This window comes from Sarcophilus harrisii, chromosome 4 (assembly GCF_902635505.1).
Source record: "Sarcophilus harrisii chromosome 4, mSarHar1.11, whole genome shotgun sequence".
In the NCBI taxonomy this organism is placed as follows: Eukaryota; Metazoa; Chordata; class Mammalia; order Dasyuromorphia; family Dasyuridae; genus Sarcophilus; species Sarcophilus harrisii.
The window spans coordinates 50,644,068-50,788,246 of record NC_045429.1 but is presented as its reverse complement, the minus strand read 5'-3'; the positions used below and the strand labels follow the sequence as shown (position 1 = coordinate 50,788,246).

Sequence of the window (144,179 nt, the reverse complement as noted above, 5' to 3'; positions counted from 1 at the left end):
TTCAGAGCTCCCTTATCCTTTGGCTGGAATCTATCAGTTTAAAAATAGAGAGCAGGTCCAATGACCAATCCTTAACCAAGTTAGAGTCAAGGCCCTGACTGCTTTACTGTCTGTTTCAGGGGCCTTCTGGCTACCTCCAGATCTAATAAGGGAGATTGTTTTATCTCTGTTTTTTGTCTGCTTACCCAGACCTTCATTTTCCAATTGAAGTTAATGATAACAATCACAGTGTCATTTTGTTTGCTCAGGGAGATAATGTGAATTGTAAGATAGATGGTAAATGCAGAAAACTGGGCTTCTTCTCATCTTGGGTAAACCTTATGAGCCCTTATTCTCTTTTTCTCTTTTGTACCTCAGTTTCTTAATTTTTATAGTTATAGAATATTGGACCTTGTTGTTTCAACTCATCATTTTATGAATGAAGAAGCTGGGTCCTAGAGAGTATAATTAGTTGGTTTGCCCAAGGCTAGCCAGCTAAATGGTAGCTCTTAAACATACTGAACTTGAGAGGAGAAAAAAGATATGAAATATAGAAAGAAATATTATGGTATCATGTAATATAAAGAAAATATTGTGTGTGATAACTACTGATTGTGAAGATATATCTTCTCAGAATAGATAGTGGAATATAGTAGAAAGTCTTCTGGAACAAGTTTAAATTCTACCTGTGTGGGTAAATCTCTCAATATGGAATAAGCATTTTCATGTTTAGATAGCACCTACTATATAACAGGCGCTGTGCTTTATGAATATTATTACATTTGACTCTCACAGCAACCTGGAGAGGTAGATGTAGGTAGATTAATACCTAAACTACATAGCTCCCATACTTATAAGGATTGAATGAGATCACCTATATACAGTGTTATTGAGGAATCAGTTCCTAATGCTACTATTCAGGATCACACAGTACTGTGGAAGCAGAGATGGGATTAGAACTCGGGTCATTTGACTCCAATATCAATGGAATATATTTTCTTTTATATAATATTTCAGAGAATCAGAGAATTTCAGTCTTGGACAAGTCTTCGGTGCTCATCTAGCCAATTCATTGAGTCATTTTGATTGCATTTAACTCTTTGTGACTTCTTTTGGGTAACTTAAAGGCTATTTTATTATCAATGACTATTTGGGCCCCTTTTCTCTTGTCTCAAAGTGATCTTATTTGGGGAATCTCAGTATATACTCATTATAATCTTGACATATCTTCTAAGATAGCCTTATAGATAGGTAGAATAGATAGAGCACTATATATATATATATATATACATTTTTTTTTATTTTCAATAACCACAGTGAGTAAATGCAATAAGTCACAAATGAGTATGGTAGTAATTGCGTTCTGATACAGTTAAATATATATATATATATATATATATATATATATATATATATATATATATATATATATATATTTAGCTACTTTGTTTATTCCTTTAAGGACAAAACCAGGAGAAATGAGTGGAAGTTGTTGCCAGGAAGTAAAATTAGGCTTGATGTCATAAAAAAACTTCCTAATCATTAGAACTGTTCCCTAAATGAAAAGAATAGTAGGTGCTATCTAAACATGAAAAGAATACCATGGTATCATAAGTCTATTGGAAGTATACTTGTACATTCTTCAGGATATTATTGTGATAAATACACATAATCATCAATAGCATAGATGGGAAAAATCTTCAGATTGATTTGAAGGCATAATACAAAACAATTGCTTGGGGAAAAAAATCAGTAATTTTCTAAATGAAGTAGAATCTAGATTTTTGTCCTGGGCTTCTTTTCATAATTAATTTGGAAAAGATTTTGAAGTTGTAAAATCATGCCTGTAATCCTCTAGTGTTTTCTAGTAAACATTGATATCAATTATAAAAAAGAAACTCTGTTGCAGATCTAATTCTTTCATTACCAGCCCTAGTCATATAACCTGTTTCCTCATCTTTAAAATAGGAATATTACTTGTCCTTCCTATAAAAGCAAAGCAAAATTCCTCAGAACGTTTTTTTTTGATATTCATTAATGAAACTACAATAGTCAGGTATATCAACTGATAAAAAATTATTATAATTTTACCTTGAGATAAAATTGTTATCTATCTCTATTTTCTTAACCCAATGGGATTAAAAAAAATTCAATGTGTCAATTTATTCAACTTGGTCCTTCAAGATATTCTTATCAGACTGAAATGGAAATGGACTCAAAATACTGGAAGATCCCACTCAGTTCAAAGAAATTGATCTTTGGTAGTATTTAATAGAAGTTTGGACAAACTTCTCCCAAATTACAATAGAACATCTCATGCCTTGAAACTGTAAGATAGTGTTGCAATGAAGTAGTGAAATACTTTTACAGAAATCTGTATTCCACTGAATTCTATATTTGTGGATTCCATTATAAGGAAAATCTAGTGAATGACATAGTATAATGATTTTCCTGTTTTTCCTTTGAAAGAGATTTTTATTTAGTTGCTATATCTGTCTCATTCTTCTATTGAGCACAAGTTAGTGCCTCATCTTTTGGGTGCCTTAAAACTACACTGAATATATCAGTCTGGGTGCAGATCACCCTGAGGCCCTTTTAATATATTGTTGAATTCCTTTAGTTTATCACTTACATGTATCTTTTCCTCCCTAACAACTCCTCTGACTGCTTCTTTCCTTTGCCAACAAAATATTATTTCTAATCCCTGTGGCTTTATTTTTCCACAAATCATAGAAAGTGCTATTGAATAAACCCTGAAGCAATTGGAAATAACCCAGTTGACAAACTTCCCTCTGCTAAATGCTTTGAAGGTTTCTAGTGCCTAAGAGGAACTTAATGGATTAGGATGTACAAGATGAAGCTGTTTGTGAGACAGGAATGTGCACAGATAAAGATTGTTTCTCGGAAAGGGACTTGGAACAGACTAGAGGTTCTGGGTTCTTTCTTCAGTTAGGATAAATACAAAGTCATGGACCTATGGATTCTGGGTCTCACCAAACTGTTGTTGTTTTATTTAATAATCTGTTGAGTATAAGGAAGCCATTCAAAAAAAAAAAAAGGAAGGAAAGAAGAACTATGGAATAAAAATAGAATAAAATTGAAAATGCCTCATGTGAATCCCCCAATGCAAAAAAAAAAAATTATTATTGTGCTATCATACCCAAAATGACAAGACAATAGAAGTGTCAAGAGAGAAGAGGGAAAATGGCATTATCCTTATAGAAACCATAAAAGAGCAAATATCAAATGTACACTGGACAGAAAACATTTAAATCATAAAGTAAAAGTTAATTGAATTACAAGTTTGCCAATAGTGGACAAATCTAACAGAAATATTAACAAGACATAAAAATGTAGAATTGAAAAACCTTGGAGAATTTTGAACTGAAAGATTCATAGTATCTTCTGAATGAGAATATTATAGAATGCACATATTTCTCAGAACAAATCATAATTTTGTAAAAACAGAACATTACAAATGCATGTAAAAAGTGGAGTTCTAAATTTATACAAAATAATACAAAAATCCTTTATGCAACATAGCACAATAAAAATAGAAATAATGCAACCAAAACAAAAAGGAAATATGCAATATAATATTGAAAAGTCTAGACATTTCCTTCTCATTGGATATTTAAGTAATGCCTTTTATCTAAGACATTTTACTAAGAAGACTACTTTATTTTTTAAAGACAAGATCATTGTCTACACAAATTTTTCAAAAATAAAAATAAAAAACTACATAGTTGTGTTAACGTAACCCTTTTGTACATTAATGATGACCTTGTATTTCTTTTTTTAATTACAATAAACTACAAATATCAAAAAAACACACTTATCTGGAGTAATCTATATAGGAACATTTGGACTTTCTTCTATAATGCTAAAATATTAGTATTTTTTGGACTTATAACACTGTACTTTCCAGTAAAAGCATGGGGCATGTTAAAGTATACAATGCACTGTTTTTATGTATACAACACTGGTGGATGAACAATTTCTCTTAGTAATAATACTGTATGTGCTGTGGTTTTACTAAATGCATACTCAAACTATTATAACTAAAAATCTCTTGGGATACTGCAAACTAATTAGAATGTACAAACTGGTATAATAGCTTTCATTCACTTCTTAAAGGGTACTACCACAGGAAAGTTCAGTTACAATGTTGGGTAGGTTTGATGAAGTTGGGATGCTTCCGGCACTGTTGAATTAGCAAACATTTCTACAGACCTGGTTAGAGTCATAATGTGTCTATATGTTAAAGCAAATAACATGACACTCTACTTATCTTTCTAGTCAATGGAGTTTTTCTGTTAATTTGCCTGACTAGACCATAAAAGATCTCATAAACATTTATCTTTAATACAGCAGAAGATTCTAAGAATGCCATTCTTCCATTATCTTACTAAGTTCTGTCCTTCCTTTTTTTTCTGAAACTTTTAAATTCTTTCCCTAGTCATACTTATTACCAAAAAAGAATCATTGGCACATCATCACTAATTCATTAAACATTGATTGTGCTGTGATGGAATAGACTGGTGCAAACCTTTGTCCATTTTTCATTGCTATAAATTGTTCCATTCCAGCAGTATCCAAGATTCCAACCACGCATTGTTGAACATCTATTTCAACTTGCTTTTTATGTGAATTTTCTTTCATAAGATCATATTTTTCAACAAATATTCTTTGAACAAACTGCATAGTCAGAGTACATTTTCCAAAACTTTATAAGCCAAGTAGTATTATCTTTATTTATGCACGAGGTAAGGTTGTAATCAGCATTTCAGTATACAGGGTGCCACCACTTAGTTTCCCAGAAGGCTCTTTCTCCAGAAGTAGGATCTCCCTCCTCCGATCTCTGGCTATGTTTTCTGAAAGCTAAAGCTGCCACCACCCTTTTCCTCTTTTCTACTACCACTGCTCTGGCTAATTTCATGCCTAATTAGTAATGCATATATTTTAGAAAGAGACTACAAATAGAAAATAACATGAGCTCTGGGATGAATAAAAAGAAGACACAGGGTGGATTTCATTAGGGAAATTCTTTAAGGATTTAAAAAAATGATCTCTAGCATAAAACATTGTCTTTCAACTCTGATGCCATATGGTAGAGTGTGAAGATTCAGGAATTCAGGTTAGGGGAAAATCGTCAGTCTTTATTCTCAGTGAAGAAGGATCAGAGGTGGAAGAGAATCAGCGATGGCAATGTATGCAGCTGAGTCAAGAAGCTAGCTCGACCAGCAGCCACACAACCAGCAGCTTGGAGTCTCCAACCCCGGGCCCAATCTCTCCCAGCTTCTCTTCCTGTCTCTCTCTCTGCCTCCACCCACCAAAATCGTCATTTCCTATAGAACACATCAGGATTTGCATGGAGAGTGGGCAGAGGCCATTCTTTATCCAATCATGTATATTAATAGAGTATAGCCCAATTACTATTTAGCCTCACAGACTTGGGACCTCAGTGCATCAACTCAAACCTCAGCCCATTACATCTCCCGCTTTCTTTTATTTTAGAACACAGGTGGTCATGCCATCCCTGACTCCTCAGGGAGGTCAGAGCCCCCAAGGGGAAGTGATCACAGCCTTCCTAACTTCTCAGAGAAGGAGGTGAAAGCACCGAAAAGGAGGTGATCACAGCCTCCCTGACTTCTCAGAAAAGGCGGTGAGAGCACTAAAAAGGAGATGATCACGCCCTCCCTGACATCTCAGGAAGGGAGATGAAAAGCACCAAAGGGAAATGGGGGTTGCTAGGGTTTCTGGGCTGAAGGGTCTATGTATGACAAACCCATCAGCATGGGAGGTATTACACAAGCACATAGCAATAACACAGAGGCTATTAGGGATGACCCTCCCCTCAGTCAGTGCAGGCTCGATGTGGTGTAACAAACATGAATTGTACACGCAAGTAGCTGAATAGCAAACAATATAAATCAACATGGTGTTGGAAAAGATCACCAGAAGTCCTAGAAGGAGGGTATGTAAACAACAGTCACACAAAAACAGTCAACAGATAGAGCAACCTAGTCTTTGACAAACCCAAAGACCCCAGTTTTTGGGATAAGAACTTACTGTTTGATAAAAATTGCTGGGAAAATTGGAAACTAATATGGCAGAAACTAGGCATTGATCCATACTTCACACCGTACACCAAGATAAGGTCAAAAATGGGTTCATGACCTAGGCATAAAGAATGAAATTATTATAAATTAGAGGAACACAGGATAGTTTACCTCTCAGACCTGTGGAAGGGAAGGTCTTTGACCAAAAGAAGAACTAGAGATCATACTGATCACAAAATAGAAAATTTCGATTATACCAAACTGAAAAGTTTTTATACAAACAAAACTAATGCAGACAATATTAGAAGGGAAGCAATAAACTGGGAAAATATTTTTATAGTAAAAGGTTCTGATAAAGGCCTCATTTCCAAAATATATAGAGAATTAACTCTAATTTATAAAAATCAAGCTCATTCTCAATTGAAAAATGGTCAAGAGTATGAACAGACAATTCTCAGATGAAGAAATTGAAACTATTTCTAGTCATATGAAAAGATGCTCCAAGTCATTACTAATCAGAGAAATGCAAATTAAGACAACTCTAAGATACCACTACAACCTGTCAGATTGGCTAAGATGACAAGAAAAAATAATGATGATTGTTGGAGGGGATGTGGGAAAACTGGGACATTGATGCATTGTTGGTGGAGTTGTGAACGAATCCAACCATTTTGGAGGAGTAGTTTGGAACTATGCTCAAAAAGTTATCAAACTGTGCATACCCTTTGATCCAACAGTGTTACTACTAGATTATATCCCAAAGAGATTATAAAGAAGGAAAGGACCTGTATGTGCACGAATGTTTGTGGCAGCCCTTTTGTAGTGGCTAAAAACTGGAAACTGAATGGATGTCCATCAGTTGGAGAATGGCTGAATAAATTGTGGTATATGAATATTATGGAATATTACTGTTCTGTAAGAAATGACCAACAGGATGATTTCAGAAAGGCCTGGAAAGACTTACACAAACTGATGCTGAGTGAAATGAGCAGGACCAGGAGATCATTATATACTTCAACAACAATACTATATGATGACCAGTTCTGATGGACCAAGCCATCCTCAGCAACGAGATCAACCAAATCATTTCCAATGGAGCAGTAATGAAATGAACCAGCTATGCCCAGATAAAGAACTCTGGGAGATGACTAAAAACCATTACATTGAATTCCCAATCCCTATATTTATGCACACATGCATTTTTGATTTCCTTCACAAGCTAATTGTACAATATTTCAGAGTCTGATTCATTTTGTACAGCAAAATAACGTTTTGGTCATGTATACTTATTGTGTATCTAATTTATATTTTAATGTATTTAACATCTACTGGTCATCCTGTCATCTGGGGGAGGGGGTGGGGGGGTAAGAGGTGAAAAATTGGAACAAGAGGTTTGGCAATTGTTAATGCTGTAAAGTTACCCATGCATATATCCTGTAAATAAAAGGGTATTTAAAAAAAAAAAAAAAAAAAAAAACAACAGCCGCACATACACCTTCTTCAGCAGCCAAGAGATAGTCCAAAACCAATCTATTGTCCATTGCTTCACATGTCAGGGAATCCAATGATCCCCCTGAGTTTTTGAAGTCCTGCAAAAGTCTTTTTATGTGTTAGGGAATCCAATGATTCCAGCAGATTTTGAAGTCCTGTAACAGTCTTATCATTTCTCAGAGAATCCAATGATTCCTGAGAGTTTTCAAGTCCCATGTCTCAGAGAATCCAATGATTCCTGAGGGTTTTCGAGTCCTATGTCTCAGAGAATCCAATGATTCCTGAGAGTTTTCAAGTCCGACAATCTTTGATGTCCATGAGTCAAACGCCATAACTGCCACGCTCTTTCAATGGTGAGCACAATCAGCAACAGAACCACCCGATATTTCTTGGGTCTTCTCCTTTGTTTCAAGGGTCTGCTCCGTCTCTCTGCGATAGACAAGGCGAATATGGCTCGTTGGCACCCATCTGATTCCTTCTCCACCTGTAGAGATACAAGCAAACCCTCTCCCCAAAGCAGTTAGCCTATCTGGTCCTTTCCATTCACCACTTTCTGGGTCTCTCCACATCACCTGGCGATTATCTAAAGATAGTGGAGCTGCTCGCACTTTGAGAGAAGTTGAACTGGCTTTATCCAATGTGGTTGAAAGAGTCACTCAAAACCCTTGGAGATATCAGTTTTTGCCACACAAGAGGCACCACAGCTGTCCTTCATCAAGGAGACAGTGTGATAGAGTGGGTGAACCTCCCGGCACAACCAGAACAAAGCCTTACTCCCACCTTCCGGTGGGTTATAAAACCTGTCTGCCGGAGCCAGTGCATCTTTGTCAAAAATCAAGAAGTTAATAGTATAAAGAGCTAGATTTAGAAGTTCTCTAGGGTTACCTGTGGCTCTCCCTTTCTTTTATTTTTGGAGGAGCGTCTTAATATCTCTGTTTCTCCTCTCCACTATTGCCTGTCCTTGAGGATTAAAAGGTATGCCCGTGGTGTGTAAAATCTTATACTGTGCACAAAAGTGTGTAAAATGTTTTGAAGTATAAGCAGGACCATTGTCTGTTTTTATTGCTTGTGGCACACCCATAATGGCAAATGCTTGTATGAGGAATTCAGTGACCACTCGGGCTGTCTCTTTTGCTGCTGGCATTGCAAAAGTGAATCCCGAAAAGGTGTCTACCACAACATGGATGAAAGACAGATGACCAAAAGATTTATAATGGGTCACATCCATTTGCCAGATTTCATTGGGTCTCAAACCACGAGGGTTCTTCCCTGGAGGCAGTGTAGGAGCGTGGAAAGGAAGGCAAGCCGTATAGGCTTTTACTATGCTCCTAGCTTCCTCTCTTGTTATTCCAAATTGTAAACGTAAAGCTCGAGCAGCCTGATGATATTTAGAATGAGATGCCTGAGCTTCTTGGAACAAAGGGGTATTGACCAACATAGTTAGAAGGCTATCTGCCTTTGAATTGCCATCAAATATGGGACCTGGAAGTCCACTATGAGAATGGACATGTAATATATAGATCTTACCTGGATGCTTTCTCACTTGCTCTTGAAGTTTCTTAAAGAGCTGATATATATTAGAGGCTGCAAATTTTATTTGGGCTGTGGCAATTCTTTGTACCACACCTACTGAATAGGCCGAATCAGATATTATATTTATGTCTCCTGGATAATAAGTAAGAGCTAGAATGATCGCGTACAATTCATTCTGCTGAGTGGACTGAAAAGGAGTTCTGACTACTCTCTTTATAGTTAGATCATGAGAGTACACAGCACAAATATTATGTTTGGATGCATCCGTGAAGATAGTTGGTCCTTTAAGAGGAACTTTAGAAACTTTTTCTTCAAGAGTCCATCGCCAATTATGTAATAGTCTAGTTATCTTTAATGGAGACCCATGTAAAAAATTTGGAGCCATGGCTAATAAAATTTGCCACTCTGGGATGGTCTCACAACACACATTAATTTGTGTATTGGTATAAAAGGTGTATATCTTGTCAGGTCTTGTCCCAGATAATTGTACTGCTCGCTTAGTGGCCTTTAATAAAATTCTAGCCACAAGCACTGGGTAGGGAGTAAGGCTTTGTTCTGGTTGTGCCGGGAGGTTCACCCACTCTATCACACTGTCTCCTTGATGAAGGACTGCTGTGGGTGCCTCTTGTGTGGCAAAAACTGATATCTCCAAGGGTTTTTGAGTGACTCTTTCAACCACATTGGATAAAGCCAGTTCAACTTCTCTCAAAGCCTCTTGAGCTTCTTTTGTAAGCTGGCATGGTGAATTTAAAGCACTGTCTCCCCTTAAAATGTCATATAACGACATGTTATAACGATTGTGACTGATAGGTAGTCAAACCTAACACTGGTCGCATCCATTGGATATCTCCTATCAATTTCTGAAAATCATTCAATGTGTTTAGCTTTTCTGTTCTTAAGGAGAGTTTTTGAACTGTAAGCACCTTAGGGTATACTTCATATCCTAAATATTGAAAAGGAGCATGTCTTTGAATTTTTTCTGGTGCTATGTATAATTTGTAATTCCTTAGTGTTTCTATGGTCTTTTGTAGACATGCCTCTAACATTTGTTCCTCAGGTGCACATCCCAAAATGACATCCATGTAATGTAATAGCATAACTTTGGGGAATGCTTTTCTTACTGGAGCAAGAGCAGCAGCAACATACATTTGACACATAGTAGGGATGTTTTTCATTCCCTGTGGCAAAACTGTCCATTCATATCTTTTATAAGGCTCAGCTAAGTTAACGCTGGGCACTGAAAAGGCAAATCTTTTCATATCCTTCTTATCCAGAGGGATAGAATAGAAACAATCCTTAATATCTATGACCCAAAGAGGCCATTCTCTAGGCAACTGAGTAGGAGATGGAAGTCCAGGCTGAAGAGTTCCCATAGTTTCCATCTGTTCATTCACTTTTCTTAAATCCTTAAAATCCTCCATTTTCCAGATTTCTTTTTTACAACAAACACTGGGGAATTCAAGGACTTAGAGAAGGTTTTAAGTGTCCTTGGTCAAGCTGCTCCTGTACTATATCTAATAAGGCCTGAATTTTATCTTTACTTAAGGGCCACTGCTCTATCCACACTGGTGTATCAGTTTTCCATTGGATAGGAACAGGTGAAAGTGTTGGCAGGCCTTCAACAGCAGCCCTGCTTAAAAACCGAAGTACTCATTTTAACCCTAATTGCTGTAAAACGTCTCTTCCCCACAGATTGATGGGGATTTTTCAACTATAAAAGGAGTAAAAACTCCTGTTTTGCCTTCAAAAGTCCATCTCATAGGGGCAGCACTAACTTCAGGTGCTATTGATCCTCCTACACCAGACATGTAGGTGTCTGCTTTAATCTTTGGCCAGTGACTGGGCCAGCTGGCACCTCTAATGACCGTCCGATCTGCACAGTGTCACTAATCCTTCCAATGGAAGGCCATTTATATAGATTGTGAGCATAGGTCGGTCAGTTGTTACAGCTGCTGTCCAGTAAATTGCTGGATTTTGTGATCTGGAATCAGAATCTGGGTGACTATCACCAGGCTGCTTATTAGGATTCTGTATGAGTAAACCTGATGCTACTATTTCTCCTGGGTGATAAGTCACACATTGTCTGCCTGTATTGGTGACTGGGATATTATCTACACATTCCCAGTTTCCCACATCAGTATGTGGATGGACACTGTTTTGTATGTACTCTCACGAGGTAAAATGGTCAAGCCTACTGTGCCTGGAGGCAAGGGATCCATAGGCTGGAGAGGAACAGATTTCACCTCTCCAGGGGGTATCTCAGTTGTCTCAGCTGCATACAACTCTATTCTCCCTAATTGTAATCCCTTTCTTCCATCAGGTTGCTTCCTGGCTGATTGATTGTATAATCCCTTTCTGCCATCATATGGCTTCCTGGCTGATTGGTCATATTGGGGTATTGGCCGTCTAGGCACTCTCTGGGTGCACCATTGGCTGCCATCATGCCCCAAGTGTTTTTTGCCTGGGGCCCTGGGGCTGGGCCCCTCATCCCGTTTCCCTGAACCTGTCTACATTCTGAGGCCCAATGGAAGCCTCTGTTGCATTTTGGACATGGGATACTGGGTCTTGTTCTCCCACCCTGTTTTCTCACTCTGCCTCTATACCAACATTGAGCTTTCAGATGCCCTACTTTACCACACTGAAAGCATTGACGTGTCTCTCTAGAAGTCCCTTGCCGGAAGGGACCCTGTCTACCCATGTTGGGATCTTGGGAAGTCTGCATCATAGTCTGGCTATAAAAGGCATTTGTACCCACTGTGGCACAGCGTCTTATGAACTCCTCTAAAGGAGCATCCTTGTGCAGTCCTAGTATAATCCTTCTGCACACCTCATTAGCATTTTCCTTAGCAAGTTGCCTTATTAAAACATCTGTTGATGGATTTTCCCCATTAGTTCTTGTGATAGCAGTCTGCAAACGTCCCACAAAGTCAGCAAAGGGCTCATCTGGCCCTTGCATTATTTTTGTGAAGGCCTCACCTTTGTCATTTTTATTGTGAATCGAAGCCCACGCTTTGATAGCATTAGCAGCAATTTGCTCATATGCTGCTACTGAATAATTAATCTGTGCTGTGACGTCTGCATATGGACCTATACCTTGTAGTAGGTCATAGGTGATCGCAGCATGAACAGCATTTTGACTATTTTGTTGGGCTTGTATCCTACAGAACTCACTATATTCAGAAAGCCACATGTAATTTTGTCCAGGTTCTAGGCATACCCTTGCTATAGATTTCCAGTCATCAGGAGTCAAGATTTCAAAAGCCAAATTCTGTAACAGCATCTTAACATAAGCTGATGTAGCCCCATAAAGAGTGCAAGCCTTTTTAAGATCTTTAATGATTTCTACGTTAAAAGGGGCGTATCTTCGACTTTGTTGACCTGAGGCATTAGACTGGGAAATTACAGGACAGATAAGTGGCTGAAGCTCCCGGATGTCCACGCCCTTTTCTTTGGCCTTCATTAAGCCCTCTTGCAGCCTACTCAAAATTGGATACTGGGGATGCTGGGGGGGAGGTGCTGGTGCTGTCACTGCCCCCCACTGCCCCTCCTCCCTCCATCCCGGAGGGTGGAGTTGGTGGAGGAGAGTCAATCACTTGCTCCTGGGGTGGGGCTGAAGCTGCCTCCTGAGGGGGAAGGTCACCACACCCTTGCTCACTTAAGTCTCCATGCCCTGTGGGGATATGGTCATTAATCTCTTCATTGTCTTCCTCCTTAATATCATGGCTAATTTGAGAAGGAGTAGAAGGAGCCACAGGTTTTTTCTTTCTTCTAGGGATAGGGTTTCTTAGTGCTAACTGAAATATATTGTATAAATAAAATGCCTCGATGGAAATTGAATGAGGACCACATTCTCTGAAATGCATGGACATCTCTTGTCCAACCTGGGACCAGTTATCTCGAGAGATCTGCTCCTCCTCTACGAACCAAGGGGAGATGCAGTTTAATATACCCACAAATCTCTCTATCTGTTCCCAAGTTATAAGTAACCCATGTATTTCTATCAGCTTAAGCATGCTTTCTATAGCACCACTCTTGGGTGGGGTTGGGGGCGGGGATGGAGAGTCTTTAGCTAGCATTTGTCCCATTTTAGCCAAAAAAAAGATTACTGGTTTAGTTTTTAAGAAAATAAGTTCCTTATTTGTCTATTAACAATACTCACCCAAGTTCCTGGTCACCAGAGACTTCTTCAGTCCTTGGTTCCCACCGTTGGGCGCCAAATGTGAAGATCGTGTATTTTTAAATCAGCAGGAGTCAGGAATTCAGGTTAGGGGAAAACCGTCAGTCTTTATTCTCAGTGAAGAAGGATCGGAGGTGGAAGAGAATCGGCGATAGCAATGTGTGCAGCTGAGTCAAGAAGCTAGCTCGACCAGCAGCCACACAACCAGCAGCTCGGAGTCTCGAACCCAGGCCCAATCTCTCCCAGCTTCTCTTCCTGTCTCTCTCTCTGCCTCCACCCACCAAAATCGTCATTTCCTATACAACACATCAGGACTTGCACGGAGAGTGGGCAGGGACCATTCTTTATCCAATCATGTATATTAATAGAGTATAGCCCAATTACTATTTAGCCTCATGTACTTGGGACCTCAGTGCATCAACTCAAACCTCAGCCCATTACAGTAGAGAACTGTTGAATGCAACAATCCACAAAAAAATCAAAATTGTAGGTGATCCAAATGGATATGGATAGATACACAATTTTACATAGATTATAGCATGTTGCTCATAATTGAAGCAGAAAAAGAAGAAAAAACTATCAATTATGTGTATTATGGGGAAAGTATAAGTAGGTCTGACTGGACAAGACCAAGAATGCAGGATAGTCAGTACAAACTATATGGTAAAGATCTAGAGCACTTCCAGGGTATTTAAGCAGGTAATTCATAGAGGATTTATGAAAAAAAATGTGTAAAAGGATCAGGGAAGATGAGAAAATTTAAATGATTGCAAATGGCACCATTAAAGTGGAGTACTCACCGCAATAAAATCATGTCATGTATGAAAATTAAGATGGACTGAGAGACAGTGGTCCTACCATGATCAATTTATTAGTTATGCTAGCAGAAAACAATAAATTGATTCTATGGTCTCTCACTAACCAAAAATCACAAGGTATGTTTTTCTAGCCTTCATATAATTCTAGTAAGTATGAAAAAATGCATAACATATTTGGATAAATGAGGAAAACATAATTGGTTGCATCAAGAAGGGCAGGCTAGCAATCCACATGAGATTAGTAACCTTCCTCTCTGTCATTAAGGATGTTTGATTGATTCATGGGACCATTTTTTGTAATTTTTTCTAGGGGATCTAAACTATCAGACTTGCTGTCTTCTTAAAAGAAATTAAAAACTCCCCTAATTAAATAAAGACAGGCAAAGGTGAACTACACATCTTTGGGGATGGTAACAAGTTAATTCATTAGACTTAACAAACAGCCAGGAAGTATCCCAGGGAATTGTCAGTATAAGAGATAACTTTTCTTTTAAGCTAACTCAAAGGGAAATCCAAATTCTTAAGTGTAACTGAAGCACATAGAAAAGTGATTTTAGGCTTATGCAGACTCAATTATAAAAATCAGTACAGAATAAAATGTTACATCATAGAATTAGTACAAGAGAAATCAATATAGTAGGAACTAGAGGGAATATTAATTTCTATCTTTTCAATATTGATATGATAAATATTACATATAATTAAAACTAAATGGAATTACTTAATTATTAGAATCCTTAATTTTTCAATAAAAATAATTTTAGGTCTTTCTCTTTGACATTTGCCCTTCATCCACCATTTTGTTGAAGTATAGTCTCAACTTCATGAAAGTCACCAAATTTTGGATTAGTCATAAGATTATTTCACCTATCAATTGTCAATTAATTTTATGAATGTCACTCTATTATCTCTCTCCCCTTCACCTCAGATTCTCCCAATCCCCTTCATCAATAAGAAACCAGCTCTCAGTGACTTTGTCCTATTGTTTGTTTCAGTCCTATCAATTGCATACTAACTATGTAGAAACCAATGTTCTGATTCTTGTGCAACTGAAAACCTTGGACCTAATTTGTTTCTATAACTGCATGCTTTGCTAAATAAATCTTTTGTCTGGATGATACTTGGTTTCTTTATCCTGTGGTAACAGCTGTTGGATAGATTTGATCCCATGACTATGTGAGCATTGCCTTTATTAGGTTTTGTTTGTATGAATGACATGATTGCAAGGTAATATATTCAACCTGGTAATTTTGATCATCAAACAACCAATTCAGAATAACAACTTGCCAACTTGATAAATGGTGCTTAGCTGATTATGTACAATCAATTAAACCATCAGAAGAAGATTAAAATTAAATAATATTATATTTTAAAATTCTATTAAAATGCTCTTAATCATTACTGTTTAGAGAAATGCAAATTAAAACAACTATGAGGTACCACCTCATACCTCTCAGACTGGCTAAGATGACAGGAAAAGTTAATGATACATGTTGAAGGGAAAACTGGGACACTAATATATTGTTGATAGACTTGTGAAAAGATCTAATCATTCTGGAGAACAATCTGGAACTATGTCCAAAAGGTTATAAAACTATGAGTACCCGTTGATCCAGCAGTGCTATTACTGGATCTGTATCCTAAGGAAATCTTAAAGGAGACAAAAGGATCAACGAGCAAAAATGTTTTTGTGGTAGCAAAGAATTGGAAAATGAATAGATGCCCATCAATTAGGTAATAGCTGAAAAAGTTGTGGTATGTGAACATAATGGAATATTATTATTCTATAAAAATGATGAAAAATATGATTTTAGAAAGGCCTGGAAAGATTTACATGAATTGATGGTAAACAAAACAAGCAGAACCAGGAATACATTGTACTCAATAACAGCAAGAATGTGCAATGATCAACTATGGAAGACTTGGTTCTTCTCAATGATTCAGTGACCCAAAGCAATCCTAATAGACTTTGGACAGAAAATGCCATCTGCAGCCAGAAAAAGAACTAAGAGTCCTGAATGTAAATTAACACATGCTATGCTCCCTTCTTTTTTCTCTTCTTTTTTCCTCTCTCCCATAAAGCCATGTGTGTTAAAAACAAACAAATAAATAATAAATAAATAAATTTGGTCAACAATTCTTCAACTGTCTTAATAAATCTAAGGTACACCTTTATTCTAGCATTTTAATTTTCCCCCTTTTAGTTCTTTTTAAGAAATAAGAAATATGTTATCCTTGAAGCTGCTTCTTCCCCAATGTTGTCTCCCCTCTGAATTCCCTTTTCCTCCCTATCCTTGCTTTTTTTTTTCTTTTTTTGAGTTAGATATATTTCTGAGTTAGATATATTCGTGTGTGTGTGTGTGTGTGTGTGTGTGTGTGTGTGTGCGTGTGCATGGTTTGTGTTCAACCCCCCATGTTCATTCAGGTAAAAGTGATGCTCATTTAACATGTATAGTAGCTTCCTTTATGTTTGTCAGTCAATAAGCATTCATTACTATGTGCCAGGCACTCAGCTAAAATACTGGGGATGTAGGATATAAAGAAATACAGTACTTTCCTTCAAAAGGCTAACATTCTAATTGGCAAAGATAGTATAAAAGGGAGACAAAGAAGAAGAGGGAACTGTGTGAGGTCTGGAGTGTCAGAAGCAAACCTGGAAGGGGGATAAAAAATAACTATTGGATCTTTTCTCAAAATGGAAAATGTAACCAATAAAAGAAAGGGATTTCAGAATTGGAAGAATAATCCACAGTCCCACCCTTATACCAAACAAACTACAAATAGATATATGAACCAGATGTAAAAGGCCACATCATACACAAATTTGGGAAACAAAAAACATTACTATTAAGATAGATTGCAAATGATGGTAAAAAGAAAATGACAAATGTTAGTGGGGCTTTGGGAAAATAGCACATTAATACATTATTGGTGGAGTACACTATATACAACTCCTTTCAATTTTTCAAGTAAATTTCATTTTCTAGATTTCTCTGAACTCATGTTTATCATAGTTCCTATTCATCTCTATCCTTATTAAAATTGATAATGTTCAAAAATTCTTCATTTCATTAAAGGCCTATTTTCTCCCTTTATTTTGTTGAACTGAGGTGTTTTATGTCTTTCTAATGAAATAGATCCTTTACTTTTTGTATATTTTTTTATCAATCCTAATTTCTATAACTTTTGTACACCACTGAATATTCTTAAACACATTTTGCATGAAGGTATCTTGCTAGAAAGGATATTCTCACAGAATTTTTGAATTAAAAGTCAACAGAGCAATCATCCAGTCCATGTCCTTCATTTTATAAATGTCAGACAGTTTTGTGGTTGCTATCTAAATTTTTTTAAAATGTTGCTAGCTAACACATGGTCTTGAAAGATTTTTGATCTGCAATCTGGTCCATTTGTCTCCAAAATATATTAAAATATTTATCTTTGAGAAGGAGCAAGAAGAAGGCTCTGGTAAGGCACTTTCTTCTTTTCCCTTACCTCTGTCCAAGAGGGACGTTACTCTAAAATTGTATCATTTGTCATACCTTTAATAGCTGTAAATTTAAAGATATAGCACTTTTGAGGACAGGCCCAAGATACTTTTTCCATTTACTATAAAGGAGAAAGTAATAGCTTATGTCAAATTAGCTCCCTCTCAACAAACATTAGTTACATAAAAGTTTAGCATGAATAGGGGACATTGAGGAAACACATTTATGGAAGCAAAATATTGTGCAGTATAAAGATTATCCATTTCTAGTTATATTCTTTTTTTCAATTATTTAGACCTCTATTTCCTCCAGAAGAATTTTGATGTTATTTTGTCTAGCTCTATAATTTCCTTGGTAGTATAATTGGTATAATAAAAAAACTTTAAATTATTTTAAATAGTATGCCATTTTAATTGTCAATCATGAGCAATTAGTATCTTTTCAATTATTTGACATTCTTTATTCTTTGAAAAAAATTGTATTATGGGCTTATTTTACGTATTAAAGGTGAGTTGGCTGTTCATTCTTTGGAAAGAAGAACAATGACAACATGAATGATATCTTGACTTGTAGATAAGTTGGATTTAAATAAGGCAACACTATATAAAATCATCATTCTCATTCTCTTTTCCAGAGTCATAGAAATCCAGTAGTAGGACAAAAAATTGAAGTAACTGGAATGGTCCAGATGCAATGGATGACTTTAGCATCTTCAGTGTTTGACCAAGCTCTGAGTCCTTCACAGTTCTTGTGTAAGCCATCCTTATGACTCGTGAAACAAATTATACTAATTCATACATTCTACCTGGGAAAGTCTTCATATGCATGGGTACATATCCCTCTAACTCAGTGACAGGTTTGAGGTCTGTCAATTTACCCTCATCCTAATTTAGTCTGGTTGTTTGAGATGTTTTAGTGGGGTATAGTCACTGCACATACTACAGCTTCTTAGAGCCATAGGTAAGAATTCAGTGAAGGTGAACACCAAAAGTGGTTGAGTGAACAGATCTTAAAAAGGTTCAGCAAATGCTCATGCCAGAAGTTTTAGACCTTCTAAACACCCTAAGTGACTGACTTTTGTTGATTTCTTCTCTTTTCTTTTCTTTTTTTTGGCTATTTTTTATTATAGCTTTTTATTTACAAAACATATGCATGGGTAATTTTTCATTATTGACCCTTACAAAACCTTCTGTTCCAATTTTCCCCTTCTTTCCCCCATCCCTTCCTCTGGATAGCAGCCAGTCCAATATATGTCAAATATGTTAAAGCATATGCTAAATATGATATATGTATACATATTTATACAGTTATCTTGCTGCACACAAAAAAATCAGATTTAGAAAGAATGTAAAAATAATCTGAGAAGGAAAATTAAAATGCAAGCAAACAATAAAAGAAAGAGTGGAAATGCTATGTTGTGGTCCATACTCATTTCCCATAGTTCTTTTGCTGGGTGTAGCTGGTGCTCTTCATTACTTAACAATTGAAACTGTTTTGGATCATCTCATTGTTGAAGAGAGCCACTTCCATCAGATTTGATCATCATATAGTATTGTTGTTGAAGTATATAATGATCTCCTGGTCTTGCTCATTTCACTCAGCATCAGTTTATTTAAGTCTCTCCAGGCTTCTCTGAAATCATCCTGCTGGTCATTTCTTAACTGAACAATAATATTCCATAATATAGATATACCATAATTTATTCAGCCATTCTCCAATTGATGGGCATCCATTCCATTTCCAGTTTCTCGCCACTATTAAAAGGGCTGCCACAAACACTTTTCCCCATATGGATCCCTTTCTCTTTGGGGTATAAGCCCAGTAGTAATACTGCTGGATCAAAGGGTATGCACAGTCTGATAAGTTTTTGAGTCAAATTGCTCTCCAGAATGGCTAGATCCATTGTCAATTACACCAACAATGTATCAGTGTTCCAGTTTGCCCACATCCCCTCTAACATTTGTCATTATCTTTTCCTGTCAGCCAATTTGAAAGATGTATAATGGTATCTCAGAGTTATCTTATTTTGTATTTCTCTGATCAATAATGATTTGGAGCAAAAGCTAGTGTCTTTGGATTTTTCTAACACTATATTGCTATAGTTATTGACTCTTTTGTTCTGTGAACCTCACCTATTCCATTGAGCAACTAGTCTATTTCTTAGCCAATACCAAGTAGTTTTGGTGACTGCTGCTTTATAATATAGTTTTAGATCTGATAGTTAGGCCACCTTCATTTGATTTTGTTTTCATTAGTTCCCTTGAAATTCTTGACCTTTTGTTCTTCCAGATGAATTTTGTTGTTATTTTTTCTAGGTGTGTAGGGGGCTGAAACTCTGAATAAGCGTACTTAAATGAGACAACTGAGCACTTAAGGCTAATTGAGACAATAACTCTATTAGCATGTGTTTGGATAAATGGCTCTTCTTCCAGTTGATGCTAGCTGAATGTTTGGTGTTAAGAAAATCATAGGCAAGGATTAGAGGGTGGAGAACAGAGGCCAGAGTCACTTTGCAGCAGGATGAGAAGGAGAGAAGTTGGTGTCTTTGGACTTGAGAATCCAGGATATATCATTGGCGAGCCTCATGGCAATTCGTCTGTCTCTTTCACTTCTACCCCTAAAGACCAAGGACTTTGTTTTACCCTGACTCTGCCTGACCCTGAAGCCCTCCAGAGAGCTAGCCTGTATTTCACATAGGTGGTTAAAATAGTTTTTTGGGAGTCTGATTGGTATAGCACTAAATAAATAAATTATTTTAGGTAGTATTGTCATCTTTTTTATATTCACTTGGCCTATCCAAGAGCACTTAATATTTTTCCAATTGGTTAGATCTGACTTTATTTGTGTGGAAAGTGTTTTGTAGTTTTGCTCATATAGTTCCTGACTTTCTCTTGGCAGATAGATTCTCAAATATTTTATACTATTAGTAGTTATTTTAAATGGAATTTCTCTTTGTATTTCTTGCTGTTGGATTTTGTTAGTAATGTATTAAAATGCTGAGGATTTATGTAGATTTATTTTGTATCCCACAACTTTACTAAAGTTGTAGATTATTTCTAATAGCTTTTAGTAGATTCTTTGGAGTTTTCTAAATATATCATCTTATCACCTGCAAAGAATGATAACTTACTTTCATCATTACCTACTCTAATTCCTTCAATCTCTTTTTCATCTCTTATTGCCAAAGCTAGTGTTTCTAATACAATGTTGAATAGTAATGGTGATAGTTGGCAACCTTGTTTCACTCCTGGTCTTTTTGGGAATGGATCCAGTTTATCCCCATTACATAAGATGCTTACTGATGGTTTTAAATAGATGCTACTATTTTAAGGAAAAGTCCATTTATTTCTATAATCTCTAGTGTTTTTAAGAGAAATGGATGTTGGATTTTATCAAATGCTTTTTCTGTATGTATTGAGATGATCATATGGTTTTTGTTACTTTGATTATTGATATAGTCAATTATACTAATAGTTTCCTAATATTGAACCAGCCCTGCATTTGTGGTATAAATCCTACTTGGTCATGGTGTATTAGACTGGGGATGATGTTCTATAATCTTTTTGATAATATTTAATTTAAGGTATGGATTTATTTTCTATTCTGAAATAATTGACTCAATTAATCTATCTGCTAATTTTTCTGAAATTTTCTAAGTAAATCATCATGTCAACAAAAAAATAATTTTTTTCTCTTTAGTGATGATTTTTAAATTTATTTCTTGTCATTTCTATCACTAGAATCTCTGAAACACTGATAAATAAAAATGGGGGAAGAACATGTGGAGAGAACCTTTGCTTTAGTCATATTTATTGAGAAAGACTCTAATATTTTCCCATTACAAATAATGCTATATTTTAGGTCTACATATGTTTTTATCATGTTAAAATGAATCATTTACATTTATGTTTTGAGGAAATTTAGCATCAATGAATATTCTTTCCCCCAAAATTTCTGCAATTATTGATATAAATATGATTTGAAATATTTGTTTTTAATAATTATGTTAGTTATTTCCTATTTTTCTACTATCCTTGCCTCTCTGATATAAACCCAACTTGGTTATAATGAATAATTATTTGGGAATTTTTTTTTTAGTCCTCATGCTAGGATTTTATTTTAAAATTTTATTTAAGACTAATATTTTTTCTCAAGTTCTGTATATTTTTGTCCTTCTCTGGTTTATATATTAAGATTATATTTGTCTTATAAAAGGACAGTTTCATAGTTTTGTTTCCAATACTACAAAAAATTTGTATAACAGGTATTAAATTGATCTCTGAACATTGATAGAATTCACCTACAAATACATATGAAAGTATATTTTTCCTCCTTTAGTAACTTCTCTATAACTAATTCATTTTAATTTTAAAAATGTTGACTCATATCTGTATTTGATGTTTTAGTAATTTGACCCTGTAATTTTGTAAGTAATTTTTTATTGTTTTTTAATTCTTCTAAATATTGCTGGCACATAAATTGCATGATAATAAGTTGTGATCATTCTTTTTATTTCCTTATTGACTTTTGCCTTGTTCCTTTAGTATTTTTAATTGTATTTTTGATTAGTATGGCTAGATATTTATTCATTTTGTTAACTTTTTTTCAAAGAACCAGCTTTTAATTTTTTAATTATTTAATTTTGTTCCTCTTTAATGTTCTTGCAATTTGTTAATATATTGATTTACTAGTTTTGTAAAGTACATATTGAGTTCTTTTTTTCCCCTTATCTATCCTTAATCACTGATTGGATGTTGCTTCAGTCAAACTGAGACCTGTTAAAAACTTTGGCTTAAAAAGGCCAAAATCTCTACTGCCTCCAGAAATCCGGTAACCTCAATCTTTATTTTGCTACTGGATACAGATGACTCCAGAGGAGAAAGCAAGACTTTATACAACTCTCCCCACTTAAATCCAATTGACTTTTATGTCATGGAGTCACATCCCTGGTGTCATGATTTTCTTTGAAAACAAAGGACAAACAGTAAAAGCAATTCAGTTCATTAATCCTTTCTTTTTCTAATTTATTAAGATATTTTAAGAACTATAATTTTACTTTGGAGAATTGCTTTATCTGTAATTAAGAAATTATGGTTCCTTTTTTATCAATTTTAAATAAAATTCTCTTTCATATAATTACTAATTGTTCCTATGATTTGTTTTATGATCCACTCATTAATCATGATATCACTATTAAAATATTTATTCATATCTTTTGCTTTTAAAGTTTATTTCAAATTTGTGGTTAATGTTAAGAAGCAAAACAGAGTCAAGTGATTCACCTAGAGTTACAGAACTTGTGAGTGTCTGAACCTAGATTTGAATTCAGAACGATGAGTCTCCCTAACCGCAGACCATTCTATACACTGTACAACTTGGCACATATATGTGTAGATGACTGCTCAAGGCATACACATACCTTCTACCTTTGTTCTGCCTACTATTTGACTATGATGCAGTCCCTCAATGGGCAACTGATCTCTCAGAGAAAGAAAGAAAGAAAGAGAAAGAAAGAGAGAGAGAGAGAGAGAGAGAGAGAGAGAGAGAAAGAAAGAGAAAGAAAGAGGAAGGAAGGAAGGAAGGAAGGAAGGAAGGAAGGAAGGAAGGAAGGAAGGAAGGAAGGAAGGAAGGAAAAGGGAGGGAGAGAAGGAAGGAAAGAAGGAAGAAAGGGAGGGAGGGCAAAGGGAGAGAGAGAGGGAGGGATGGAGGAAGGAAGGAAGGAAGGAAGGAAGGAACGAAGGAAGGAAGGAAGGAAGGAAGGAAGGACAGACAAGGAAGAGAGGGAGGAAGGGAGGAAGGGAAGGAGGAAAGGAGGGAGAGAGGGAAGAAGGGAGGAAAGAAGGAAGGGAAGAAGAAAGGGGAAAAGGAAGAAAAGAAAGAAGGGAGGAAGGAAGGAAATAAAAAGAAAAAAAGAAACATGTATATGCATGTCCTCAGCTCAGTTATATATACTTAAACATAATCTATCTAAGTAGCACAGTGGATAGAGTACTAGACCTTCATCAGGAATTCTTGAATTTAAATGTGACTTCAGACACTTTGCTGTCTGTCTGAGCCTGGGCAAGATTCTTATCTTCTGTTTGCCTCAGTTTCTTCAACTATAGAATGAGCACAATTATAGTGCCTACTTCCCAGGGTTGTTATGAGGATCAAACCAGATCATTGTAAAGAATGCCAGGGACATAGTGGAAACTTAACAAATGCTTCTTGCTTTGTTCTCTTCTCCCCTTCTTTAAACCTGTACTCCCCCATGTACTTTTATTTTATTTTTTTACCAACTATTCTAATCTATTTTTCCAAGTGATTTCTTTTCAATAATTCTGTTAAGCCTTATACCAATTCAATGAATATTTATTGTGTATCTATTGTCGAACACTACTAACACAGTACGATGCCAGAAAGTAGGGGAATGTACAAAAGTGAATGAGACATTTTCCCTACCAAAAGGAATCTTACAGTCCTTGACTTTCCTTCTTCAGAACACTGAATGTGGGTTTAATCAATTCTTGCTAAAATAATTTGGGGTCTAGTTTGTGTCCATTCCCATATAACAAAAATTTTTTTCTGGTAATTTTTTCCAGGTTCCAGCTTTGAATCTATCTTCTTTAGTCATTCTATATGTTAGTTACCTTGACAATAATCAAGAAATACCTCCATTGATTATTCTGGCATGCAGAAAGAATGCCCAGTTGCTCAAGTGAAGATTAAAAAAATTGGTTCTCGGCTATATTCTGGCTAGCACCTAAAGTAACAACCTTTTGCCAGGGTTAACAAAAGGAAGGGGAGGAGAGATCTGAGGTTCCTCTGAGTGCTTTGAATGTCATTGTCATTGTTCTGAAATGAATATCCATTTTAATATTGCAAAGAAGAAAAGCATTCCCTCTTTGGAACCTATGGTTCGATTTGATTTCTACCATCTGTCTCTGTTCCCACGGCACAAGGCTACAAACTCTCTCCTCATCGGGGGAACCAGTAACTGCTACAATATGAACTAAAATTTAAAAGAATATAGCACAAAGTATGTTTAGCTCATTCCCCATCACAATAGAACACATTCCTATAGGGTTAGTATTAGCTTGTTTGTGCTGCAGGACTAAAAATAGTCCCCAGTGATTATTCCCTGAACTTTGTTTGGGCTATTGTAGAATCCACCAGACAAACGGTTTCTTTCCATCCTAATTGAAATAAGGAGTCCAAAAGTTTCTTTTAAGTAAGGCTGGGGAATCAGAGAATCATAGTGGGTAGAATATCCAGATTGTCAGGGACCATCTGTCTCCTGCTTTTAGTAGTGGAGAAAAGTATGAGGTCTTCCAAAGGACCTATTTTCCAACAGTAACCTGTGCCGTGTTTTTTTTTCCTTACCTTCTTCCCTCTCTAACTCCTTCCCTCCTTCCCTCCCTTCCCCCTTTCTTCTTTTTCTTTCTTTCTCCCTAGACTAAAAAGAACAATCCTGAAATAGTTTGTCAACCCAAAGCTGAATTTTCCTTCTGGTCTAGCTTGTGATGTTTGTTCAGACTCCTAAAACAGAGCACTCTGTTGCACTTTGGTTTTCTTTTTGAGGTCATTTCTTCTCCTCACTCTCTACCCCCAAGCATGAGAATCAATTGAAAATGAAAAATTGAAAATTAAATTCTGTAGAATGTATTAAATTCTGTGAGATTAACTAAAAGACTTGAAGTCTTTTGGATCTTATACCTGCTGAAAGTTATGAACTGTATGACCCTTAAGTCTCCTTCCCTATACAATGGGAATGACAGTTTGCACAAACCATATCATCCATGGTGTTTTGAGAATAGTTTTGACAAATTTAACATTTAAGTTACTACTATTAAAATTATTGCAATGGACTGTGAAACTGAAGTTATTTTTATTACATTTATGAAGATAATTACCACTAACTATTATAGTTGCTACTGGTTCCCATTTGTATTATGCAGTAAAGCTTAAAAGATGCTTCACATATGTTACTTCGATTGGTTTTTTACATCAAGCCTGTAAGATAGGTGCTACTACTATTCTCATTTTGCATATGAAGAAACTGATTTAGAGGCCTTAAGAGGCTCCCCCAAGAATCCCAGAAACAAGTTGTGATGTGGTATTTGGACCAACTCTATCTGCCTCCAAACTCCAGGTTCAGGACTTAAATCCAGTTCACTTGCATGTTACTGTATTACTTCCCTGATGCCATGATCCTCTTAGAGAATGAAAGACAAAGAACCTCTGTGAATAGAGCTGCTCCACTGAAGACCCAACTGAACTGCTCTTCCTTCTTCCCCTCCCTTCTTCCCTCTCTACCTCCTTCCTTCATTCTTTCCTTTCTTCTCCTCTTTTTCTTTCTTTCTCTCTCTGTCTCTGTCTCTCTATCTCCCTCTCTCCTCCTCTCTCTCCTTTCTCTTTCTGCCCTCCCTCCTCTCTCCCTTGCTTTCTCCCTCTCTTCTCTTTCATGATTTTCCTCAAATTAATTCAGCAGCATGTGAACATGAATGAAGACAGCAGATGGTGAAAGTAATCCAAGGCTAAAGCATGGCAGGCCAAGATAGGATAAAAACACAAAGGACTCAAGAATAAAGAATGGTGGAGAATTGAAGAGTTTCACCAGGGGATCAAAATGGAAAACATAGGAAATTGTAGTTAGTATAAAGAATTAAGGAATGAGAGTTTTTAAATCATGATGAGAATGAAGAATAAGATTGGGGTTGTGAAGTAGAAGGAATGATGGAATGACATATAATCGACAAAGAGACATGAATATGAAAGTAGAAGACTTGTGGATGATGGGGCAAGGGTATGGCCATCTCTAGCACAACTAAATGGTATCATAGCACACAGAGTACCAGACCTAGAGTCAGAAAAATTCATCTTCCTAAGTTCAAATCTGGCCTCAGATACATACAAGCTGTATGACACTGGGCAAGTCACTAAACCAGTCTGCCTCACTCATTTATAAAATGGAGAAAATAATAGCATCTATTTCCCAGGTCCCATGTGAGGATGAGTTGAGAAGATATTTATAAAACACTTTCCAAACCTTAAAGTGCTATATAAATGCTAGCTTTCATTACTCTCATAATCATCATTATATTCTCTGTCATCCAATCCTGCCTCTTATACGAAGATTAAAAATAAATGCATGGAAGTTCTACTTTCCTTAATTACACTTATGGTATTAAATTGGAAAATAATATTGTTGAGGAAATCTTATGGAATTTGTCTTTTTCAGTGAGAAGGATAAGTGATGCTGAATGAAGACAGAAGGGAGGTAGGACAAGGAATGATATTTGAAGATTGTACTGTTCAGTTAAATAAGTAACAGGACTATCCAAGTTTTTATCAGGAGTTATTGTTTAGTCATTTTTGACTCCATATGAGTCAGGGGTTTCATCCTATTTGGGATTTTCTTAGCAAAGATAGTGGAGTAATTTATCATTTCCTTCTCCAGCTCATTTTACAAATGAGGAAACTGAGGTAAACAAGGTTAAGTACTTATCCAGAATAACACAGCTAGTAAATTCCGAAGTTACATTTGAATTCAAGAAGAATATAGCTGATTCGAGGCTAGTGCTCTATCCATTATGCCATCTAGGATTGCTGTTTGAATTTTGGATCATTATTTGGCTACTTCTTATTCACCTACTATTATATTCCTAAGTCTGTTCCACAGGTATCTTAACAGTATATAATGGGTTAGATAGGCAGATGTATACAGAATCGAGTAGGTTTTTTTGTATTTTCTAGGAAAGAGAAGACTATCATTGTTCAATATCCATGTGTGGGTGGAATATCTATTCCCTAGTTTTTTTCCACGGATATTATTCAGGATCTAGTTGACCCCAAGCTATTTTCCAAGATTCTTCTGTCAAATGCTACTCCAGATAATGCTACATAATATTCTGGTTAATGAAAAGACTTGGTATTTCCTGGGATTAAAGGATCAAGAAGTCATCTCCATTTATCTCCCTATTATCAATTTGTGCCAAAGAGCAAACTATCAAGTTACCTACAATATCTTCCAGGTAAGATGGCAGCGAGGAGGCACACAACTGTGTAAGCTCCCCATTTTCTCTCAGAATCCATCTAATTACAAGCCTCTGAATTAATGCTTGACTGGAAAAAAAAAAAAAAAAAAAACAACAAATAGTTACCTAGAGAAGACATCCTTAAGATTCGACAGGAAAGGTTTGTTTTTGCTCGAGGGCAGGACGGTTTTAGATCAGGCACAGGCTGAGGGCAGGCAGCGGCAGCGGGAGCTCGGCAGGCAGCTCACAGCCGAGCAGACCCAAGGAGGGTGGGGTGTGATCTCAGCCTTCTCTGTGGGGAGAGCTTTGCTACAAGCTTGGAGGCTTTGCCCTGGCAGCAAATCAGTAGCCCAGCAGAGAAGCTAAAAACATCTGGGGTGAAGAATACAACCCCAAACAGCTGGAGTTTCCCGGGACCTGGCCACCCCTCCCCTATAGCATCTCCACACGCTCTCAGAGTCTCAGAGCGCAGATGCAGCACAGTCATGCTAGTGCCTCACTGCTGCCCCACCCCTGCAGTCTGTAAAGGAAGGTCAGTAACACCACCCAGCCCCTCCCCCCAAAAAAGCAGATTCCATTTGGGGTTTTTTTCTTTTTTTCTTTGCTAGTTTGTCTCTGATTCTTCTCTGACAAAATGAGCAAAAAATTGAAAAGGACCTTAACGATTGACAGCTTTTATATGGGCAGAGAGCAGACTCTAAACCCTGAGGAGACTAAAAACAGACTGTCTCCAGGTGAATTCCCACAGGAGGAGATCATCTGTTCCTCAGCACAGATGAATCTCATAGAAGAAATTAAAAAGGCTCTCACAAGGGTGCTAAAAGAAAAATGGGAAAAGGAGAGGGAGGCTTGGCGCCCACTCACTTAAAGACAGAATGGATAAAAAAAATCAAATCCTTGAAAAATAGGATTAGTGAACTGGAAACAGAAAATAGCTCTCTAAAGAATAAAATTGGTGAAATGGAAAAAAATTCCATAGAACAAAACAACACAGTTGGGCAACTAGAAAAGATATTTAAAAAGTGAGTGAAGAAAACACTTCATTGAAAATCAGAATAGAACAAATGGAATTGAATGACTCGAGGAGACAAGAAGAATCAGTCAAACAAAACCAAAAAAAAAAAAAAAAATCAAACAATAGAGAAAAATGTGAAATATCTTCTTGGGAAAACAACAGACCTGGAAAATAGTTCTAGGTGAGACAATCTGAGAATTAATGGACTCCCAGAAAAATATGATGAAAAAAAGAGCCTGGACATTATTTTCCAGGAAATTATCAAAGAGAATTGCCCAGAATTCATAGAAACAGAGGGTAAAATAGACATTGAAAGAATTCATCGATCACCTACTGAAAGGGATCCTAAAATCAAAACAAGAAATGTACTGGCCAAATGCCAGAACCCTCAGACGAAGGAAAAAATACTCCAAGCGGGTAGAAAAACCCAATTCAAATATAGAGGAGCCACACAATAAGGATCACCCAGGATCTCGCAGCATCCACATTAAAAGATCGAAGGGCCCGGAGTATGATATTCTGAAAGGCTAAGGAACTCAGTATGCAACCAAAAATAACTTACCCAGCCAGAATGAGCATCTTTTTCCAGGGAAGAAGATGGTCATTCAATGAAATAAGCGAATTTCACCTCTTTTTGATGAAAAAACCAGAACTTAACAAAAAGTTCTATCTACAAATATAGATCTCAAGAGAAACCTAAAAAGGTAAAAAGAAATCTTGGGAACTATATTTCTGCTATAAAGATGTATAAAGAATACATGTATACGTTGTTCTAGAAACTAGAGGTGGAAAGGACATTGTACCAGAAAAAGGGTAAAGTAGGGGTACTACATCTCACAAAGAGGCAAAGGAAACCTATTATATCTGAGAGAAAGAATGGAAGGGGATGAATATAGTGGGTATCTTACTGCCATCAGAATTGGCTTTAAGAGAAAAATTGTAGACATATTCAATTTATGGTGAAACTTCTCCTACCTCATTGAAAAGGGAAAAGGGAAAAGTGAAAAGGGAAGGAATAAGCTAAGCAAAAGGGAATACTGAAACTGTGAGGGAAAGGAGTAAGATAGGGGGAGGAACTCTAAGGGGGGGAGGGATACTAAAAAGGGAGGGCTGTGAGAAGCAAGTGGTGCTCGCAAGTTTAATACTGGGAAGTGGGGTAAAGGGGAAAGAAGGGAGAAAAGCAAAAGTTACCTACAATATAGATTGCTCAAAGTGGAAATTTTGATACTTATTGTTAACATCCTTCCATCAAAGATTTATGAAAATGGAAAGATTAAACATTAAAACATTTATCTTTTATATTTTTCTACTCATCTAAGTTCATTTTCCATAAAATAGGCTTTCAGAGGCTTCGTGCCCTAGCCTCTCAACCAAATATGCTAATTTCCTCCTTTTTTGCCACAGCCTGAGTCTCCCTTTCCAAAATGTCTTGTGTCTTCTCTGTCTACCCATTCTTTATGATCACCCTATGTTTTAATATGTTTCATGAACTTTTCTAAGGTTCTACATTCCATATTTCTCATGACATTTCCTGAAAATATCCTTTGAGGGAAACCACTGTATTTTTCTTTTTGATACTTCCTTTCAAATGTACTTTAAAACTATTCATATCTTTTTTACAAAGGTAATATGAGAAATTTTGACCAAATCTTTGCTAAAATCTAAACAAATAATACCTTCTATAGCATCCCTTTGATATATAATCCTGTAAAAACTAAAAAACAACATTAATATTAGTCTGACATAATCAGTTTTTGAGTTGGTCTTGTTGCCAAATCTTTACATGTTCACTTGATTTTGTATCTTCTAGTCTTGTCCAATAGATTACATCCTCAATCACCTCTCCTCTCTCAAATCTTTACTTTATCTTTATCTATTGGTATTAAAAATTTGAAGAAACACAATAGGATTAGAATTTTAATGAGCTTAAAAACTGACTCTATCACCTCATCTTTGAGTTGTATTCATCAACTTTTTTTTTTGCATGAGCTCTTTTCATTGGAAATCAGAAACTTGGAGCCACAACAAAACATTCTTAAACTATTTCTTTCTAAGAAATGGTAGTGGATTTGGAGGCAGAACATGTGAATTCAAATACTAGCTCTACCTAACTATTCAAAATAATTTCTTACCATGTTTTTGGCAGCTCTCTTTGTAGTGGCCAGAAACTGGAAACAGTGGATGCCCATCAATTGGAGAATGGCTGAATAAATTGTGGTATATGAATGTTATGGAATATTACTGTTCTGTGAGAAATGACCAACAGGATGATTTCAGAGGGGCCTGGAGAGACTTGCATGAACTGATGCTAAATGATATGACCAAGAGATCATTGTATACTTCAACAACAATACTATATGATGATCAATTCTGATGGACATGCCCATCTTCAGCAATGAGATGAACCAAATCAGTTCCAATAGAGCAGTAATGAACTGAACCAGCTAGCAAAAGAACTCTGGGAGATGATTATGAACCACTACATTGAATTCCCAATCCCTCTATTTTTGTCCGCCTGCATTTTTGATTTCCTTCACAGGCTAATTGTACACTATTTCAAAGTCTGATTCTTTGTACAGCAAAATAACTGTTTGGACATGCAAACTTATATTGTATTTAATTTATACTTGAACATATTTAACATGTATTGGTAAACCTGTCATCTGGATGAGGGGGTTGGGGGAAGGAGGGGAAAAATTGGAACAAAAGGTTTGTCAATTGTCAATGCTATAAGATTACCCATACATATAACTTGTAAATAAAAAGCTATAATAAAAAAAGATAATTTCTTACCTAGTATCTTTAAAAATAACCTCCATCTTCAAAGAATCTTCTTTAGATTGTACTATGCTTTCCTTGATTTCTCTTTCCCTCCAGCCACATTATTTGAAAAAAAGCTATCTACATTTTCTCATTTTCTTTCCTCTTGCAATTTCTCTGTTTTTCAATAAACTCATTAACCTTATCAGCTTTCATGGGTTTACTGCTCAAATCTATGCAGATAATTTCCAGGTCCATATATCTATCCCAATTTCTCCCCTGAAATTCATTCCTACATCACTAAATACTGATTGAACAATCAAATGGGATATCTCACAGACATCTTAAACTCAACATCTCCAAAACTAAACTCAGTATTTCTGCCCAAACCTTTCCCTCTTCCAAACGTCTTTATTTCTGTTTAAGGCATAACTAATATTTTAATTTCTCAAATTCTCAGTCTCAGCATGATCCTTGTCTCTGTGTGTGTGTGTGTGTGTGTGTGTATGTGTGTATTTATCTATATGTGTGTATATCTATCTATATTTGGTTTGTGTTTCTCTATGTCTATGCCTCGTGTGTGTGTGTGTGTATGTGTGTGTGTGTGTGTGTGTGTGTGATTCTGTGTGTTTCTTTATCCCTGTCTCTATTTCTCTCTGTGTGTGTTTCTGTCTCTGTCTCTCTGTTTTTCTGTCTTTGTCTCTGTCTTTGACTATCTGTCTTTCTGTTTCTCTTTCTCTCTATCTCTGTTTCTCTGTCATAGAATATATTAAAATGTTGAGATCCAAGAGAATGTAAGTGTTTATAAATGGTTCAATTTTTTTTCTTTCATAATTCTAAATTGGTATCCAGAACAGCTAGACCAATTTACAATTCCAATATTGCTATAAATATCTTCTTGTAACCCCTTTAATATTGTTTTGAGGATTGGTTTTCTGAGGAATACATTATCAGCAAATGTTTTTTTTTTTTTAGGCTGAGGCAATTGGAGTTAAGTGACTTTGCCCAGGGTCACACAGTTAGGAAGTATTAAGAATCTGAGTCCTCCTGACTTTGGGCTGGTGCTCTATCCACTGTGCCATCTAGCTGCCCCAGCAATTTTTTTTTAAAATGCCTATTTTGTGCAAACAAAAAAAATGAGCAAAAAAATGGTCCTTGCTGTTAGAGCATCCTCTTGAATCTTTATATTCTAATTGATTCTATGACAGTCATTGAAAATATTTTCATTATTATTAATTTGTTAGTGCTTCTGAATAGGAGGTTCCCTTTCTACCTCACATCTAATTCCCTATTTAGAAGGCTATTGCAGTAATTTTTGTTATAAAGAGAATGGATTATTTTACTTTTATTTATTTATTTTGGGTATCTCTAGTGCTTAGCACAGTGCCTCTTCCACATGGTAAGCATTTAATAAATATTTACTAATTGACTGAGTTTTATGCCAGGTAACATTGGGAAAGTGTTGATAGTGACTGAAAGGTTGGTAGATGATTTTTTGGTTTGGGGCACCTAGGTTTTTCAGTGGTTAGAGCACTAAATCGTTCTCAGACACTCACTGGTTATATGACTCTGAACAAGCCACTTAACCCTATTTGCCACAGTTTCCTCATCTGTCAAATGAAATGGAAAAGGAAATGGCAAAACTCTCCAATATCTTTGCCAAGAAAATCCCAAATGTAGTTATGAATAGTAAAAAAAATAACTCAGAAACTTCAACAAAAATAAATAACTAAATTTGATCTTTCTTCTTGATTTCCCAAGTCCAAGATCTATAATTCACCTCCTTAGTTTATCAATATAGTGCCTTGGAGGAAGAAATCAACATTGAGAGGTGTAACTAAATAACACATTTCCCCTTAGAATTTGTCTGTACTCCCCATTGTGAAAGCATTTGGATTCGGTTCTGAATTATTCAATTTTGTTCTCCAATATAATGTTATAAATATCTTCATGACAAGAGCATTTACTTCTCTGTTCCCATTTGTAGTATGACTTATTTAATTGACTCTAATTTCATGGAGGCCTATACAGAAATATATCCAGAGAGGCTACTTGCCTTATTAGCTCATCTTTATATCACACTTCATAAATTTATATAATATCACATACATTATATAATTAGTTCTTTATTTCATCATTGGGTAAATAGTAGTGATATTTCTATTTTTGTATTATTTTATTTAGTAGTATTTTACCAATGAATAAGAACATTTATCAATGAAAACCATAAATTATACTGTAGGCTCATCCATTAGATTCTGAGCCTCCCCATTACACTGGAAATCCCTTAGAATCAAAGACTGCCTTTTGCCTTTCTTTGGAAAATATGCACTTAGCACAATGTGCGTCACAGAGTAGGCATTTAATAAATGCTTATCAACAAGTCATTGACTGACTTGACTACAATCAATAATTTAAATTCAGCTATTAGGTTTCCAAATTGCCTATTTTCCCACACTTTAAGGAGAACCTGGGTGTTCTTCAGAAACCAAGTAAGAGGGTACATTCTTCATCCATATTGGTCAATCCCATCCTTTATGTTATTTTCAAAATCCATAGCAAACCAAGAATTTATAGGATCATAAAACTTTTAGAAATTTCATTCCTATCCATCCCCTCCAAATATAAAAGAAACATCAACAAGTCTTAAAAAATAACTTCTCCTAAGAGACAGACAAAACTAAACTATCATTGGTGAAGTTGAGTAATATGTAGGAGGGAAAAACATTCTCTTCTATGACAAAGTATTTTAAGAGAACATTTCTCACTAATTGACAACCACTTTACAAGGGAAGAAATCTGAAAGAAAGGAAAAGCAAACAGCCTGATATTTTTATTTCTGAATTATTGACCAATTTTCTTGATATTTCTCTGCTTGATAGAAAAAATAGAAATAAAAATAGACCCCTGGCCAAACACTACAGAAAATGTAGGCATTAGTGAGGATCACTAAAACTTTGCATTAACTTCAAAAGTTATTTTGAATCTCTATGTGTTTCTGTGGCCAGGCCCCAACACTATTAAAACAACAACCAAAAAAAGGTGGTTCTGTTTTCTTTATTCTTTAATCTCTGTTTTTATTTTAATAGAGAATAGTGGTTGTCGAAGGGGGCGGAGCCAAGATGGTGGAGAAGGCACACAAGACTTTCTAAGCTCCTCTCATTCCCCTCACAACCAACTATTAAATTCAGCCTCAAAAATAGCTCTTCACTGCTTAAATTCATGAAGATTAGAAGCACTACAACTTACCAAAAGAAGAAAATCTGGAAGATCTCCAGGAAAGGTTTGTCCTGAGGGGCCAGGAACAGACTAGCACAGGCAGCAAGAGACTAGCATCCTGAGCAGACCAGGGGCGGGGGTGATCTCTGTGGCTAGAGAAGTTATAGAGACCACTCTGCTATAGGCTAACTGCTCTGCCTTGATTACAAAGCAGTAAACCGGCAGAGAAATTAAAGCCTAAAACAGAGGGTACTCTCTAAAAAACGCCAGAACCTAACAAGATCTGGCTGTAGCTACTCAAACCCGGAAGTGACTCCAGCAGACTGTAACATAGCCCTGCAGTCACATTCTGCAATTAGGGGCTTTTGCGGGGGCAGGTGCAGATATGCACGGCAGGGGGGCACAGCCCGGGGCAGCCTCTAATCTGCACAGTGGGAAGCTCGGCCTGGGGCAATAGAACTTCCCTAGCAGGACTGTGCTTCCCAGGGCAGAGACACTTCCAGTCTCTACAAGCCATTCACTGCTCAGTTGCTAATACCCACAGCCCCAGGGTGAGAGTTGGCTTGGGATAGTGAAACTCTCACTGCTCAGCGTTTAGCCCCAGGGCAGTCGTTATCCCACACAGCAGGGGTTCTTTGCAGGGCACTTTCCCAGCTCTGCCCTGCAGGCCTGAATTACTTCTGGGTGTTGGGAACTCTTTCCCAGAGCACTCCAGTACCTCCCTGCTTTTTGCAGCCGGCTAACAGGACAGCTATCTGTCCATACACCTTTCACTGCTCTGCAGAAGAAGCTGGTAACCTCCTGGCCCTGAAGGCAGACCCTACAAGCTTTAACAAAATAAGTAAGAAAATCAAAAGGATGATTGATAGTTTCTATAGAGAAAGAGCAGCTTTTCAACCCTGAAGAGACTAATAGCAGACAGTCTCCAGACAATTGTTGGTCTCCAATACGAAAGGCTCTCTTAGAAGAGACTATTAAAAAACTTAAAAAAAGAACTAGAAGAAAAATGGGGAAAGGAAAGAGAAGCTATGCAAAAGAGAGCAACAACTTCCTGAAATATGAATTAGAAAAGGTAAAAAACTCCCAAGAAGTGCAGGGAAACAGAATTTGTGAATTGGAAAAAGAAAATAATTCACTAAAAAAAAAAAATAGTGAAATGGGAAAAAATTCCATAGAGCAAAACAACTCATTTAAAAACTCAATTGAACATATACAAAAAGAAGTAAAAAAAAAAAAAAAAAAAAAAAAGCTAATGAAAAAAAATAACTACTAAAATTAGAACTGAACAAATAGAAATAACTGATTCATTGAAACATCAAGAATCAGTCAAGCAAAACCAAAAAAAAAAAAAAAAATGAAAGATTGGAAAAAAAATGTCAAATATTTACTTGGAAAAACAACAGACCTGGAAAACAGATCTAGGAGAGATAACTTGAGAATCATTGGACTACCCGAAAATTATGATGAAAAAAAGAGTCTAGATACTATTTTACAGGAAATCATCAAAGAGAACTGCCAGAAATAATAGAACCAGAATGTAAAATAGGCATTGAAAGAATTCATTGAACACCTTCTGAAAAAGACCCTAAAATAAAGACTCCGAGGAATATTGTGCCCAAATTTCAGAATTTTCAGACTAAAGAAAAAATATTACAAGCAGTCAGGAAAAAACAACTTAAATACCAAGGTGCCACAATAAGGGTCACGCAAGATCTAGCTGCCTCAACATTAAAGGATCGAAGGACCTGGAATCTGATATTCCAAAAGGCAAAAGAACTTGAAATGCAGCTAAGAATAAACTACCCAGCTAAGCTGAGCATTTTTTTTCCCATGGAAGAAGATGGACATTTAATGAAACAGAGGAATTCCATTTGTTTCTAAGGAAAAAAAAACAGACTTAAACAAAAAATTTGATCAACAAGAGGACTCAAGAGAAGTAGAAAAAGGTAAAAGGAACTCTTGAGAACTGTATTTCTGTTGTAGATATACATAAAAACCACATGTATAATTTGATTTTGCTGATATAACAAAAAAGGGAAGTAGAAATGGAAAGGGGATAGTGACAGAAAAGGGGGGAAAGGGGAGATAAAAAGAAGGAAAAGAGGGTTTCCCAAAGGAAACCTATCATATCTGAGGGAATTTAGAGAGGGGGAGGAACATTGTGTGAATCCTACTCTCATTAGAGTTGGCTCAAAGAGGAAACAATTGACATATTTGTTTTACAGAGAATCTTCTTTCACCTCATTAAAAAGTGGGAGAGGAAAAGGGAAAAGGAAAAAGAGTAATAAGGGAAGGGTACAAGAAAGAGGAAGGGATTCAAAGGGAAGAGGGAGGGATCCTAAAGAGGGAGAGCTGCGTGACGCAAGTGGGATGAATATGTTTAATACTAGGTAAGGGGAGAAGAGGGGCAAGAAAAAGAAAAGCATAATCTGGCAATATTAGGATGGCAGGAAATACAGAAAGTAAAATTTCTGGATTGCAGAAGAAATTGTACTCAAATAGTTTTAAAAAAATTAAAGCAATGTCATAGAGATAAAAGCTTTAAGATTCCAAGGGAGAGATAGAAGCAAGAAGATACCCCCAAAATGGGCAATAGTCTATAGAAAGTGGTACCATAGATCTGAGACAAAAAAAGAACTTTGCCTATTCTCTCACCCCTTTGCCAAGTACTGCCTATCCAAGGCCTACTTCCTATAGTAAATATCTTCCCCACCACTTCTCTATCAACTATTTGCCTTTCAAACTTGTTTGCTTTCAAACACCCTTGTAAAAGATAATTAAAATTGATCTGTATATAGTGCTTTAATATTTGCAAATCACTTAACACACATTTCATAGCAACTTCCTGGCTATTATTGTAAAGACACTTTTAAATTTTCTAGTATCCACCTGGGAAAGAGGAAGTCCTGTATAAGTAAAAACTGAGTGTGGGTGAATTTCATAAAGAAAAAAAAATATTCAGCCAAATTACTGTTTTTCTTTGTCTATATGTTGCTTAATCTCCAAATGTAATTTTTTCCACTTTTAACCAGTGACTTTTATATTTTGTAAATATTGGTAGAGTTATTTATTCATCAGAATAAGAGGTAGGAGGTCATTGGAAATTGGTGTTTCAATGTGGCCACAGAAAAAATTCTTTTCTTTGAAAAAAGAACATTGAATAGAGCACCAGCCCTGAAGTCAGGAGGACCTGAGTTTAAATCTGACCTCAGACATCTTTCCTAGTTGTATGACCTTGGGCAAGTCATTTAACCTCAATTATCTCAGCAAAAAGAAAGAAAGAAAGAAAGAAAAAAGAACATGGGGGGGCTATTCATTAGGATATGAATTAGAATGTCTTCAAGGGCAAGAAAGTATTATGTGGGTAACCCCTTTTTATATGCTTCAGAGGTTTCAATCAATAGAACTGCGTCTCTGAATTCTGGCTCATGAATATTTAACAAATACAGGATGTCCCAGAAAACTTAGTGCCATTTTAAGCTATTAAAATTAATAAAGTGTTAATCTATTAATGTTTTAATAGCCAAAAATTTCACTAACATTTTGGGGAAAGTTTTTTTTTTTTTTTTATTTTCTGGATGTCATCTTTATTCTCAGTTATGTATTAAATACTATACAAGACATAAGAGAGTTGAGAAGATGTGATTAACATGAATTTTTAATAGCTGTTTGGATGAATTCTGATGGGAAAGAGAGCTGTTGTGTTGTGTTATGTTATGCTGTGTTGTGTTGTGTTGAAGACACAGAGAGTGAAAAGGGAAATAGTTTTATTCTGGGATGGCTGGGTTTGGGAGGTATCTTCCTTGTCAACAACTCCCATTTGAGATCAACAACGAGAATGGGATTTAAAGAATAGTGACTCCTTCACACTGCCCATATTACCATAACACTTTGCCATGAGCCATATTAACAGTCAATTTCAGCACCAAAGCCAGCAGTTGAGAAGAGGTCAAAATGACATTCTGTAATCATTGCTGTTCAATATAGGAAAAATTTCCAGTAAGGGAAAATACATTCCAAGGAAGAACTGAACTGTCCCTCTCCAATTCTCACTTCTACTTTGGTTTGTTCATTAAAGAATATTAGTTCCTATTTGCTGTTACTTTTCATATTATGAGCAAAACTGTTTCCTTTATATGAATTTGATCTTCTGTCTATAAAAATGTAGTTGACTCAGATACATTCTTTTCCTTGTACTTCTTTGCTCATAGTCTGAATATGTGGCAGTGGAGATCTGATCATTTTAGTCATGCAGAAGAACACTAACTAGGACATTCTTTCCTAGTTCCAGTTTTGGAGACTCATCCTTGGTCCATTGTTAGAGAATCTTTAATTGAGGTGGGGGAGGGAAATGGGGAGGTATAGATTAAGAGCCATTTATCCCATACTTCCCAATAACACTGTAAATTCTCTAAAGCAGAATTTTTGAAGAGTCCTTCATTCCATTCCTCTCCTTAGACAAGAAAAGTCTACATTTCATTACTTGTGACAATCACAGTGAAAGTTGGAAGTTATACATTAAAGAGGGCGTAATAAATAATAGTATTTATTTATTCACATAACTCTACTATTATTTATAAGGTACTGCTTAGAAATTATAGGAATATAAAAAGGTTTTATTATCCTTTTTATCAAGGAATCATAAAATCTAAACATCGGAGCCAAAAGAGATGCTAGACATCATCTAATTCAGCCCCTGACCCTCACATTTTACAAATGGAGAAAATAAATCAAGTAATCTGAACAAGGTCACACCGCTAATAGAAGAATCAGTACTAAGAACATAGATCTTCTGATCCTCTAGTCCAATATTCAGACTGTATCTTATCACATTGCCTCAGCTATTTTTCTTTGGGAAGGGAAGAAACAACCAAATAGCATCAAGACAAAATACAATATGGCGAGTCACAATAAAATGAAATGCAGGCAAAATGGCAGTCTGGATTTAGCAGTGAACTTTGCTTTCTTCTAAAGACTTTCTTTTAAACATGGACATTTAATAACTACATGGTACCAGATCAGATAATTTAACCTCATCCTTACTCTTCTCAGCTGTAAAATGGAAATAATGATATATCACTTAGGGTTGTTGTGATGATTAAATACAATGGTAATATCACATAAAATTGTTAGAATGGGATTATATGTGTGTGAGCGAATTCCCTTACGAATCTTAAAGCAGTATAATAATTTTAGCTTTTAATATTGTTTATATTAAATACTCATTAAATATTTGGTTATCAGTCTGAGGAGGGCTCTTGTGTATCCACTGAAAAATAGGAAAAATTTCTATTCTGTATTACTGCATATTAACTAGGATCACTAGACTACACCTATTTTTCAGAGTAAATAAAAGGTCTCATCATCTTGAGTTCTTAACCTCAAAAAAAAAAAAAAATCCTGCTCTTAAGAAAGGAAATGGAATCCAAGACTTCTTGGCTCTGAGATATGGGAAGACTTTGCTTTTTAACACCCTCCAAGGGTAATGTGATTACTGTTGCTGTGGGAATGCAGCTTTATAAAATGTTCCTCCAGAAGAAAGTATTTGAGGGCAGAGAGTGCCTTTCTTCAGGGAAAAGAGCAGGCTTCTGAGCGGTCACTCTTGTTGATCTTGAAGAAACATTATATGAATGTAGTACAATTAACAAAAATAACCCCAAAACTGAATAGTCTGTTTCACTCAATGTCTAATTAGGTTTATTATTTTAAACATTTAATTTAATCATTTGTCCATTCAACAAATAATTTTTTAAAGCATTTGTGAGTAGATTGTTGCATTGGGCAATGGGAAATAATTTAACAAGATCTGACTTTATACATCTTATAAATGTATAGGGGCATAAGGCACAAGCTTGAAAATTATTCTATACAATATTACAAGATAATTTCATAAGACAAAGAGAAGGAAAAGCATTATCTGACTGGTGAAATTAGAGGCTTTGTAGAAAAAGTTATGGATTTGGAGACAAAGGATTTTGATTATAACCCTAGTTCAGTAAATTACTGTCTAAATACCTTTGGCTAAGTGACTTCAATTTTCTGGATCTCTGTTTCCCAATCTGTAAAATGAAGGCATTAAACTAAATGATCTTAAAAGTTCCTTTATAATGTAAAGTGTGTGTGTGTGTGTGTGTGTGTGTGTGTGTGTGTGTGTGTGATCTCACTTCTGCCCAGGACTGACTGAGGTAGTTTTCCAAAAGGACCATTTTATAACAGTGAGTGCTGGAGTACATATTTTGAAAAGAACATATGACCTTCTGATTTTCTGAGATCTCTATCTTTGTCTTTCTGTTTTTTCCTCTGATTCTGTCACTCTGTATGTTTGTCTCCAGCTTTGTGTCTGCATGATCTCTCTGTATGTGTCTGCCTCTGTCTCTGTATGTGTATGTGTATGTCTCCCTGTCTATCTGTTTCTCTCTGTTTCTTTCTCAGTCTATGTCTCTCTCTATCTCTGTCTGTCTTTCTGTCTCTCTCTCACACACATGCAAGAGCACACACACACACACCCTCCATCCTGACCACCCCCATCCCCCTAAGAGGGGAAATGATGTTTAAGCTGAACTCTAAAGGCTAGATGGGAGTTTAAAAACAGGAATGGCAATTCAGACAGGATCTAAAGCTTGAACCAGATCCAGAAGACTCTTACTTTAGACAGATTTGAAGATGGCCATGGCCTGGAAATTTGGGGTTCTAGGTCAAATGAATTCCTATTTCTGAACCGGTATCACTCCTATTTCCAGTTTTTATCTTGAGAGACTGTAGGTTGTATCCAGAGAATCCCAAATCTCTGTGATTATTTGGCACTTAGTCACAGTGAGTTAAGCCCAAAAGGAAATTTACCTAAACTAAAAAAAAAAAAAAAAAAAAAAAAAAAAAAAAAAAAGAGAATCTAATAATAAATGACATGATTCTTGAGTGGGTCACTCAGAAAGAATTACATCAAAAATCCTTTTATAACAACAACAACAACAAAATCTGTTTATAACATTCTGGCAGGTATAGTACTAAAAACTGCCTTATGCAAAGACAAAGTAAAAATTTCAGTTTGCACAGAAGACCAATTTGAAGGTGATTATTCAATTTCCAAAGGCAGAAAAGTCTCTCAAGCACTTATTTAGCTATAGTCATAAATTTTTTTAATATTCATTTTTTATTATGAACTTCAAAATCATCAACAAATACAAGCATTTCACTATAGAAAAAAAGAGAAAAATACAGAATTGTTTAATAATTGTTTAAGAAGTCATGTTTCTTTAGACTTTAAGAAGTCAAACTCTTGAAATTTATAAAGCAATAAATATTCATTTTGACAAGGTAGTAACAAGGCTCTATTTTCCCCCCATCTGTACTTTTTGGTTGCTCATTTTTTTTCTTTTGTTTGTTTTTGTTTTTGTTTTCTGTGCATTTAAAAGAAAGTTAAATTGATGCCTTTTTAAAAAACCTCTCTCATTACCTACTAACTTATATAACATTATTTTTAAAGAGAAAAAAAAGTCAGCAAAAACCATTACTCCATAATGTAATGAGCTACATTTGTGGATATCATACCTCTGCAAAGGAAAGAGATCGAAGATATCTTTTATCTCTTTTGGGGGGGGGACAGTTTTTCTTAATTTCACAACATTCACTTTTGATTGTTATATAGTTTTTTTTCTTTCCATTTACATTGTTGTAGTTATCTTGATATTATTTTATTTTATTTTTTTACTTCATTCTGCCTCAAACTGTAAATCTTTTCATTCTTCTCTGTATTCATCAAATTCATAATTTTTTCTTTAATTTTGAATCATTATTCATCATTTATATTAATCTGTAGTTCTGTGCTTTATCTTTTCCTGATTGAGATTATTAGGAACATATTTATACCATAAAAAAGAGTCTGTTAGAGTATTTTCTTTCCCAATTTTTTAGAATAATTTCTGTTGTATTGACACTAATTGCAATTTAAAAATTTTATAGAGTTCTCCTAAGAATCCATCAGGATTGAGATTTATCCCTTTGACAGTTGCTAAACAGTTCTATCTTTTCTTCTGAGATTAAATTATTGAAGATCTCAATTTTTCCTTCCATTAGTTTGTATATTTCATGTTTTTATCATATTTCTGTATTTTTGTGTTCTCCATTTTGTTAGCACATGAACCGTGCATAATAGATTCTGATGGTTCTTTGTTATTTCTTCATTTTTGTGTGTGTGTCATTTTTACAATGTCTTCATTTGCTATTTTGTTGATTTCTTTTCTGATTTTAATCAGTTTGACTAAAGGATTATCGATTTTGCTACTTTAAAATTTCAAAGAAAACTTTTCATTTCATTTATCATTTCTATAGTCAATGTGGTTTTCAGATTATTTGTCTTCTGATTTTCAGTATCTCCTTGTTTGTGCTTATTTAGGATTTGTTAGTTTTCTGACTTAATTCATGGACTTTTAGTTCATTCATGCTCTTCTTCTTTTCTCTCTCTCTCTCTACACACACACACACACACACACACACACATATATACACATATACATACACACACACACACACACACACATATATATATATATATATATATATATATATATATATATATATATAATCTCCCCTCCCCTAGCTGCTTTGCCTGAATTCTAGAAATTGTGATGTGTTGTTTCATCATTGTCACCTAAGTGATATTGATTAGAATTCTTGACCTATATTAAGGAGGACCTGGCTTCAAATCCAGATTCAATCACTCATTAAATGACTTTGTCACTTATCCTCTATTTACCCCAGCTTCCTCAACTGTAAAATTAGAATAATTATACTATATATATATATATATATATATATATATATATATATATATCTCCCAGGTTTGTGAGTATAAAGCAAGAAAGCAAGATGTTTATAATGTTCTTTGAAATATTTAAAGTGCTATATAAATTCTAGCTATTTTACACATTTATTATATCTATGATTTGGTTTTGGTCCTACTTATTATTTAGGATTTCAGTATTAAGTTGCCATTTGGGTCTGTATCTTTTGTTTGTACTCCTTAAAAGTGATTATGATTTTTCATGTGCTATGGTCTCTAATATATGCAGTTGTTAATTCTGCCTTTTGTTTATTTGCTATATGTAAGTATCTTAATATATGGTCAATCTTTGTAAAAGTTCCATGTGATGCTGAGCAAAACAAAAATTCTTTAGCAGTCTCATTTGGTCTGGTTTCTGGTCTTGGTTCTTCTTGGTTCTTTGGTTCTTTTGGTTTGGTTTCCCCAGAAATTTGTTCAATCTTATACTACTTTTAAAAAATCCCTTCTTTTAGTTTTGTTCAAAACTGAGGGAGGGATATTAAAGTCCCCTGCTATTTCTCTAATATATGTCTTCTTGTATTTATAATAATGGTGATTTATGGTTTATATTTGAAGACATTTGAAGATTATATGTTAAATATCACTAGTTTATTATCTACGATTCCTTCCTAAATAGTATTGTTCTTATTTCATAATTTTTTTGTTTTGTTTAGTTTAATAGCATGATTACAAATTCTACTTTTTCAGATTCTCTTGACACATAATAGGTTTATCCTAACTCCATTGTTATTCTGTGTATGTCCTTTTTTTAAAGATGTGTTTCTTGTAAGCAAACAGTTGTAACGTTCTTTTATTCTTTATCCAATCTGACACTCTCATTTTATTAAATTATGTAATCCATTCATATTTCAAATTAGGAGATTTGACTTTGTATTTTCTATTATTTCTATCTATCCTCTCCCACCTCAGCCCAAATTAAGAACTTTATTTTGTTCCTTTTACTCTTCAAAGATAACTTTGTTTCTTCAATTGATTTGCTTACCTTAATTTAAGCCAACTCTATTTCCACAGGCTTTCTTCTCCTCATCTCCAAGGTTCCCTACCTCCCATCTGCCACTCTTTCCCCTAGTTTTGAAGTTTTACTTATATTAAATTAATTTTTCTTTCTTTTTTTTTACCTAGTTATTTAAATTTCTTCTTTTGTTTCTCAGTTCAGTAGTCAAGTAAAATTGTCCTTACTGTTTTCTCTTTCTACTTTAATAGTTTTTTCCTGTGATTTCTTTTCTAAAAATACTTTTCCTTATTCTCTTCCTTTCTGTCTATTCTAGATTTTGACTTTATGATTCATAGCTATTATAATTTTTTTTATTCCTTTTTTCATCTCTGCATTCTTTTACAAACAGTTTATATGATCTTGCACCCCACTATTTGTTTTAGTTTGCTCTTAGAAGTAGCAATTCCTCAGAGAAATTAATGATGTAAATATTGTCTCCAATGTAAAATTTTTTCGGTACCTCTGATTATGTAATTCATTGCTGCCTCCTGTCCTTTCCATGATCCCTGTTTGGCAGGGAATCTCTTCTTTAGGTCACTTTTCTCCCATCATCCTTCTTTCAAATATTAGTTGTAAAAGGATCTCAGATTCTCCTTCTGAAGCAAGAGTCCTCAGGAGTGATAATGTTCTTAATCACCAAATTCATATCTTCATAAGGCTCCTGTGACCCATTACAGAGTAGTTCTTTTTCTTCCATGAGAGTAGAGGAGAGGGAGCTTTTTTGGGATACCTACTATGGAGATATCCTTCTTTCTATTTCTCTTTTATAAAAATCAATTATCCTGTAGCCCCTCTTCCTTCTGAAAGATGACAAATTCTTTTCCCTTATTTACCATTGATTTAATTGATTATGGTAGATCACATTTCTTTTTTTCCTTCTTTCTCCCCTATCCTCTTTAATTTGTCATTCCATTCTTTCATACACACACACACACACACACACACACACACACTGATTCATCTGTAAATGAGGTGTTGTACCGTTTAGTCCGTGGTATTTTTGGCTGGTTTCTTCATCTACCATCACTTCTAAATGAACCTTCATTACTTATGCTTTCTTAAACTTGACCTTTATTCATCCTTTTTGTGTTGCTATTGTCTGGAGTGTTTGCAAAGCAAATAATCTGCTTATGTTTGGATTTTTTTGGTAGGAGTGCTTGAAACACTTCTTTATATTGGCTATATATATATATTTATCATTGATGATTACTTTTTGGTTTGCTCGATAAAGCTTTTGAAATTGCATCTTGAGCAATCTTGTGCATCAGAATTCATATATCCATTCCCTTTAGTAGCTTCTGGTTGTTACAGAGTAGTCTTTAATAATTCAGATTCCTTGTCTCTACTGTTGAAAGTCTTTCTGGTTGCTAGTTCAATTTTTTTTTTTCTTTTTGGAATTGGCATTGTTAAATTTAACCACTGCTTGTCTTGGAGTTTGTAGCATAAAGGGTTTTTTGTTTCTTTCTTTCTGGAGGTGAGTCATGAGTTTTGTTTTATTTTTCATCTGGCTCTTTGTTTTTATTCATCCAGAAGTTCTAGAATATCTTCTTGTATTCCTTACATTATGGTATTCAGGTTCTTTAACTTGACATCTTCTCAGAGATTTATGTACTTTCCATTGGTGTCAATAGAAATTAATCCTTTGGGGCTATATATTAATTTAGAAAACCTCATATTAACATTATCTCTGTTGTATTTTTATTTATTTTTAAACATTTCCCAATTGCATTTTAATCTAATTCTGGTCTCATTTGGGAGTTTGGTTGGTTGGATGTGGTTCTGAGAAAATTTACCACTTTTGCTCTACACATCCAGTATCCTCTAAGATAAGTATATATACAGAGACTACATATTCTTTTAACACTACTGCATTTTTCTTCTCTTCTTCTAGATTATCCTTCATTTCTGTGTATTCATTTTATCAGTCAATTCTCTCATTTATTACTTTAGACTCACCACCATGTATTTAGTTTTTTTCTTCTTTTTTCTCATTGTGTTTGCTTTGTAGGCCATAAATACTTGTGTTGACAGAGACTACAGCAGCAGCAAGGAAATTGCTGTGTAAATTGTGGAGCCATTGGCAGTTGGGGCCTGCCAGATGTGGGACCTGATAGGGGAGGAGATGCTGAGTGAATGTATTAGGGAACAGGAATTAGCCTTTTCTGCTGTTAACTCATTAGGCTCTTATGCTCTTAGGATTCTTGGTTTCTTAGCCTATAGATCCAGATACATTTATTTTACCATTCACAAATTATTCTTATTTGGAGAAATTTTGAATGGTCATGTGGATCTGAGAAAATGTTTGATTCTCTATCTGATTGTATATATTACATATATAATGTAATATTACATTATATGTAAATTTTCTTTTCACTATCATGTCCTCTTAAACACAAATACCAAGTTCACATCTACATGTAGCAGTCACCTTGATACTTTTAATCTTTCCTGAACTTTCATGAACTCCTTATTTTTGTTGACTGCACAACCATTTTTCAAGGCACATAAGATTGTCATCCTTGACTTTTTTCTTGTCATATATATATATATATTCATCCAGTTACCATGTCCTGTCAATTATATCTTCCTGAGATCTCACAGATATTCCCTTCTCTCTGCTCACAATGCCGCCCTCTTTATTTGAGAATCCATCACTTCTTGTCTACATTATTACAATAATCTAATTGACCTCCTTCCTTTAGCTCCATCCCCTTTCTAATTTTTTCTCTACTTAACTGTCAGAGTGTTTTACTAAAGCAAAAGTCTGATAATGTCACTGTCCTGCTCAATAAACTCTACTTTGTCCCTTATTATCTGTAGAATCAAGCACAAAGTCCTCTGTTTAATAATAATACTAATAGCTTGATAATCATTCTATAGTATCCTTGGTTTCATTAAACAGTCTCAGTTCACTTTTAAATTATAGAACTAATATATTTTAGAGGACTATGCCATATTTTCCTATCCATATCCTTTTATACCCATGCTGCTCCTATCTTTTATGTGTACCTTTAAAAAAAATTGTTAGATAGTGATCAGAATCACATCAGTCTCTTCAGATCACCCTTTCTAGCTATTATCCTTAATTTTTCACCATCATCTAAACATTGTATATTTAGCTTTTGAACTTATCTTCATTTATTGAGACTGCGCTCTCCAGTTAATAATAATCTCTCAAATGCCAGATCCAATAATCTTTTATTAATCCTCATTTTTCTTTACTACCGTGCAGCCTTTGATATTGAATATTATCTTCTCCTCCTTATGCTTTCTTCACTAAGTTTCTATGACACTGCTCTCTTCTGATTTTTCCCCATCTTTATGATTTCTCCATAGTCTGCTTTGTTGAATTTTTGTCCAGGTCATGACTCCTAACTGTGGGTGAAGCTTAAGAATCTGCCCTTGACCCTCATCTTATCTCCCTTCATGCTCTCTTCTTTGGTAAATTCATCAGCTCCTATGGATACAATTATCTTTTCTCTGCAGATTCTCAGGTGTTTATCTAGCCCTAACTTCTCTGCTGATATCTAGTCTTTCACCTCTAGATGCTTAAGGGAAATTCCCATCTGGATGTCCCATAAATATTTATTATATGATACATTCAAAACCAAACTCATTATCTTTTCCCCAAAACTCTCATTATTGTTCCTTTAAACTGCTTTTTAAAATATCCCTTCTTACTGTCCAAGGCATCACTTTCCCCAAAGTTACATCAAATCCCAATTTCAATATCTGTTGTTCTCAACTCCTCACTCACACTCATCCCACAAAACTAACCTATTTCTGGGTTTTGTCAGCTCTACCTTCACATCATCTCTTTCTTTTTTCCTTTTTTGGGTTTTTTTTCACATCATCTCTTATATATGCCCCTTGCTCTCCTTTGACATAGCTACTCCCCTGACACAAGTCCTTTATGTCTCAAATTGGGAATATTGCAATAGCCTTCTGATTGCTCCCTCTATTTCAAATCTTTCCCCATTCCAGTCCCTCCATTCAGTAGCAAAGTAACCATATTAAAGTTCATATCCAATTATGTCACTTTTCTGCTCAATAAACTTCAGTGGCTCCTTATTACTTCCACTGTAGCACCTAGCTGCTCCCCTCTAAGTGAAATTAGGCATTGGATAAATATTTTCTAATAATCAAGAAGACTAAAATTTTTGCTGTATGTGGAATCTTGTTTAGATTGACACCAAATAGTATACTCTATCTCCATGTTCTCCCAAAAAATCTTCCATCGAGGTTCCACTAAATGTGCTGGAGACTTCCCTCTCCTTCTCTTGACATTATAGATTCTCCCGTCCCTTTGTCATGTGACTAATTCACCTTTTTCCTAGATCATACATTTCTTAATGACATTCCTTATATTGCTTCTCTTATGTAAGTTTTGGTTGGTAAAGGGCTGTATTCTACTTATACCTTCTATGCATGTCTCCACTGCCATTTAGACAAACTTCAACCTTAAATCTTTGAAAATTGTGGTATGACTTCACCCTGCATAGCTTAGTACTCTAACCAAAATAAACAGCCTAAAATTGTGAGCAAATAGACACCCCACCTCCTAAAATAACAAAAAACAAGAAGAGGATCTAATCTTTGTCCCCTGCCCAAACCTCTCCCAATCCATTTGTAATAGTTGAACATTAAATTAAATACTAACATACATATTGGAAAGAAGATTGGGGGGAAAGAATACAGTTGATGTGAAATTAAAGGATTTTTGCATATAAAGTTTCCAAGTACCAAGGAAAAACACCCAGCTGTTTCAACTTAACATTGATGTAATGATACCAATTTTTATTATGGTTCTATAGTCTGACAATAATTGTCCTTAGCTATCTGGAGACTCTAGCCTTCCTTTCCAGATTAGAAAAACCTCACCTGTCACTGAAAAGTAGTAACTGACTGATGACATATATCCTGTCTGTGCAGGGTTCCAACATCTCCAAGAGCTCAAACAAATTCTTAGCAGAATAATTCAATTCTTGAGAGAATGTCAAAGCCATCAAGGGAGCATTCTCACCTGAAACCACAGGATGTTGCTGACAGGGATCACTGTAGGGCCCTATAATTTGGGTTCCAAAGATCTGAGCTCTGCTGCTAACTGGTTAGGAGTGCAAAAAGTGAGCTCCTCTGCCACCATTTTCCCACTTTCTCATGTTTCCTTGCTAGAATCTGCAGTAGTAGCAGACTGAAGCATCATTTCCTTTCCTGTGGGGTCCTTCTAATGAATTACTTCTCCCTTGTACTCTTTCCTAGTAATTTAAAAATGTCATTTGTAAACCTCAAGTTTAAAAGAAGGGGTTTTATTATAAAGAAAAACAATAAAAAACATGAAGGAGTAACAATAAGTATTTGGAATGGGCAAAGGCAATATTATATCATATAGATTTTCTTTTGACCCTAAGCACCAACTATAAAGTATCATAGGAAGAACAACTATTACTGACTATCATTTTTATATGGTTATAAGATTGGAAAAGCATTTTACATATATTATCTCCTCACACCAATCCTGTCAAATGCTAGTATTTATTATTGTTATTCCCATTTTACAGATGAGGAAACTGAGGGTGAGAGAGATTAAAATGTTTTTTCCCTGGGACACACATCTACTAAGACTTACACTCTACCCCCAATTCCATCTAACTGCTTAAAAAGGTCCCTTGAGATCACTGGGCCTCTTCTTGTTTCATTCTAGTCTCATTTTTTACTCAATCTTAGCCAGACAATAAACATTTTTTAAATCCGTTTTATGTGTCAAACACCGAGCTAATTGCTGGGTTCCAAAGAAAGATAAAAGATAACTCCAGCTCCCAAAAAGCTCACAGTTTAATGGGGAAATAATGAGGAAACAGCTACTTACAAACAAGCTATATACAGGATAAATTGGAGAAAAACAAGAGAAAGAAAATAACAGAATTAAAGGAAACAAAATGGGAAGGCTTTGCCTTAATATTAACTTAATTCTTGCTCTTTTTGGTTTAGGCCAGGGCTTAAACTTTTCCTTCTTAATACCTGTTTTCATCCCCCCAATTTGTTATGTATGATCTCCAGGCATATAAGTATATAAAATAGTATACAAATCAAACATTTACTGACAATAACTAATGATTTTATGACCCCCCTTTTAGTTATGTGACTCCACACTTTAAGAAGCTTAGGTAACTCAAAAATCTTTCTAAATATGCTTTCCCCAATTTGTTACTAGAAGGGAAACCAAAGTCCTGGAAACAATAGATATCTCCTGAAGCCTGTTCAGTTTTGTCATTTATAGAATACTTTTTTCGAGAATCTGACAGTGGACCTGAAGAAATGCTTTCTTTTCCTACCTGGTCTCAAGATTTCCAAGTTGTTTCTTTCTTGGATTTCAGGCATTGTGCCTCTCTCACTCATATACTGAGGATAACAGAAACTTACTTCCTAATTCTCACTTTGGTTCATCTAGTTTGCCTAAAGCAATTTGAGAAGTCTGGTCTTGGATGACACTCTCACACTCTAATAACTGCACCTTCCTTCCTGCTAATTGCATGATCTCTCATCCCAGACTCAATTTTACTCTCATTTTGACTCTGAACACTTGTTGCTCTTGCCCCAATTGCTGCTGGGATGAGCTGACAGACACAACTTGGGGTCAGTGGGCACTGTACACTCATCATCAAATCCTAGAATTAGAAAAAAATAATTTCTAAACAAAAATATTCCAGATTTTGACATCTGTAGCATCTTTTCCCCAGTATTTCTGACTCACCTTCTTCTTGAACCCTTCCAGGAAGGTAGAGTTAGAATTTTTGGAAAATTGTTCTATTATTAGAAAGATTTTTTCTTTATACTGATACAAAGTCTGATTCCTCACAGATATACAAGCTCATGTGTCCAGGGTAATGCAAAGTAAATTTAATCTTATGATCAAAGGATTTTTAGAACTGGATTGTAAATGGAGAAACTGAGGCCAAATTCACCAAGAAAATCAAAATCCATAAAAATTTTGGAAATCTAAAACAAAAGTCAGCAAACTATGGCCTCAGAACCAAATTCATCTGATCTGCCTTTTGATTTTGTAGGGCCTGAAAAAGCTTAGAATGATTTTTACATCTTTTAATAAAGTTGTGTTATATTTTTTAAAATGTAAAAATCTCCATGCCTTGCAAAAACAATCAGCCAACTTTTTAATGGAATCCCTGTTCTGAAACAGTGAGCAAATTCTAACATAGTAATATTTAATAGGGAAGTTCAGACAGGTTAAAAAAGGTGATTTTGAAAAAAACAAAATAGAAAAGCTACAATAATATAGCACTTTATTTGAAAAAGATCTTGGGGTTTTAGTGGATTGTAAACTTTGAGTCAAAAATGGAATTGTCAGAGGCACTTCAGTCATGTTTCATTCTCTGTGACTCCATCTGAGTCATTCCAGATACTGAAGTAGTTCATCATTTTCTTCTTTAGCTTATTTTACAGATAAGGAAACTGAGGCAAACAAAGTTAAGTGACTTACCTAGGGTCACACAGTTAGTAAGTGTCTAAGGACTAGATTTGATCTTTGAGTCCACTGACTTCAGGCTCTCTCTTCTTTCTACTGACCCAGTACTGCATCTATAGTGACATAATAGCTCTCTTCAAGTTGTTGAAAGGATCATTTATGAAAGCAAGATCTGACTTGACCTCAGAAGGCAGAGCTAGAGCAATAAAGTACAAATTTCAAAGAGACAAATTGAAGCTTGGTCTAAAAAAAATTCTGAACCCTTTAAAAAACATTCCCTATCATTGAAAAGCTCTCAGAACAGGCTGGATGATTTCTTGTTGGATATGTTATTGAAGGGATTTTTTTCTCTATCTCTTTTTTTATTGTACTGCATGAATTCTAAGCTTCCATACAATTCTGAAATTCTGCAGTTCTTGCCCAAGGTCACACAGGTAGGCTACACAAGATCTGAGATATAGACCCTGATCCTATAATTAGTTTTCCACTATACTATGCTTATCTGATTTCTCTCTTTCAAATGTCCCTTCAAATATTTCAAGATAGCTATCATATCCTCCTCTTTTAATCCAGGCTAACAAACATCTTATCTTTCAACAATTCTTTGTTTAACACAAGTTTCTAGATCTGTTGTCCTTGTGATTATAGTCCTCTGAATGGGCACTTATTTATTAATAGTATGTATACCATGGGGTCATAGGAAAATAGATTTAGAGTTGGAAGAGAAAAGAATCCCTATGGTTCAGCTTTTCCTTTTCCAGATAAATAAACTGAGTTCCATAGAGGGTAGGTGACCTGGAAGGTAAAAGGGAAAATTTGAATCCAGGACTTTTGCCTGCTGAGCAGCAAGGGCTATGCCATGCTGTCTATTTCTGTTCTTTCCATTGCTTTGCTGCCTCTCTCCAGTTGTTCATCCAGATGAATTCTGCTTTGACTACTTACTGCATTAGTTCCCAAGGCCCTCCCCATTTCTGGATTTTCCTGAAGTCCAAACTTCCAACTGTGCCTCAGTTGTCCCAATGGGAGAATTGCTTTTTGCCTATAGCCACCATTACTTCCATGCTTCCTTTTATAAATCTTTCATTAATAACTCAGTGGATTATCCAAACCCTCCTCAAAGCCAGGTAAAGTGACTATTTGTCCCAAAGACTTTTTTTTTTTTCCCTCTGACTGACATTGAAGGCATTAAAGTAACCTGGAAGTTAGAAAACACAGTTCACACAATGTCTCCAGAACGCCCCAGATACAATGCTGACATCTAAGAACCCTTGAGCATTTTTTTCCATTAGCAGATTATAGGGATTAGTTTAGAAGTTTAGAAAGTTGACACCATGAGCCTGGAAGGGATGAAATAGAGGATGGTAAAGAGAGTCTGTCAGATGAAAGGCAAGTGGGGATGAAAGGCCTAGTTAGGGAGAGTTTGCCCTGCTTAGGAGCCATCAAGGCAGGAAGACGGGTTTCTCAAACAGGGGATTTCAGTGATAAATTCACCTTAACAGTGTAAGATTCTTCCTTACTGTGCTGGGAGAGAAGGCAGGAAACTGAAATTTGGAATTAGTAACACAGACTTTGGGATACTTTGTGTGAACAATAGAGGGAAAGCTTCAGGGCTTTGTGGCAATTGAGTACTGATCCCCTTTAATGGGGAATACTTGTACTTTGTCTCTAACAAATGAAGCAATCCTGTTTTACTCGGTTCTTATGTTTCTTCTCTGTCTGAAGCAGCTGCAGAAGCAGCAGCAACAGCTCTATCTGCTCAACTGGCTCTAGCCAGCAATTTACTCCCAAACTACTTACTGATTGGCCAGAGCACTGACAGAGGGCTGGGACAGAGCTTCTATATATTCCTAAAGGAGGCAAAGGCAGCCCCAGAGAGTGTTGAAGTTGAATTCGGCCAATCCCACCATCCTGTTCACTGCTTGAGCTCAAAACCCAGAAGTCAAAATGTGCAAGGGATTAGCAGCCCTGCCCCACTCCTGCCTGGAAAGGTGAGATAACCGAGTTTTTGGGGTTTTTTGTTTTTGTTTTTTTGGCCTCACAGGCTGTACCCAATCAAAGCCTAAGGGTGGATAGGAACCTTAGGTGCAGCTGGGCGATTTGATGCTTAAGCAGAAGTGTAATTTGTGCCTGACTCAAAACCATAATAAACTCTAGTATTCTCTTTTTGGAGCTAATGCCAACCTGGAGTTCAGCAGAGGTTTCTGAAGGAGAAGTATAAATGGGTGATAATGTTGTCTCTGGGTTGGGATACTAGTAGATTTGAAATCACAGATTTTAAAACTGAAAGGGACCACAGAGATCTTCTAGTATAATCCTTGTAGTTTGGATAAGAAAATTGAGGCCCCTCTGATTTCAGGATCATGTGATTTGCCCACTCTACCAAGCTGCTACATTTAGCAAATTCCAGCTCTTAAATCTGGTAGCTGAGTCTTTCTGCACCTTAGCTTCCTCATTTAGGTTTCACATTGTTAGAAACAAGACCCCAGACTCAATTTCAAAGTCTGTGATGTTTTATTGAAATGCCACCTTTTTATTGAAGGACTCAGCCTTTGAACTCTCTCATTCCTTAATAGCATGAAGGAAAACTTCCTAACACATAGAGCTTATCCAGAAGTTAAATGGGAGAGAGTGAGGTTCCCCTGCTTTCATTTAGGTTTGATGTAAGGGCAAAATTCCTAATAATTAAAGCTTATCCAAGAAAAATGGGGAAAAGTGGGGTTTTTCTTCAAAGACTGGATAACCACATGTTACAGATGGTGGAAAATTCATTCTCAGTAGTTCCAGGTTAGACTAGATAGCCACTGAATTAGACAGCTAATAGTTATGATTCTATTATCTGTAAAATCTAACCTTCACTGTGTCAATAGGAGGAGAAACGTTCTATAGAGATGGAGTCATGATCTTCCCCACAGAGTTGGGTTGAAGATCAAATAAGATAATGGGTACTCTGTCCCCATAAAGCCTTTATTTACAAATTGAAGCTATTTTCCTTCAAGACAGGAGAGAGGGAAGTTGTCTCAATGTGAGTGATACTTGCTACACTGTTCAAAAAAAGACACAGGAAATCCTTGTTCTAGAACCCAGTAGAACATGGGCATCTCAGTTTTGATTCTGATTTTAAAACAGAAGAAATTAGAAAGGCAGCTTTGTAATGAAGGGACCTCCATCTAGACCTTTTTCAGAATATTAGTGATCACTCAGCATCAGCTATTGAGATAAAAGAAAGCCCAAATGGACACAAAAAGTGCTTATTTACCTGGTATTCTTTCTCAGGTACATGTAGCATACCTCCAGGTTTGCCTGGGACCTTGCCAGTGCAACCTTCCATTCAGAAATGACAGGAATCTGTAGTCTCAAGATTTTATTCAAAAGAAGGAATGCTACATTGAACTCCTAAAAATTTTAACCCCATAGTTACATCTGCCCACAAGAAACTGTCGTATGTTGATGGCTTCCCCCCCTCCTTCTATTTTCTTAATTTTGCTTTGGATAAAGTCTGTCTCCCTAATTGTTTAGAGAAATTGATATGTGATATTGACACAACTTAACAATAACCATAAATACCGTGGCTGTCTTTATATATGATTATAAATGGGTACAAGTAATTAATAGGCATTAAATAAATGATTGTTCATATTACTAAATTATTTGAATAGGTTATTATGTTATTAATTTGATTTTTTAATTTATTAAATACTTACTGGACATCCAAGAGTTCCAAGAGTTAAGCTTAACCTTTTAAATTATTTCTCTCCCAAATAATTTAATAATGCTCTCTCCCAGCATTATCATAATTACTTAAAAAATGATAAAATAATATAAATGGCAACTAGATATAAATAGAATGCTGAATGTGAAGGCAAAAAGATGCACGTTTGAATTCTTTTGATCCCTAGATAAATGATCAAAGAGAAGCCACCTAACTTCTCTATACTCAAATAACTGTTTGAGACTTATCTGAGAAATATAGATGAATTGTGTCAAGGTATGAATTGAAGTCAAAAGAGTTCCCATACTGGTGATACTTACTGCCAGTCTTTGATGAATTGAAAGAATAATAAACTGATTTTGTCCAGGCAAGCTATGTGATCAAAGAAAAGCCATCTAACTTCTCTATCCTCAAATAACTGAGACTTATCTGAGAAATCATAGATGAATTGTGTCAAGGTATGAATTGAAGTCAATTTGTGGACTAAGTAAATTCTTGGTTCTAATCCTGGCTAGCATCAACAACAACTCTATTAACAGAGATGATTAGAGCAACTTTTCCCACTTAGTATTGGTAGTGTCTCCTTCTTAAACCGATGGATAACTTGAGTTGAACACATAGGAATTAATTTCTAGGTTGAAATATAATTATGCTTATTACATTAATATACTAACATATATTGCATTAAGGTTATATAAATTCCTGCCTTCATTGCATTGATACAGCTCCTAGCATCAGGTCTAGTTAAATGCCAAGATCTGAAAAGTAGAGATTATAAAGGGAGCAGAGTTGGAATTCGAACACAGTTCCTCCAATTCCAAATTCACTACAGATTAATTTTAGATAGCTATTTTCCTTTGTCCTTAAGAAATGTGATAAAGTTGGTAATTGGGAAGAAAAAATGTATATTAACATGCCTGGCATCTCATCTCTGATACTATCCTCTGTGCTTCTGGGCAAATTTTCTATTTCCTAAAACATAAAACAGGGATATTGCATGAATACCTGAGATTTCTACTTCACAGATTTCTTGTTTAAAATACTATTTATCAAATGGCAGTTATCATTTTTATTCCTTTTATAAACACCAACAGATTTTTTTGTCTGTTTTTGTGACATTTTGAAAAGGACCATGATAACCAGGCATTATAAGTAGAATTACTACCTTTGTGCCTCAATTGACAAAAGAGAAAAATCTGTAAAATGAGTGTATTATATGAGATTTGGGGTTTAAGGTTTTTGGTTCTTTCAAAACTTAATCCTACAAACAAACAGGAATAGCACATCCAGAGTAAAGAACAAATCCGATGTCTTGAATTTAAATGATAGTCCTTTAATATACTAACTCAGCAAGTCACTTGCCTCAGTTTCCTCATCTGTAAAATAAGCTAGAGAAGGAAATTGAAAGCTACTCCAGTATCTTTGCCAAGAAAATCCCAAATGGGGTCATGAAGAGTTGGGCATGACTGAATGACAAGAAACTAGAAGAGTCAATGCCAGAATTTATAGTTGGAAAAGCCTGGGTTTGGAGTCTAGCTTCCAACAGTTTATCCTCTCAAGTTTTAAGTTGCAGATGAATTGCTAGTTGATATTGGCAGAAAGAGTTTTTATATCCTCCAGACCCCAACCCTTGCCAAAATGTAAAAAGAGAAAAGAAAAAAAAATGGAACCACAGTAATCAAGCTAAGCTATAGCCTCCTGGGTAATCCCAGCCAGAGCCAGAATAGATGAGGGTCTCAGAGCTGAAATGAGGGAGTTACAGTAAAACTGATGAAGCACATGAATCTTAAGGATGGAAAACTGGAGAGTTATTTAAAGGAGGTTACAATTAGCCTCAGGCCTAGTTAGCCGGAGATAAGTCAGTTTTTCTTTTGTTTGGTATAAATCTGTAATTTCATAGAGAATTATTTCTCCAATTATATATAGTAGCAGCAGCAGTAGTTCTAATAGCAGTAGTAGTAGCAGCAACAGCAATTGTAGCAGTAGTAGTAATAGGGGGAATAGTGGCAGTAGTAGTAGTAGTAGTAGTAGTAGCAACAGTAGTAATAGTGGAAACAGCAGCAGGAACAGAAGATGTAGTAGTAGCAACAGTAGTAGCAGCGATTGTAACAGTAGTAGCAGAGTAGTAGGAATAGTAGCAGAAATAATAGCAGTAGCAGTACTAGTAGTAGTAATAGCAGCAGCAGCAATAGTAGTAGTTGGAGTAATAGCAGTAATAGTAAGTAGTAGAAGTAGCAGTAGTAGTAGTAACAGCAACAGCAGCAGCAGTAGCAACAATTGTAGCAGCAGCAGCAGTAGTAGTAGCAGGACAACACCACCAATAACTAGCACTTATATGACATTCAAGGTTTGCATACCACTTTATCAATATGACCTCATTTTATTCTCACAACAATTCTGGGAGGTAGGTGCTATGTATGGATGAGACAACTGAGGTTAATAGTCACATAGCTAAAAAGTATCTGAGGACAGATTTGAATTCAACAGTGAAGTGGGGGGGGGGAGGGGTGCGCTGGATATAGTGCTAGACCTGGAGTCAAGAAGATCTGAGTTCAAACGTGACCTCAGACACTAGCTAGCCAGCCCTATGTGACACTGAGCAAGTCACTTCACCCTGTTTCATTCAGTTTCTTCATCTGTAAAATGCAGCAGAGAGGGAAATATCCAATCCCTCTAGTATTTTTGCCAAGAAAGCCCCAAATGAGGTCATGAAAAGTCTGACTTGAGTGAAGCAATTGAACAACAAAAACCATTCAGCCTCCAGCTCTGGGGCTCTCTCAGTGTACTGTACACTTTTGTATATATGGGGAACACCTTTCAGTAATTCAGACCTGCGATCTTTAATCTTAGAGAGTAGCCTGAGGCCCCGAGTGACAAGTAATTTGTTCAAGTCACACAACTAAGAGGCTGTGGGGTTTGAATTTGAACTCGGATCTCTAAACCCCAAGTCCAGGGCATTTTCCTATTCAACACTCTTTCCTCCTGGATCATTGGACCTGCTGCACGAAGTTCAGAGCACTCCAGACTCTCTCTTTTGCTATATTGTATGCAAACAAGACTACAGTTCTATAATAGAAGCCCAGGAAAATTGTGGGGGAGGAAGGGACATAAATTGCTACAGAACAAAAAAAGAGAGAAAAATGTGAAGAGATGACAAATCAGTTTAATTAAGGTCTTAGAGTTTTGTTGTTGGATTTTTTGTTTTGTTTGAAATAAAAATATTAGGAGGGTGTTATCTATACTTGCCTATTACAAAGTTTGATCCATCAAACAACATTTATTCAACACCTATTATGCCTCAGGCATTCAGCTAAACTCCAGGGATACAAAAAAAAAGTAAAAGTTAGTCCTAGACCTCAAGGAGTTTACAATCTACTGAGAGGGACAAAGAGGAAACTATGGTAAACAAAGTAAGTTCAGCTGGATGTTTCTTCCAGTAAAAGTGGGAAAAACATTTCCTCTTATACTGAAACAGAATATTTACATAAATGGATTTTTTTGTTTGGCTGTTTTTCCTTGTTAAAAGGGAGGAATCCATGCAGAGGTTGAAGTAGGAGAGGAAGAGGGGAATGGATTTGGGATTTTACTGATTTAGGGCACTCTCAGGTGAAAGTACTACCTGCCCCAAAGCAGGATGGCCAGCATCTTTCTCTGTAGTTAACTGGGAGCTAACTTAGCTCACTCAGGGATGGGCAAAGGACTTGAGATAGCATCTTGATCACTGACCTGCATTTTTACTGTGAAATGCATGGTGTGGATGCCCATGAGCATCATATATACCATATATACTCCGTATACATACCTACAGACACATATATGTATATGTATATATGGATGTGTGTGTATTTACATATATATTTATAATATATTAACATAACACTGAAATTCCAGGTTCATTCTCTCTTCTGCTCTCACCCCCTCCCCTTACGTTGATTCCTCCCATGTAACAAAGAAAAACAATCAAGGAAAACCAATCAGAGATCTGTTATCTGACAGTACATGCTGTCTTTTGCCCTAGCAACAAGAGAAAGGAATTATGAAAAACATTTAATCTTATAATGAAACATAGAATACTTACATAAATGACTTTTTAGTAAAAATGTTTAATATTTTTTTAAAAAATTGAAGCAGTGGGAGCAATTGTTTCTGGATTAGAATTTTGATACTGCTTCATTTCCTGTATGTCTTTGGACAAATCATTCCCCCTGTTTGGGTCTGACTTTCCTCATCTCTTGAAAATGAGTGAGCCTGAACCAGCTACCTTCAAAAGACCCTCTAGCCTAAGTCTGTGACTTCTATGATTTGATGCAGCTTTGAGGACTTTCTAACAAGTATCCTCAAAGCCTTAGAGTAACATCTAAGACAAGAACAAACAGTCCATTGTTCTGAAGTTCTCCAATTTTGCCACCTCTTCCTTGATTTGATTTATACTACTTTTGTACATGTATTGCCATAGTACTCAACACCAGAAGAAAAACAATAATAAAAATCAAGCAAATTACTTGCATAAAAGGGAAATCATTTCTGTTCTCTTCTACTCTCCCACTTAAAAATTTCAGAAAGCTCCTCAAGCCTGGTCTTATTTCATCATTGTGATTTGGGGACCCTTTTAAGCAGTCACTGTACAAGCTTCCATATGTTCTAGCCACGTCTACTCTATCCCTGGACGCCTCCACCCAAAGAACATCCTGTTCAGATTGTGTAAAAATTATATTATAGAGGGAGTTTGGAGGAGGGAGGGATGCTAAAGAGGTATGCTTTGGGGAAAATATGGTGTAACAGCATTCTCTTCCCAGTATGCACCACCCGCATATGATAGTGTTGAAACAGATGGAGTTTCAACATTTCCCCCATATCTTCAGCATAGTATCTTCCTGTCTTTCCCACTTTCACCTTGACATCTATACCTGGACTTGGTAGATACCCCAGCTGCAAAGTTACCACTTTTCTCCTTTCAGCTCCTCCCAGCTCCTCACCCCCATTCTCCTTATTGTTTCCCCTACTTCTCCAACATAAGTTGAGATTCAGATTCTCATTGTAAGGCTGGCAACATTCCCCTGAACCTGACATGATTATAAGTTCCTCATCCTCAATCAAAAAAGTTGGGGGGGAGAGGGGATATTTAATAAGGATATGATAAAAAGACTTCAGGAGATCATTTGAAGGAGCTGGAAATATTTTACCTGGAAAAGACTTAGTGAGAAACATGATGGTATTTCATTATTTGAAAGGCTGTCACGTGGAAGGCACATGGAACTTGTCCTGCTTAGATCTGGAGAGCAGAACTCGAAGCAAAGGATAGACGTTAAAGAGACAGATTTAAGTTTATAAGAATAATTCAGGTCAACTAAGTGGCTCAGTAGGAAGAGCACTAGACTAGAGTCAGGAGGACCAGAGTTCAAATATGGCCTCAGACATTTACTAGCTCTGTGACTCTGGGCAAGTCACTTAACCCTGTTTTCCTCAGTTTCCTCATCTGTCAAATGAGTTGAAGAAGGGAATGGCAACTACTACAAATATCTCTGCCAAAAAAACCCCAAAAGGGTGATGAAGAATCAGACATGAATGAAATGGCTCAATAACAAGAAAAACTCCCTAAGAATTTGCTCAGCCCCCATTGTTCTTTATGCAGACTATGAGTTGACCACTTGTGTGTGGTACTATATAAGGGGTTCTCATTCAATTGAGAGTTGGACATTATGGATGGCTTCCAAAGTTCCTTGCAAATCAAGGAAACTAAAGTTCTGTGAAATATTTGCCACCATGTGGCTGACAGACATCAAGGTGTATTTGGAATGGCAATACTGCACTTGGAGTTCCATGACCTGAATATGAGCCTCTGTTCCACCCATACAGGGAAGGAAATAAACATTCATTAAATACCTAAGGATTTGTGCCAGGCATTTTACTAAATGCTTTACAAATATAATTTCGTTTGATCCTCACAACAATCCTAGGGGGTAGATGTTAATCATTATTATCCTTATTTTACAGTTCAGATAATTGAGACAAACAGAGATTGAGGAACTTATCCACACAGTTAAGTGCCTGAGGTCACATTTGAATCTAGGTTTTTTTGTCTCCAGATCCTGTGTTCTATGCATACTAGTGACACTTGCCCTGTGTGATACCAAGTTACCTTTTCTTACTAAATCTCAATTTAATCTCTAGGTTAGACTTGATATCTCTGTTCTCTTCCAACTCTTTCACATTAATCATCATTACAATATGCTGTTACAACATTGTGTACAATGTCTTCTTGGTTCTGTTCACTTCATTTTGTATCAGTTCATATAAGTCTTTTCATGTTTTTCTGAATCCATGTTATCATTTTTTAGATCACAATAGTATTTTTATCACAGACATATTTCATAACTCATTCAGCTATTCCTCAGTTGATGGACATCCCCTCAATTTCTTTCATATTTTTGCAAAGAGCTGTCATAAGTATTTTTTTTTGCATATATAAAACAATGGGTACTTTCCCTCTTTTCTTTGATCTCTTCGAAATACAAATGTAGTAGTGATGTTGCCAAGTAGGAGAATATCCACATTTATATATACCTTTTGGGTATAGTTCCAAACTGCTCTCCAGGATGGTTGGGCCAGTTCATAACTCCACCAATAATACATTTAGCATCCCAATTTTCCCACATCCTCTTCAACATTTATCATATTCCTTTTCTGTTGTGTTTGTCAATATGATAGGTTTAAAATAGAACCTCAGCTCTATTAATTTTCATTTGCTTAATTATAAATGATTTTAAGGAAATATTTTATAAATCTTAAATCTAATACATTCACTACAATTTGTTTGATATATCTGTTTGCAATGAAGCTGTCATTTTTTCAACATAGATAATATGCTGCAACCTCCTTATACCCACCACACAGCTCTCTGTCACCCTTTGAGTCATGAACAATTGTGATTCTTCTTGGGATTGGAGTATTTAATGATTCTTAGAACCATAGCATCAAAGGGAGAATGTAGGTGTAAAAAAGATGTACTTTCCTGTGTGGGAGCAGCCTAGGATCATTGAAAATATTCTGCAGCTATTCTAATATAACCTAGCCTCTGTCTCCCTCCTATTCATTTGTTGACTTACCTCAGATAGATTCTGAACCTAGACAAAAAAAATGTTTTAAAATAGGGCTCTTCTTCCTTTTGTGTGTCATTGACTTCTATGATGAAGGCAAGGCTTTCTCAAAGTGTTTTTCAAGAAGTAAAATAAATTGCAGAGGATTACAAAGGAAACAAATTATATTGAAATACACTTACTAAAAAAAAATTAAGTTCACAGATCCCAGGCTAAGTTCTCCTTGTTTAAAAGCAGGGAAGACCTCTTGGATGAGTCCTGTAATGCCTACCTGCAATCCATATTATGTCTCAAGAGTCTGACTCTATGTCTGGGTTTGTAGCTCTGTTTCTTATTCCTCTTCTTTTCTCTTCCTTCTTTTGGAAAATCAGTTTTATTTAAAAAAAAAAAGAATTTAAATATTTCACATAACATTATTCACATACTTAGATGAATCTGTGATTTCACTGATATCAGTATTCCTCTTCATGATGCAAATCACTACTCTTCCACAACTGCCCACCCTGTGGGTGACTCTGGCTATAGAGGAACCCTTCAACATGCTAAGGGATCTTGCATAGTTTCCAGTTCTTTTGACAAAATAAGTCATGAAACCAGTGGAGGATGTGAGCTATTTAAGCCATTCTTTGTTCTATCCATTTGACAGTCTGTCTTTTCTCCTCCTCCTCCTGCTCTTCCTCTTTCTCCTTTTCCTCCTGCTCTTCCTCTTTCTCCTCCTCCTCCTCCTTCTCCTTTTCTTCCTCCTTCTTCCTCCTCCTCCTCTTCTCTCTCTCTTATATGTGTATACACACATGCACACACACACATATGTTTATATTATCATTCATTTTTTGGATAATAAACATTCTTTTCAACCACTTCTTCTTTGCAATTCTTTATTTATATGCTATGTCTTATGCACATTCATTTTGTGCCTTTCTATTGCCCTTTGAGTATTAATTATTCTCAGAAAACAACTCAGAAAGCCAATTGTTATGTTTTTCAATGTAAATATTTACATCTTGGCAATCAGCAAATGGTACAAATTAAGACTTGATTTATTGTTTTCTTGATTATTTAAGATTCAATGCTAGAGAAAATTCCAATAATGTAGATTAAGCTTGAAAGTATTTCATGAATACTTTTTTTAATCAAAGAAATAGCTGTTAAACATTTAGCAGCATACAACCAATTTTGTTTCATGACTCAAATCTATAAATTAAAACAGACTTAATATTGTGATTAAATATATGGACCCTTATTTTTGAGAGCGTTTTGGAACACTACAGTTCCATATGCAACACAGTCCAAACCTTTTTTCTGTTTCATTTGGAGCTGACATCATTGTGCATTTATATTGTCTGTTTAAAATATATAATATTGAAATATGTGCTTGAGGTATCCAACTAATGGAAAACCCTAGTCTAGACAATATTTCGTCCTCTAACATTAAAACTAAAGCAACATTTCTACTCTACTCACCCCCTCCCAGATAAAATTTAAAAGAAAAAAAAAAGTCTAGTATTGAGCTAGTGGGTTGTAAAGCCCAACATACCTTCTAGGCAAGACACTTCTTTGTGAGTAGACAAGGACTTAGAAGCTTTGTGAGAAATCAAATGCCATGCAATCTTTCATAAAGGAAATTCCTTCAAGTATAAGTCACAAAGGATCTCTACTCCCTGCTACCAATAATAGTACAATTAGGCCTTGGTTGCCTTAACTTTTTGCTCTTTTCTCAGTTTTACTGAGATATGGCTCAGAATGTTGAACTCCCAGTTTTTGTTTTTGTTTTAAATATCTTTAATTCTCTGGTAAATGTCCTCATTCTTCTTAATCCTTTGGAAGGTAAAAAGATAAGCATTCCCAATCTGAGTTTGAAAGAAGTTTTGTTTACACAAAAGTGATTGGTTTCATTTTATCTACTATGGTGGATTGAGTAGTAGACTAGAAAACCTAAGTTTAAATATTATCTTAGAAACTAGCATATATGAGGCAACCACCATAGATAGAGCACTGAACCTGAACTCAGAGGGATCTGAGGTCAAATTTGATCTCAGATACTTAGCACTTACTAACTGTGCCTTGCCAAAACATAAAAAAAGGAACGAATATATGTCCATAAACTACTTACTAACTTCTATAAACCTTAATTTCCTTATCTATAAAATAGATAAATAACACTTCTCAATTATTTTCATCAGAATCACAGGATACATTGTATATAAAGGACTTTATAAGCCTTAAAAAATTATATAAATATGTTAAATGTATTTTGTGCCAGGTCTATGAGTTCATTATTTTAAGGAATTAGGAACCGGAATCACCTTTAATATTAAAAGAGGGAAAGAATGTGATTAATCTGATATTTGTTCATTTATTCATTCGTTTGTTTATTTTTAGCAAGGCTAGAGGGCTTCTAAAGTTTTTGGAAACTAGGGAGAAAAAGAGTTAAAGGCTAGTTCTGCACATTTTTCTAAAGATATAGCATCCATTACTTTCAGGTCAATTTCAGGAATTCCTAGATTTGAAGATCTCTTGGTCCCAACTTGTTTAACAAAGAAACTACCTTTGATTTAAATCCATAATCAAATCGAATGTCACTTTGTCTTGCAAACTATTTAAGCTTACCCTATATAGAGAATTATAGGAGGCCAGCACATAATATGCACTTTTGCTAGCATCAATGATTTAGTAGAAATCCAAATATTAAGAGAATTTAGAGATTCAATACAATAGCAGTTCTTGACCTTATTTACATTCTGAATACTGTTGGCAATCTGGTAAAGACTCTGTACTTCTCAGAATAATCTTTTCAAATCCATAAAGTAAAATACATAGGAATATAATGAAGGCCTTGATGAAATACTATCAAGATATTTAAAACAAAAACAAGATCATGGGTCATAGGTTAAAGGCTATTGCAAAGGATTCTTCCTATTCAACTCTTTCATTTTAGACACAAGGAAATGCCATTATAGAGAAAGTAAATAGTTTATTCAGTGTCACACAGATAACAGAGCTAAGACTTGAGCACAGTCTTCCAATAGCAGAATATTTTCCCCCGCCATGCTATTGCAGTTTATTGTCTCGCTCATGTAATTTATTCCTTATCTCTAGGAAGAAATACACGGTATCCTGGGAGAATTTTTTTTTCCAGGAAGTTCATATATTTCATTTTTGGGAATCAGTCTTAATGGTGCTTTTCTGAGTTGCAAAAATCCAGAGAAATAAGCATTAATTAATTCAGTCAGAGCTAGTCATTATGAACATGAACCAGATCAAGGCTGGAGGCCAAGAGATAAGAGGTCTTCAATTTCCTCCTCTTTTTTCAAGTTACATCAGTTTTCAGAAAAATTGGGCCAACAGTGTATCTTAAAGACTGAAACACAAAGAAAAAAAAAAAAAAAAGAACTATGTGCTCTATTATTCCTGACCATCTGAGCAAATGATTCTCAAAACCCGCAAATGAGCCTTGTATCACTGATTCAGAACATTGCCAAGAATTTGGCTTATGTTTTGGGTCTGCCCCTTTGTAGGTTGTCTGACCAACCTAATTCCCCTCTGTAGAAAGGATCCTTAGCTACTGCTAACATTTGACCCTCTCATTTTTCAGTTGAGAAAACTGAAGACCAAAAAGGTGAAGTGCTATGAGAATTATAGTTTGGTAGAATTTCATCTTTTATGTTTAATCATTTCCTCATACCACTTTCAGTTTTTCTTTAAAGATCACAAAGAAAATGTCTAACTTTGTGGAAGCATATTATAGCTTGAATTAAAAGTACAAAATATATCACTTAACCTATCCTGACCTCAGTTTTCTTATTTATAAAATTATGTGGGATTGGACAAAGTTACTTTTTTGATTTCTTCAACCCCTTAAGTCTTTAACCTTGTGTTTCTCTTTAATCTTGTTATAACAGCAGAGGGTCAAAGTCTTAACATCTGATTTCAAGTCTGACCTTTGCCACTAAATAGCTGTATGACAGTGGTGTATTGAGTAAAGAAAATTCTGAGAGACAGAGGTTTTTATGTAAATTATAATCAGTTTTATGGACTACAGCTAGCAAGTAGTTAACAAAAGATACTCATTGTCCTCTCAAACATCAGGGATAATGACTATTTCTTAACACTTATATGCCCTTGGAAGAGTGGGTGCTCTAGCATATGACAATCAGCTCTGATTGGTTAACAAGTAATGAGAAGAATGAATATTTTAATGAGAAGTGGATCTATTCTAATGAGGGACTGGGGGATATGTCTTTGATTATGTCATTTACTTCCAAACCACCCCCAATCTTGGGAAATCTAATCAAAGAATTTACCTCACTATCCAAATCTGTTTGCTCCCTTCCTTCTTCCTTAATTGATTTATAAATTCTTTGTAAAGTTTTCTAGTTGGGTGGGGCAACAACTCCACTTAGGTGGGGTAAATTTTTGGGAAGTGGGGCCATTTTGTTGTGTTAATTCATGTAAGTCATAAGATTGATTTTCCTTGATCCCCCTTTGGAATTTTCTTGGTAAAGATACTGGAGTGCCTTGTTATTTTCTTCTCCAGGTCATTTATAGATGAGGAAATTGAGACAAACAGAATGAAGTTACTTGTTCAGGGTTACATACAGGGTTGAATATCTAAGACATCGGAAGTCCTGACTACAATTTCAGTGCTCTATCCACTGAACCACTTTGCTGCTCTTTTTTCCCTTTATGCATTCTGTGCTTTAGCTAAACTGCCCTGTTGACCACATCTTGTCCCCTTCCAACCTATGTGACTTTGTTCATGTTGTTCCCTATAAATAGAACATCTTCCTGTTCTGCTTTACCTATATCTTTACTTATCTTTTGAAATTCAAAGAAGATCACCTCCTCCATGAAGTCATCTTTACATAGCATTTTGCCACACTCTTCTATAACACACCTATCATGAAATTGGTTTTTTGTTTGTTTGTTTGTTTTTTAATAACATATTTCTCACCAGCACTAGACTATAAACTCCAGGAGGGCAGGAAATGATGCCTTATCTAAATTCTCTCCCAGAACTTTACTGGATCAATGCTCTTGACACAGTAAATCATTAATAAATGTTTGTTAGATAAATGAACTAAAGGGATGTGGAAACAAATGCTTGTAGAATGTGGAATCTGCAAAAGATCACTGACTCCAACCCCATCATTTTATGGGTGAGGAGGCAAAGACCTAGAGGGGGAATTTCTCAAAGTCATATAACTAGTCAGTGACCTTGGGCTGGGACCCAGCTCTCAATGATATTTCTTGGTAGTGACTTATTGAGTTCATGTCAGTAAAGCCAGAGACAATTATAAGAGTTCATGCCAAATACAGAACACATGGATCATCAACATATTTTAATATACTGGTAACCCCCAACCTTAGCTTATTTATTTGTCAGCCTTAGCAAGGTGTTTGAGCAACTTGTCAACACTGACTGCTTTTGGACTGGCTATGCTTAACCCTACCAAGTAGAAATCCATCAAGCTTTATAGATTTGTAGAATGTTAGAAACCAGAAAGTCATCTGAGTTAATTATTTTATTTTAATTTTTAAAAAATTAGTTGCTATTTGTTGTCTCCCCCCCCCCCCATTTCTCCTGTTTGCCATTGAGGAGGAAAAAAAAAACAATTAAAATCCTTGCAACGAATATTCATAGTCAAGTCAAACAACTTTACACATTAGCTACATGCAAAATGTCTCTTATTGTGTCTCCAATCTGTCATCTTTATATCAGGAAGTGACAAGCAAGCTTCATCCTTCTCCACAATTGTGATTGATTATCCCACTGATCAGAGTTCTTATAGCTTTCTAAGTGGTTGATTTTTACAACATTATTGCTAGTACATTTCTGCTCACTTTATTCTTCCTTCCCTCCTTCCTTTCCTCTCTCCTTCCCTCCACTCTCCCTTCCTTATTCTTCCCTTCCTTCCCTCCCTCCTTCTCTACTTCCCTTCCTTTCACCTCCTTTCCTTCCTTCTTCCCATCCCTCCTTCCTTTCTTGCAAGGAAATTAGAATTTTAATATCGGACAAGGAATACAAATTACAAAAAATACAACATTTTTCTAGTATTTTACAATAAATAAAATCCCTCACTGTGAAAATTAGTTAGCAATTTTATTAAATTGCTAAGGCCATTTTAGTAAAATCTAGTTTAATATGTAAGAGAACAATTTTATTGTCTAGTTTTAGTAGTAAAAAAAAAAAAAGAAGGCAACTTAAAGGGGCTAAATGAATATAAAAGATAAAAATAATTTTGTAACTACCAAGAAGTCAACATCAAATTTTTATCCTGCCCCAAATCTACAAAGTCACATCCAAAGAATACCCTGACCAGAGTTACTATGCAACATGGGCAGAGAAGGATCAGGAGGAACAGAGGGATGTTGGATAGGAGAGACAGTGCATAGAGTCAGACATCATAGAGATAACAGTATTAAGCACAAGTGGAACTGAGTACACTTGTCATTTATAGGATGTTCATGACGCTCCAGGAATGGGGACCTTGAACCATTCTTATAAAATCTATCAAAAAAAAATATTTCACCTAAAATGAAGTAATAACAAAGTCAAATAACCATAAGAGATCCTTTGTTGATGTTAGCTATATCTTAAACTTTGGCTTTTACAAAGAAACACGTTCACTAAGGTACAGTGAGGCAATCTGATGGTATGGGGAAGAACTTGCTTATCAGAACAACATCATTGTGAGAGTAGACAAAATGACTCTCTTGTAAGGGACTAGCTTTTTAAGGTAAGCAGTGAACATGTTCATTGTACTGGGTGTCCAGTTCCAACAAGTAAATTCCATAGCCACATGGAGAAGAAATCATTTAATCATCAGCATGCTAGACCCAGACTCAGGAAGACTCATCTTTCTCAGATCACATGTGGTCTCAGACATTTACTAGTTGTGTGACCCTGAGCAAATTATTTACCCTATTTACCTGAGTTTCCTCACCCATAAAATGAACTGGAGAAGGAAAGTCCAGACAACAACTCTTGAGCCTACATATCCCAGAGGTCACAAAGCAGAGGCTGAAGGATGGATTAGCAGGCTGCTATGAGAGAGCAAGAGACAGATCTGGCCACCACAGCTACATGATTCCCTTTGTGCTGCCACCTTTCATCTGGGTTCATGAAGCCCAGATTGTCTCCAGTTCACTCCTCACTTTCAACCCAAACTGGGCTGCTGGACCCAAAGAGAAACCTGACATATATCATACCAATACTGACACATCCCAGCCCTAGTTCACTGGCTTCCTCTTCAGATACCACCAACCCATTTCATCATTTCTTAGAATATAGTAACTGCCTCTTTATTCTACAAGGAGGATACTAATATCAAGAGATGGGGTGACTAAAGTTAAAATCCAGATTTCTTTACTCCCAGTTCAATGATCTTCCCACTACATCACCCCCTCCTCAGTCTTACACTTTGTATTCAAAAGAAATTATAGAAATACTACTGTTTTAAGAGAGCAGGGAACCCAGTAGGTGTGTAATGTTGAAAATACTATACATTCTCTAACTAGTAAATGAGGGAAGTAAGGTCCTTTCTTATACATTCACCAATTCTGTTCTTTTCTCCTTCCCATCCTTTTTCTCCATGCTTTTCTTAACCTAACGCTTTATCATTTCAACCCATCAGGATTGACCCTCATGCGTGACCATTCATAAACTATGAAGCTGTTCAACTAGGAACACATGGAACACGAATGTGAAGCAAAAGACTTTGCAAATATCAAGTGCTCTTCTATACAAATATGTATTAACTGACTTGGAGCCAAGGATCATATTTTAACATAGTCTGGTGTAGAACATCTGTTCCATGATGAGGCCATGGGAATCCAGGAAGCACAGAAAATGCAAGATGTTCCATTAAAAAATGTAGTTCCCTGAGATATTCCTCATGGGTCAGGGTAATGGCCATTTATTCTAAATGATAGTTATTTCAGCAGAGAGATATCTCAGACAGTAGGAGCTGTGACTCGTTGATCTTTTAGGATAAGGTTGAGAACAGGTCACATTTGGGATAACAAGCAAGATTACCTTCTCATCTCCTGGGACTGTCTGGGAAACAAGTGACCAGGGATTTAGACTTTCTTCCTAAATCCATATCCTAAATCCATTACACCCAGGTCATTTTAAATATATGCATATAACCCCTGGGATTTCTTGTGGTTGAATTGAAGGGAAAATACATTGGAAGTTAAAAGCAGAGTCCTCTATTTTTTAACAGACAAACTGAAAGGAAAATTAAGGCTTAATGTAAGAGAAGGGAATATTTTTTTCTATCATTAAGAGAAATATGGGTTGATGTTTTTTTCCCATTTTAGTAAATACTTTCCTGTTTCCTTCTTTCATCTTTTACATTTTATAAGGGTCTTTCCTTTTTATTTGACACTACTTTAAAAAACTTCTTTTAAAACTATGTCAATTAGAATTTCCTTCTCAAGTGTTTTTCTGAGGAATTACGAAGTGTCTGGTTTTTTTTTTTTTTTTTTTTTTTTTAACATTATTATCTTCTTAGTTTCTCACTCTATGTTCCACTGTGTGCAGTACAGGTCTAGTCTGACCTTGTTTAATCTCTGCCACAACATTTGATATGTTATTATTCTGAGCTCTGAGTGCAGAAAGCTGGGTTGAAGCTAGGTGGTAAGATTAGCTTCTTCAGGGGCACTAATGGAATACTCTTGTATTGGATGGAGTCCAGCATGACAAGCTGAATGCAGAAAAGATCTCTAGATGACTTATCTCATCCTTGGCAAGCATGTTGATGGAAGGGTAGAGTCTATTCTTTGGGATATGATAAGGACATTTTTCTTTTCCAGCTTTATCATTTTGACTCATATATATGTTTTTTCTTCTTTTTTTAAATAAAAGAAAACTTAAGGATCATCTGCTCCAAACCTACAAATTTAGAGATGAGTAAACTTAGTTCTAGAGAAGTTGAAAAACCACAAAGATAGTAAGTGGAAGAACCTGGAGTCCCAAAAGACCTCCCAGGTCAATTTTTTTTGTTTGTTTTTCACTAGACCAGGCTCATTTGCCTTACTTTCAACCATTTTATGATATGCTACATCTTTAATAGTTCCCATATGGAAGTTCTTCAATGTCGATAAAGCACCTACAACATATAGACATTAATTCTGTCAAGTCCTTCAAGTGAAATAATTTATAGATCCCCCCCCCCCCCCCCCCCCCCCCCCCCCCCCCCCCCCCCCCCCCCCCCCCCCCCCCCGCCAAGCTTGCTAAGCATGACTATCTTACCAAATAAGCTTTGAAAATAGTTTTCTGGGCTGAATCCCAGTTTATTACAGGAAAGCATTCTATAAATGCAGCTACTACTGAGGAGTAGAGGGTAGAGGGCTTATGGATAGGGAGCAGGAGCTTGTCACTGAATAGAAAATAAGCCCAATCTCTATTCCTCCAGGGAAAACCCATCTTTAACATCAACTGGAACTAGAAGACTTGGAGTCATTGAAAACAGTATAGGTATAAGAAGGATCAGGGACTTCCCCATTTTTATTTTTGGATTTCCAATATCTAGCACATAGTAGGCACTTAATGACTCTTTCTTTCCCCTCTAACATAGGCACCAAATCCTTTCATTCAATCTACATATCTCTCATGTGTCTTTTACTCTTTTCCCACAACCATCACTAATAAAAAATTTCATTATGTCCACCCATACTACATAGTCTCAAGGGCTCTTTCCATCCACACTATCTGCCTCCTTCAATCCCTTCTTGCCTCCATTGCCAGATTTTCCTTATGCATAGAACTATGATTGCTTCTCTGTTTCCTAATAAGTAGAATCGAAATGTCTTTTCTTGGCATACAAGGTTTTCCATAATTTGATTCTGATCTGTTATCAGCAAGCACTTATTATGTGCCAGATACTAACTGCTGAAGAATATTAGCAAAAGCCAAAAGAAGGTGTCTGTCCTCAAAACCTCAAGAAACTCACATTTTATTGGGAAGACAGTGTATAAATAATATAAATAATTGTACATAAATAATAATAGTGTAAATGAGTATCTGAGGTCACATGAACATAGTATCTTTATGACAGTTTTTTTTTTTCTAGCAAAGATATTCAAGTGATTTTGTAATTTTCTTTTCTACTCACTTTAAAAATGAGGAAACTAAGTCAAATAATATTAAATAATTTGCCCAAGATCATTTGTACAGGAATGAAACATGACTGAATGACAACTTCAAAATAGGATTAGTGTTATTTATGCTTGAAGAGTCTTGCACTCATTACATTAAATCTCCTCACTCAAACTAACTTTGCAGATGTTGATAATCTATAAATTCTCCTTTTAAAATGAACATGTAGTTCATGAGAAGATTGAGAAAATTGGTTTGTCATCCAGTGTAGAAAGAATTATCTTAGATTTCTTGAAAATAGATAGTGACTTCTTTGAATCAGAAATTGAAAGCCCAAGGTACTACTTGGGAAAGGGAATAGCAGATTCAGAGTAAGTATGGACTTGTGGATAAAGGTCATTGAATTGGAAGGAAACCTAGAGGTAATCTATCCCCATCTTTTCATTTTATAGGTGTAGAAACTTGGCTTCAGAAAAGGAGAGTGATGAGCCCAGAATAACATAATAATTAAATAGTAGAGTCAGAATTGGAACCAAATCTTTGAATCTAATGTTAATGAATTTGTGTGTTTCTGAAGGCATTCTAAATTGTTCTACGGACTTGTGAGTTCCATTGTCTCCATCTGCAGAATGGACATTATAATAATTGCTGATAGGATTATTAGATGAAAGCTCCCATAAAGTAAGAGTTTTATCCTGCCCAGTTTTATATGCTATAAAGTAACTTGCACACAGCAGATGCTTGGTGTGTACTGGCTAAATGAATTAATAATTGCATGGATAACATTTAGAACCCATTTTAAGTTTTTATTAAATCCTTGATTGGTAAAATGGAGTTGAAGTTGAGTCCTGAGATGAGAGCAAATAGGTAGCCAATGAATTAGAGCTCTTTAGGGTTATTCTTCAATTAAAAGGTACTTAAGCCCAGAATAGGCAGATAATTGCATTGAATTGACTTGCAAAAACCCAGGATGTGAACATGATGCATCCTTACTACCAGTTAAGGGTGAATCAGAGATATTCCTCTAGAGTGTGTACAAGAGAGCAAAAATGAAATGGGATCAACTCCAGTAAAGCTCATGCAAGTAGCTGCTTCTTCTTTGATAATTGACCAATTTTGTCACACATCAAAGAAGCCAAACCAATTGATTAATATCAATTTGGGAGGGAAAAATGACCAAGATTTCTCCAGAATATATCTGTAGTAGTCAAAATGAAAGCTTTTGGAATTGATAAGATTGTGGGTCTCAATCTGTTCTGATTAAAATGCCTCTGATATCATTTTCTGGAAAGTCTGATTCCCCTAGGGTCAGGAACACCATCTCAAATAAGTTTTGATTTCAGTAAACGTTCCCCAACTATGAACCATCACTAGAACCCATGTTCCTTAACTGAGTCATCAGTGGAACCCAGGTTCTCTAACTTTCAGCCTCATTTTCCCTCACTACATTAGGCTATCTTTGTGATAGTAGAGAGAGAATGTTTTCAGGGAGAAAGAAAAGATGTGTACAGAAAAGTATATCTGGAGTGCATCAAATCCTGAATTCTAGTGTCTAGGACTTAACTGTGCCAGCTGAAACTGGAAGAAATGTTGTCTGTGCCTGGAGTCACAGGCCCTTAAGAACTAAGTAAGAGAAAATAAAGTCCCACATAAATCAATACAAGTACACAGTACTTATTAGGCAAGGAGTTATCTCATTATTATGTTCAGTTCAGCAACTGTGATTATGAGTTTCAAAATCTAGTTAAGAAGCATGGACTTTAGCCTTGAAAAAAATTGTTTTTTTTTTTTTTTTTTTTAAGTTTCTTTCCCTTGTTCCAAATTTTCAGCAGCCTTTCAGACTTGAAGTCATTCATTGTTGTTTTCTGGCAGATAAGACAATACTCTTACACACAGTAGATACTTAATAGAGAGATGTTTCTTGGATCTTATCTCTTTTCTTGGTTTCTTGGTTTTTGGAAATTATCTCTTTTCAACTTTTTACCATTGATCCTGATTCTGCCCTTTGGAGTTAAGCTCCAAGGCAGCTCAGAGGCAGCTAGGTGGACTGTTGTGCATAGAAAACTGGATGCAGAGTCAGGAAGACCTGAGTTCAAACCCAGCATTAGACATTAGCTGTGTGATATTGAGCAAGTCATTTAATCTCTCCTTCCCTTAATCCACTGAGGAAGGAAAATGACAAATCACTACCATATCTTTGCCAAGAAAACTCCATGAACAGTACAGCCCATAAGGTAAAAGAGCTGGACACAACTGAATAACTGAACAACAACAAATACATCTAATCCCTTTTTTTTTTTTTTTTTTTTTACAACAGCTCTTCCAATACTTGAAGACATCTATTAACGGGGGTGTACTGCTGAATATTTAACAACTAACTCTTCAGGAAAGAAAAAGAAAGAAAAAAATATAACCACTATCAAGCTTTTAAGCTTAATTTATATTATTAACATTTTCTCTACCACTTTTTTTCAGTCTAAACAATCAATAAAGCAAATCTAAATTTCTTACAATGAATATTTAGCAATCATTGATCTCACTGATATAATCTGGGTCTCATACCCTACTGGTATTAAATGCACCTCTTTCCTAGATCTTTTATTTGCCAGGTTAGTTCTTTCAACCAATCCAGATGTGCCATGGTCTCCATGTCCTTCACTTCAGTGATTGCCTTGTTTTGGATAAAGCATCTTAGTAGACTTCAAACTTATTATTGTCCTTTCTAAAAATGGTGGCATTGAGAATGAAAGGCAGTACTCTAAAGTTGTGATATGATCAGGGTAGAATATACCAGGGCAATCTCTTCAATGGACACAATACTTCATTTAATGCAATCTCACATTGTTTTTTTTGTTTTGTTTTGTTTTGTTTGTTTTTTGTTTTGTTTTGTTTTGTTTTTTGCTTGTTTTTGGAAGTTGGAGTGGGGGGGAATGTTGTAACATAATGCAACTGATAACCTATGTTTGTTTTCCCCAAAACTTTTTTTTCTGTCAGTTGAATTGAGAATTCTACACGACATAAGACACATCCTATGATAGTGGTTGGCCAGGGGCAATGGTTATCCTGTAATGCAGTCATACATGATGAAATGATGGATACATGAATTTTAAAAATTTAATGCTTTAAAATCTCTAATTAGCTTAAAGCTTTACTAAGACTTTTGAAGCAGTCTTCATAGTGCTTTAAAATTTATCAAACACTACTCATATTTTATCTCCCCTTTTCTGGCCTGGTCCTTGAATGCTAGAAATAATTGGTTACTTGTCCAGAATTTTTTCTTTCCTTAATTATCTGTTCTGAGGACCTAAGATATGGACTCTTAATTATCAGTTCAGAAACTATAGCCCCATTGGACCAACCACTGGGCCAGTAGGATTCATCTCATAACTTTATAATCCATTATTTCAGTCATCTGGTTTCATGAAGCCAAGAATCCTTCCCCAATCCTTATATGGCCATCCTTACTTGGCAACATCTGTCACCCCCCATTTCCTTATGAATAAGTCCTCACACAAGAGATCTCAAGACCCAATTCTTGTTGCAAATGAATAAGGAGGAACTTGTGTGACTGAATTATAAGTCTTTCTGTGCCAGAGTAGTCTTCCCATGACCCAGTTAGTTCTATATACTAGGTAATATACTAGGACTTGAGTCATTTAACAAAGGAACATAGTAGTAAGCTTACAAGTTTAAGATGACTTTCAGGGATGACAGTAATAATGCATTTATTTGTGATAAAGATAACCACACTGTTGGAAGGACTGTGGGCTATCAACCTTTATTACACTAACATTTGTGTTCAAAGAGATTTGTAGAACCTGGCCCGACTTTCCCCATAATTTAAGCCCAGCTATTTGATCTTCACATCACTGAATCACTCACCTCCGAAATCATTCATAATTTTGGCAAAGCAAGTAGTAATTGATGAAAAGCATCTAGCTAATGCATTTATAGATTCTGTAAGGAATATTAGGCCAATCTAGCAAACTGAACTGTTCATTCCCTTGATCAAGGACTCTTCAAGTTATTCTCTCAAAACTCTCTCAGGATATAAGGGTTCTTTAAAGTTAAGGGATGTGGAGGCTGATATAAGAGCTAAAAAGTTTGAAGTCAAACTTTGGACAAAACAATCTACTCATTGGAACACTGGAATGGGTACCCCCTCCTTTATGGCCCACCTAATTAAACGTAATTGAAGAGAAGCAAACCTTGGAAAAAAGCATTTAGGACTCTTGAGGTGGTTAGAAGACTAGTTAAAGATGGACTAACTATTGAGGATACAATTGATAGATTTGTATTTTTTTTCAAATCTTTTCTTTCAGTTGAATTAAAAATTATATGTGATATAAAACACATCCTATGATAACAGTTGGCCGGTGACAATGGTTAACCTGAAATGCAGTCACAAAAGCTGAAATTATGCAGACAAGCTCAGAATAAATATTAGGAAATATTTGACTGGGGCTGTCAAAACCTTTTGACGTTATTTTAAACAAGTTTGGGACAAGAAATCCATCGAAATATTCTTTCCATACTCAGTGACACTGCTACTGCCCATTTTTCCTTTTTAAGGACTTGATCCATTTTATCTGCAACAATCAGATTGAGTGGAGGATAGCTATACAAATCCTTCCTTATTCCCACATTGGTGATTTACACCAATAGCTTTATTGTCTCTTTGACTAAGACTTTTTCCTTTAATATCAATGTCTTCAAGAGTCAAGAATTCTGAGCAAGATATGAAAGCTGTTTACATATTCTATTTGCTTCTCTCAGTACTGGAATTGGTTCCAAGTATACAGATTGATCTAATTTCCATGGAGATAAAGTCTTGGCTGTGTTGTAAAGGATTAAAAATATCCTATATAATGAAGGTAGTCTATAATAGCAAAACACAGCCAGTTCTAAAGAAGTACCCTGATTGCTGAGCCGAGTTCAAGTTCATTACCAATGGGTTGTTGCGATTCAGATATGAAGTGTTAGCATCATATGAAATAGTCTCTTGACCACAAATTTTGTTCTGACAAATGAACTGATTAGCTAAAGGATATAGTTCATGATGGAGTCTAGTTGGACTCATAATAATTTAATGAGTTATAATATTAGGCACTATGTATTCCTTATGTTGATCTCACTAACAACTTAAGTAGATTCTCTTTTCCAAAATCTGCACACTAAAGAACAGACCCTTTCTATTGAGCTCTTTTTCTTTTGAATCTAATAAGGGTAAAAGGTTTTATCCTTCCAACTCTCCAGTGCAATGAAGAGTCAAGATACCTACAATATTGTCAAACTTTCCATCATTTAAAGCCTTAACCAATTGTTTTTTATCCCTTGGATTCAGGGAGCTGAACTAGCTTCTGATATTCATACCAGTATGTATTAGAGTCATAGGGTCACCAATCTTTTTTTCTCAATGATTGATTTATCAGATATCAACTTGCTGATGTGAGGATCTCAATAAAAAACATTATCTCCTTGAAGCAAAGACAATGCGGAAAAGTCAAAAGTCTCTTCAGTCCATGTCAAATAAGTTTGATAATAGGCTAGGCAAGAGAAGCTCACAATGGAAGAGACTACCACTCTTTCTTGGTTAACATACCCTCAGTTGTATCTTACAACAAACATATCCCAAGCACATGTATCCAAAAGATCTTGAGATGTCCAAGATACATGTCTCATTTTCTGGAATTGGTCTGCTATCCCTTCCTTAATGTGATTTTCTGGAAAGAAATTATAATTTTTGCACAGAGCACACTTCAGGTAAACTTTGTGGAATGGTGTCAGCAAATGTTTTTATGTCTATTGCTAACTCAGGTTTGTTTGAATAACAATCTGTTACATGTTTGAAGTCAGAAGACAAGTCTGAACTATAAGAAGTCTTGAGAATATAACCTTGAGCAGATGGAACTTAGCAGATGTTGTATATGTCTATGGTTTTCTCTTGCCTACAAGTTTACATATGTTATTAATAGATTCATGGTTATGTCTGAAATGTAACAAAGTGATTGGAGGGTCATTAAGCAACTAATTCACTTGGGAATATCCTAAATTCCATTCAGAAATTATCAGTCTTTATGTTCTTAACTTTTATCACTTGGAGGTTTTTTTTAAATTTTTTTTCACCTTTAAGCATTTTCTTCTCCATCATCCACCATCTTTCTCATTCACACTCATTATAGATCTTCTTTTTCTACGTGGGGTCCATGGATCTTTTTTTCCCCCATTATTCTGTTTTTTCGTGAATCTCTTAATGATTAAGAAAATGCACTAGTGAATTACTTTTGCAAAACACAAAATTTGGTTTGCACTTATATTTGAGGATTGCCAAATCTCTAGCTTAAGAGGCTCTTCAGACAAAATACACACAATATTTGAAGAGTGTATTTCTCAGATCTACTGAATGACTGCCTCATCAAGTTCTATAGTATTTGAAGTACCTAGGAAATGAGTCAGTCCTAAGGATGACTGGAAAGGACATTTCTAGGAATAGAAGCATTAACAACCTTATGCTGTATACTTGTGTCTTGGGGAATCTGTTTGGGGAGTCTAGTAGGAAAATTTAACTATTTTTCATTCTTGACTGTATTCTTTTCTAGAATATATTCTTTTTTGTTTTGTTTTGTTTTTGTTTTTGTTTTTGTTTTATTTAACCTTTTTCAATTGCAAGTAAAGAAACAGTGAGAGAAGGAAGACATATATAAAAGTAGAGGGGAGAAGACTGGATTTGCATTCAGAATAACTGAGGTTTTTTATCCAGTTTAATCTCTGTATGATTTTGGGCAATTTCTTGGGTCTAGTTTTCATATCCATTGAATGAGAGATAGCAGAACAGATGATCTTTAGAGTTTCTTTGCTTTTGTTATTCAGCTCTCTACTTTCTATTGATATTGTTAATTAAAGGCCAAGAACACACATTGTCTTTATAATAAGAATTCATGCAGAATCATATCATTGGTTCTATCATGAAGAATATCAGGAAAATCAACACTGTTGATCAATCAATTAATCACTTAATTTATTCAACTGTGATGGCATATACAGACTTGTCCACCACAGAGAATAGAAAAGAAATAGATAAAATGGTACCTGTAGTAGAGAAGATTCCTATTTAGGTAGGTCTTGGTCTAGATAGACCCATATTTAAAACTGAGGATTCATTGTTTATCATCTAGCTGCAGTGTAAGACAAACATGCATGAAATAATCCAAAGAGATTAACATTCAAAACTTATTGACACCGAAAATGAAGGTCCAATAGGAATTCAGAGGAAGGAAGTATCAGTGTGAGGAGATGGAAGAAAATAAATATTGGTTAGGCATCTACTGAATGCCAGGTACTGGACTAAGAACTTTACAAATGAGCTAGCTATGCCCAGAAAAATAACTCTGGGAGATGACTAAAAACCATTACATTAAATCCCCAATCCCTATATTTATGCACACATGCATTTTTGATTTCCTTCACAAGCTAATTGTACAATTAATTCAGAGTCTGATTCTTTTTGTACAGCAAAATAATGTTTTGGTCATGTATACTTATTGTGTATCTAAGTTAATATTTTAATATATTTAACATCTACTGGTCATCCTGCCATCTAGGGGAGGGGGTGGGGGGGGGGGTAAGAGGTGAAAAATTGGAACAAGAGGTTTGGCAATTGTTAATGCTGTAAAGTTACCCATGTATAAATCCTGTAAATAAAAGGCTATTAAATAAAAAAAAAAAAAAAAAAAAAAAAAGAACTTTACAAATATTATCCCATATGCTCCTGACAACAACTCTGCAGGTTAGGTACTGTTGCTATATCTATTTTTTCAGTGCAAGAAATAGCCAAAGAGAGAAATTAGATGACTTTTTCCAAGGTCACACAGCTAGTAAATGTTTGAGGTCAGATTTGAATTCACATCTGACCCAGCACTCTAGCCATTTGGCCACTTGGTGGTCCCAATACAACTGTCTACTTAGCTGATTAGATTAAGGAATGCCATGATGAAAATTGTTTTAGGAAGTTTCTTCTACCACTGATCTTTCTGTGCTTGTTAATTTTTTTTTTTGGGGGGGGGCGGGGATTGGTTCTAGTTCTAGTTCTCAGATAGCTCACCACTTTCTTCTATCTTTAGGCCTATAGAAATTCATTAGTTACATCCTTTCTAACTATTGTTCTATGTCCCTTTTCCCTTTTTGTGGCTAAACTCCTGGAGAAGGCCATCTACAATCAATGTCTTTCTAATATTGACTTTATTTACTGGGGAAATTTTTGTCTCCTTTTCACTTTGTACATAGTTGTTTGCATGCTGTGTTCCCCATTAACCTTTAAAGTCCTTTGAAGGTAGAGCTATTTTGGGGGGTTGAGAAGAGGTGGCTTTCTTTATATCGCTGGGATTTAGAACAGTGCGTCATACATAAACATTTAATAAATTCTCATCTCTGACTAACTTTGGTTATAAAAGAATGCAAACTGAGGTCCTCTTGGGGACCTACTGAATTTTTTCTTTCTGTTACCTAGAGAAAGGTCAAGGAGGAGGAACAGCAGCTAAATCTCTCATGAAAGAGGCCCTGTGGTAAAGATTCAGGGACTGCCTGGCTCTAAGGAAACCTTTGGTAAATCTAACAGTATTTCTTGCTCAGGTCTGTCTGGTATTTAGACAGGAGCCAGGAGCCTTGTGTACACAATCTCTTCCAGGATGAATAATGAAGAAGGTTGTATTACCCAGCAGAGGAAAATGATTTAGTGTTTTATCACCCCTGCCTGGAGGCCTTCCCAGATTCTGTCTACTTCTTAGGAGCCATTAGAAACTAAAGGAGAAATACTGAGAGATCTTTCTCCACTAGTTTGAAATGAGTTGTTGCTTACTGTTTTGGAACCTGGAAGACCTTGTTTTTTCTCAGCTATTTCTCAGTATAATCTCTAAGGAAGAAGTCCTATCTATTCTGCTGTCACTCATTAGCTCCTTTCCTTTGGTGTGAGAAAGTGACCATGAGGAGTCAGCTAGTCTGCTCATGCACAAAGATGAAATTTCATGAATTGAATTCAAAACAACAGAATCATAATCCCTAGAGATGAAAGGATCCCCCATGAGCTCACCCTTTCCAGTTCTCTTCCTTGAAGTGGTAGGATGACACTCTCCCCATTAAATGAATAAGGCACTTGAAGACCATAGCAGCTAAATGACATATCAGAGGTTGCTCATCTGAAAATAACAGGACTAGGACTCATGCTTCCTTTTTTCCCCCATTACACCAACTTAATCAGTCTAGATGGTAGGAATTAAGTGTGTTTTGATACATAAAAATAGGAAATTGAGGAGCTAGTTGACAATAGAAAGTTAACTCTGGAGGCAGGAAGATCTGAATTTAAATTCAGCCTCAGATCTTAGTTTGCCTCAATTTTCTCAGCTGTAAAATGGGAATAATAATACCACCTACTTGTTAAGGTTATGGTGAGGATCAAATGAGATATTTACAAAGTTTTTAGCAGAGTGCCTGGCCCATAGTAGATACTTGATAAATGTTTGTTCCTTTCCTTTCCTGATCTTTACCACCTTCCCCAAGTACTGGCTCCCTCCCCAATCTACCTTGTATGTGATATGTGTGTGTGTACAGTTTATATGTAGGAATTTATGTGTGTATAATATATATAATATCATATACTATTATATTATATTATACCATGTTACTGTTCAATTGTATCCAGTTGTTCATGACCTAGATAGGGTTTTCTTGGCAAAGATACTGCAATGGTTTGCCATTTCTTTGTCCAGCTCATTTTACAAATGAGAAATTGAGGCTAAATTGAGGTTAAGTAACTTGTCCAACATCATATAGCTAGGGTTGGTGGCTCTAACCACTGTATCATTTAGCTGTCCTTAGACCTTTTCTTAAATAATAGCACAAGGATTTTCTCAAGGGTAACTCAAAAGAGAGCCAGAGATCAGTTGCTCTCCCACTTAGAAAGATCTCAATAATTGCATCTTCCTATATTTAACTACTGCTATTTTCCACTAGAAGGCCACTGATTCAGGCCCTTTAATTCAACTCAACAAGCATTTTTGAAGTGTTTACTAATTCTAGGTCTTGCATTAAAATTATTAATAAGATGCAGTTTCCTACCTGAAGGAGCTTACACTCTAATTGAAGGATCAAGACGTGAACACAAATTACTATAATTCAAAGCAATTCTTTGCACTCAAGAAAATGAGTGCCAAGAAATCTCTAAAAGTACAGTGAGAAATATGAAGAAGGAGAGGGAGTAATCATTGAGGGTTCTGCACTAAAATTCAGAAAGGGCTTCATAGAGGAGATAGAAAATTCTTTAGGTTTTAAAGAGGGGGACAAGTTTCATAGGTAGAATTTGGAGTGGGGAAAGGAGATACTTCTTTCAAATATTGACAGAGGAATGATGATTGTAAAGCAAAGGACAAGAATTGGAACAAGGGAAATGGGGAAGGAAGATAGTTTTCCACTTGGCTGGGAAGCAGAGTTCTTGAGAAACTTTTTTTTTTTAAGAAAAAATTTTCTTATAGTAACAATCCTTGAATCTAAAAATTTAAAGGAACCTTCTAGTTCAACTTAGACAATATTCTTCATGATTATCTTTTACAACAACCCAAGTAAGGATTATTTAGCCTCTGCTTGATAATTTCCAGTAATGGAAAATTCACTACCTCCCATGAGCATCCCATTGTCTTGTTGATTAATTTTTCAATATATCTTAAAAATCTCTTTTAAAAAAAGAGGAGCACATTTTAAGAGATATTGAAAAGTTGATCTAATATTCTAAAAATGATCAAGAAGAGAGTACAGCAAGATATCAATCTTCATGGTTCTTGTCATTATATTGCTATTAATGTATTTCTTACTATGAGGTAGGCTCCCACATCATACTATTGACTCAGCTTGAGATTTTTTTCAGTCCACTGAAACCTTCAGATAATGAGCTTCTGTTCAGACTGTCTCTTCAACCCATACTTTTGTGGGTAATTTTTGATCAGTGTTTCGGGAATGACTTTACCTTTATTGATATTGTATTAGATGATATGCTTATTTGCATTAATCATTTCAATAAATAAATGTGTTCCTATTATGTAAAAAGAACTTTCACTAGGCATTGATGTGCAAATTATTATTTGATGCCCTCTTCTTGGGTCCTAGTGGTTTATTCAACTTACTTAGCTGTTATATATATATATATATATATATATATAACAGCTAAGTTTTTATATATATATATATATATATATATATAACAGCTAAGTAAGTTGAATAAATAAATATATATATATACATATATATATATATAAAACAGCTAAGTTTTATATATATATATATATATAACAGCTAAGTAAGTTGAATAAATATATATATATATATATATATATATAAAACAGCTAAGTAAGTTAAATAAATAAATAAATAAATATATATATATATATGTATGTATGTATATAAGAATTCCCTTTGCAGGTGTTCAGTCAAACCTTTTTGATATTGTTGGAGAATATAACAAGAAAAGAAGCCTTCTTTTAAACAAGAGATTATATTGGGAACAAACGCCAGTGACAGACTTTGATTTTCTGTTCTTCATGTTCATTAGAATTCACAGGTTTTGCATGCATGTTTTTGGAATACTGTACTTATTAAGTTAACTGATAAGTCAGCAATATAATTACCAAATGACTTGGAGATAATAAGGAATTGAAGAACTCAAAGCTAAGGATCTTTCAGCATAGAATTTTAGAATTTAATTGGGAGAGGAATTGACAAAGACTTGGACACATTTTTAAAAAACCAACAAAACAAAATCCCCCACAATTCAAGACACTTTATGATAAGTGTTTAATGCATAAAAAGATAGAACATGCTCCAAGAACTTAGGGGGATTGCTTCCAGACACAGAGTCTGGAAAAGCTTTCCAGAGGAGACAGGATTGGTTAATGTGCAGGAGCTAAGAATGGGGGCTTTATTCCTCAATACCAGACAAGCTTTTGTTCTACAGGCTTTATCCCCAATCTCGGGCAGCTTGTAAACATATGCTTTTTATCTTTGTGGTTAGGAGAGGATAGTGTGGATCCTTCAGGGAAGATCCCTTAAGAATTCTAACTAATAAAATGATTCAACCACCACTACAGACTAAAGATGATGAAACATGGTATCCTCCTCCTAATAGAGAGATGATGAACTAAAAGAATGAGACAAACATTTTTGGACATGGTATATATGTAGATTTTTTTTTTTTAGTTTCCTTATACCTATTGGTTAGAAGGATTGTATTCTTTTTTATTGGTAGTAGAGGGGAGATTTTTATTTTTATACATAATCCTCTTTTCTCTTCTATTTTGTTTATGGAGATGTTATGGAGGGAGAGTGGGATTTAAGTCCAGAATTTTTTTAATTAAAATTTTCATTTCAATAAGTGAATGGAAAGTTACATAAAATGAGAGTATTCAGATTCAGATTTGAGCCTGTGAATTATAGTGATCTAAATAAGTTATCATCATATCCAATCCATCTGCCCCTGAGGAGGGTCATGACCTGTGGTGCTTTTAACCTGTGGTAGTGGACTTAATGGAGCTTTGAATCAGAAGTAGTTTGGTAAACAATGCACCATCATTCAGTATTTCAATTCAAAAATCTCTCTTTTAAAATAGAATGAAGATAAAAGCTTCAAAATCCATATTTTTGTTGTTCAGTTGTTTTTCAATTGTATCTGACCCTTCCTGACCCTGTTTGGGATTTTCTTGGCAAAGACACTTGTCATTTCCTTCTCTAACTTATTTTACAGACAAGGAACTGAGACAACCAGGGTTGAATGACTTGAATAGGATGATACAACTGGTAAATGTCTGAGGTCAAATTTAAATTCAGGAAGATGAGTCTTCTAATATAGAGAGGATTAAAGCATTTGAGCAAAAATTCTCCCCCAGAAACACCCCCACCTCCCAACATTTCTCTACAATTTGAAATTCAGAGGAAAATATCAAATATCAAAAAAAAATATCTGGGAGGGAATTGCATTGGAACATCCAGAATTAGGAAAATTATAATGTTCAAATGTTTACATTTTATGATTGTACCTTACTATTATTTCTAGTCATCTTGTGAGTGGAATTAATTTAGTGAATAGTCAAATGCTAACATGATAAACAACAGAAAATCAATTGACCTGGTGCTCTGTTTCTTTGATTAGATCATTTATTCTCTCTGGACCTTAGTTTTTTCCTCTGTAAAATGGGAACATTTGAGTAAATAAACTCTAAAGTCCCTTCACATTCTAACTTCTGGAATCTAGTTATATCAGAAAACCTCAGGATTCATCTCTACAGCTTTTCCACAGCAGTGTACTTGATTCCATTTTGTCCATGGCATCTGGTCTGATGACTGGAGAAGGAGAGGCTGCTTTTGGAATCCATGTACAGAGATGGAATCTCAGACAGTAATTTATCAGGGCTTACAGTGAACATAGGACATTTACTATGGTAAATCTACCATTATGATATTCTCTGAGTTTGAGTGCTAAAGAGGAAATCTTAAGCAATGTAAGCCTTTGTATCTAGTCTAGTCTTCAGGAGGAGCTGGTATAGAATTTTGAACTTTCCTTTTTAGCAAAGTTCGGAAGATTGTAGACTAGAGATGCAAAACTTCTGGAGGTTGAGTCACTTGTCCAATGTCACATGGGCAGTGTCAGAGGCAGGACTGAAATCTGAGTCTTATAATTACAAGGCTAGTATTTTTCTGCATATCTTGATGTCATGTAGGAAGAGAAGACATAATGAAATCAAAGTCACTTGTTGAGATGCTATGATAGTTGGGAAGGACATTAAAGAGAGTCCTAGAGCCGTCAGTGTGTACATGTACATACACAAGAAAGGGAAATCTGGACTGTGTCCTACCAACTCACCATGAAAAAGCTTGAATTGGATTTCTCATCAAGATAAGATTATCAGAATGTGACTGTGTCAATTAAGCCTTTGTTTCCAACATAATAGTTTGTTTAAATGAAAGTAGCCTCTCTCCTCATTAGAAATCAGTAACATGAAAAGTGTGGAACAGAAAGGTCAAAAATATACACATTTCAGCTTACCATTACCTGGGGTGAGCTGGAAGGGAAATAGATTTTCACTAATGAAACTTGGCAGGATAGGGATGCAGACAAATTCTAGTTGAATCACCTATATCTTGGTGTCTGAAGAGTTCAGAGGCTAGCTATTTACTTTTCCATGTAGTTTAAGAGCTTCATTTCAGTGCTAATGTGAATGGAACTTCTTCAATTCACAATGATGTAAGCTACCAATTACAAGGGCATAAAAACATGTGCATGTATGCTGTGAAAGACTGTGAGAAAATTTGGAGTGGTGGTTGAGGGAAGCTTAAATAATGCATCAGGTTCTGAACTGTCTACAGATGTGTTTTAAATTAGGAGTCAGGATCTATTGGTCATATATGTTGGGACAAATTACTTCTCTCTTCCTCAGTTTCCTCATTTATAAGATGATAAGGTTGGAATAAAAAAAAAAAACTTCTAAATTCCTTTCTAAGATGCTATTTTATTTTTCTAAGGACACATTAAATAACCACAATGAAATGACTTGGTCCTTGGGCAGGACAGAAAATAAGGGCCAGACTGGTGATTTCTTGCTATCATGAACTGAGGAAGTTCCAACCCATTGTACTATAATTTTTATCTGAAAGAGAAGGGAACAAGCATTTATATAGTGCCTACTATGTGCTAGACCCTATTCAAATATTTCATCTTCATAATGACCCGAAAGAATAGAAACTATTATTATCCTCATTTTATAGTTGAGAAAATTGAGGCAGATAGAAGTAATGTGACTCAGCCAGGATCACACAGCTAGTAAGTATCTGAGATAAATTTTTTTCAGATTCCAGCTCAGTACTTAATACAATGAGTGCCTGGATGCCTAAAATAATGTGAATGTGATAGTATTCTTACTGAGTTTTAACATTTCCATGGAACAAAAGGGAGAAATTCTGCTCTGGATCTGATTATCATCCATAGAGGAAATCTGGTTGTGGTGAGAATTATAAGAATCCTTGTAGAAAGTGACCTCTATATCCTATAGTTTGTAGCTGAAGAGAAGAAATCCAGACATAGTGTGACATGCTCCCTAGATTTGGGAAGTTCTGCTTTCTAAGGATTTAAAGGAAGGAGAAATACAGTCCTGTGGTCTTGAGTTCCACAGAGGAAGATAACCCAGAAGGGATGGGAAGCTCTCAAAAAAAGAGATTATGAAGACACAAAGGAAAAAGTGCTGTTGAAGAATTAACAAAATAGGAGTTATTTGAAAAGACCTGTGTGGAAGCACAAGAAATTCACTAGTTAACCTGGTTTCTTTTTAAAGACTTGTCCAGAAGATGGATGGAAGAGAAGGTAATAGATGATGAATATAATACTATGTCATGGACTTCTAAGAATAGTACAAAATTTTAGAACAAGTTCTGACTTGGGAGTAAAGATAAGGACATTCAAAATAATCAGAGAATAGAGGAAGAGCCAAGATGTCACAAGAGCTCAGTTTGGGCTGAATGAGATGGATATACCTGATGAGACAAGGCAGTGTTGCCAGAGTTTGTTTGGCTTCTGTTTTCTCTGCCAAGGAGAATGATCCATGGATCACTTTACATGCCGAACAGAAAGAGTTAACAGGGAAAAAGTAAATCCAAGAACAGGAAGGGAATGGTAAGCAAACAGCCAGCTGCCTTTAATGAATTCAAGGCACATGGCCTAATGGAACTATATCCTTAAACATTGAAAGCAATGTCAGATGTGATTGCTAGTCCCTCAGTGATGCCTGAAAGAGAAAAGAAAATGGGAGGGATATCATTGCATTAGAACAGACCAAATTTTGATTTTCAGCAAAGGAAAATGAATGAAATCTTCAGACTATAGGCCACTGGGAACATCATTGAATCGAGATGAAATTCTATCATTAAAGATATAATGAACATGTAGAAAAGAAAATGACATCCAATAAGATCCAGCATAACTTAAAAATTAATCAGATTAACCTTATTTCCTTTTTTTGGCTTAATTTCTGAATTAGTCATCCAGAAGAATATTGAAGATATTGTTTGCCTAGATTTTAACAGTGAATCAATAAAGTCTCCTGTCATTTTTTTTGGGTTTTTTTTGGTTAATTTTTATTCTATGTTCTAAATTTCTTTCTACCCATCTCTCTCCCACCCATTGAGAGGTCATAAAATATGACACATTGTATTATGAAGTCATCTCAGGTCATTTTTATGGACAAAATGGAGGCTAGACACTGAGACAGTTAGTAGCTAGCAATGGCTTTATGTCTCCTTGTGATGAAGTCTACAGATAAGTATCCCACTGGTATATGTGTGGGTACATGCTCTTTCAGTTTAATTTTGCCTTTTTTTTAATCATTGGAATCCTTATCAAATTTTTAAGTGATCCAAAGTTATGCTGAATAGCTAACACCCTACATAATAGAATCATGATCTGAAATGATCTTGATTATCAAGAACAGGACTTCTCAAACTTTTTCTACTTGTGATCCCTTTTGGCCCAAGAAATTTTTATGTGACCCCAGTTACATAGGTATATAAAATATGTATTCAAATTAAACATCTGCTAATAATAAATCATAATTTTGCAACTACCCATATTCAGTTACAGAAACTTTAGTTTAGAATATTGAACTAAATTAAATAAGATTAAACCTAATAGGATAAATATAAATTTTTCTCAACTACACAAATTCAATTTGGAGCTTGATATCAATATTTAAACAGTAGGATTTTTTTTTAATCAAAGTGACTAATTTCATAATACAATGTGTCATATTTCTTGCCCTCTTAATGGTTGGAAGAAGGGTGGGGAAAAGAAGAGAATTAAGAGTATAAAATAAAAATTAAAAAAAAAATGATCAGGGAAGGGAGGTTAGTGGACTGCAACATCAAAATGAGTAAAGAATGTGATACAATAGCATTCTCCTTCTCCCTCCCCTACCCCCAAATAATAATGAACTCATGGACTATGATAGGAGAGACATACTTCCCAGGAATAAGAAGGTGCTTATCACTTCTACTCTGTTTTAATCAAACCACATCTGGAAGGAGGAAGAGTCGGAAGGGAATAAACATTATCTTCCATTTACTTTGTATCAAACCTGGTGCTGAGAACTCTCCAAATATCATTTTATTTATTCTGGAAAATTACATTCAGTTTTACAAAGTATAGTTTTGATTAGTCATTTTTCAATCATGTCCACCTCTTCATGACTCCATTTGTTTTTTTTTTTTTTTTTGTTTTTTGTTTTTTGGGGGGGGAGGGAGTTTAAAGCAGAGATGCTGGAGTGCTTTGTCATTTCCTTCTCCAGCTCATTTAACATTTGAGGAACTGAAGAAAACAGGATTAAGTGACTTGCCCAGCATCACACAGCTAGTAGGTGTCCAAAGCCACATTTGAACTCAGAAAGATGAATTTTCCTGACTCTAAGCTAGACAGAGTCTAACCACTGTGCAACCTCACTATCCATCATAGATAGTACACTAATTATGTTAAAAAAAACATGGTGAAAAGACTCAAGTTCATGCCTGATATGTATCAGTTGAAAGCTGATTTATCCTGGAGAAACGAAGTCTTGGGAAGACAGAAGAACTGTCTTTAAGTGTTTGAAAGGCTGTTATGTGGAAGAGAGATAAAGACGAATTCCGTTTAGCTCTGTTGAACAGAATAACAGGAAGAATGTGGAAGCGACATTGTTTGATGCCAGGCAAACTTTTCAAATAATTAGAGCTTCCCCAAAGTGGAAAGACTATTTAAGATGGTTGTATGTTTCCTTTCATTGTAGTTCATGCTAAGGTTGGATGATCATGCATAAAGTATATTATAGGGGTTTTGTTTTTGGTAGCGGTCCCTTATAAGGATCTTTCCAATTCTGAAGTCCATTTATTCTGTGACATTTATAAAAAAAAAAAAAAAAAAAAAAACCTTTATGTCTATGAACAATAGCAAAGAAAGTCACCCCCTAAAAACCAATGGTACACAAAAGTGATAATACAAATAACGGCATTTTTGTCATCTCAAAAGGAACAAAAGCTATGTCTTAATCTTAAAAGAGTAATAAGATCACAGTTCATATTCACCATGAATTATGTTCTCACTTAATATTTAATATAATTGATTTGTTTAGTTCTAGTCAGTTTGTCTGTTATTCTTTTGGTCTTGTTTTATTTATTCAGCATCACTTAGAATCATAGATTTCATCTTTTCATATTTGATATGAAAAGTCTATCAAAAGAAATGTTCTGTAGGTTCTATTAATAATGTCCCTCTATTTCTCAACTCATGATCAAGTAAATATTCCTATAGATACAATGGTAAAATGAAAGTCACTTAGAGAGTAAGAAGAACTGAGTTCAAATTATGACTTACACTAATAAACTCTGTGAAAAGAGAGGTCCTGCTTCAATTATCATTTTATCTACTCCAGTGCCTATCATCAGACTTTATATAGTGTTTCTTCAGGCTAAGTTTTCTTTGTTCATTTTTTGTCTCGTTCAGGTCCTTTGATCACATTGCTTAGATAGTATCAGAGTAGAGAAGAGATCTTTTTGCCTATAAATTAACAGACGTTTCACTCCTTGCTATGGGTAAGACACCATATTGGGCACTGTAGGAGACATAGAACTTTGGCCTTCACCTTCAGGGAGATTCCAATTTAGAGAGTTTCTGTAAAATAGAACTAGCAATATCAAGTAACTATCTACTAACTGATTGTCAAACCAAAAAAATTGATGAGGTAAATTACTTCACACCTATGGGTTTCAGTTTTTTTTTTTAATCTGTTCTCTAAGGTCTTCTCCTCCTTTGACTATCTATGATTCTTGGCACAGCTCTGTCCTGAAGGCCTAATTAATGCCCGGGTATACATATCCTCAAGTAGACTCCATTGGCTTCTCCCTCTCCTTTTTGTTCAGGTTAAGATAACATGACTTTTGCAGTGTTCCTGTTTCTATTTTTAGTTTTCATATTTGCAGCAATCTATATGGGAAGAATAGATCTGGAAGGGAACTCAGTGACCAGCCCCCTGATTCAAGATCACCATGTCTTCTGACTAGAACCAGTATTCTTTGTCTGGCACAGTGTTGCTAATATTGAAAATGAGTTGCAGACTTTTGTATAGTTAGCTTCTTTTTGGCTTTTCTTGGTTATTCAAGGATATTCCTTTTTTTTCTGTCTTTTATCCACCTAAACAAAGTAATGTGGTAATTTGCTCAGAATCAACCTCCCTAGTACAGGGGTTGCACATTTTGTCTAGATAAATGTTTGATCCTTAGCAGATTCCCTCTGTGACTACAGTTGACCCACAATATTATTTCCAGGACTTTCTGACAAGACTATGCCCTGTAGAAGGCTAATTGAAGTTATGAATAATGAATGAAGTATCTGGTGAGCACACTTGATTTGAACTTTAGAATATATCTTACTTAGACCAAATCTTCTAACTTTTCTTTTATAGGCAGCATGTTTAGTATTTCCCCTTGGATTCCTCACTGGGTTCAAGCCTGAGTGTTGAGATTTACTAGCTTTGAAACCATGACTTCCCTGGGCCTTGATTTCCTTATTTTAAATAAAAGGACTAGAGAAAATGAAGAAAAACAAGTCTATGAGAAGCTCAAGTCAGTCTTAGTGGCATTTGTGGTCTTAAAGTAATGCTTTTTTTTCTTTTTTAAATCGCCCATTCTTTTGGCTTCAGTTGTTATTGAGAATAACTTTATACAAGGAACTTAAAGAGATAACTATCATTCAACTCACCCATGAGCAGGGCTGCTTAATGAGGTCCTGGGGGCCATTTTGTAATTTGATTCTCAGACAGTGTATTTTCCCCTTCCCAAGAACAGATTCCATTCAGGGCAGTTCTAGAATTATTCACACCCCATTTGAGCTCAAAATGGGTACTATGAGTCATTTAGAAAGAGAATTTCCTTTCCCTCAGACATTCATTAAAATCTTCACCTAGGGACTTCAATTGATTTCATGTCCAAATGACTTCTTTATAAAACAAAGGGGGAAAAAAAGGGAAAAATAAAATTGTTTCCTCTTACAAGCATCACCCTAATGTGGTCAGGAAAAATGTCCCCTGCAGGGTTAAATACAGTCTGCCAAATAGGAAGTATTTCTAAATTGCAAAATTGTCTCCTGTTCAAGAAGTTGTCTCTGACATTTAAGAAGTCTAAGCTCATCTCTCAACGGAGAACAATAATGCTATGGGTTTGCATTTTTATTTGTTTTTCATTCTGATATTTTTCTGTTTATGGAACTAGAGGGGATAAAATACCATTCCCTAGAATCTCCCAAGGGGGGAATTTATAGAAATACTGTATAATCTTGTGGATTTTCTCCATAACCTTAATTGAATTGGCCCCAGCTTCTATTAAAAGAAAATAGCTTCGAAAGTCTGACTATTTTAAAATGAAAGGCTCAACATTTCATTAATTCATGTTACTTGTGCTATTTTCTTAATCAGACCAAATTCTTGATTAAACTATATGGACCTCCTGAATTATAAATACCTGATTTATGAATGATATATTAATGTCCAGCCCAGGCTTGGGAGAGCAGGTCATGAAACAGAGCATCAAATGTATTTGTTGAGCTACCATTGGTGACATTCTGGGTGGCCAATGGCGCCATCCTGACTAGTGGAAAGAAAGAGGGGGGGATGATTGAGAAAGAAATATATTTCTGGCCTTTGTGTTCCCAAAGGGAAAATGAAACAGACTGTATAACCAGTCATACATACTGGTTAAGTTTCCAGATCTGCCCACAAAATCCTATTGAAACCAAACCATTGTAGATCTGTTACTCTATTATCTAATTATGGGTTAAATAGGACTTTTATGTGTTGGCTCAGGGAATTGACCACCATGTATTACATTGATACTCTAATCCTTTTCTCATAGAAATTAAAAGCTCTCTCAAAAATGGGTTTTTGGACCAAAATTAGTGTAAGTTGAGCATCCCCTGTGGTATAGTTGAAATAATGTGGGAATTGAAATCATAGGAACTGCTACCCAACTCTGCTACCTACTGCCCATGTGACTGAAGAAATCATCTCAATTCTCTAGGTCTCTAATTCCTTACATCAAAAAATAAGATAGTTGCACTTGTTGACTGGCCTCTAAGATCTTTTCTAATTGTTCATTTATTAATTAGTTCTTTAGTTCTTAGTTTAGTTCTAAACTTTAGTTCTAAAAGAATTAAAGAACTTGACTTCATCCTTGGTATGCTCTACCCAAGCTTTCTAATAACTGACTATTGTCCATTACCCACCAAGGGAATCAGAACTAAACATAAAGTCTCCATTTTATCCTCCTTTTCTTCCCTCTCCCATGTCTGTGTATCCCTGATGTGGTATTCAGGAAAGACTATCATTTCTGGTGGGAGAGGTTGCTGAGCCCTTTGCAGAGCTATTCATTTGCCTTTGGGTGTCTTAAGTAGTGTCAAACTTTTACCTGTGGCTCAAAGAAGCTGCAGTATATACAGTGACTACATCCAAGTAAATTGTCTCAGCAGATGAGTTGAGGGTATCCAATAGGACTTGAACATATAGATCAATTGGGGGTGGGTCTACCCTAAGAACATGAAAACTTCCCCTCATAGAATATATGGATGAGAACAATTTGTTCCAAAGACCATCAGGGTGCACTTAGAGCTGAGTCCAATATCAAAGATGCTCAGGTCATCCACTGCATCCCAGGCCGTCATCAGTCATCCTGACTTTTACCTTACCACTGGATGTCAATGATTCTGGAAGAGAAGCGAGGTTAATGACTGTCCAGTGCAATGTCTTTTAAAATCTACTCACACATGATTGAAGACATCACCATGTGATTCATTAGTCCCCTTCAAAAACAAAGGACAAACAACAACTCCTGATCTAGGCAAACTCTATTCCATCATGAACTTTTTGATCAGAATTAATCACAGTGAAATGGGCCAAGTTAGACATCAGGAAGGAGAAAGAAAGGGAAAGAATTTGAATTATGCACAATTTTAATAAATTTTCGCTAGTCAACAGTAAGCTTAACTTTTGGATCAAGGCCAAATCTGACTTGACTGTGTGTATTTTCCTCATGCAGGTGATGTGAGGAATTCTAATAAATGATCTCTGTGACCATGGCTAGATCTTTTACTATCTCCTGGGACTCAGCATTCTCATCTATAAAATGAGGGCAATAATATTTACAAAACTTTCTTCTTAAAGTTGTAATGAAGGAAAACATTTGGCAAACCTTTCTCTATTAAATAAAATGAACTATTATTTAGATTTCTGAACTTTGACAAGGTGAGAGACACCTGAAAAGATTAGTTATGAGACTAAGTGGGAACTTCTCAGAAGGATGAAGGCATCAGAGTAGTAATATGACACCACATAAAGACTGCAAGATTTGAAGTGAGAGGACCCAAGTTTGAATAGTAACTTTTGTTTACTCACTATCTATGTGACCTTGGAGGAGTGTGTATGTGTGTGTGTGTATTTGTGTGTATACACACAAAGACATACATCTTTGTATAAATCCATAATTTTAATAAAAATGTTCCTTTCTTTTTATTTATATTTGAACTCCTATTAATTCCAAATAATTTAACTATCAAAACTAATAATTTAATTTAGTAATTATTTAAATGTTATTTACTTGAAGGAAGGAATTGAAGTGGCTAAAGTTAAGAAGGTAGAAAAGGAGGATGGAATGAATTAAAGTGTAAGATGGACATCAATGCATATTGTATCATATGAGTAGGAGGTCACATGGTAGTGAATGCAATATGGAAGTAGGGTAATGTCTGGACATTCTTAATCATCTGTGGAAATGAGAAATTAGAATGATACTGGTAATTAAAACTCCCAAACCACATTTCATTCAACAATTTCAACCACCTCCTTAAAAAAAAAAAAAAAAAAAAAAACACTTAAAAAAAAAGGCCATGGTTTTCCACTATACCTGGGGACATCTCCAGTCATTTTGGTCTTTCTCTTGCCATTGGACCCATAATAGCTCCAGAGGAGAGAATGAGACTGGTGACTTTGCACAGCCCACACTCACTTAAATCCAATTCATTTGAAAGTTATAGCATCACTTTCCTGATATCATGGTCTATTTCCCAAATGCAGAACAAACAAAAACAGCAAAGATCTTTGATAAATTTCTTCAATTCCTCATCTGTGAACACAAAAAATTTGTATAGTTTATATTTTTTTAAATTGTTACTGCAATTCATTTTAGCTTTAAATATACCATTTATGACTTCCATCACATTTAAGTATTTAGCTAATACATTAGTGGAAGGCATTCTTCAGGTATTCAATCAGTAAAGTAGTCCTTATTGAAAATTTAATATGTTCAGGAACTTCTTTTAGGGATATAAATTTCTTGGAGACAGGAATTGACTCATATTTTTATTTGTTCCTCTAGTACCTACAGAATTACTGGATATAGTTGATGTTTAATAAATTCTCATTGACTGAAATATAGTAGAAAGGTAATATATGTTTTTAGTGGATTTAAAGGAGGGGAAATGTAAGACCTGGCTCCTCTCTGCAGTCAGGTTAAAATCTAGTAGAAGGGGGTATATTTGCTAAATTAAAAACTTCATGAGAATAGAGACACTATCAATCAATCAAAAACATTTATTAAGCATCTTCTCTTTGCCAGGTACTCTGCTAAGTACTGGAAATACCAAAAGAAGCAAAAGAGAATTCCTGTACTCATATGCTCCTTGAACATTTGATGTAGTGTCTAATCACAGTGCTTTTTTGCAAAAAAAAAAAAAAATGGGCATATAATAAAAGACCCATGAATGAATTAACTAAAAATACTTGTTATAGACAGATGAATCAAGAAGCAGGTTGATGGAATTTTGGAGTTGGATGGGCTTTTTGGAGAGTTCATGTTGTGTAGAGTTTAAAGGTCTAAATTTGGAACCCAGATATCCTGATTTCAAATGTACATGTGTACCATCACTTAATGTCTTTCAGAATCCATTTCTTCAATTTATAAATTGTAGCTAACAATATCTGAGAGTATCTACTTCTTGGGGTCAATGGGTAGCCCAGATGAAATCAAATATTTAAAAGTGTTTTACACATCTAAAAATAGAGTAAAGATATCCTAATGTCTTGTGTATTTTTTCTTTATATTTACCTTCTTTTCATTGGTTTGTGGAATTTTGGATGAGAAAATTCACTTTGTGAAATCATGATAGTCAATTATTAGGAGATTTATAATATCTTGCTTCCCGCAGGGCCAAGGAGATCAAGACTAAGTTGGGCACTCTTCTGCAGAAGCCTGATACGACCATTGATTTTATCATACCATATCCTGATAAGCCGGAAAAGCCTGTGAAAACCCAAAAGTGAGTATTGAATAAATATCAACCACATTCCCTTTGAGGATTGACACATTGATATAAAATAACTCTCATTTGTAGCACTCTAAAGATTAGTACTTCAGGAAGTTCCCCCAAGAACCTCCAGAGAGCTGGCTAGTGAATAAAGCCATAGGACATCTCATATTTCTCTTACCTTGTAGCATCAATAATGAACATTGGTGGGCTTCTTACAAAACAAAAGTGGGTCCTTCCATAGAGCAGGGCTTCTTAAACGTTTTCTACTCCCAACCTGCTTTGTCCCTGAGAAATTTTGCTGTGACCTCAGCTGTATAGGTATTTAAATCAAAATATACAAATATTCACTGATAATCACCAAGATTTTATTTTAAGACAATTCTTTGGTATACATGTAATTTCCCATTTCTTAAAGATAAAAGCAAATTTTCATACTAATAATATGTATGTATTTGTTTATTTTTATAAAAAACTAAATCTTTGTGGAATATTTGATACAGCAGGATGTAGAGCATGTATGTACATGACATGGCTTTAGAAATTTTACAAAAGTTTCCTAAACATATGTCTTATGCTTTGGTTCAATGAAATCATTTAATAGGGGCCACAGATAGTATAGGCAGAGAGCTGTCCTGGAAAAGACCTGGGAGATTTAATTAATTGGAAACTCAGTATTGATCTGGAGTGTGATATTGTGTCAGGCCCCAAACAAGCATATTTTATTTTTTCTTGATTTATTTATTGTTTTTGTGATTTTTTTTTATTTTATTTTTCAAAATAAATGCAAAAATAGTTTTCAACATTCCCCCTTTCAAAACCTCAAACAAGCATAGCTACCCTGAGAGCTACCAAGACTAGAGAGGTCATGATTCCAAAGCATCTGTCCAACTATATATGGAGCACTGTGTTCAGTTCTAAGCATCACATTTGGGGAGTTAGTGAGAAACTGAAATATATTCCGAAGAGGGTGATCAACATCATGAGAGAGTTTTAGTTGGAGAAATTTGCAATGTTTGGGCTGGAGAAGTTATGGTATAGAGTTCCAGATATAGGATTAACTATCTTCAAGTATTTTCAGGGCCATTATCAGAAAGAGGGATTGGATTTGTCCTATTTAGTGCCAGAAAGAGAGAGAAGGACTTGAAGTAAATAGTTAGCAATTATAAAAAGAGAGTTTTCAGTTCCATGTAAGGACAAAAATCTGTTTTTTTAGAGCTATCCAAAACTAGAATAATTTGTATCAAGAATAATGAATTCCTGTTCACTAAAGATCTTCTAATGGAGTCTGGATATCCATTTATTTATATGTTGTAGAAGTCCTTGTGTCCTGTAATGGAGTAAAGAGGATAACCGCTAAAAGCTCTTCCAACTCTGTGATTTTCTGTAATTCTTATTTTGTGATTCTGAATGATTATAGTGAAAATGCTTAAACAAAGATAGTTGTGGTTTATTTGAAAAAAAACAAGTCTTGGAATGAAAACCCTTGGATACAAGTTCCATCTCTGATACTTACCAGCTTCATAACTTTAGTAAATTTATTAATTTCTTTGGAGCCTCAGTTACTCCATCTATAAAATGGAGGTAATAATATTTGTAACAACCTATATCAGAGAATTTGTGATTGGGGTGAGGAAAGTTTTGCAAGTCTTTTAGCACATGTAAAATTTTGTTATTACTCAAGGATTCTTAAGCTAAAACAACTTCATGGCTTAATGGGCTGGAGAACTGGGAGAGAGCTTCATTCAAGGTTACATAGCAAGTTAAAATAAATTTTAATTTAGAAGAAATAAAATAACTTTCTCAGCATAAAAATTCTTGCCCTTGTCGTTCCACTCAATGACAAACAACTTTGGCCTAGCCGGCTACCCAGCTACTTGATTCTGTGATATTGATATATTATGTGGCTTCAGTGAGACAGTATAATTAAATTGTTACAGCCATGTCCATTTCCTTGTTTCATGAAAGATTAACTCCAAGGCATTTTTAAGAATCCTGGGAAATCCCCAGGGAAAGTCTGGGCCAGAAATGGTGACCCTTAAATACACTTTAACAAATATTCTTCTCTTAAGAAGAAAATGGGGCATGAAAATGGGGAATAGGTCAAGAATTAAAGGATCTTTTAGATGTCTAATTAACTAATTTGCATCTCAAAACAATTGCTTTTCTAATTGATGAAAAATGTTTGGCGTATCTAGATTAACCCCCATATTTTAAAGATGAGTTCTGGACAAACCAAATTACTTGCCAAGGATTAGGTAGTAGTGCTAAGTATTAGAGCAGGAATTTGAATACAAGTTTTTTGACTTCCAGGTTTAATGTTCCTTTCACTGGTCAAATCCTCTTTTTATATTCTTTTCCCTTCCTTGGAATGGAAAGAAAACAAGGATGAAACTCAGTAAATCTGGGTTCTGGACCTTGTAATGTAGTAGGAGGAGCACTGGAATGAGGACCTCTCTTTGGACCTCAGTTTATTCATCTATATGTGGGATGGTACAGTGGATAGAGTGCTGCAGCTGACATCAGGAACACCTGAGTTCAAATTCAGCTTTAGATACTAGCTGTATAACCCTGGGAAAGTCAACTTAATTCTGTTTGCTTCAATTTCCTCATCTGTAAAATGAGTTGGAGCAGGAAATGACAAACCATTGCATATTTTTACCAAGAAAACCCCAAAAAAGTTCATGAAGAGGTGGATATAGTTGAAAAATGACTTAAATGGCAAAATCCTCTATTGTGAGAATCAGTGCGCTTAATACATATAGAAATGGTCTTTAGGAAGGATACTTCATTCTTATTTTGTCAGGGCATAGGCTATAGATAGACTAAAAAGGGATGTGACCTAAAAAGAATCGTAAGATAACTGAGTTGGAAGGGAACTTGGAGGTCACCTAGTCGAATTTATATTTGAACAGGCCCATTTTCTAAAATATAACCAGATAAATGGTCATCTAGCCTTTAATGAACTCTGCTGAGAGGAAAACTCATTACTTCTCAGGTGCTTCTGGAAAACTCTAATTTGTGGAAGGTTTTTCTTTACCTATTTTTGTCAGATAAGTGATTTCAACTCTGCGTCTAACCCTGCTTCTTATCTTCTACCAATGATGATCAGTACCTTCTCTTCAGTTTAATAGGCGTAGAGTTGCCTCAGACATTGTAGGTTAATTTACTTAGGGTCATATAATCAAATATGTATCAAGAAGTGAGATTTAATTACAGCTCTTCCTAATTTTGAGGTCAACTCTATTACACAATAGATGCCTCTTAAACTTAATGTCCATTGACATCCCGATATTTTTTTTTAAGATAAACTTATATCCTCCATTTTGTCTTTATGTATTTGAGTTCTTGAACCCAAATGTAAGATAGCTATTCCTATTACATTTTTGTAAATTATATATGTTTTCAATAAACATGCACTTATTTTTTCTCTCCTCTATTATCTTCTTGACCCCACTGGTAAAACAAAAACAAATGCCTTATAACAAATATGCATAGTCAAGCCAAATAAATTCCCATACTGGCCCCATCCCAAAGTATGTTTCATTCTTCATATTTAGTCCATCTCCTTTTTGTTAAGAGATAATAATACTAGTAATATCGATTGCTAGCATTTAGACAGTAGCAACTATGTGCCATATACTATGCAAAAGTCTTTAAAAATAGAATTTCATTTGATCCTCACAATAACCCTGAAAGGTTGGTGCTATTATCATAGCTACTTTACAATTGAGGAAATGAAAGTAAATGAGAGTTAAGTGATTTGCTCAGGGACATACTAATAAATATCTGAGACTGGATTTGAACTCGGCAGGCTTTTGCTCAATTAACTCTATCCATATACTTATTATAGGTCCTCTGGAATCATGCTTGGTAATTTCTATGATCAGATTTTTTTAAGACTCAAAATTGTTCATTTTTATAATATTATTGATTTCCTGATTCTGCTCACTATTCTGCATCAGTTCTTACTAGTCTTCTCAGGTGTCTCTGAAATCATCCTCTTCATCCTTTCTCACAAAGTAATAATATTACATTATATTAGCATAATATAATTTATTTAGCCATTCCCCATTTGATGACTACTCTAGGTGATTGACACCACAAAAAAACTACTAAAATATTTTGATACATATTAGATCTTTTCCTCTTTCTGTGATCTCTGTGTATTTTCATTTTAAAAATTATAAACCAGCTTCAGTTTGCTCTCCAAAATGTATATTTGTTCCATCTAAATTTAATTAGGATATTCTCTCTCTTAACTATCTCTACCTGTTCCTTTTAGGAACCTAGAACAAAAGAATATTTACAGTAAGTTCAGAATTACCTTATCTGTAAATGAATTTGATTTACATTCTAGGCTGGGGGTGAGGGACAGGAGGTTAGGGAATAAATGTGACTATGAGCCTGGGAATGGGAAGATTCTAGTCCCACTTTCATAATGCCTGAAATGCCCTCTCGCTCTGCCTCTTAGAATATCTGGCTTCCTTTAAAGTTCTGCTCAAATCCGACTTTCTTCAGAAGGCTTTTTTCAGACTCTCCCTTTCTCCCTTCCCCATCCAGAGCTCTTCTTCTATGACTATTTTCCACCTATTATGTTTTTATATTATATTTACAGATTTATGTATATGCTGTCAATCCTGTGAGAATATAAATGCCTGAGATGAGAGAAAAGAAGTTTTTTTTTGTTGTTGTTCTTAGAGCAGTGCCTAGCACACAGTAAGCTCTTAACGAATGCTCATCTACTGATTTTCAATTGACCTTGGGTTTCAGTTTCTTTATTTTTAAAATAAAGGACTGAGCTAGATGATTTCTAAGGTCGCTCCTATTTCTAAAATTCTACAAATCTGTGAGTCTCCTACCTATAGGCTTTCAGAACAAATGAAAAGGCTTGATAACACAGGACTCTCTTTCTGCCTACCCATATATGAAGAAGAAACCAGTATTTAGACAAATTGCTAAATTTTTTTGTCCAAATAGCCTTCAACTTAATGTAGAATTGAAGGGTTGGTGTAGGAAGAGGCAGGCTATTATTTTTATCTTTATTTTTTTCATCAACCTAAGTGCTTATTTCCATCTTCCTTTTTATATCTTCAAAGTGATCCTAGCCACAGGAAGGGAGACATAATTGAGTTTTCTGCATTTATAAAAGAGAGGCTCATCAGTGCAGAGTGGTCATTGGATTATAAAAGCCACATTTCATAGCTGAAGCTACAGTCCCAGTAGACCATAACCATGAAAGTAAACAAAGAGGCAGTTATTGATCAGTTAGAACCTACTTTTTAAAAAAAGTTAAATATAATATCATGCTTTCTGCTTTGATATCCCTTCTGTCAGTAGACTATGCATAGCCCTGCACTATTTTGCTGAATCCTGTACTGGATTCAGACAGAAAGGACCTGCTTTTGTAAGCAAACCCAAACCACAAGACTGCTTGTTCACTTCTAATTGTTTATGTGTCCCCCTTTCCCCCCTTTGTCCTTCCCCTCCCCAATCTCTTCTGGGAGTTTGAATTGTTTTGGAAAATATTGCTTATCCCCAGAAGACATTCGTATGACTCAGAATTATGTCCCCTGTAGGGAATTGATGTTACGGACCTTTTCCACTGTCAAACTCCTACTTGAATCTCTCTCCTCATTCCATTACTGTTAGCAATTTACTTTATTCCCCAATTTACTGAGAAGTATTAAAAATGATGGGTTCCTTCGCTATACCTTAAAATATCTCTTCATTGTTCCCTCCATCTTCTCATCTCCTTAATTCTCACTGAGGAACTGTCTTTCCCCTTGGAAGCTTAACTCCTTCACCTATACCTTTGATCTTATCCCTTCCTACCTCTTCTGAAACATTGCTCCATCAATGACCCCCTTACTGTTCTCATTGGCTCCTTCTACTTTAGAGAAAAAAACATGCTGTCTTCCGTATATAAGAAACCTTTTTTTTAAATCTCAGAAGATCAAGGTTCAAATAGTTCTGTCCCTTAGGAGAAAAAGCATAGAACTGGACAGAATCTTAGAGGGTATCTAATCCAATTCTTTCATTTTACAGGTGAAAAAGCTGCATCTTTCAAAGATTAAGTAATTTGCCTGTGGTCACTCAGATCATCACAGACCTAGGATTCTAATTCAAATCCCATGATTTTATATGCAGCATTCTTTTTTTTTTTTTTTTTTTTTTTTTTTTTTTTTTTTTTTTTTTTTTAAGAACTATTATGCCTTTCTTCCATGTTGCCTTCTTTCTACCTATATGACTTTGGGTAGGTGAATAGCTTCATCTTTCTAGTCCTCAGTTTGTCAGTAAAATTAAATGATCTCTTACATCCCTTATATAAAATACTGTTACCTTATTGAATTACCATTCTGTCTCTCTCCTGCCTTTTACTGAAAAGTAAGCTGCATTTCAGCCCCTATATGCCACTCATTTATTCCTTTCTTCTGCCCTCTTTATTTTCTCTGGATGACAATTATCAAATTTATCATCAAATTTAGTGACTTTTCTCATTCTTCATTGTCCTTGACGTCTCTTCATTGTCCTTAACATGTTATTCAGCATTACTTTTCCTCCTTCCTGAAACAACCTCCTCTTTCTCTCTACATACACACACACACACACACATACACACACACACACGTGTGTGTGTATGTGTGTGTGTGTGTGTATTGCTCAAAGTTCTTCCATCTCCCTTCTCTCCTGCCTCCCATATCCTTCCACTCATCTCTCTCTTTCTTCTCCTCATCCTTGGAGTTCTCATCAAGTTTCTCTATTAATGATTTCAAAATTGCTTTCTTCAATCCTTAACTTCAAAGCTCCAATGCCTCATTTCCAACTGCCTATCATACATATTTTACCTGTAGATTTTGCTAGAATGTCAAATTCTACATGTTCTTTTCAACTCTAAGTCTGTATGATGTTATTATGTTGTTACTTTGCTAGGGTGCCATCCCATCTCTCTTGCCTTTTATCCAATAGAATGCTCAATTTATCCTTTCTTTCTTCAGCTACCCCAAACCAGCTCCATATCTGCGTTCCCTCACTTTACCATGAAAATGATTATATTTCCCCCCCTTCCCTTTACACTTTCATTCCCATTTTAACCAACTAATTCCTCTTTTTTTAAGTTCATACTATTCTCAGGAAGAGTCCCCCATTTGCTGGGGGGGTGTGAGTGCCTTAAATTATACCACACAAAGCATATCTACCAATTCCAACTATGACCTTGAAAGAAAGGGTCTATTTTATTGGTTAAGGAAAAGGAAACAAGGGAATATAGAATCAAAAATGGAACCTTAAGAATTAGGAGGACATTACAGACTGTCTCATCAACTTTCCTGGAAACTTTTGCCCAAATTCTTCTTTTATCAGATAGCTGTTTCCTGTGAAGAATCCACTGTGCTATCCAACTTAGATACTCTCAGGAGAATCAAATGATTTATAATGAAAGATATAAAAGTAGAAAGTTTTGTTAATTGAATATAGACCAACACCTAGAGAACTCATTCTTCTTTGAAAATGAAGACAATATTCACCAGAAAATGAAATTATGAATAGATTGCTATAATGGTGCCGTCATCTGAGTTCATAAAACAAATATTAAGGGATTCTTTACATGTTTTATGAGCTGTTTAAGAATCCAGATTCTTACTCTTATTCTTATTTGGAAATAAATTTTATTTTGTTTTTACCATTCACTACATCAGAGTACCTACCAGAAGGTTGAAAAGGAGAGAAAGAGAATATAAGATTTAAATCCCTCATCAAACTCAATTCACCAAAGGAGAAAAATCCCATAGGCATCCCTTTTCTCTGCCTGAAATAGCCTTCCCTTTTCTCTGTCCTTATACAAACTTAGCCTTTCCTTCCAAGCCCAGCTCAAGTACTAACACCTTCAAGCCATTGACTCTTCTAGTTATTTCCCTTCTCTAAGCCTCTATTTTTGGGTACCTGAAATTTGATCAGTGAGCAGCTAGGTGCCAGGTCTCATCTTTCAGTGTTCAAATCTGATCTCAGTCACTATTATGTGAACCCCAGGCTGGTTTGCCTCTGTTTCCTCATCTATAAAACAAATTAGAGAAAAGAAATGGTAAACTGCTCCAGTATTTTTTCTGAGAAAACCCAAATGGGATCACAAAGGGTAAGATACAACTTAAATAACTGAATAACAAAATTTTGATCAGTGCTGAGCATCACCAAAGTTGGGGATGCAAAGAAGCCTAAAGATAGCTACTCTAAAGGATATTGCCAGCTAGCTGAAGAAGAAACAAGTAGAGAAAAATATAAATTTAGTTAAAACTTATACTCATTTTGCATTCCTCCAGAAGCTAAGGAAATTATTGGTGCCCATGACAAATGAATTGGTTGCAAATGGTTTCAGTCACTGAGAGGGAGAGAACTAAATGTGCCAATGAATGAAATGCACCATTTTTCAATCGTGTCTTTTAGTCTCTTGCCAATAGCTCTTGTAAAAGCCTTGGTGGAGGCTATTGAAATAATGAGCCAACATAAGATTTTTGGATCATCTGTGAATTTCATTTATCCAGGCCACCGTTAGAAGAATTAAATGGCTATCTCAAAATGGTTTTTTTGGCCTTTTATTTGTTCATTGTACCACCATTGTCATTCTTGATCAGTCACTTTCCCTCCAACCCCCAACACATCTTCATTCCATCTACCACCTTGAGAATTAGAGTCCCCCATGACTTTTAAAAGTATTTACTGGTCACTTTGATCTGTATCTTTTATTTTCAAAGCCTCAATTTAATGAAGGGACCAGAATTCAGAGGTCTGAAACAAAATGAACTTGCTACTTCTGGGCTGGTAATCAGAATTCTGGGTCTCATGCAGGCAAAGATGCACCCTGCTTGACTTTGTGTCTTTGAATCAATCTGAGTTAATTTAAACTCCAGGCAGACTCTGCAGATGTTCCTTTCGGGGATTTAATTTTGGCTGGGATGTGCTACCATTATTGACCATTAGCCTAGTTTTCAAAAGCCCATTAGAGATAAATTGGATATGGTAACACACTCAAACCCGGTATCCCTGCTTATGTGATAGCTCTTACTAATACACCTTATTATTGACTGGAGGAAGGGAGAACAGTGAATGCACTATCTAAAAAGAATATTTACACAGCTAAGCATTCTGAGGGCTTAAAAGGAACTCAATAAGTTTTGAAAGTCCACTTCCCTGCCACTAGTCAGAGGGACTTTGATTTCTTTGTTATAAAACGTTAATGAATCTTTTTACCTCAGTTAACCTAACTGTCCATCCATGCATTCATCAAATATATTTGTCAGACACCATATTTTTTCCTGAATCTCTTCATTCACAATTTCCTTCTTGGGTTCACAGAAATCTGGCTTTTCCCAGAAGACATTGCATTTGTTTTTTGTTCGTTTTTTTTTTTTTTTGGTGGGGGAGGGGAGGCAAATAGGGTTAAGTGTCTTGCCCAGGATCACACAGCTAATAGGTATCTGAGGGCATATTTGATTTCATGGCCAGTGCTCTATGTACTGCACCTTCTAGCTGCCCCTGTATTCAATCTTAATCCTCCTTTTCAGTACTTCTCTCTTGTCCTAATATCATCCCAGAGCAGAAGGAAAAGAAACACATTCAGACCTCATTTTTACATGCAGGCCATTTCTTTCGCTACCATCTTTCAGTAGCCTCTCCCCATTCAAAGTGTTTTGTCTTTGGATTAGAATGTTGGAGTTCTAATTGGAATTAGGAGCTCAAATTCTTCTTCAGACACTGTCTTTGTGACCTTAGACTTAAACTCTGTCTGCCTTGATTTTCTCATCTCTAAAATGATGATTATAATAACACTTACTTTCCAGGACTGTTGGTGGATATCAAATGAGTTAATATTTGTTCATTTTTTGCAGACCTTAAAGTACTATGTAAGTATTAAGTTTATTATTGAACACCTGATCTAAATCCTTGGTCCCATTTCAACCCCAATGAACACTTAGTGCTGCTTATTTACCTGTAGTGTTCACTTGACACTCAAATCTCACCTGTGGTTCCAAGCAGCCAAAGTGGTCACACCACCTAGACACATGGAATAACCAAGAATGAAGGGAACTGACCAAGCCATTGATGAGTTGGAGAGGGGGTTACCTACCCAAGCATATGATGACTTCTCCCAGTGGAATGGGCAAATGAGAACAATTTGTTCCAATGGCCATAAAGGTGGCTGAAACAGGTACTATGGAGCACTTAAAACTTGGTTAGACATCAAATGCTTGAGGATTATCTGTTATATCATAGGTCATCCCCAGTTTTCTTGGCTTTTGTCAGGTGTTATAGCTAGTTATTATATATTTAATAATTATAACTATAGTTATTGATCCTCACAATAGTCCTGCATTATTATTTATCTTCATTTTGCAGATGAGAAAACTGAGGCAACAAAAGGGAAGTGACTTCTCATTGCCAGTAAATGAGATGAAATATGAACTCAGGTCTTCCTGATACCTGATTTGATAGTCTGTCTAGTTGCCCCTCAGGAGAGGCAATTATCCAAAAAATTTAGACAAAGTACCTATAAGCCATTCAAATGTATCAGGTCATAGGAAACGCATTGTCCCTGTCATCCTAATAAATGCTTTGATCTTTGATCTGATTTTTTGATCTAATTTTTCTTATTCAATGTGATAAATGTGTAAATATGTATAGAAGAATTGCACATATTTAATTTATATCAAATTATCTGCTTTTTAGGGAAGGTGGGGGGGAAGGAGGGAGAAAAATTTGGTACACAAGATTTTGCAAGGGTGGATATCTTTGCATGCATTTTGAAAATAAAAAGCTATTACTAATAAATGTAAAAAACAGAAAGCAGTAGGACTGAAAGGGAGGGAAGAAGGAAGGAAGGAAAGAGAACTAAGAAAGGAAAGAAAAAGAGAGAAATGAAGAAAGAAAGGAAGAAAAGGGAGAGGAAGTAGAAAGGAAGGATTTATTAAGCATCTACTATGTGCCAGGCACTGTACTAAGCACTTTAAAATTATTATCTCATTGGATAATTAAAGTGAGTAGAGCCAGGACTAAGACAACTAAGCCATCCTTTCCAACTCTTCTCTTTTCATCCCTGCAAAGAGGAAATCAGAGAATCCTGTCCTTGACATGGCAGTGTGTTGCAAAACAAGAACTAGAAACTAAAGCAGAGAAGTAGAGGGAATTCTCTTTGCATTCTTAGTAGAGCAATGGTAAATTATATGGAAGTACTAGATTTTAAAATTCCAGCTTTGTTATTGCCTATCTGTATCATCTATTCAAGTCAATTAAGCAATTTGGGTATCCTCATCTATAAAATGGAGGATGGAGTTAGACTCGATCTATGACTTATCAGGCTCATTCCTTCTCAAAATCTATGATCTTTTTAATGTCTTTTTTTTTTTTTTTTTTGCATCTGGGGTGCCTGTGATCAAAAACTCAGATATTTTATTATTTATTTAGCCTTTGGTCTCCATATTATTCAGTTACACCAGGACCAGACTTAGTCACTGAAATTTTCTCTGTAGACATGTATAGTTTTTCGAGCATTTTCATTATGTTCATTACTTTGTAACCATATTTGAGGTTTTCTTGGCAAAGATACTGGCGTGATTTGTCATTTATTTCTCTGGCTCATTTTACAAATCAGAAAACTGAGTCAAATAGGGTTAAGTGACTTGCCCAGGTTCATATAACTAATAAGTATCTGAGACTTAGGAAGATTGGTCTCCCAGACCCTGGACTACATACTCTGGTGTTATCTAGCTGTCTCTGTAGACCTGTAAAGGATAGCATAAATTCATGATAGATTGATTTATTTACATCTTCTATAGAAGACAATATTTCATGTACTATTTCTCTGAATGAGAATACAATGAGATGTGAGTAAGTGAAAATGTAATTTACATCAGCAGATTAATAATAACTAACTAGTCAATGATCTACTTTTCTACAATACCTTTGCACTGGCCATCCTTTATTACAGAAATGCTTCCTCCCTGATCTTTGCCTTGGAATTCTTTACTTCTTTTAAGACTTAACTCCTGTATTCTATTATTTATGAAGTGTACTCCCAATCCCCATTTTTGCTGCTATCCTCCTTCATTTTCCAATCTTGTATTTAATCTGTATCTTGTATTTGATCCATATGTACCCATGTACTAATGTATTTTGTCTCTTCCAAAAATCATCAGCTTTTATTAAGCATTACTACGTGCTAAGTCAAAAATATGAAAATTTTGATTTTCCCAACTTCAGGTCTGGAGCACTATTCATTATGCCATCAGCTACCTCGGAGAGAGATTAATTCAATAGCTCCTTGTCACACTCTTAATAAGTATAGAGTTAAGGACTCAAATCCAGGTCTTACTTGACTCTGCTTTTATTCTTCTTCACCTGGTACAGTTAGAGAGATTCTAATGTAGTGAGACATCTCTTCTTGTGCATTCCCAGAGGATGGCAATTACTGGGTTTTCAGCAGCTCTCCCAATAGAATACATCCATTCTATTAGGTTCCGTCAGCTCCCCAGCTTTAAATGGCAGATTTGTCCAAGGGCCAGCCTGGGGAATCTCTGAGAAGGTCATTATCAGGAGCCTTGCTCCCAGGGATGATCCTTTTTTTGTATGGGTTGGAATCTTCACTGGTAGAAGATCCCAACTACTAGGGGAAAAGAGGCAAAAGTAGAGGTTTAGTCTCCTGAATGGGACAGTTGAGTAAAGCTGTGTTCATTGGCTATTGGCTTTTTGGAGAGTGTGGGCATGCATTGGCTCCCAAAGCAGGGAGCTTTGGGTTTATATTCCAGCTGTGTCACTGACTAGCTCTATGACCACAGGCAAGTCAGATGGCTTTTCTAGATCTCAATTTTTCCTTGATGAAAGAAAGAGGTTGGACAGAATGATCTGTAATGTACTTTTCAGCTTTAACATCCTCTATCTGTGATAGAATATGGAAAGAATAAAATGGAAATACCAAGAGCAGTTTCCCAAGGACTCAGGAAAGAACCCTTAAAATGAATCACAAAGAGGGTACCAGACTGACTAGGGAAGGTCCTGTGGGGACATTAGCAGAAAGCTAACTCTACAACTGGAAGAACAAGTCTGGGCCCCCACATTCTGCTAATGGAGGGCAGGCTCAGAAGCCTTTTGATTGACTAATATTGTATAAATGTAACTCTCCATTTATGGTCTTGACTCATTTCCTTCTCTGACTTTAGGCCATCACCAGAAGAGGCTCTGCAGTGGCGTGATTCCCTGGAGAAGCTTCTACAGAACAACTGTAAGTCTTGATGGCTATTAGCACTAGATCTGGGGTTAGGAAAACCTTAATTCAAATCTTGTCTTAAACACTTATTGACAGTGTGAACTTGGATAAGTTATAACCTTTATCTGCCTCACTTTCCTTAATCCACAAAATCTGCTAATATTACCACCTACCTCCAAGGTTTGTTGTTAAGACAAAATGAAATAATATATGTAAAGTGCTTCGCAAATTTAAATTGGTATATGTATAGTAATTATAATTGCTTGTAATTTCTCAATTATTCTGGCTCTTCATAACCTGCTTTGAATTTTTCTTGGCAAAAATACTGGAGTGGTTTTCCATTTCCTCCTCCAGCTCATTTTATAGATGAGGAAACTGAGAAACAGAGTGAAGTAACTTGCTCCAGATCACACAGTTAGTAAGTTTCTGAAGTCAGAATTATTGAGTTCTTATCATCATGACTGCTAGAATCAGAGGATTGGAAGGGAATTTTATATTTAAAGTCACCTTCATTTTATAGAAAAAGGAACCAAGTTTTAAGTAAGTCACTTGGATAAGATTACACAGTGAAGTGATTGATATCCACTCCAGATTTCCTGTTAGGATTTTTTCATTGCTCCATATCTGACTCCACTCCCTACCCCATCTGTGAGCTAGATGTGACTCCCAACTCGTTCCTCACCATTGGCACTATTATTCCCTTACCAGCTCTTCTGTCTCCTTTTTCCCATATTTGCTCTTCATCTAACATCTTAGCTCCCTACTAAATAATTTTGGGGAAGGGAACCAAACTCTACTTGATTGGTTCAGTAAAAATTGTCTTAGAACACAGAGGAAGGAAAGTCAAAATACTTAAAATCAATAAACCGAGAATGGTAGAGCTAGAAAGGGATTTTGGAAATCAACACAAACAACTTCTTCACTTTACACATAAGGAAACAGAGACATACAGAGAAATAACTTCTCGAGATGACAGACAGGTTAGTGGCAGAACTAGGAATAACATGGAATCAATGGATCTGACATTGGAGCTATCAAAGACCTCAATGATACCTTTTTTCCACTCTACACCAAACTAGTAATTCTATCCTCTCTGCAATTTATGCACAAGAATAGGGATTATTTTGTCTTGCCTTTATTTGTATCCCCATCACTTATATAATGCCTGGCACAAAATAGGCTCTTAAGCAATCTAGGTGGTTGATTGATTAATCCTATTTGCCTTTTTGGGGCCAAATAAATTATAAGCTCCTCAAGGACGAATAAATCATAAGCTTCTTGCTTTTCTTCATATCCTCATCTCTTATTACAATGCCTAAAACATAGTAGGCACTTACTAAGTGTTTATTCATTGGTTGATTTAAATAGAACAAGGTTCTTTCCCACATGGCAGGTACTCTTTTTAGTAATTTAAGTTTATCCCACCTAAGTGGGCTAAACTCTTCTTCAGGTTAAACATCCCCAGCTCTTCTATCAATCCTCATATGCTTGGAATTCAAGGTCTTTGAGCATTCTGGTTCCTCTCTTAGAGATCCATAGATCTGCAAACATTCATTAAAGACTTTCTGGGCTAAGCTTGAAGCAGAGCTCCACAGTACATTTTCTCCAATGTGGTATCCAGAAATGAACCCAATATTCCAGGAGTGAGCTGAGCAACAAGACATTAATTGTCCAGCACTAAAGTCCTAGCTCTGAGCCTCCTGACTCTAATCCAAGAATCTAATATTCTTGCTCTGATCCACAGTCCAATGAGTCTCTTTTTTAAAAGAGAAAACAAGTCAAGAAGGAATTCTATTTTCTTTCTATTGTTTATTATTGTCATTATATTCATTCCCTATCCCTCAAATTCTTCCTCTCCTTTTCAATAGCTTTTTAAAGCCCCCTTTTTATTATTTTTAGTACTATAAAACATATCTTCTGATTCTATATTATTTTTATTCAGTCCTTTAGGGGAGATTCAAACTCATAATTCCTCATTCTGTACTTATTACTTTTATATAAGTCCTGGGCTTACCTACCAAGTTACACAGCTATAACCGTATTGGGTTCTTTGAAGCACTTAATAACAGATTTAGCATCCCTATTAACTGAGATTTGACTAGGATGTTTTGTAATCCATGAAATTATGATAGCAAAATGAATATCTTATGGCATCAAATCAATCTTTCTACTATGATTTATTGATTTCTTCAGATACTATAGTTCCATGCTTGTGTTTTCAACAGAGACAGGAAGAGAGATAAATATTTCTCTACCCAAGTGTTTTCCTTTTGAGTTACTATAACACTTGGAGAGGACTGCCCATATTTTTAAGGATGTTATTAGACAAAAAGCTATTGGGATAAGGGAAAGAGAATAGGAGGTAAGTCAGAGGCTTCTGTGCATATCAATACTATTTGTAAGTTAAAAACTAACACATCTCATGGCCTGTAATAGTAATATATCTAACATTAGTCTTTAGGACTGTCAAATGTTTAGGGAAAACCAAAAGGCCAGAAAACTTTATTATTTAGCTCAAGAATTGATGTCTTTTACAGTGAAAAGCATTGAATCACTGTGTCCTTGGGACCTGTGTCTTACATTCCAGAGTAAGATATCATTCATCATTTTAAAGTCTCATCCAATCAGTATCTCAGATCTCCAAATCTACTAAAATAACATAATCATGGGTGAAAAAAGGTTGTAAACATTAGGCCTAGAGGAATTATAAATGGACATCCAGTCCATTCTCCTTCTGACAAGCAGGATCATGACTTCTACATAATAAATACTTCATAAGTGTGAATGAATAATGGGTAAATAATGAATCTTGTAGCTCTACATCCATAATAGACCTGTTTTCCACTCCACCCCCACTATAGTCTGCCATGGATTCCAGACCAGCACCATCAGATGCCATACCAGGGAACCAGGAATTATTCTCTTCCCCTGATCCCTTAATTGCCGGATTGGCCAGTTTTCATCAGGCACCAAATCCTGATCCATATTCTTGTTTCCCAAGGTCTGCAGGGCCTTACCTTCAGCTGTTACACTCCTTCTCTTAACCTCCCTATGTATCTCCTGACTTTTTCATCTGCTGTGAACTGAACCAAAACTTCCTTTATAGATTGTTTCCATCTTTTAGACCCTGAATATCTTCTCTATTTGTATCCTCAGCATTTAGCACAGTGCTTTGTATTTAATAAAGGCTTAAACTTTTTAAAAAATATTTTATTCTTGTAAAAATTAGATCATTCTAGGATATGGTGAAATGATAATTAAACATTAAAAGTTAGAAGAATTAAAAATATTCCTAAAAAACCATCATGCAATCAAATAATAATTAAAACACTGAACACAAGTATACTATAGAAATCTAAATGTACACTAATTAGCAACATTCTTAATAAGTGGGTCAAATAACACATTTAGAAAAAATTAACAATGTAAAAATAATTATGACAAAAAGTCAACATAAACTCATGAATATATATATATAGAAATATATTATATATATACATATTCATATATGTATGTGGATATATGCATATATATAAATGTAATTTGTATATAAACATATGATATATGTATATATTTCAGAAAATATTTATTAACAAAGTAGTAAAAGAGAGAACTAATGAACTGATCTCACAAATAAACAATTTGGAAAATTAACAAATATTTATAAAGTAAACTAGAAAGAAGAAATATCAAATATTAGAGGAGAAAAAATAAAACAAAAAATTTCAAGACCATGGAAATTATAAATATTTAAAAGTAGTTTTCTTAAATACTAAGGAAATAGGCACATGTTTAATTAACTGGAAAAGAAGAAATATGAAAATCAAAAAAAATTATTAAAACTTTTTATTTTTCAAAACATATGCATGGACACAATTCTTTAATATTAACCCTTGCAAAACCTTGTATTCCACTTTTCCCTCATTTCCCCCATGTCCTTCCCTAGATGGCAATTAGTCCAATATATGTTAAACATGGTAGAAATATATGTTAAATGCAATACATGCATACATATTTATACAATTGTGCTGCCCAAGAAAAATCAAACCAAAATCACTAAAAAAAAAAAAAAAAAAAGAAGAAAAAGCAGAATAAAATGCAAGCAACAACAAAAAGAAAAAAATGCTATGTTGTGAACCACCCTCAATTCTCACACTCCTCTTTCTGGGTGTAAAAGGCTCTCTTTATCAATGAACAAGTGGGTTTGAATCATCTCATTGTTGAACATCATCAGAACTGATCATCGTATGATCTTCTTGTTCCCATGTATAATGATCTAATCCTGCTCATTTCACTTAGCATCAGTTCATGTTAAGTCTCTCCAGGCCTCTCTGACATCACCCCTGCTTGTCATTTCTTACAGAACAATAATATTCTATAACATTCATATGCCATAATTTACTCAGCCATTCTCCACTTGATGGGCATTCATTCCAGTTTTTCGTCACTACAAAAAGAGCTGCCACAAACTTTTTGGCACATGTGGGTCCCTTTCCCTGCTTTAAGATCTCTTTGGGATATAGGCCCAGTAGTAACACTGCTGGATTAAAGGGTATGCACAATTTGATAACTTTTTGAGCATAGTTCCAAATTGCTCTCCAGAATGGCTGGATTCATTCATAGCTCCACCAGCAATGTATCAGTGAACCAGTTTTCCCATATACCCTCCAACATTAGTCATTATCTTTTCCTGTCATCTTAGCAAATCTGACGGGTGTGTAGTGGTATCTTAGAGTTATTTTAATTTGCATTTCTCTGATTAATAATGATTCGGAACGCTTTTTCATATGACTAGAAATAGTTTCAATTTCTTCATCTGAAAATTGTCTGTTCATATCTTTGACCATTTATTGATTGGAGAATAACTTGAATTCTTATACATTTGAGTCAATTCTCTATATATTTTAGAAATGATGCCTTTATCAGAACTTTTTAATGTAAAAATGGAAAATCAAATTATTAAATGAAAATGAACCAATTTACAACACACTGAAATGAAATAAAATAATTTTCAAAACTAATATACATAAGGAGAGATAAGCAAAAAGGAGGGAAAAAAAAGTGGATCATTACAAGCACAATATAAAATAGTTTTAATTAGCAAAACAAAAAATAGATATTTGCCGATCCAATATCAGAGAGAGAGAATTCAATGAATTCAATGAAGAAAGAAGGGAGAGAAGGCTATGGTTCAGATGTCTTTATGATAGAATCCTAGTAGACATTTAAAAACAATTAATATTTTTGATATCAAAATTACACTAACCAACATATTTTTATGAGTTAGAAATTGTTATATATCAAAATAATCAATGTTTAAATATATCAAAATAATCAATGTTTAAATACAGACAAATATTATTCATGAATATTGATACAACTATTAATGAAATTGCAGAAAAATCATTATAGCAATATGTTAAAAATGCATTCATTTTGAACAAATTATAATTATGCAAGAAATTCAAAGATGGTGCAACATTACATAAATAATCAGCATAACTCACAACATTCAAATCTTCAAATAGATCTAGGGTCTCATCAACTTGGCATTCCCTTCAGTTAATTAAATTGCAACATATCCATGTCTGGACATCATCCATAACTTTTGTCAAAGTCCCTATATAACTACACCACAAGTTTACTAAGTACACAAGGATTAAAATAGTTTATTCTCAAATTAAAAAATAAAACAAGCATTTTCAAAACATGGTAGAATACAAAGGGAGAAAATATGATTGCACATAAAACAGGAAATCTATTATATTCAACTTAGTATTCCTTATTATTTCTATCATTATGAGGCAATTGGAGTTAAGTGGCTTGCCCAGGGTCATACAGCTAGTAAATGCCAAATGTCTGAGGTCATATTTGAACTCGGGTTATCCTGACTCCAATTGCTCTATCCACTGCCCCACCTAGCTGCCCCAAACTTGCTATTCTTTTAAAATATGTAATAAAGTTATCATGTGATTTTCTTTTTTGCCCCTTTTCTCTTCCTTCTCCCACACTTCACCCTAGAGATGGTTATCATTAGATATAAATTTCCATTCCATTCTAATAACTTTATATTAAGCAATTAAGTCTTTCTTTCAAAAAGTTAATTCCAGTGCATATCAGTCCTATTTGTAAGTTAAAAATGAATACACATCATGTCTCACAATGGTAATACATCTAACATTAGCCCTTGGGACTGTTAAATGTTTAGGGAAAACCAAAGGACCAGAAAACTTGGTATGTAAACATTCTTGTTTCCAAGATTACATCTTTCTAATTGAGTATAACAGTTTACATGTCCAAGAGGAGACATATCACATTCATTCTAGGTCTTGTGTCTTGATTTATTCTGAACTTAGACAGATTTTGTGCTAATTCTGGGTGCTACCCAGGACCTCCAAAAGTAAACTTGTTTTTTCTTGATCTTTCCTTAGTAGGAATAAAAACAGCTGGGTACAATCCATTTAAAAACAAACAATGATTTTATGGTTTTTGAAGATTGTGATTAAGTCACATCTTAGCTTTCTCTTCTCCAAACTGCATAATTTCAGATGCTTTCTCTGAGATTCCTCAGGGCTCTGAAAATGTTCCAGCTCCTATATATTCTCCTTCAGTTGTGGAAGATCATCTGGCTTTCATTCAAGAGGTCTGGTGGGACTCACAAAGGATATTTTCTTTAGACTCAAAAATAAATGGCCCTAGACAATTCAAATTGGGAATGGCCTTATTAAATAATGCTTCCAATGACAATATGTGAATCCAGGGAATTGAGATACCATATTCAGTCCCCAAGAAATTTCCATTCAAGACCTATTTTCCCCCCAAAGTCCTAAAGGTCACAATGTTTCCTGCAGACACTTATAGTCCTTGTCCTTTTCCTTGGGAAGCAGAGCAGTTCAACATTTGGCCTTCATCTTTCATACTATCTTTAGGTACTCTTCCTACCATTTTCCCATTGCTCCATCATTTTTTCCATCCTCTCTTACTCTCTTTTCCCATTTATTTTTGCATTCAATACTTTAACCTACCCCTTACAATAAAAATAAAGAAATATTCTGAATACATCAAGATTAATTAAAAAAATGTTTAATGTATATGAGTGTTAAAGATACAGAAAACCCTTCTCTGCTGATTTTTTTGATGGAAGTTTAGTTTCTTTATGATTTATCACTTGCATAAAGAAAAAAATCCCCTATAATCATCATCATCAGAGACTTCTTGGTAGCGTGATGGTGACTCTGGGTTTTCAAGGCTATCACAGCATATCCAAAGCTTTGACAGGGCCCATCAATCTAAAAAGACTTTGAATGAGTAAGAGCCTCATGATGGACTACATTATTGAAGGGCCACCCTTACTAAATTTAGATATGGTCATCGCCAGTAATGATTTATAAAGAATTGCCTTTTTTTTTCTTTTTTACAGCTTAAGCAATTCATGAAGACTATTTAGAAATATTTAGAGAAACTATGAACTCTATTAATGTGGAAGAGTATTTAGACTCAGTAGACCTGGAATCCTTGAAACATTTAAAAGAGAAGATCTTTGGTACATCTATCTTTGTTTCTAATTGTGTGACTTGGGACACATCACACTCACTCTAGATCCTTCATCTATTAAAAAAAAATAGAAGTTGGAGTGGACTGATGATACTTAAATTTACTTCCATAGTTTTGTGGTTTTCTGTTATGATACTATTGGATCAAATAAGCACCAAAAAGTTTTAGACTTTTTCTGGTAATGAGAATAGATTTTATGTCAATATAGACAAATTCTATCAGGTTAGTAGAACAAGCTTTTACTACTTACTCTGTAAGACTTTGGGGATGCAAAAACATAAATGAAAGTTCTCTGCTCTTACAGTGCTCATATTCTGTTGGGGTGATTCAACATGTATACAGATAAATAAATACAAAAGAAGTTTAGGAGGGTGAGCTAATCAATCAATATTTATTAAGCCTTTTATTATGTATGAAGCACTGTGTTAAGCACTAAGAATATAAAAACAAAGGCAAAAGATAATCTCTGCCTGAATGTAATGGGAAAGATGACAAGCAAATATGTATGAACTATATACAGAATAAATAAAATAATTAAAAGGGGGAAGGAACTAGGATTAAGAGGAATTGGGGAAGCTTCCTAATAATGTGTGATTTTAGTTGGATTTTGAAGTAATCCTGGGAAGCCAAAACTGGCAGGGATGAAGAGGGAGAGCCTTCTAGGAAGGTGAGGCAGTCAGAGAAAAGGCTCTCTGGCATCTGGGTAATACCCAGATAGAGTGATATTGCCAAATGTCATCAGATTGAAAAGTGTGTAGTAGGGATTCAGGTGTAAGAAGACTGAAAAGATGGGTTGAAGGACACTAATTTGTAGGGATTTGAACACCAAACAGAGCATTTATATTTAATCTAAGAGATGATAAGGAGCCACTGGAGTTTATTGAAGAGGGTGGTAAGGATGATTAGGCTTGTACTTTACCTTACTGGTGGCTGAGTGGAAGATGAATTGTAGTGGGCTCCAGGAAGGCGGACTCACCAGCAAGCTGTTGAATTAATCCAAGGATGAGGTAATAAAGACTGTACCAGGGTGGGGGCAGTATGAGAGAAGAGGGGGGAATATTTGATAAATGTTGCAAAAATAAAATCAATAGGCATTGGTATTTGGATATTGAGGAAGTGAGAGAAAGAAAATGAGAATCAAAGATAAATTCCAGGTTTTGAACTTGAAGGTCTGGGAGGAGAAAGGTACCTTCAACAGTAATATAAAAGTTTGGCAGGGAAAATTTGTGGGCAAAGATAATTATTTCAGTTTTGGACATGTTGAGTTTAAAATTGTCTACTGGGCATTCATTTTAAGATGTCAGAAATACAGTTGGAAACAACCATGTTAGCTGTATTACTCAATGTCATTTCACACAATGAGACCACCAATTCACCAAATGTCCTAAGTGGAGATCTTAGGACTTGAAGTGGGTCTGGACAGAAATCAGATCCTGTCTTCTCATTCTGTAGACAGGAAAGGAAGTTAATGACTTGACCAAGATCATAACTAGTACATGGGAGAAAAGGCATTTGAATTCATGACTTACTGACTCCAACCATAAATCTCTTTTCATTACATTATGATATTATTTTTTCTCTTGTATATCAATTTATCTGTTCATTATCACTCAAACTGAACTGTTTTTAGAACTAATAATCTTATTGGCAGCTGTTGCAGAAGATTGAGGTGAGGGGGCAAAGGTATTTCAAGTTTGTTCAGTTTTCAGTCACATTTGACTTTTTATGTCTCATTTGCGGTTTTCTTGCAAAGATACTTGAGTGGTTTACCATTTCCTTCTCCAGCTCATCTTACAGATGAGGCAACTGAGGCAAATAGAGTCACAGGGTCTTATAACAAGTAAGTATCTGAGGTCAGATTTGGACTCAGGAGGATAAAGCTTCCTGATTTTAGATCTAGCTTTCCATCTACCACATCACCTAGTTCCCATAATCCTAAATACTAAGGCTCAGAATATAAAGGCACAAACTTTGTGTCAAATCAAATAGGAAAGTAGGCCATTTGAAAAAACTTAGTTCCATTTGTACGCTATGATCCTTGGATTCTTGCCTTAACTCACACTTGGCTGTTTTGACCTCTATATTTCAATTAAACTAGATTTCTGTATTTTGAACAAAATTCTTGTCCCTCCCTATTTCCCACACTGGCTTGTTGTTTCATGATATTAGTTGACTTTTTGGTCACATATGACCTTCCTTCAGGTTCATTCCATTAAAAATTTCTATGTGTAGCAGATCCTGTTCCAGGAGTGAGATTAAGGGTATATATAACAATAGGAAAAGGACATTAGCAAGATTATATTCAATTTGGAGTTTTTGTTGCTGTAGTTATTACTTAGTAATCCTTAATTAATGGTAGATTGTAGGCTCACATATCCAGAGTTAAAAAAATAACTTGAAGGATATTTAGTCCAAGCTCTTCATTTCACAGATGTGGAACTTGAGGTCTGAGGAGGAGACTTGCCCCAATTTATACAAATAATCAAAGTCAGAGGATCATTCAGATTATTGCACAGTGCCTGACACATAGTAAAAGCTTAATGAATGCTTGTTGATTGATTAATTGGTTTTCAGTAATCCCTTTTCCTGTTAGAGATTGATGACCCCCCTTTTTTTGAACACTGGACAAATGGACTAATAGACCATTCAGCTGCTTTCATCCTATTTTCATTAAGGCACTTATAGTGGGTTGGGGACAATAATTTTCATTCATACTAGATTGAGGCAAAAGTTGTTGATCAACTTGTCTAGAAAAAGAATCATTGAGTGAAAAACTGAATTGTTGTGGAGGGGTCACTAATAGTTAATACTTATTGAGCTAGAAGGTAAAGTGGATAGAGTACCAAGGCTGGAGGCAGGAAGACTCATCTTCAAATGTGAGCCTGGGCAAGTCACTTAATCCTGTTTGCCTCAGTTTCCTATAAAATAAGTTGGACAAAAAATGGAAACCACTCCAGTATCTTCGCCAAGAAAACTCCAAATAGGTCATAAAAAGTTGTATTTGACTGAAAAACAACTGAAGAATAATAAGAATATATTAAGAACCCACTAATATGCCTAATATGTGCCAGTACTATGCTAAGTGCTGGGGAAAAGCTAAGTGCTCTGAGTATATATGTATGTATGTATATAAATGTGTATCTGTGTGTATGTGTATTATATATATATATATATATATATATATATATATATATATATATATATACATATATATATATACATATAATTCAAGTTTAATCAATGAACTGAAGGCACTGACATTAAGAAGAATCAGGAAAGGCTTGCTGTAAAAGGTAGGATTTTAGATGGGACTTGAGAGTAGAACTTTATTACACTTTAATGGATTAAGTAGGATTTTATTTTTCCTAATTTACAAGGAAGTTAAGTTACAGAGTTGTTTGTCAAGAATTCACTTGGGCTAATCTGAGAAAGAGACAGCATGGAATAATAGAGAGAATGCCAACAACTCAGAATTGGAGAAATACAGGTTTAGAAACTTATTATCTGTGTGACCCTAAGCAAGTCATTGAATCAACTGTGTCTATAAAATGAAGGAGTGAGACTAAACTGGCCCCTTAAAAAGTCTCAGTCCATGACCTGTGAGTTAGCTGTCCATAGGCTCCATAGAAAGCAAGCATGATTTCATTGGCTTCAATTAGCAGTGAGTGGGAGATTCCAGTCCAGTTTTGCCTTCCTTTCCTAGTCTCTTTTTGGAAAAGTTGCTGATCATAATTACATCCTTGGAAGAAAGTTAGTTGAAATCTCTTATTTAAACCAATTAAATTTCAAATAAGTATTGAGAAGGAAGAGGACCATATTTATCCTTGGAATAGTCAGTCATTCCTGTGCCAACTTAATAATAATAATAGCAATAATAATAATAAAAATTACATTTATATAGTGCTTTCAGGTTTGCAAAATGCTTTATATTTGGTATCACATTTAATAACACCTTCACAATAATCTTGGAAAATATGTGATATTATAATGTTATTTTATTGTCTAGGAAATTGAGGCAGGTAGTAATTAAGTGACTTGTTCAGGGTCATACAACTATTAAGTTAATGAGATAATATTTTAACTCAAGTCTTCCTATCTTCAGATCCAGCTCTTTATTGAGGGTTGCACCCCAACTGATTCACTATTTTCTTAAGTGGCAGAAAAGTGGCACTTTTTTCTTAAGTGGCTCCTACCTTTTTATAGGTAGGAGCAGGAAGAAGAGGAAATCAAAAGGAATTCAGTTTGTGGACTAGTTAGTCCACTTCTAAGGTACAAACCTCTCATTAAGCTGCAATTGATTTAATAGTCTAAAGGTCCAAAGTGATTCACCTCCATTCATTCCTAGCTTACTCCATTCATGTCCAGTTCTAATCCAATGTGTGATTATAAGGCAACAGATTAGGATTCTTAATAAAGCAACAGTAACTCTATCTACTTAAATGATGGTTGTCATTATATGTAGACTCCTTGGGAGGCTGGCTCCCTAGATTGTCCTGTATTAAAAGAACCAAAAATTTGCAAGTTCCCAAAATTATCTCTGAAAAGCTTCCCAAAAATCCTGAAGCTTGGCTCAGTACCACCTTCATTTGGGAAGCAGAGCCCCACTTTACTTTTTTACAACCCCACTTTAGGATAAAGATGAAAATCAAGAAATGGCCTGGAAAAATGAGCAAACAACAGGAAAAATGCTGACCATAGAAAACTACTACAGTGATTAAGAAATTCAAAACACAGAAAAAACAAAACTCAGAAAACAAGAAAGTTAAAATGCCTGCATCCAAAGCCTCTGAAAAAAATATAAATTCTTCTCAGGCCATTGGAGAGCTCAAAAAGCATTTATTCTGACAATGATGAGACAATATTTATTCACTATTTTTCTCCAGTTACATTCAAAATATTTTTTTTACATTTGTTTTTAAGATTTTGGGGTTCTAGATTCTCTTCCTTATCCCCATCCATAATTAAGAAACCACATGTGAAGTTGTTATAGACATTTCTATAAAAGTCAAGTTATAAAAGAAAACATAGATTTCCCACCCTAATGAAAATACAAACCCTCAAGAAAATTTAAGTTAAAAATAGAGAGAGAGAAAGAGTAATAGAGAATGCTTTGATCTATATTCAGACTCAATCAGTTCCTTCTTTGGATATGGATAGAATTTTTCCTCGAATAGGTGTGGATAATTGTACTACTGAGAATAACAGTAATTTACAGCTGGTCATTGCAGAACTTTGCCATTACTTTATATACAATATGTTTCACTTTTTTCATGGAAGGCTTTAGGTTTTTAAAAAGGATTTTGAAAATCAAGTGAGAGAGATAAGAATAAATTGGGAAGAGAAATGAGAGTGATGCAAGAAAATCATGAAGACTGAATTAACAGCTTGGTAAAGGAAACACAAACACACACAAATATTGAATAAAATAACATCTTAAAAAACAGAATAATCCAGTTGGGGAAGGAGATACAAAAATCCAATAAAGAAAATAATGCCTTAAAAGTAGGAATTGGTCAAATGAAAAGATATATACAAAAATTCACTGAAGAAAAGAACTCCTTAAAAAGTAGGATTAGCCAAATAGAAAAAGAGGTTTTAAAATTAATTGAAAAAAATTATTCCTTAAAAGTTAGAATTGGCAAGTAGAAGCTAATGATTCTATAAGACATCTAGAAACAATCAAACAAAATCAAAACATTGAAAAAATAGAGGAAAACATGAAATATCTCTTTGGAAAATGAACTGACTGGAAAATAAATCCAGGAGAGATAATTTAAGAATTATTGAAGTATCTGAAAGTCATAACCAAGGAGAGAGCCTAGACATCATCTTTCAAGAAATTATCAAGGAAAATCATCCTGGTATTCTAGAAGCAAAGGGTAAAATAGAAATTGAAAGAATATGCAATCATCTCCTAAAAGAGATCCCCAAATGAAAACTCCCAGCCACATTGTATCCAAATTCCAGACCTCCCAAATCAAGGAAAAAATACTGCAAGCAGATAAAATGAAATAATTTAAGTATCGTGGAGCCACAGTCAGGATAACACAAAATTTAGCAGCTTCTACATTAAAAGATAAAAAGATTTGGGATATGATATCCTAGAAGGCAAAAGAGGTAGGATTACAATCAAGAATAATCTATCCATCAAAACCAAATATAATCCCTTGAGAAGAAAAATGTATATTCAGTGAAACAGAGAACTTTCAAGCATTTCTGATGAAAAGACCCAAACTGAATAAAAAAAATGACTTTCAAATACAAGGTGCAAAGAATCATAAAAAGGTAAAAAGAAAAAAAATAAATCATAAGGGATTTGATTAAGTTATTTACCTACATAGAAAAATGGTATTTATAACTCCTAAACACTTTCTCATCATTAGAGTAGTTAGAAGGAGTATACATAGATAGAAAGCAGAGGTATAAGTTGAATGTGATAATATGAGCATCTGAAAAATAAAATTAAACGTGTATTGGTCAACCTGCCATCTGGGGGAAAGGATGGGGGGAAGAAGGGAAAAAGTTGCAACAAAAGGATTTGCAACAGTCATTACTGAAAAATTACTTATGCATATATCTTGAAAATAAAAAGCTATAATTTAAAAAAAGGAAAAAAAAAGAAAAAGAAAATTAAGTGATGAGAAAGAATGCACTGGGATAAGGGGAGGGGGAAAGCTAGAATGGAATTAATTATCTGACATAAAAGAAGCCTGAAAGAGTTTTTATAGGGAAAGGGAAAATCAGGGAAATTGGAAAAGTGGGCAGGTGAACAAACTAACCTTACTCTTATCAGAATTGCCTGAAAGAAGAAATAAGATACACATTGTGTTGAGTGTAAAAATCTGTCTTGCTATATAGGAAAGTACGTAGGGAAGAGATAAGGGGATTGGGAACTGATAGAACAATTGCCAAGTTGGGGAGGTAAAAGTCAGAGGGAAAGTACCTTTGAGAATGAACAGGGGAAAAAATGGAGAAAGGATAAACAGGGTAGAAGAGATAGAATGGAGGGAAATACATAATTAGAAATAATTACTGTGGGAAAAAATTTTGCAGTTATTTTCTCTGATAGACTTCATTTCTCAAACAGACAGAAAACAGAGTCATATTAACAGAAACAAGAGCTATTTCTCAATTGATAAATGATCAATGGATATAAACCGGTATTTTTTTCAGACAAATTAATCAAAACTATCTATAATCATATAGGAAAACACTTAATCTTGATAAGAAAAATTGATTGGGAAAATAAAATTTAAAGTAACTCTGAGATACTAACACTCCTGTTAAACTGGCTAATATGACAGAAAATGAAAATGACAAATTTTGGAAGGGGTTGGGAAAAGTAAAATACTAATGCACTATTGGTAAAGTTCTCTATCAATTCAATAATTTTGGAAAGCAATTTCAAACTATGCCCCAAGGGTTATAAAACCATGCATACCCTTTAACTAAGCAATACCATTACTAGATCTATATCCCAAAGAAATGTTTAAAAAAAGGAAAATGACCTAAATATATAAAATATATATAGCAGCTCTTTTAGTGGTGACAAAGAATTGTAAATTGGGTGGATACCCATCAATTGGGGAATAGCTAAGCAAGTTATTGTAAATAATTTATGAGGGAATACTATTGTATTTTAGGAAATAAGGCCAAGTGAAATGAGCAGAACCAGAGGACCATTGTACACTGTAACAGCGATATTATATGATGACTTATGAATAACTTAGCTATTCTCAGTGATGCAGTGGTCCAAGGTAATTCTGTAAGACTTATGATGAAAAGTACTGTCCATTCTAGAGAAAGAACTGGTAGAGCCTGAATGCTATTTATTTTTTAAATTTTTCTTTGCTTTTTTTGTTGTTGTTGTTGTTTTCTTTGACAAAATGAGTTACATGGAAATGTATTTTGCATAATTTTTCATATATAACACTTGTCAAATTGATTGCTTTTTCAACATGGAAGGAAGAGAATTTGACATTCAAAATTTGTGTGGGGGGGTGAGAATTTTAATATGTTTTTACATGTAATTGGGGAAAACATTAAATAAATAAATGACAAAGGCACAAATTCAAAATTGATTCACATTCATACCTTATAGTCTAAGAGTAAAAGAACTCTTTTTACTACTGAAAGGATAGGAAAAATTAAGTGTCTGTAGATTCCAGAAAGAAGTTAGATGAGCCAAAACTGATTTTTTTGGTCATAGGAATTCCAGTACTATAGTATCAAGACTTTGTAAAGAAAAGTAAGGCAGGTTCTTAAGGGGAAAGAGGAGGAGGGGAGGGGATTTCCCATTTTACTTAGTGCTGAAAATAATCTGATGTAGACATGTATATAATCTCTTTTCCCCGTATTCAACCTCTATACTAAGGCAAAGGAATGAGCAATCGTCTAATTGCAATCACATTCAATCCTCAAGATGAAAGTTTGATGACTTATTTTTCCCTTCAAATTCCTTGTGATGTTAAATTTAATCTGATTTCATGTGGATAAAAATAGAGATGGGAGAGCAAAGTATCCTGTGAGCTGCCTGGGGCATGTCATCCTTAAGAGATGGCTTTTAGCGAAGCTAATCCTTACCTACATGCTGTTTCTCTAATTTTGAATGATATTTTAGAAGACTGTAAAAGGGCTGAGATAATAATTGAAAAGGACATAAAGAAAAAGGGCCCATTATGCCTAATTTTACTTGCTCACCAAGACCATTTTTGAACGTCTGTTGTATATAGGACATTGCAGTTAGTCTAGAGAAAGAAAGAAAATCTGATAGACATAAACACAGGAAGGAAAGAATGTTTAAATGGGAGAGGAAATAGGAATGAGATTAAATGAAGAGATTCAGGATTCATTTGCTTAGGAAGGAAAGCACTTTGGAGTGAGAGAAGTCAGCTAAAATCCTACACTTAGAATGTATTTGTAAATATGTAGTTGAGGTTTTTCCTTAGATTTTCCCCTCTAACAACATTTGGAAGCTTTTCATTTTAAATTAATTTAAAAACTCATTTTAATTAAAAGTTTTAAAATAACATCATTTGGATTAAGCTAAAGGAAAGTTGCAATGTTCTCTTTCTTCTTTTGATATTTTTTTCCCATTGACTATCATGTTCATTTGTCCTCTATCATGGATTAAACACCTACAAATGTGGCTTGAGATGAAGAAAAATAAGGACCTAATTAGTGTTCCTTCGTTTTCTTTCCATGAGAGTCCATGTCTCTCTTTGTGGCTTAGAAATGGAGAAGGTAGAGGAGAGGAAGAGCCTGAAACTCATGGGCAGTGTGTTCTTCAGGTGTTCTTAAGTTGCGAACAGATAATTATGCAACATAAAAAGAAGTTTCATTCAATCTGATAAAAATTTATCAAACACCTGTTGTGCACAAAACACTTCCAGGAATTGAGGGCTCAGGAACAAAGAGGAATAGGACTTGATCTGGCATGAATGCAGCTTCTAGACATAAGTTGGGTGAGACTTTCCATGCTCAGTCATGGTGGATTTTAGGATTGGGAGTCTGAGATGAGAAAAGCTCGTGAATTGTGAGCACATTAAATGCACACTTCTCTACTTCTAATACTTCCTAGGAATAAATTTCTAGTAAGTCTTAAACTGTAACATTTCCATTAAACTATAAACTATGAAATAATTTCTCTTAAATTATAATTGTAACACTCTTTGATGAAGTCACAGGCATTTATTAAGTGACTATTTTGTGCCAACCACTGTGCTAGGAACATGGGATGCAAGTACAGGAATGATACAATCTCTGCCCTCAGAAAGCTCACACTTATTTACATGAACTGATGCTGAGTGAAATGAGCAGAATCAGGAGATCATTATACATGGCAACAACAAGAATATATGATGGTCAGTTCTGATGAACAGGGCTTTCTTTAACAATGAGATGATTCAAAACAATTCCAGTTGTTCAGTGATGAAGAAAGCCATCTACATGCAGAGAGAGGACTGTAGAAAGTTAGTGTGGATCACAACATAGCATTCTCACTCTTTCTGTTGTTGTTTGCTTGCATTTTGTTTTTTCTGAGATTTTTTTCCCCTACTTGATTGGATTTTTCTTGTGCAGCAAGATTTAACATACATTTTAACATATTTAACATATATTGAACTACCTGCCATCTAGGGGATGGGGTGGAGGGAAGGAGAGGAAAATTTGGAACGCAAGGTTTTGCGAGAGTCAGTGTTGAAAAATTACCCATGCATATGTCTTGCAAATAAAAAGCTTTATTTAAACAAAAGGAAAAATAAATTGAAATAAACCTGAAAAAAAAAAAAGAAAGCTCAAACTTTTAACAGGTGGAGGGCGGTAGGGTATTTGTCCATCAAACAGCCGGGTTCAAAGAGCAGAGTTAACATATTTGTCACTTGTCTTAGCTTTCTATAGTCTGACTTCTGACCTTATCATTCAGCTGAAACACCTCCCTCCAAGGTTATTAATGATCATTTATTTGCCAAATATGATGACTTTCCCCAATCCTTATCCTTTTTGACATTTCTGCAGCCTTCAGCAGTGTCAGTCACCCTCTTTTCTTGGAATTTCTCTTCTTTTTGTGACACCATTGCTTCCTGGTTCTCTTCTTACTTATCTGACCACTGCTCTGTCTCCTTTGCTGTATCTTCATTTAGTTACTCCTGCTAACAAAGGATATCCTACAAGCTCCTGTCCTGGGCTCTCTTTTCTTTTCCCTCAATTCAATTCATTTCCATGTATTTAATTATCATCTCTATGCTGACGGTTCTCAAATCTACTTATTCAGCTCTAACTTCTCTTCTGAATTTCCAGTCTCAAATCTGCAATTACTTCTCCATATGAATGTTGCATAGAAATCTTAAACTCAACATGTCTAAAACTGAATTCATTCATTCCCCACCAAACCTCTCCTTTTCCACTACTATTGAATTATTACTATTATATTATATATTATCATAATATATACTATATATATGTTAGATATTATCATTTATTTATTTATTTATTTTAAATAACTTTTTATTGCCAGAACCCATGCCAGGGTAATTTTTTACAACATTATCCCTTGTACTCACTTCTGTTCCGATTTTTCCCCTCCCTCCCTCCCTCCACCCCCTCCCCCAGATGGCAAGCAGTCCTATATATGTTAAAGAGGTTACGGTATATCTTAGATACAATATATGTGTGCAGAACCGAATAGTTCTCTTGTTGCTCAGGGAGAATTGGATTCAGAAGGTATAAATAACCCGGGAGGAAAAACAAAATGCAATCAGTTTACATTCATTTCCTAGTGTTCTTTCTTTGGATGTAGTTGCTTCTGTCCATCCTTGATCAATAGAAACTGAGTTAGATCTTCTCTTTGTCAAAGAAATCCACTTCCATCAGAATACATCCTCATACAGTAGCGTTGTTAGATGTTATCCTTGATTCCTCCCACTCCCTCTCCATATCCAATTTGTTGCCAAGTTCTGTCAGTTTTACCTTCATATTTCAAATATGCCCCTTTCCCTCTTCTGACACCTCCACCATTCTGGACAAGCTCTCCTTATCTCATGCTTAGATGATTATAATAACCTGTCCAATTTCCACCTAATTGTCAAAGTGATCTTCCTAAAGTACATAGTCTTATTATATTTTCCCACTACTTAATAATCCTGCCCCCACTCCCCTCCCAAATATCACCTTTGGGAACAAATATAAAACATTCAATTTAGTATTCAAAGCCTTTTATAACCTGCCCCCTTAACTTCTCAGTGTTCTTATACTTTAAGCCCCAACCCCATTACATACTTTTTATGTAATCCAATAACCATGGCTTCCTTGATAGCCTCATACAAGACATTTCATTGACCAACTCTGGACATTTTCTGATTTCATATGCTCCCTCTCCTCATCTCTGTCTCTGGCTACCTTCAAATTCCAGCTCAAATCCCACTTTCTACGGAAGTCTGACCTTACCACCCAGTTCCTTCCCTCTGTTATTTTTAATTTATTCTGAATATGCTTGCTTGTATCCAGTTGTTTAGATGTTGCCTCCCCTCTTAGATTGTGAGCTCCTTGAGAGAAGGATTATCTTGTGCCTTTCTTTGTTTCTCTGATGCTTAGCACAGTGCCTGACTCATAGTGGACCCTTTATAGTTTATTTGTTGACTGACTTGTCATTCTTTCTTCTCTTTATTTCCAATTCCTCTTTAGTATGGAAAGATGTGTTATCTCTCTGTCTCTTGATGCCCCAGTTCTGAACTTCAGAGAAAAGTCAAAAATAAAATAGTTCCTGTCCTCTTTTTGGCCCTCTTATCACACATATAGAAAATTCCTCAAGAATAGACCCAATAGGATCTCATCTTTTCTACTTACTTTCCCCCTGATAGATGGACTTGCCAGCTTCAAGAGTTTCCTGAAATCTGAGTTCAGTGAGGAAAACATTGAGTTCTGGATTGCCTGTGAGGATTATAAGAAAATCAAATCACCCATCAAGATGGTTGAGAAGGCAAAGAAAATTTATGAAGAGTTCATCCAAACTGAGGCTCCTAAAGAGGTTGGTTTAATTGGGTAAATGGGTGAACATCATTGAGGTATACCAGTTCAAGGGCAATTTTGGACATTATAAAGGGAAGGAGCTGCTTAAGCATCAGACACTGGATTGAGGGGAAAAAGAGGAAGAAGGGACTTATTGGGAAGAGGTGAATTGGATAAGATTCAAAACAACAGAACAGAATAAGACAGGAATTCTTGATGAATGACACTGCTGTTGGTGGCTCTTTTCATCAACCAAATCTGCAGTCTGATCTTCTGCTCTACATACAATGAGGCAGGAAATAAGAAACTAAAACACCAAAGCAGCTGCTAAGTGGAAACTGTTCTGTCCCATGATATCCCCCTTTCAAAGTCAGTGCTGGGGTTTCAGAGCCTGATCTCTCTTAAGAACCTTTCTTCCTTGTGCCCTCAAGAACAGGGGGATGAGAGTAATTTGTGGAAATGAGATTATAACACTCACAGAGGAAAGGGATTTAGACATTGTCTAATGCAACCCTTTCCCTTTACAGATGAAGAAACTGAGACCTAGAGAGATGCTTTGGAATTCCATAATTAAGAAGCTAAAAGGCATTCTTGATGACCACCCACAATCCTTTGGCTGCTGTCTCTATATCAGTAAAATGGGGATGACAATAGAGATATTTGTAAACAAAAAATGCTCAGCACAGCACCTAGTGCATAATAGATGCTTATACTTTACCTACTTTTTCCCATTTCACTTTGCTTTTGAACTAGCTGTATCTCCCACCTGCAACACACTCCTATTCCATCTTTATCTTTTAGAATCCCTTGATTCTTTATCAAAGCTCTGTCCAACTGACACTTCTTAGAGGAGACTTCTTGTTGTCCCACGTATAAATTTCCATCCCCTTGTAATGTCTTCCTTTTATCTTTGTAATTCTGGTCCCTAGCAAAGGGGCCAAAAAAATCCTTGCTTGGCTCAGTTCACATGGTTAGGAGGTATCTGAGGCAGAATTCATGACTTACCAGGCCAATACAGGATCTGTCCACTGCACCATCTAGCTGCAAGATAATTCAGAACTGCTGGTAGTAGGTCACCAACTCATAGCTTGGTCTATGGACTCCTTCTCTGGTGTCATACTTTTTATGTTGTATTGCATCTTTATTTTATTAAACACTTCTCAATTATATTTTAATGTGATTCTGAGCCTTTGCAAATTCCTGAATTGGACACTTCTACTCTAAGACTATTAATGAAGTTTTGGTAGTCTCCATCGGGCTGGAAAGACTTAAAATGTATTTGGTCTAGCTAAGCTTGGGAATGGTGTCATATTTCTAGTGGTACTTTACTCTGTCAGCTAAGGCAGCCAGGATTTTACACAGTGCCATTGCCTAAGATACCCCTGTGTTTACACAAGGGACTGTGAAGGCACTATTTCCCTAGAGCTAAAATAGATAACATCAGTCCTGATGAGTCTCCAGGGTCTGCAGATGTTTTATTTGGTCCAAGAACTATGTGAGGAAAGTCTGACGTCAGAAAAAGCTGGAATGTGGGGGCTGAACAAGGGGCTCATATATAATTGAGACATTTTCTTGCAGTTACATTTTAAAATACTATTCCCATGGACACCATCCTAAAACAAGCTTCTATCGCTTCCTGCCTGGATTATTGCAATAGCCCCCTGCCAAGTCTACTGGTCTTTAAGTCTTTTTTTGTACCCAGCTAAGCTTCCATAGTTCTGCTCAGCCCATTCTTCCCTTTACCAAGCTTAGTATAGTGCTAGCATCCTTAGAGGGCAGTTGAGGCCCATTGAATGCTACCTTTTCAACTTCATCTCATTACCCCCTTTCCAGGTACTCTGTATTCTAGTCCATCTAGATTGGACCCATCCAAGTCATTCTCCAAAAGCTCTCAATCAATCCCTCAATCAGCCCATAAGTATTTATTAAGCACCTACTATGTGCCAGACACAGGGGTAGGCTTGGAGATTCAAATAAAAAGAATGAAGCAGTCCCTGCTTGTATTCTCATAAGGAAACCACGTACATATATAGATACAATTTCAGTATAAAGTGAAAAAAATGTGTTGTTTGTTCAGTCATGCTGGACTCTTCATGACCCACTTCGGAGTTTGTTTGTTTGTTTGTTTGTTTGTTTTGCAAAAATGCTGGAGTGGCTTGCCATTTCCTTGTCCAATTCATTTTACAATGGAGAAAACTGAGACAAACAGGATTAGTGAGTTGCTCGGGGTCACACAGTAAGTGTTTGAGTCTGTATTTAACTTCAGGTCTTCCTGACTCCAAGCCTAGTGTCTTTCTACTGTGCCATCTGATTGCCCCTTTAAAATGAATAAGTATTCAAGTGTATATTTGTACATATAATAAAGTTGTTAAAGAAAAAAAAAACAAGGTAGTAAAAAGCATAACTGCAGCTCCTCCTTTCCATGTAGACTTCCTTGATTTCCTCTATCAACTTTCTTATTTCAGTTTCAAATAACACTTTGTTCTGTGCTCTGAATGGACTTCTTGTGTATTAGTTTGTGTTTTAGTTTTTTATGTCTTGTCATCCAACTAGACTATAAACTCCATGAGGGGAGGGATTTTCTCTTTTATCTTTCCCTGTACTAGCACAGTACTCCACAATGAAGTAGGTATTTAAGCAACATTTGGTGAGATAAATGTAAGTGTAGACGATGGTCTCCTTAACTTGATAATGGTAAAGGTAATAGTACTGATAATGGTAGTAATGATAGTTAATATTTAAATATTTTTTTAAAGTTGGAAAATTACATAATACATTTTTTCCTAATTTGAGCCACACAAGAATAATATGTAGTAGGCTCTATTATTATTTCCATTTTACAGATGAGGAAACCGAGGCCAAGGTAAGTTTAGTGACTTTCCCAGGAACACATAGCCAGTAAGTATGTGACTGACCATCTGTTCTTCTATATATGTATTCAAAGAACATACTATATACAGTTTAGAATGTCAGAATGTTAAGATGTAGATATGACCTTAGAGACCACCTCACTTATCAAGTTAAATTTAACAAACATTTATTGAGGACCCTTGAAGACCTAGAATCCATACTGAGAGGATATGTGTGCTAAAGGGAGATATAAGGTCCTTTTTCTCTTACTGTATGCTTTGCTGCTTAATCATGGCTTTCTAAATTTAATTCTCCTTTTCTCTGCAGGTAATAACACATTCTGCCCTAGTCTTATGATTCTGAAGCCTTTCTGTTATTTTTTTTTTTTTTTGAATCATTTCTCATTCCATGGCTCTTGCCTTTAGCCCAAGGGAACTCAGCAGCATCACACTCATGACCTGCAGCACTCCCTAGTGTTCCAATTGAGAATAATCACCAGACACTTCATTTTCTTTATTTTGGATTCAACTTTATAAACTTTTTAGAAGGCAAGATAAAATGGATAGAGAATGACCCTCAATCCAAGAAGTTCCTCTTGACATATACTGGGCAACTCTCTTAACTACTCCATGTTCTAGAGGGTTCACTAAACCTATATATTGCAAAGGATAAGCCATCTTGCATTGACAGAGTGAATTTCTTTATCTGAGAGCTTACTCTGCTAATGAAATCATAGGTCCAGGTCCTGTCCCTATTTCTAATAAACTATTTAAACTTCCTTTGAAATAAGCATCTGCCCATTTCTTGACCACAGAGTGCTATGTAAAGATCCTAAAAGTTACACATCAGCCTCAACTATCTGAGCTGCAATTTCAGGAGAGGTAATTGGCTCAATGGATAGCACATGGGCCTGGAGTCAGCCCTCAGCCACTTGCTTTGTGACCCTAGACCAATCATTTGATCCTATTTGCCTCAGTTTCCTCATATATAAACTGGGGTTAATAACTATCTTCTGTATCCCAGGTTTATTGTGAGGATCAAATGAGACAAAATTGTAAAACAGTGCAATACATGTTTTAGCTAATAATATTACTATTAAAATATTATTCCTAATTTGAATTTGGAAAGTCTTGTCCTGATAAGTTTTCCTGTCCCAGTCATCATTTGCTATTTCCTACTAAAGCTCTGCCCTACCGTAATAAAACAATAGCTCACCTTTCCATTTTGTTTCAAGGGCTACCAGATGTTCTTTTCTCACAACAGCCCTCTGAGGCTGGTAATATGAAGAGCTGACATTGCTCTGTCTCCAAAGTTTGATCCATTTGCTCTCTCCTCTGAGCCTCTCAGGCACCTGGCAGGAAGTTATTTTTATCCTCATTTTAAGATGAGAAATTTGAAACTTAGAAATATTAACTGACTTGCCCATAGTCACCTAGTAAGGCAACGTCAGAGGCAATAGCTGAAGGCTAATTTTGTAGATTTCAAGTCCAACTCTGATATATGCTCCTAAATGCTCCAGACCATCCCTAGTGCTACACACATTTTTATCCCCCTCGTTTTTTGAATATGAAGGAAAAGACCCAACTAGTAAGCAGCAGAGCGCTCATCCAGTTCTTCTGGCTCCAAAACCTTTTAATTTTTTAAACAATTATTAAATATCTAATATGTTCCAAATGCTGTGCTGGGCTTAATATAGAAAGACAAGAACAAACTAGCCCCAACACTCAGAGTGCTTAGATTCTACTAGAAGGAAATTAGAAATAGGGGCACAGTAGATGATAGGTGACAGGAAGGAAGGAAGGAAAGGAGGAAAGGGGGAAAGGGAAAGAAGGGAAAGGAAGGAAAGGAAGAAAGGAGGAAGGAAAGGGAGAAAGGAAGGAAGACCTGAGTTCAAACCCAGTTTCTTTGACACTTACTAGCTGGGAAACACTGGGTATATCAGTTAACTTCTATTTGCCTCAGTTCCTTCAACTGTTGAACGAGGATAATAATATCAGCTATTTTCTAGGATTGTTGTAAGGAACAAATGAGGTAATATTTGTAAAGATCTTAGCACAGTGCCTATCATGTGTAAATACTACATAATTATAACTATTACTAAATTCACAGTATTCAAGACACAGATAAATAAATCTGAAGTATTAGCAAACCCAATGAAAGTAATTGTAGAAGGCAGAAAATACTAATAAGGAAAGGCTGGGAGAGAGAGAATCAAGAATTGATTTGTAGAGAAGAAGGCACCTGAGCTGAGTCTTGAAGGAATAAGAATTCCAAAAGGTACAAGGGAAGAAGGCAGGATATTCTAGTCATGGAGAATAGATAAAAAGCCTCTGCAAATATACTCAGGTAGGATGGGAGAAAGCAAGTAGGGCAGTTTGGCTGGAATTCGGAATGCATGAGAAAGAATTAGATGGAATAAGTATGGAAAAAATAGATTATGCTCGGCCAGACTGTGCTGGATATTACATGCCAAATAGATGAGTTGTATTTCATCCCTATTCCAAAGCCCTTACACTGGATGAGGCATCTGCTAATTATGGAGTCTTGTTTTTAGTTATTATGGCTCTATAAATGCAATAGGGACTCACCAAAGCTTCTCAAACAGTGCAGTAACATGGTTGGAATATCAGTTTAGCAGCAGGATAGAGGATCAATGGGAGAAAAATCAGGAGGTTGTTTCAGTGGTCCAGGTAAAGCATAGGGAGATTCTGTACTAGGGTATTAACCATGTGAGGAATAAAAAAAGACACATAAAAGAAAAAGATTTGGAACGTAAAAATCAATGATGGGGCGGGGAGAATAATGAACAGAGGATGACTCTTGAGATTGTTAACCATTGTGACTAGACAGGTAGTGGCACTCTTGAAGGAAATAGGAAAGTTAGAAAGAAGAGTATTTCAGAGGAAAAGATGATGCCTTTAAAATTTAGCAGTCTTATATTGGAGGATAAAAAGGGGAAAAAAAGGATTACAACTTAAAACGTATACCTCCTTCTTCCCATTCTCTTCCCCTTAAGCCCTGTGATTTTACTCTCCAGACAAATGAAGGTTGACATTTGCCATCCTGTATCTTTGTCTGCAGGTGAATATTGACCATTTCACTAAGGCTGTGACCATGAAGAACCTGGTGGAACCTTCACCCAGTAGCTTTGACATGGCTCAAAAGAGGATCCATGCTCTGATGGAGAAGGATTCCCTGCCACGATTCATCCGGTCGGAGTTTTATCAGGAACTGATCAAGTAGCAATGTTAAAGGCATCTTGGGAGTCCTTCCTCTACCCCTTCAAGGCAATCTATTTCTTTCCAGTAACCTACAAAGTTATGCATGAAAACCCTATCCTGAAGATTACCTAATCCAAAATTATCCCAGATGGTGTTGCTGAGATCTTTTCCTCCGCTTTGTTTTGGATACACTCAAGCTTGACTACTATTCTCTCTTTCACAAAGTTATAAAACCTCAGAATCTCCAAATTGGAAGGTGCCCACAGAGACCATCTAGTCCAGGGAAGCTATATGAGAATCTTTTTCATTACATTATTGAGGGTAGTCATTCAGCCTCTTCTTGTTGTATGGATAGGATATAGAGCCTCCTTGTTCACTCAGATCAGTCACCACAGTGTACTTAAAAGTTTCCCAGGTCAGAGTTAAAGCAAGGGGAGATGAAGAGAATCAACCGTAGTGAAGGATATGGGGAAATCCAGTTCATATAATGCAACTATATGATGATAATCTGGGCCCAGCAACAGCACTAATTCTATAAATTCTATAAGGGATAGTCAAATAGATTTTTGTTGTTATCATGATTCAAAGGGAATGAGAATGTCAAAGTGAGTACCATAACTTCAACTGTTGTTGAACCATTATGTCTTTCCTGTAAGAGTCAAAGATTTGTGAAGAATGGCCCATTCTATTTTCTGAAGCAGATCTTATTTAGGCTGTTTAAAGACAGTTTGGTGCAGTTGCTAGAGTCAGCCTTGGAATCTCGTAGACCAGGTTTGAAATCCTTCTTCTAATACACACAGCAAAGTCACTTAAGTTTGCAGAGGACCTGATAAATCTCTTAGATTACACACTACTGAATAAGTTCTGATCCATATTCATAGAGAACAACTCCTAGATAAAATGAGAGGTTTGGATTTTTTTTTAAAGATATTCTTTAAAATTTTGGATATTCCTTTAGCATCTTCATGTAGACTGAAAGCTAAAAATGCTGTTATCAATCATTTATGTGCATATAAAAACATTTAACACAGTTCTGGAGACTTCTTACAAAGAAAACATTAGCCCATGCTGTACAAACATCATTCCAATAGTGATAGTGTGGTCTTTTTTTTTTTTTTTCAATCTGGGGTCTTATCTCAAAAGATAATTTTCCAAATTGCTTTCTGTACCTCAGGAAGTTAAAATTTCAACACCTAACACCTTAGTAAGGGAATGACTGAGGCAGAATGCAAAACCAACTTGTGATCTAATGAAATGAGAAATAGACTAGATGGAGAGAAATAGGAAGTGCTCTGTTTGTAATAATTATTCCATGGTCAAGTCCTTGGACTGCCCAGCCCTCATTCTAACAATGCCTGAGACCTTGAACAAATCAGAACAATGATAATAATATTTTATTCTTTCAGAAAAAAAATAAAAATCCCTGGTATTCCTTTCCTTCAGCTTCCCCCTACACACACACACACACACACACACACACACACACACACACACACTTTTTTCACAGGATACTTAACCTCCCTTTGTTGAGCAACTATTCTTTTGAAAAAATTGAAAAGTAGGAAAGTATCTAAAAACTATAAAGTATATAGGTCTACTGAAAATATATGCCTATTACCCAATATTATCATGGTTAATTACTAATAAATGACATTATTTTTGAACCACCCTCATTTTTTAGCAAGGAGCAGGGAAGAAAGTAAGGGGGACATACTTTGACTATCCCTAGAGCTTGAGGGAGATGTAGTAGTCAGTATTTTCCAAAACAATGTGCTCTTTTAGCAACCCAATTTCTTTTCCCCAGTTTCTACTATCAGCACTAGTGAATTCATAATCACAGTAGTTATTCATGACCCCAAGATGCCTCATACAGCCCTTAACTCATGGTACCAAGGTATTTTGTGGTATGTTTGTACTCATATCTATTTTAGCATGGTAAGTGAACTTGTTCTATTTCTTTCCCTGTAGTATATGTATCAAAATAATATTTCTTTAAATTGTTGTGACATAGAAATGAATCTGGATATCTGAGCATATTTGAATCATATCTTTAAACAAACTTGTCAAGGCAATTGAGGTTTCAATGATGAATTTCACTTGGAGGAGAAGGATTCTGATACTAGGAGGAATAAAATATATGTTGTGTTTAAATCAGAAAGAATTAATTGTTTAGTTTCCAGCAATCTATTTTCCCTTTCCCATTCCTTTTTCCCATTTGTTTCTGTTATTATCAGTTCTCAATTTCCATAAGACTGTTACTCTTTTATTCAGTTGTTTCTTAAAGAAAGTAGAAGAATTGTCCTAACATCACCCCTTGCTTTAAGAGAAAGCTAACCCTAACCCACACCCAGGCAGAATTTTTACAGGATACTTCCTCTCTCCTGCTGAAGCATTGCTTCACATTTAGCAAATGTCAAGGTGGAGGGGATGAGGTAGGTAGAATAGACAAGTCAGTGCCCACAATTTCCTTCATGTCTGCTATGAATCTGTCATCCTGGGTCAGATAACAATCAATCTATCACAGAGTGGAGAATGACTCTATGTCTAGTTAACTGTGTCTATTCACCAACCTTCCCTTTCTCTGGTGCCATAATTTGTTCTTTTCCCCCACCACTCAGGCAATCAGGATCTTTATTCAATGGCTTTAAAATTAGAATTGCAATAAGAATGTGTTTTAAACAGTTACTTTGAGTGCCTTTGAGGGTGGTATAGACCAGCCACAGGAAAAGAAAAGCCCAATGTAGACTTATTGACCCACATTTTCCAGAGTAGTTATCGACACAGACAAAAAAATAAATAAAACTAGTGGGAAAATGTGACAACTTGTTGGATTATGTGGTTCAGACTTTCATGATGAGGGTCAGGGAGTGGGAACCTTCTTTGGCAATCAGAAGTTTAAAACATACTGAGAAGATTTGAGACTGATTTAAATGGTGTCAATATGTGCACAAAATGTAAAAATAATTCAGCTCCAAATCCATATAATATACTAAATAGCCTGATATTTGAACTTATCTGGAACCTGACTTTTTAGTCTTTCTGCATCTGTTTGGAGTCACACATGAAGAACTTGAGAGTTCTTAGCATAGTTGAAGGCTCAGGATGATGAAATAAAATTCAGGGAGAAGCTAAGAACTGTTTTCTCTAGATTTTTTCCTGAGCTGGAGGATGAGGCACTAAGAGTATGTTTGTCTCCAAGTCTGTCAAGCCCACTATTTTCATTAGACACCCCCAAATTAATCGTAGCAATGTTTTTAAATGTCAACTAGACATCTTTATAATAGATTAAGTAACTGGAAAAGACCATAAACAAAAAAAGCTGAAATTCAAAGTGGGAAAAACAACTTTTAAATCTCTGAAGAAATTTATCTGAGAACCTTTTTTATTTAAGGAATCAGACAAAAAGAATATTTACCAAAAAAATCTCTGTTACAAGTGGTTTCCATAGAAACATGGCGAAAATACTTTCTTTTTCTGGGGAACAGGAGGAATTGGGATATTCATTCCAGAATTTTTTTTAATGTGATAGTTTTGCATCTTTCCCCCTCTTTTCCCTTGAGCAAATTGCCTGGGAAAGTATGAGAATTAATAACAGGGGAGTATTGTGATGCTTCCATTTTCCTTCCTTGTGAAAATATAAATGTTGCTGTAAGTTGGCTTGGATTGTGTGAGGTTGTGAATGGTGGAGGAAACAAACAGGGTTCAACAAGAAAAAAGGAACATGTTTCTTATCCCAGGACACCTCCCCCATCAAAAAAAAAAAAAAAAAAGAAAGAAAAGAAAAGAAAACTAGTCCATGAAATTAGGCTTTTTGCTGCCTGGATTTGCAATAGATTTGAGCTAGACAAGAACCTGAACCAGGGCTGGGACAAAGAAATAGGAAAATGATTGTGAAGTAAAAATCAGGTTATGTTGTTTCCATTGTTTGCTAAAAGTCCACACGGACATATTTACAAGTGGAGACCCATCGAAACACATTATCTTTCTCTCTCTTTCATTTTTCAATTTTTGTAAAATAAGAGTTGGTTTCTGTAAAATTAGAACTTGTATCTAATATGCATACAAGCAAGACCATCCATTCCCATGCCTTTGATAAAAGTGAAATGTTATAGAATCTCCCACCAATTTAATTATGGGGATAATCTTGAAGCAATCTGACCTGAATTGTGATGTCATAGTTTAGACTAACTAAATAAAGCCTTTTGGCTTCAAGGCACCAGAACTGGCCCACTTCTGGGAAACAGACACATACCAAGATGATCATTTTGACTATTATTCTATCACCCAGTCTCTGCTCAATGTTATGAGGACTGTGTGACCGACAGATGTGTTTTCCCTTCCTCCTGAATATTTAATCTTCTTAGGCTGCATTGTTAAAAAAGAATCCTAGAGTATTAATTTCATCATTGAGCCATAGCTTGAACGACATTTGATCATCTTGTTGGCCAAGAATATTTCAGGAAAAAAGCTCCCTTCCATAAAAAATGTCCTATCTAGCTGCACATGTTCTGTCCAGCCTCCTGGCAGACAGGAATGAGCTAGGGAGAGGTGTGCCAGACATATGTGTCCACCTTCCATTAAGGGGAATCAAAGCTGGAAAGCTACATGCACCAAGAAACACACACACACACACACACACACACACACACACACTCACTCCTATTGGCTAGGAAACAATTTTGAACAAGCCACCAGACCCTGATTTAAACAAAACCCAAATATCTGCCTGCTGCCACTTTTAAAATTGTTTGGAAGGCACTTGCTTCTTAATATCAGTAACCTTCACAGTTCGCTGAATGATGGAAAAAATGGCTAGATGGGAGTTGCATTTTAATTCTGGGCAGCTTTCCGATTATAGAAAAGAACAGCTGGGACCAGGTGTTTATTCCTATTGGTCTGGTGTGAGCTGGGAAGGCAAGAGCTTGGACTGAGGAAGTTGGAGAATTTCCATGACCCAAGGACGTTGAATCCCAGGAGCCAGCTAACTCTTTGAGGGTTCATGGCTTGGAATCATAGTGAAACTCAGCAACCCCCTGAATGGCATTGTCACTTAGTTGCATCTGGAATGAGCCAAGCTCACCTTTTATTTCAATCATCTGTCCTGAAACTGCTGGTGGTAAACCCATCCTCCTTCCCCAGGAGATATGTCTGGGGCCTGCAGGGGGCTTTATTCTTAACACATCTTAAGTTCCCTTTGAAATGATGTTCTTGAAATTCAATAGAAACCTACATATTAAAAAATTTTAATTAAAGTTTTTTTTATTTTCAAAATATATACATGGATAATTTTCAACATTCACCCTTACAAAATCTTATGTTCTATTTTTTCCCCTTCCTTTCCCTGACTCTCTCCCCTAGACAACAAATAATCTACATATTAAAATTTTAAGAGGAGAAAACCCAAAATAAAAAAAATACTTTGGAAACTTTATTTTAGTTTTATTGTGTAGTGTTATTCCATTTTCTCTTTGATTTTTTGATAAACAACTTGCAATATATACTCTAACATGTATGACCAGTTTAAATGAGCTCCTTGTTAGATATCTATCTATCTTCCTTCTTTGAAGCTTTTTATTTTTTCCACAAAACTGTTCTTGTCCTCCAACCTAGCCACTGGCAAAGGAAAAAAAAAGATAGTGGATGAGAACTAAGTGTCTGGATGAGAAAATGGGCAATTTTTAAAACCCATGTTGCTGTGAAGGAAAAATGTGCAAAGTCACATTGACATAGGCAGAATAGAGAGTTGGAGAATTTGACATTGGCTCAGAACAGTAAAATCAGGTCATCTTGGAAAAAAATTGACTAAAAGGGCATTTCCCCCTCCTCAAAAGCAGGACTTAGGGGAAGGGGTGGTCTGTAATTTGTTTTTCCTCAATTCTCAATTTTATTTTGTTTTTAATTTATACAACCCTAGTACTGAGAAGGAGTTTGAAAACCTATGATCTAACATTTATCCATTGACCATCTACTACAGGGACATTTGTATTTTACTCCTTATGTTTGTTAACCAATGCTTTATGTACCCTGATATACATTGTGATGATTATAACACAAAACATGTATTCTGTAATCATTATCACATATATTATGTATTAAATTCATATCTATATATCAACATTAGCCTCATGTGGGTCCTCCTTGATTCTTAAGACATTTAAAAAATATGTTTTAAGTAGAGATGTGATTCTTTTTCCTAATTTGTTTGTTGAGGTCTGGAGAATGGGTGAAAGGCCAAGTTAGGGGGACTTCAGTCCTAGGAAGAATCAACTATACTACCACCTGATCTATTGAATCAAAAGATGAAAGTGATATAATAATGATAATAGCTAGCATTTTATGAGCTTTAAGATTTGCAAAACACTTTACATGCAGCATCTCATTTGATTCTCATATTAACCCTATGAGTTCAAAGCTATAATTATCCCCATTTTACAATTGAGGAAACTCATATTGAAAGAAATTACATGACTCTCAGCTAGTGTCTAATAATGTCTAATTGCCCAGAATATCAATATGAACATAGTTTTTCTGACTTCAAGTCCAATGCTTTATCCACTGCATTAAATGCCCTAAACTCTTCATAAGTATCCTTGCGCCATCCCTCCTCTGTGTGAACTGTTAGATGATGAGCTCGTAGCAAAGCTGTGATTATCATTAGCAAGTGGATCCAATTTCTCACATGATTTGAAATTAGTGACCTCTAGTACATTAGAATTCTACATATGTATTAAGATGAACCCAATGAGAAAGCCTTGAATGAGGTCCTGCACGATTCCAGATCACAGTCTTATGTATGGAAAGTAAACAGATCCTTTGGACTTATTTTCAGTACATCCTTCCTTGGTTGAATTGGCTTTCTCTACTTACAAATATATAAGTATTTTGGACTCTCTTCTCCCCTGCCCACCTCAAAAAAAAAAAAAAAAAAAAAAAGGACATATGAAAGCTGAGATCTGGTAGAATTTCTTTATCTCTATCATACTTTGCTTTTTGACTGGTAATCTCTGAATATGTTTGGGAATAGTTAGTTTTAATATCCTACCCACTCCCATCATGTGATAAGACTCTCCAGCATGCTGAGCTATAATTGCCCATAACCATAGTCCTATGGCTCAATGCCTAGCTTAGGACAGTACAGATGGCACAAGCATTTGGTGGTAATGTGCGAAAATATTTCAAAGAGCAGAGCTGGATTTGCTCCCTTAAAAAACATCAGATATATAGAGTGATCAAGTGCAAAGATTTATGGACTTTTTTGCCTTTTAAAACTATCTCAAGAAATGATTGATTATCAATCAATTAACAAATATTTAATAAGTAATTACTGTATGCTGTCATTGGTTAGTTTCCATTATATCTAAACATATTGTTCTAGGAATGAACTGTTCTGCCTGGCTTTAATGCAAGTATTTCCATATTAATAAAAGACCAGTTTTTCTTATAGTAATTATCCAATTGTTAATATTAGTTCATCATGAAAATATCTTAGGGTTTTAGGTCAGTGCTGGCTTGATTTCATCACCAATATAAGATAGCAACTTATAAAACTAAGGTCATTTGTACTACAATAAGAGAGGCATAGTATTTGAGAATAAAGAGTGGATGTTCTTACTGAGTTCTTT

At 35.5% G+C, this 144,179-nt stretch overlaps 1 protein-coding gene across 1 annotated transcript; it reads left to right on the top strand.

Moving 5' to 3' along the window:
• Window positions 1-53,724: 53,724 nt before the first annotated feature.
• On the top strand, window positions 53,725-140,380 carry RGS5 (regulator of G protein signaling 5). The gene is made up of 5 exons (XM_023501739.2): window positions 53,725-53,859; window positions 97,078-97,188; window positions 110,382-110,443; window positions 130,339-130,505; window positions 136,418-140,380. The coding sequence occupies exons 1-5, from the start codon at window positions 53,816-53,818 to the stop codon at window positions 136,577-136,579; spliced, it is 546 nt and encodes a 181-aa protein (XP_023357507.1). The 5' UTR covers window positions 53,725-53,815; the 3' UTR covers window positions 136,580-140,380.
• Window positions 140,381-144,179: the final 3,799 nt, after the last annotated feature.

Excerpts from the sequence above, each read along its gene's own strand:
- RGS5 (XM_023501739.2), top strand. The coding sequence starts at position 53,816 with ATGTGCAAGGGATTAGCAGCCCTGCCCCACTCCTGCCTGGAAAG. Across the intron at positions 53,860-97,077 it reads CCCCACTCCTGCCTGGAAAG|GGCCAAGGAGATCAAGACTA; the intron begins GTGAGATAACCG and ends TGCTTCCCGCAG. Across the intron at positions 110,444-130,338 it reads GAAGCTTCTACAGAACAACT|ATGGACTTGCCAGCTTCAAG; the intron begins GTAAGTCTTGAT and ends TCCCCCTGATAG.